A 144,179-nucleotide genomic window follows, 5' to 3' on the forward strand; every position below is an offset into this window, starting at 1 on the left:
GTTAAATGACTAGTAGAGGGTGAATGGGTCGTAGATTCGATTCCTGGAAGGAGTTTTTAAATGCCCAATGATACCCGTAGAGTAGACAATACCGGCCATGTAGTGAATGCTATAGATATTAAAAAAAGGAAAATATAGTAGCCTCATCAATATAGTAGTTGAATCAACTGATTGTCTGAAAAAATAAGTTGATTCCGTGCTTCGGAGGGCACGTTAAGCCGTGGGTCCCGGCTATTAGCCGTAAAAATACCTCCACCAATGCGCATTGGAGCAGCGTGGTGGAGTATGCTCCATACCCCCTCCGGTTGATTGAGGGGAGGCCTGTGCCCAGCAGTGGGACGTATATAGGCTGTTGATGATGATATATCTACATACCCCTTCGGGGGTACAAGCCTGGTGCTATGTTTATGTCATTATCATCATCAATTTAAGAGCCACGCTCTTGTCGGTGCAGCATTTTCCATGCTACTTTTTTTAGGAAAAAATAGGGCAGTGGTTTCCCTCTTGCCTTCCGCCCCGCGGTACTCTGTCTGACGCAAGTGGGATGGCGCCCAGAATTTATGTATGTTTATGTAATAAAAAAAAAGAAACGAATTTAATTCAAATACGCAACTTTGTAATAAGAAGCCTTGCAACCTTGGAAACTCGCTTCGGAATTCTCTCAAAATTACACTTATTAGTTCAAACCGTAACAGTTCGCGAACATGCGTCGAACAAACAAGTACCTTGTTTGTATTCGTAACGTGCTCTGTAATCATCTGAAATGTGTTGCCATCTTCATTATAAACAAATTACTGTAAAATTATCCACACCTTCCGTGAATTGAAGTTCATTTTGTATATAAATATCTTTAAAAATATCTTTATTCAGTAGGTAATCGTCAATTTTACATAACGAACTTCTCATCCGCCTAAAACTACCTACCTCATCACAACCTGTATAGCCGGGGAAAAGAAGCTGCAAGAAAAACCTCGGCACAGGGCCCTAGACGTTCTTAAAAACAAAAAAAAATATAAATTATTTTGATACAATTGAGTAATTTAGCTGCCTAATATCAGTTCTCAGACAGTTAATCCCATGTATTCATATCTTCTAAGTAGTCACTTCATCAGTATTGTGGTCCGGTACATGATTTGCTTTTCAAACGGGGAGCGCCGGTTCGAACTCTCGAACCCCAGTACCGGACTTGTACCAATGAGTTATTAATTTATCTTAAGTGCAGTTTTTTCACTAACACAGTCGGCTCGACCGTTATAGACGGCGACACGGCTCACCACCTTTCACGTTGGTCTAACAGAAAGCTCCGTGACTTTCCGTGAGGTATGGGTACTTAGTTCATCTTGCGATGGATGTGCCTCTGACTACCCATACAGGATTCCGCCGAATTATTGTATCTGCGGACTGAAAACTACGGAGCCTAGAAATTGAGTGACTAATTAAATAAAATAAATTAAAGGTAAATCAAGACCAAAGACTGTTGTTTGGACAATCGGGTGATCAGCATGCAATGTCTTTGGTCCTAATCAAACTGAGCGCAAAAAGTGACTTCTATAACATATTCCCACCGTGATTTGAACCCGCTACCCGGGATCTTCGAATCGTGAGCCTAAAGCTCAACCACGGAACCGCAGATGCCAATTGAAGGCCAATCCGGCCATCAGTTTCTGGTGAAAACTATCACGCTATACCTGAAAGAGTCTGAGTAGGCTTACATGGCGGGTGATGACTATTATTTATAAATTCAAGTTACCATAACGATAAAAATATACATCCGCTGCTGCGCCTTAAATATTAAGTTAAAACGTTTAAAATAATTACAGGATCATTTTGTTAAGGCGCCGTGGCTTGGTTGCGACTTTGCGTCAGGTATGTGAGAATGCGTTTATTGAGACAACTATGATCTCGGACTAAATATCGATATAGGTACATAATGTTGAACGACTATATTTCCAATTGGGTTAGTCAGAGACACAATATGTGTTTCTGTTGCAGTTTCTTGTCATTTCTTCTCCTCAGCCATAACACCTTGCGAAATGACGTAAGTTTCTTCATGATAATAATGTTGAATAAATGATTCTGATTTCTAAAAATCCATCGCCAAATGAACCAGAGAACCACCAGACTAAACCAGACCACCCCAGAGATGACCAGAGACCAGAGATTCATGCTTCACTTGAACTTTCTGTAAGAAGTTACGTGAGCCAACAGTGTGACAGAAAACTGTACTTAAGATAAATTAATAAATAAGACATTCGTGGAAATCTCACACAGAACTACTACCAGCCTTTATAAAAAAAAATAACTAAATGTATTAAGACACATAGATACAAATTCGTGATTTCTCTCATGATGAACAATGAGTCATTAGAGAACAACTTTCAGTCTCTCTTGGTAATAAAAGCCTCCTTAGTCAGGTGGTTTCTGGCCGTGATTTAGGCAGAACAATTATAGACATTCAGACAAAACATTATAGGCTGAAACCACCTGAAAAATAATTTCCGAAGGCAAAGTCGAGACCTAATCAAAATCTACAGTAGAAATCGCTAATCTCATATTTAAAGTCGCGCTCGCGCGACGCTCCCTTAAAACTTATAAGGTGGTGATCGTACGGCTGGCAAAAATTGCGTTTCTTACTACAGGAGCGATCGGTGGAATGTCATTAAATTTTACGACGTATTTGAGAGGTGACACGACTGCGTTTAGGTCTCGCGCTAAACGTTCCGATAGAACTTACATCGAAAGCTTACGCATAGAAGTGTAATAAAGACGTTTCAAAATGGCCGCCGTTTGAAATCTGCTGTTATGCGTTGCCTTTGTAGGTGACATGTTCGTTTTGTTGACTTGTATATTTGAATTTAGTGATAGCCGACTTTGTTTTCGAATTCATGTTTGGATCATAAATGATTATCACATGCTCAGCGCTGAAGGAAAACATCGTGAGAAAACCTACATTCGCGAGAAATGCATTTTTGGAGGTATGACCTAACCTGTATTGGGCTGGTTTTCCCTTCGCGGGTTGGAAGGTCAGACTGCCTCGCTTCTGTAAAAAATCGGACCTGTCATATCTTCAGGTTAGGTAAGCGGATCCTGTGAGAAACGGGATAATGCTAGGGGGAAGATGAATGTTTGATAAACTAATAGCTTAGATGTTGGTTGGCAGAAACGACTATTTCTGTACAATAGTTATACTGATCCACAAAATGTACAAATGAAAAATCTATCTCAATCAAAATCCCCTCGACTTTGATTCTTTACAAATTAGGTACATCCTGATTTTTATCTGTCAGCAGACCTAAAAAAGCATTGACTAATATGTGTGCAAAATTATGTCAAATTCTAATATTGTTTTAGATGGAAAAGCTGCAATGTGTCATTTTTAATTAAAGTACGTATACCTGGTATTTAGTTTGAGTGTTGCTTTTAAATTTTGCACACCAACAAGTTGCTAACTGCTAAATGAAAATAATTAAAATGTCGGTTCCAGATCTTTATTTCAATGAAAAACTAACGATGTTCTAGCTAATACCAGGTGTTGAACAGTTACTAGGAGCGTAGTGTTTGTTTTTAATGTCTCTATGGTCTAATACAGGATACAGATGTACTTAACGAGGTGAAGAATTGAGGGTTTGAGGTGTTTTATGTGAAGCGCAAATGATAGGTAAGGTTAGGTAATGTTTAGCGGGGTTAGATATTTGATTAGTGTTATTTTAGTATAGATCGACAGTTCTTGTGGTGCTAGGATAACAGTAACAAGAGAGCGCTGATGTGTAACCGCCACTACATTTTAACGCCATAGGGGCAGCCAATCAGCTTGCGACAACAAATACTTCAGTACCCCAACACCGACTCCGCAAGCATAGTCGACCATTTCCCCAATTCAGCGCTTATCACTATTGGCCCATTAGGATCGATTAATTATGTCAATTAAATCCTCTCAGACGATAGAGCCGAGGTCTGCGCCTACCTCGGCACCCTCAAACCTGTTGTCTTCAATTTTGTAACGGGAGAGGGCCCTCAGCGCTTCACATTTGTCCGTAAACCAGTTAATGCCATATGAATTCCCAAAAAAAGTAGACAAGGGTACATTAGACAAAGATGTTACAGGTTGTTAGGTTGTTCCAGCTAGTTATGAAGGGCATATTGTTTTAAAATTAAAACTTTTCATGTATTTTTTTAATGGAATTCTACAGTAGGCGTGTTTTTATGTATGTGTGCGTGTACTTTTTATGTATCCACACCAATAGGTTGTGAATTTTCAACAAATACTTATAATATCATTCTTCTTCACGTCTGAACAGAGCTTAATATTATTCAACATATCTCATGTTTACGCACTGTACTTAAAATGCAATCATTTGTGTACACATTATGACTAATGGTAGATGCTTAAGATAACAAATTGCCCTTATTAACTTATGATAAACTTGACAAATCGTGGAAAAAATATGGTCAGGAATTTGAATATTGCATGTTATTATCACAAGGTATTAAATATGTGTCGTTAAAAAAGGAATTTGCACGGTTCGTGTATTAAAGTGATAATGTTGTGAACATCAGGACGTCACGTCGGTAAACGAAAATATACATTGAAGCATTACGAACGAAATACGCACCGAGGGTGGCAGGGCTTCATACCATCATACCTTGCGTTTATTGTTGTGACTATCATCATCATCATCATCATCAGCCCATTAACGTCCCCACTGCTGAGGCACGGGCCTTCCCTATGGATGGATAGGGAGATCGGGCCTTAAACCACCACGCGGGCCCAGTGCGGATTGGTGGTTATTAACGACTGCTAATGCAGCCGGGACCAACTGCTTAACGTGCCTTCCGAAGCACGGAGGAGCTCGAGATGAAACCTTTTTTTTTCTGGTCACCCATCCTATGACCGGCCTCTGCGAAAGTTGCTTTACTTCAACAATCGCAGACCGAGCGCGTTTACCGCTGCGCCACCGAGCTCCTCACCATCATCATCACTAATTTAAGGGCCGCGCTTTTTTTAGGGATAAATAGGGCAGTGGATCCCTCTTGCCTTTCGCCCCGCAATACTCTATCTGACGCGAGTGAGATGCCGCTCAGAGAAGTCTATTTCGAAGCCGTACTAGGACTACTATCCTCCGCCACTAAATAGTACTGACAGTCACTGTTGCCCTCTGTCAGGTTCCAGATTACAGTCCCTGTGACTTGCCCCATCCGCCTGCATTGCCGTAACGAAGACTCCCATCTCCGCCTCTGCAACCGTTAAGGTCTTCATCCGTAACCCTGGGCAAGGGTTATAATCCGTAGGTCTGGGTCCCTATCCAAACTCAGCCATTATCTCACTCTGGCCTACTGAAGCAAGAGACGCCCAACCCCACGACAAGGACGCGCCGAACAAGAATTGCTCTAGTGGAGGGCAGAGAAGATGACTCTGTCCCCCCTGGGATTGGGTTAATCGGATCAAGCTCAAAACTTTATCCCATTTGGGGTAGTCCAAGGTACATCCATCGCAAGATGAACTGAGTACCCACGCCTCACCGAGCTTTCTGGTTTCTTCTTCTTTTTATATTTATCATATCAATAAAAGTAAGCGTGTAACCTAACCATAGACCATTATTTCTCTTCCATGACTCAATTCGACCATTGGCTGTTTGTCAAACTGGTTTATGGTGTATTGTTTTAACCTTAAACTTTTAACTTCCACAAACTGGCCCGACTTGGGTTACCTCATTACCCAGTTTTTATGAACTCGCTAACAATAACAAAGGGTTCTTAATGTTAAAGAATGTACCTTACACCAGTATTATAAGATTACTCAACTCGGTTTTAGGTAAGCATTTTGGTATTTTAGGTTGACTTTTACATCCTCGACTTGAAGACTTAGGAGGAGTCGAGCATATCATACTGCCAACAAAATAATACGAAATTAATGACGTCATGACTGGAGTAAACTCAAATTAAAGTTGAGGCGCTTTCTAAGAATACCGATATTGAACTGAGTTCAAGGAAAACCTCAAATAGGGTACGGAGTCAAGGAAGGTTCGAGTAAACATCTAAGAATACGGTTGTTAGTGTCGATGTGAATGGACCACCATGTAGTCACCGGGGCCAGCAACTTTTGCTCGTCTTGGCGGGGGCGCTCCCGTGCCCCCAGATACATTTTATTGATGGAACGACAAAGAAGAAATCAAAATTCAAAAAATATAATCAAAAATAAAAACAAACGCTCGTGTTGTTGTTTTTGTAATTTAATGTGAATAAATAAATAAATGAAGGTTTTATCAAAACTACACATGTAAGTAAATAAATAAATAAAACAAAAGAAATCTGTCAGTCAGAGATTGCTACTTAGCAATAAGGCCGCCTATTGTACTAATTCTATTTCTCTTTTGTTTTGTATTTTGTTTTTTCCTGTTTGTGCAATAAAGTATTTGTTATGTTATGTTGTTATGTCATCGTCTTCTGGTGGGATCATCATACACACGTATGTGTCTCGTCTTCCTAGCGGTACGGGGTCCTGAAGTGATTACCGTCTCTACGGATAGAGGCTTTGCAACACACTCTGTATAGATTCATCAAACCGCGCGATTAATTTGAAGGCGCCTCAGAATAGTACGTACAGTCATGAGCAATATAATGTACCCACTTTAGGACTATGTCGCACTAACATATTTGACATTTAGTGAGACTTACAGTTCAATTTGTCAAAAAAGTTAATGTGACATGGTACCAAAGTGTATACATATTAATGCTCGTGACCGTACATAACAAGTACTTAGTACAATAGGCGCCCTTATTGCTAAGTAACAATCTCTTCCTCTCTTTAAGGAGACATATAATATTATATAATATAGCGAGATAGTGCAGCATACCTACCTACTGAAGACAGACTAACGTAGATGAGTAGGCAAACCGGGAAACCAAAATACTTCCACAGACCAAAATACTTGTTATTTATTTATTACTATGACATCAATCGCATTGATAAGTATGTAAATTAGGATACATAATACAATTTTTCTTTTAAGATGTCCAATGCAAGAGGTGTAAACGCATAACGAAGTCAAGATAACGGGTTTAAAACAATTCAAGCCTATATTTTCGAAAAATTTAACAGATAAATATATTTTTTAGTACTTACTACTTGCAAAAGAACACGCCAACGATTGTCGAATTTGTTTTCGAATTCATGTTTGGATCATAAATGATTATCACGTGCTCAGCGGTGAACGAAAACATCATGAGGAAACCCACGAGAAATGGATTTTCGGAGGTAAGTAACCTAACCTGCATTGGGCTGGTTGTCCCAACGTTGGAGGTCAGACAGGCAGTCACTTCTGTAAAAAACCGGACCTGTCAAATCATCATGTTAGGTAGGTGGGCCCTGTGAAAAACGGGATAATGCTAAGGAGATGATGATGAGTACTTACTACTAATAATTATTAATGATTACTTACCTTTATTACTTAAATAACTTAGTAATGTATAAGTACTTGTAAGATGTGTTGCTGTTGCAGGTTCGTGTCATTTCTTCTCCTCAGTCGTAACATCTACATGAAATTCAAAAATGTTAAATTGACTTTCGACTAGTTTATCCATGATAATTACGTTCTTCTTCTTCTTTGCGAGTCGATGGCGATCGATACTAAATTTTTGCTGACCAATAATTGGCCACGCTTACGGCATTGTCAGTGGCTTCGTAAAGGTCTTTAATAGTGCACGTGTTAGGGCACTTAGGACAGCACAAAAGGTGAGCCATAGTTTGTGGTGATACTCCACACTCGCAATCATCGCAACCATCAACCAGGTATCCCCACCTGCAGAGATTACGTTGAATAAGTGATTCTGATTTCTGAGTGAAGAAGTTTTTACTAAACCTACTACAGATGGCTTTGTCATGCCGCCACTTAAAACGATTGTTCTTTAAGACTTCGAAAGCAAAAAGACATCAGTTTTTCATCGTCTCATTATACAGAATCCAAAATTTGGGCTTGAAGACAGGTTCATTGGGCGATGTGCATGTAATACGCATGTACCTTTTATTAGTGTTCTTTCCAAATTGATGGAAACCTTCCAAGGGCGATGATGGACTGACCTTGCCACCATGAGCAACAATGCATCAATCGTGTCGATGCTGAGACGAATGTCGAATTTCTGAGAGGACTTGCTTCATCTTCTATCGTATGGGTTGTGAGGTAGATTACCTCATCAACCAAATTCAAATTCAAATTCAAAAATATCTTTATTCAGTAGGTAACATAGTTACACTTTGAATCGTCAATTTTACATAACGAACGTCTCATCCGCCTAAAACTACTGCAGCTTCTCACAACCTGTATAGCCGGGGAAAAGAAGCTGCAAGAAAAACCTCGGCACAGGGCCCTAGACGTTCTTTAAAAAAATAAAAATAAACATAAAACATAAAATATTGGTATACAATTGAGTAATTTAGCTGCCTAATATCAGTTCTCAGACAGTTAATCCCATGCATTCATATCTTCTAAATAATCACTAACTTTATAATAACCTTTTTTGTAAAGTTTTTGTTTAACTACTGTCTTAAAACAGTTGAAAGGCAAATTCTGAATGTCAATGGGAATCTTATTGTAAAAACGTATACATTGCCCCTTAAAAGATTTAGTAATCTTATGTAATCGACTGACTTGTAAAGCAAGTTTATTTTTGTTCCTGGTATTAACAATGTGCCGATCGCTATTTTTTGCAAATAATCCTATATGTTTTTTTACATATATTAAGTTTTCAAAGATATATTGTGATGCCAAAGTTAAAATATTAATTTCTTTAAATTTATTTCTAAGTGACATCTTGGGTCCCAATTTGTAAATCGCCCGAATGGCTCGCTTTTGCAGAACAAAAATGCTGTTCATATCTGCAGCATGACCCCACAGCAAGATGCCGTACGACATTAGACTGTGGAAGTAGGCAAAATAAACTAATCGCGCGGTTTCTACATCGGTTATTAAACGAATTTTTTTGACCGCGAATGCTGCTGAGCTGAGCCTTTTGGACAACTTATCAATATGAGGACTCCATTGCAACTTAGCGTCCAAAGTAATTCCCAAAAATACAGCAGTATCCGTGAGGTCCAATTCCTTATTTTTTACAATAATAGAATCGAGGGGCCTACTAACATTCGATAACGTAAAATAAACATATTTTGTTTTATTTTCATTAAGTAGCAGGTTGTTTACAGTAAACCAATCCACTACCTCTGAAATGGCGTTGTTTACATCGTCAAAGGAATCTTGTCGTCTCTTTACTTTAAAAAGTAAGGAGGTATCATCTGCAAACAGCACCACCTCATGTTTTACAAGACTAGGTAGGTCGTTTATGTAAACTAGGAATAGAAATGGACCTAGAATTGAGCCCTGCGGGACGCCTATAGTGACGTTAGATCCACTCGATCTGGAGCCATGCACATCAACCCTCTGAACGCGGCCACTAAGGTATGACTCCAAAAGAGCGATGGCATTATCAGTTATTCCATAGTGACGAAGTTTCGCGATCAAGATATCATGACAAACGCAATCGAAGGCTTTGGAAAGGTCGCAAAAGACACCAATAGCATCTTTGGACTCCTCCCAAGCCTGAAAAACATGATTTATTAACTCAACACCAGCATCGGTTGTTGAGCGACCCTTTGTGAAACCAAATTGTTTATTAGACATTAAATTGTTTAAATTGAAATGTTGAAGTAATTGCAGTAATAAAATTTTTTCAAATATTTTACTAAGTGTGGGTAGTATAGATATTGGTCTAAAATTAGTAGGGTCAGAAGTACTACCAGCTTTAAACAATGGAATGACTTTACTGTGCTTCATTAAATCTGGAAACACACCATTGTCTACACATTTATTAAATATACATGATAGATAGGGAGCTATGCAATCAATCACGGAGTTAATGACTTTAACAGAGAGACCATGAAGATCTGCAGTCTTTTTGATTTCTAAAGATTTAAAAGCTCTTAAGACGTCCCTAGGACTCACGTGTGTAAATGTTAGTTTATCTACTTTGGACGTATCTATGTGCTCCCTTACAAGTGATTGAGCGAGTGCAGGAGATGACTTCAAGTCCTTGGTAGTCGAAAATGGAATGTCAGTAAAGAATTTTTCAAAAGCTTCAGCAACTTGCTTATCATTTGTGAGTAGTTTACCGTCAATTTGTAATTGATACTCGAGATCGCGTGCTTTGACTTTCCCAGTTTCGCTATTAATAACTTTCCAAGTCATTTTAATAATATCTGAGCTACCTTTAATTTTACTGCTAACAAACATTGCCTTCGCGGTAACGCAAACACGTTTGAAAACTTTTGAATACTGTTTTACATAGTCGTGAAAAGCTACGCTATGATTGTATGTTCTTTCTTCGTAAAGTTCATACAACCTGTTTCTACTCTTATAAATTCCTACCGTCGCCCAGTCACTAAAAATTGGTGTGTCTGCTTTCTTAATTGTTTTTGCCTTAAATACTTTATTAAATTCCGATTTTGTTAGATTAAATAGGGAGTTATATAACAAATTTGGGTCATCACAGTAAGGAAGTTCTGGTAATTTGTTTGACATATTATCTTTGAATTGTTCTAAACGACTACTTGATATGGGATTGCATGTAACATCCTTTTTCAGTGAGCGGTCAACAAATAAGTTGAAAGATATTTGTTGACCACAGTGATCTGACTTTAATTTATTAATTATTAATTTATCACAAGGTTCTAAGTTACTAAAAATATTATCGATACATTTCGCGGACTGTGACGTGATTCGGGTTGGTTCTGAAAAAAGATTTACAAGATTATAACACAGAAATAAAGATTTGAATGTAGTACTTAATGAGCAATTTTCCAGAATATCAATATTAAAATCACCGCAGACGATAACATGTTTGCTTTTATTACATAATTTGCATAAAGCTTCATCAATAACTTTCTCAAATAGATCATAAGATGAAGCGGGGGGTCTGTATACGCTCAATACAATAAGCCGGCTGAGTTCAATACAGGCTAGCTCAACAGTTCGCTCAACTGAGAGACTTACAATATCCGTTCGTTCCTTATATTTTAAACAATTACGTACTAATATTAATGAACCGCCACGGATAGCCGTCTCCCTGCTGTACAAGCTGGCAACCTGGTGATTATTGAAGCAAACGAACTCATGTTTTTTTAGCCAATGTTCAGTTACGCACATAATATCAACACAATTACTGTTTAAAAAAAGTTCAATTTCAAGTTCCTTACCCAATATTCCTTGTATGTTTTGGTGTACCAGGTTGATTACATTTGTATTTTTCTTATTGCATTTTATATTTAATATGTCCTCATTTAACTTACTACAGCCAAAGTTTTTCTCTGTTGTCATTAAATTTAATTTAAATTACAAATGTCAGAAATAAAAATAGGCTGCTCAATAGGAGCAGACGCGTTAAAAGCCAACGAATTGGCTGATTCTATTGTAAAAAAAAAAGGATAGCGACTTCGCTATTTGTCTTTTGTAAAAGTTAGATAGATAGTAATATCTACCTTTGGTCAAATAAAAATTCCTAACATAGGAATTCGTATCAATGAACTGAAATTTATTATAATAATCGCATACTAAAGTATGCAATGTCAGGTTTAGAACCATGGTGTCAAAGTTACTATTGAGCCGCCAAAGGCCCCTGACATGGCTCATATAACGACTACGTACTTACATCCGCAAGTAGTAACCGCGACCAACGGCTTAACGTGCCTACCGAAGGACTTGTTTATGTCTTGTGTATACGTACCCGCACCGATGTCGCGAGATCTCGTCAAATTTTTCGGGATCAACTCCGAACCATAATATTACCGAACTAACACCCATACGTACTTGTTTGGTGTAGTGTAAGTGACATCGTAACGAATACTGAGGGGGATGATTCAGATTATGATTCTGCCGAAGAGGAAATTTTCGGGATCTCGTTCATAAAAAAATGTAAATTAAGGATGGCTGAAAACGATGAAAACTGCTTGTTTGTGAACAAAATATTTTTTGAAAGGAAACAAATACCTTTATTCCTCATTATTACTAACTAAAAAATATAACTCAAGGAGATTCCCAATCCCGTCAATCTCGAATGGGAATTCGAGATTGGTAATATCAATCCCGCGAGATCTCGAATTTGCGATCTTGAGTCGGGATTGCATTCCATACTCCTCACACAATGAACGTTATCTTTCTTGCATAATACACGTTGGTCCCTCTGAAGGAAAGTTTTTGTGTCCTCCTTGACAACAAAGCGTCGTGTGGGCTATTTGAAATTATAATTTAACTTCATGTATATGTCAGCTTCCACTAAACCGGATGGGATCCGTCAATGTTATTTTTACAAAGTTAACAAATACCCCCAATTCCGGACACTGTTAAACAAAATCAAGACATTTTTTTCCTCAAAAACCGCAAATTTATGTTTGTTTCGCACAATTCGATGAACCGATGTATTTTTTTTTATTATTTTACTCGGGATTTTAGTGAACAAAGAAATGGCTTTGGCAGGTGAATCCTGTATATTATGTTAACTAACTATTCTGGATGAGTTTTAAAATTTATGACCGAATTTAAAGCATAGATAACGGGGCAAGTTATGAATTTAATTTGGTTAAATTACTTTTTTGAAGCGTGTAACCGACTTCTTGTTTTCCATTAAAATTATCATAATGTATTTGTTATATTTACATAGGTATAGCTAGGTAGCTTTAGCTCCCCAAAATCATGTAAGTCATGACATGAACCAAAGACACACGTCGTCGCGTATGTCACAGAGTTCTTATTGAAGAGAGATGTCGCGAGAGCATAGCCGATGGGACTGAAATATGCACAAAACCATCACATTCTGCTTCTTATCGTACGGGTTATGAGTAACGTGCCTTCCGAAGCACGGATCATCCTACTTCTGGACAATCAGGTGATCAGCCTGCAAAGTCCTAACCAAACAAGGGATCACAAAATGATTTGTCCCCATGGGGATTCGAACCCGGGGCCTACAGATCGGGAGCCTAACGTTCAACCACTGGACCACAGAGGCCGTTTCAAGTCAAGTGTCAAGTCTTGATTAAATTTGGTAATATGATGATTCCTTAGGTACACCTACTGGGTTCCATTCCCGGTGGAGACACGTCACGGTAGAAAAATCGTGAGAAATCGGATCGTGAGCAGAACGCTCAACCACTGGACCACGGAAGCCGTTATTGAAAATTAAATCTGGCTGAAAAACGGACTCTTTATCAATTGTATGTAAGTAAATGTCATATTTGCTTGACAACGAATGAGTGGTTAAAAAGACTCCACGTGCTCCAACGTTATATAACATTGATAACCCCGATACACAAAGGTGCGCACGAGTTGAATACAAATATGGCGAATGTGTTACATTGTCAGGGCTAAGGATAAGGACCGTGCAAGTGGGACAATGTCAGTGCATCCGCGCGTGAGGATGCACCTTAATATTTAAAGTGAGGAGCGGACTTTAAATTGCTCATTCTTTGTGAACATTTGGGGCTACGTAGAAAGTATCAAGAAGGTCGAGTCTATTTCAACCTTTGATTCAAAAGTATATACTGAAAAAATTAAAATGGGTGCGGAAAAACAGACAATTTTTTTCCGAGTCGGGCGCGCTGTCACAATTTTCAGTTTCATATGGAATTATAATCATTATTAGGCACAAAACGAAGGGCTTTTTTTGTTTTGATAATGTGAATGTGTGTTTCTTATGACGTAACACATAAGCTCACGACTATATCCCAATTGGGGCAGTCAGAGGTACGTCCATCAAGATGAATTAAGTACCCACACCTCACCGAGCGTTCTGTTAGACCAACGGGATAGGTGAGCCGTATCACCGTCTATAATGATCTAGTCAGCCAAGTATGTTAGTGAAAACTACACTTCAGATAAATTAATAAACCATTGGTGCAAGTCCGGTACCGGATTCGAACCTGCGCTCCCCGTTTGAGAAGCAAGCCAGAGAACCACAAGACCATATTATCGCTGAGAAATAGGACTCATATGCGATTATAAATTAGTCATTTGAATCCGGCCATTCAGATGTACGCTGTATGCATACATCTGAATCAATGTATGCAAATTAGTCGATTGTAAAAAAGATCTTTTCAAAAATATCAAAAAATAAATATTGGATTTTTTACACAGTTCATACTTTTTCAACTTTTTCATTTTCAAAAGTGTAAGTAAATAACGGACACAACCAGTACGCTTGTACCTGTGTTTATTTCATAAAACAAATAAAAACAATTGTAAGTATGTAACATTGCACTCGTACAATAAATAAATAAATAAATAAAAATAATTTGAATTTTCGGCCAGAAAACATTTGAATAGCGAATTATTATTTGAATAATATTTTTTCATTCGAAATACGAATTAAATGATGAGTAAGTCGATTGTAAATTCGAACTATTGCTCATCCACTGCTCATTACAAGCATGGGTTTATGTATGAAAACTTACACAAAGGTACCTAACTATCTATCTACCTGCTAGAAATGGCACTAACCTGATAACCTCCATACACAATACATTATTTATCTAACTTAACATTCACTCCAGAAACTAAGTAATTTTCCAACGCTACTTACTTAGTGCATCTTATCACGTATAAAAGTCAATAGGTACTGTCTGGGTAAAACAGAGCAAGGAATCAAAACTCGCTCAATTTCTACTAGATATGTCTTACCCTGCAGTCGTTTTGTATACTATCTACTACAAGATGGTAATTGGTACGTAGCTTAATCGGATGCTCATGGGGTTACTGCGATTTTGCAGTACATCAGGCATGTTCTTACAAGTCTGAGTAAACACTTTTGATGTCATCATGAGAAATCGAGTAGCTTCATTTAGGTATGTCTATCTAGAGTTAAAACGTGTAAGAATTCCATTATACAGGGATTGAATGACAGACTGGTAAAATCGGATATGTATCGACCCTGGCTGGAGATAGCAACTTAAATTAGATGTTTATTTGGTTCTATCTAGTCAAGTTTTATACACGAATATTTTTTATTATGAATATTTGTATTGACGAGAGTACTAATGTACCAATTACATGACATAAACATAAACAGCCTACTTATTTACATCCCACTGCTGGGCACAGTCTTTCCCTCAATCAGCCGGAGGGTGTAAGGGGCATACTCCACCACGCTGCTCCACTGCGGGTTGGTGGAGGTGTTTGTACGGCTAATAGCCAGGCACAAACCCCTTCACGTATCCTCCGACGCACGGAATCATCTTACTTTTTCAGACAATCACGTGATTCAAGCTTGAAAATAATGTACCAATTGTTTTATTTTAATTTTACAATTATTATTTTTTGCACTATGGATCCTGTGTCTGAAATAAATAATTAAATTATTATCATTAATTTAACTTAAACTGAATGTAATAGGTACTTGCTATGTGATATTGCCTATACTGTGACAACCATTCTTTATCGCATAAAATTAAGTGTATAAACTTAACAACTGTCAAAAGACATTTTTCTTCTTTGCTGGCGAGGTTTAGGTTTTTCGAGATCAGACAAAATCAGTAACCGAGACTAATCATAAAGGTCGTATCTTTATTTGAAACGCCGCTTCTAGTAGCGTCCGGGCCTTTCATTCCATGCTCTGTGCTAAGTATGCATGCGTTTAGTTACTATATTACCTACACAGATCATCCATCTCATTAAAACCCAGTCCATGCGGGCTACGGACTACAAACATACAGCCTTCCTTCGACCTTTGTTATCACCTCCATAAAAAAACTTTTCCGCCTAACAGTTCCTTGTTTGGTAATGCTATTTTTAGTTGGAGGCCGATATTGATAAGCTTTGACTCATCGGAAAAATCGTAATAATCACAGTCAAAAGATAATTGATAAGTTTTTTTATTTAACGGATGTTTGTTTTACTCTTTAAAAAAAACTAAAAATTCATTTATTTATAAAAGAGATTTGCACAAAACGAAACAATTACAAACTTCAATTCTATAGTAATTTATACTCTAGATTAGTATTTGCACAAACTAATTTTTAGACTCCAATCTCCAAACTAGGCAAAGCCTGTATTTTGGAAATTGGCGTTCGACCGCAATTGGTGATTTGCTAATAAGAGTAAAATTGTCACGTTAGTAAATCTTTCAATTCTTCTTCTAATCCTTTTATCCTCTATTGGGATGTCACGTCACTAATTTAAGAGCCACGCTCTTGTTGGAGTTGCATCCTTCATGCAAATTTTTAAGGAAAACTAGAGCAGTGGTTTCCCTCTTGCTCTTCTTCTTCTTCTTGATTTTTGCTTCTCTTGCCTTGTTGGGATGTAGGGCTCGCATAACTGATTTAATAATAATAATAAAGTTTATCTAGGTAAAATCTACGACACACATATACATTTACAACATTAAAATATACACACATTATCATTAATTTAGTTGGAAAACCTAAAGGTATATGGGTGGGTAAAAAAGGCCAGGGTTCAGTGAAAAACTACCCAGAGGGCAACACTGATTTTCAACCCACGCCTATCGGTGCAACGCGAGTACCCGCACAATAAATTTTAAAAAATAAATAAAGAGTACAAAAAAAACGACTTAGTGTTACACATGGAAAGCAGAAACAAACAATAAAAGAAAGAAATATTACACTAAAAGAAGGATCTATAAGTGAGTAGTGAAAGCAGTGTGTAGCTATGGTGCATGTGATGTGAGTGCGATAATTAAATAAACGTCATAATATACATATAATATTTCATAATCATAATCATTTCCACTCCTCGAGATCTAATGCAGCTTGCTCCCATGACATGCCGAGAGTTTTCAACTCTCAGTCAATCGAGCGTCGCCAGGTCTCTTTGGGCCAACAGCAATAGTTATCAATAGTACAACGCCGCCACGTGGCTTGGTTATCAAGGTGCAGTCAATTACGTTCAAATTGGCCTAGTGGGACAAGATGCGTCGACCCACTTTGCATGCACTTGACCGAAATGCAGTTGATGTATTAAAATCATCTTTGTAGGGTGACCATGGTGTGAGTGCTTTTGAGACATTTTTCCGCCTTTTGACATCCTTTTAGTTATTAGAAGACAATTTGCAGATAGGTTAACTCTTTATATTGATGTTCTAAGATCCTGTTGTTTAATTGTAACATTAAATAAATAACAATAGTAACTGTTCATTGTGTTCTAAGAGTTAATTCTTATCTTCTTACAAGATTTTCCTCATTATGTTAGACTATAAGATGGATAAAAATATCCTAATTGGCAACTCTATTAAAACAAAGTCCGTACATTTATGTGAAGCACTGTGCGGTAAAATATAAAAAATATAATATCATGTCTTGTCGAATATATTTTATTAGATTCACTGCTAGTGGCTGATTGGCCGAGTGCAAGTTGTCTTCTAAGGACTTGTATCTCTGCCCATCCCAATGGGGTTAACTAAGGCAGTGTGATGATTGGTGAGAACAAAAAAAAATGATAACCCTGCAGATTGTTTCATGAAAAACAAAACGCTTTTAAAAATTCCATAAAACTTTGAAATCATGGGTACACCGCCATATATATACTTAAGTTTGACATTGCATAGAAATATTTCGATAACGTCGATGTTAACAGCTAATGACAGACAGTTCCGCGACTCTTATCGGCTTATCGACCGAGGTTGTGGCGAACCTGACAATGAATTGTTACTAGTGAGGTACCTGAGGAAAATATCGATATCGATAATTATCGATTATTATCGGCAATATCGATTATTCGTAGTTCCTGCGTATCAATACCGGATAATGTTGGGATGTCTATTTCTCATTCCGGATGGTAAGATATGTTAGTGATCGAATAGGACACGAGTCTCTTTTTTATCAGATAGGCACAAAAATAATAATTATTTGGATCTGTACTAGTGTAACGAAGCATTTCGGACCAACGAGCCTTGTAGCGACATCTTGTGGTTTCTGACGATATAACGTTGTATTTATATTTTACCCGCAGGAAATCACAGATGGCGCTGCAGGGTTATCGATGGGCCCGAATATTTTTAATTATTTTATTTTCTTCAAAATTTGGTATATTAAAATTATCTGCAACATTTATTTTTGATATATTATAATTATATTGTTTAAATTTTGGGATCAAACAAGTCGATCGATTGTTGTCGTTGATTCGGCGAATTTATGGTTTGGTAGATTTTTTCTAGTTTGGCAACTTTGTTCGTGGTTCTTGTGTCAGACTGACAGCTGGCTGAGCTGAGAGACAGGTTATGGAAAGTGGGGACGTCGCGAGAGCGCCGGAGACTCCACTGCCGTAACTATAATGTGGGCAAATTAAAAGCCACGATTTATCGGCGACATCAAGAGCCGATGTCTCGATTTAAATAAACAACTTAACCGAGATGGTGAGTCCTCGCAATTCTTCGTGCATATTTTTGCACCAACTTTGTGATAACCTCGAGGTCCTTGTTTTCAGCAACATCACTGAAATCCCATCGCCGAAGGTCCAGTGGGTGGGTTTAGGTTTCATCCGAGCGATGCCCAGCTATCCCGGATGAACCTGTAAGTTATTTTCTTTGTTTTACACTCGTGAGTTGCCTTGCCACGCTGTCAGCTGAACCACATGCTAATCATTGCCATTCCTTGTTGCAGATGGGGGTTTTGAGTTTTTAAAGTTTTAAAGTTTTGAGTTTTTAATTGTTTCAACGTCTTTAAAGTTTTGTTTAATTTTCTGACGTTTTTAAGTTCTATGAAGAAGTTTATGATTGGATCAGACTATTTCAACAAATTTTGTGAATGAAGATTGCTACTGTTTTCTTCTGCGTTTGCAAGTTATTTCAAGCTTCATTTCGGCGGAGCTTGCCTTGGTTGTTTGCACGTCGAAGCTTTCCTTTGTGCGGCGCGCATGTGGATGTGCCGCGCCTCTCCTTTTGTCAACACTCCGGATAAGGCCCGGTGAAGGACTGTGAGGTTGACCGGTGGACGTGCAGCCCGCCAGCTGCGTAACAGTTGGCCCGCTGCGCCGCCATCGTCCAGCACGCCCTGGCCTGAGCCGGCCTCAACGCATCCCCTGTACGGTATACCGGGACGCCTCAGGTAGGCCTGATAGTCGGAGGTCCTCGAGTAAGTGAGGTGCCTACAGGTGTACGGACAGTGTTTTTAAACATAGTGATATCCCATGGTTGTTACGGAGTGACAATTAACCTGACGGACCAAAGCGCGACTTGTCTCCCTCCATAGGGTTTTTACCTGCCCATGGTTGTACTTTAATATTATATTATAAAATATACATTGTACAAATTCAAAGGGAGTTTTCTTTGTCTCATGCTCACCGGTCTATAACATCTAGCTGTGCCCTTCAGGTAAACACCACTTTATAAATTTTCTGAAACATATCAGTATTTTAACACCATTTCCTATTTACCTACTTTCCTATAAGGTAGTCAAAAATCTTTTGTTTCACTAGAAAATATATTAGCCACTTTTTAAAAGTTCAAGTAATAGTTTACAAATGTCTGAAAGAAAATTGTCTTTACCTATAAGTACGTCAAAATTCAGAAACATCTATACACACATACATAAACAGCCTATATACGTCCTACTGCTGGGCACAGGCCTCTCCTCAATCAATCAAATGGAGGGGGGGAGAAACATCCATTTTTTTTTTTTTATATAACGTACGTGTGTACCCCCAAATCTACTGCAGCTTCTAACAGCCTGTATAGCCGGGGAAAAGCAGCTGCAAGAAAAACCTTAGCACAAGGACTTAGACATTCTTTATAAAAAAAAATTGTAATTTGGCTACCGAATACCAGTTCTTAGACAGTTAATCCTTGCATTAATATCTTCTAAATAAACACTAAAATTATAATAAACTTTTTTGCAAAGTTATGTCTATCGAAACATCGATACTTACAGTACATCACTATGAGATATAGGGGTCAGGCCTTCAAACAAACGTAGGAGGGTCATTTCAGTACAAATCATTGTATACTTTAAATATCTTATGAAAAATCAAACGTATCGTAGTCTTTGCACACACTTTGTCCAGAGTGTTGTGTCTGTTATAATTATTTTATATATATTAAGTTTATATATATTTATAAAATAAGTATATTATGCAGACCTAGACCTAGTAAAGAGGAAATATATAAAACATATAAATTGTTGTGACTTCGTTATATTGCATTTCGGTTCAGTGAAAATGTGTCGTTCATTTGTGTTTATTTTGAACTTGGTGATTATGGATTTTGGATTTTGTTACGTAAACCGTGAGTAACATTTAAGTTATCATTTTGAGTGCGTTCAGTAAAATACGACGTAGCTACATAACATAGCATCAATGGAACAAATTATAGTATTTTATATTTTATGTTTATTTTTATTTTTTTAAAGAACGTCTAGGGCCCTGTGCCGAGGTTTTTCTTGCAGCTTCTTTTCCTCGGCTATACAGGTTGTGAGAAGCTGCAGTAGTTTTAGGCGGATGAGACGTTCGTTATGTAAAAATTGACGATTCAAAGTGTAACTATGTTACCTACTGAATAAAGACATTTTTGAATTTTAATTTGAATTTGAATTCAAATTTGAATTTGAATATACCCAACAGGGTAGGCAGAGGTGAATAATACGCCCACTCCTCGCCAGCTATGTTTAAGTCCCATGTAATAGGCAGCAAGCCCAGGCCTCAAATCCTGGAAACCACGCGATATCAAAAATTCAAAATTCAAAAATATTTATTTTTCAAAATTGGCTTACAAAGTTAGCGCTTTTTGAACGTCAAACATAATTAAATTACATATTATGTAACTAGCTGTAAAACTACTACCACATTGGAATCTGTAACGCTGAGGGAAAGACGTGGCCAGAAAACCTCCCAGCACAGGGCCCTATCAAATACCTATGAACCAACATACATACATACATAAACTCCTATTTTCCACCGGGGTAAGCAGAGACTATGGAATTCCCTTTGCTTCCATCCTGGCATACTTCTCGTTGTTCGGCCCTTGTGTGTGTGGACTGTAGGTAGAAGATGGTGAAAGGGCGAGGGTTCTAATCCAAGTGCAAAACACCAGTTTGTTCCTTGTCACTATTTAAAAATAATTATTCGAGAGAGGCGTCGGCCATTCAAATCGATACAATATTGCCATGTAAAAATATTATTGATTATAAATGTTTATACTTGTGTTGCCAGCAACACTCTTACTTCATCCACATTCATCAATCGTTTCCTACACGCACGCCGGTTCCGAGTAGATCTTACTGAATCATTTCTAAGGACATCTCCAATTTGTCAATGTTCGTTCTTCTAGTTCTTCCTTTACCAGCCCTACCACCAACCTTCGTTTTATATACTTCTACTTCTTCTATCGTGTGGGTTGTGAGGTGGAGTACCAACCTCATCAACCCAGGTGTCAGGGTTACTATTGAGCCGCCAAAAGGCTCCTGACATGGCTCATGTAACGACTACTTACTTACATCAGTAAGTAGTAACCGGGACCAACGGCTTAACGTGCCTTCCGAAGCACGGTTCATCTTAAATTTTGGACAATCAGGTGATCAGCCTGTAATGTCCTAACCAAACCAGGGATCACAAAGTGATTTTTGTGATATGTCCCCACCGGGATTCGAACCCGGGACCTCCGGATCGTGAGCCCAACGCTCAACCACTGGACCACGGAGGCCGCTTATATTTTATATACTGCTTATCTATGAACCAAACATGAATTCAAACTCATAACGGAGAAATGAGTGGTTTGGGGCGCGAGCCGGGATTCGAACCATGGAGACTATTATGTAACTCACGCCTTCTCCGAACTGGGATATCGCGGATTAGGTACTAGTGTTTTAAATTTCTATCAGTTTGGCGTAAACTCAGGGATTTCGCCCAATGAGGGCCTTTCCAGGATACGATCCCCAAAATCAATATAGAGTAAAGAGTTTCCTTCGTTTAACCTTCTGATTTCATGGATAACACATAATTATGCATCTTTTATCTTTGTTTTTGGGTATAAATGATGACCCTTTTTATTACACCCAGGCACAATTACATTTTCCACCCATTATTATTCTGGTCGAAATAAAGAGAAGCAATATAGGTAGCAACATAATTCTATACTTACATTAAATGATCCAAATATCAAGCATCAATTATTGTTATATTATGCTTCTGCCATCACATTGTATTTTAGAGTAATGAAAAAATAGGTTATTAACACTTTCAATCTCGACAGGGCCATCTATATTATTTTTACGAAACGTCGTAGGCTGGAAATTCCATTATTAATTATAATTATAAGACGACTTAGTATTTCTTATCTAAGAAGCGTCATCATCACCAGCCCATTAACATCCCCACTGCAGACGGGCCTTCCCTATGGATGGATAGGGAGATCGGGCCTTAAACCACCACGCGGGTCTAGTGCGGATTGGTAGTTATTAACGACTGCTAATGCAACCGGGACCAACGGCTTAACGTGCCTTCCGAAGCACGGAGGAGCTCGAGATGAAAACTTTTTTTTTGTGGTCACCCATCCTATGACCGGCCTTTGCGAAAGTTGCTTAACTTCAACAATCGCAGACCGAGCGCGTTTACCGCTGCGCCACCGAGCTCCTCAAGCGTAAAGTACCTTTATTATTTAAACCCTTAAATAGACTCAATTTCACTTTAATCTAGAATAAATAAGTACCAACAAGGCTTTCAGATTTTCAACTGATTAATATTTCAGACAATTTGACTTTACACAGAAATTTTAAACATGACTTCTTTCGTGAATTGTAATCTTACTTAAGAAGAGTACTCATTATAGGCTAGATGACAACCTAGTCCCAACCTAATAAAAAAAAACGTTTTAACACTTCCAAGGAGTCTGACCACGGGTCATTGGCCTTAGATACATTTGGTATCGGAGCATCCCTGCACGTTCTGTCCTTGAAAGTGTTAACTGTTCGTAACTTAAATAACTTAACAAAAAAAGTACCTACTTATATTTTCTCCCATAAGTGGCGGACGTAGAATGCGGCGTGGACACATCCCGGCGCGGGCGCATCGTCGGCGGTACCGACAGTCTTCCAGCAGAGTTCCCCTGGGCAGCCAGTGTATGGAGGCAAGGGACACACCAGTGTGGAGCCACTGTGCTGAATGATCGGTGGCTGGTTACAGCTGGACATTGCGTTTGTAGGTAAGGGATATGACGTAGGATGACAGACGCGACCTTTCGACCAATCGCTTAGCGGCCATCTTAATGCACCGCTTACGAAAATGAAGTTAAATAAGTTTAAATGTATGGAAATGACATAAGCATATCACTTGACATATCGTTCTCTCTCTTTATTTAAGAGCTGCGCTCTTGTCGGTGGAGTAACCGCCATTACTCCATAGATAGGGCGTGTAGAACGGTGGTTGCCCCAATCGCCTTCCGTTCCGCAGCACACCGACCAATTTCTCAATCGGTGATGTTCTAGCTAGAGCCCTACCAGAATCCATTTCCTCGGCCTCCAACCAGTACTGATACCGCTGCTGCCCGGCATCAGGGGTGCCATATCGTTAGCTTGTACCAATTCCGTAAGATGTTTGGTGTTTGGATGCGCCACCGAGCTCCTACGATTAATAAGTAATATTAATTTATTATTTGGGGGAGGCCTATGCCCAGCAGTGGGCGTCGTACGGCTGATGATGATGATGATGAATAAGTAATATATCTATCTATTTTTATGCAGACCTTACATAGCGCTACATCGCTATACCGTGATAATAATTAAACAAAACCAACTTCTGCTTTCGAGTAGAGGACAACTCATTGAAATAAGCTATCGACCCGCTAGGGTCCATTAATTCTTTCAAATATTCTTCCGCTCAGACGAAGCCCTAAGCCGAAGTTTGCGCCCAACTGGGCACCCTCAGGCCTGTTGTTTTAAATACTGTACCGGGTGAGACCCCTCAGCGGTCCCCATTTGTCCGGCCAAGTAGTTAATGTTAAAATAAAATAACAAAGTTACAATAAAATAATACCTATATTCTGATGACCAAAACCACAAAAGAGAAGAACGAAGAACAGCAGATTCTCTTTTTATGTAAACCTTACTTTCCAGCGTATTCGACGAGTTCTACAAGTCCAAACAGCTGACTGTCGTGGTCGGCTTCACTGACATCTCATCCACCGGGGTCAATGAACCTTTGGCCAAGATCCTCCCACATCCTCAATACAGGTAAGTATTGTACGCAAGAGTTGTCAGTTTGAAGAAAAAAAAGTGAAAAAAAAAAACAATATCAAAATCAAAATTTCAAAGTTGATAGTCCAGCATTTACATTTAAGAGAACATCATCATCACATCACTAATTTAAGAGCCACGCTCTTGTCGGTGTAGCTTTCTCCATGCTACTTTTAGGGAAAAATAGGGCAGTGGTTTGTTTAAGAGAACAGTCATTAAAAATAAATTATAATTATACCAAATAGTATTTTTCTCATCAATGTTAAACTGTGATGGATCTTACTTTTACTGTCATGTGACGTTAATATAGATTTAAAAACAACCAATCTGAAGATACAAAAATAAACAAAATTCGGAAAAAATATCTGTCATACGATTAATCATTGAATGAAGATTGAAGACCTAGATGTTAAGTAATAAGAAAATTTATTAATTTATTCTTTAAATATTCAAAATTTAATTTCGCATAAAAAAGAACTGAGTAAAATATTATAATAATTTCTACTTCGCACCGAAAAAATTAATGCAAATTACAAAAAGGTTTCAATGCGAGAAAAAGGGAAGAATTAAGAAACTTTTCAACTTAATAACGCAATTTTTTTTCTTTGGGCTTTCAAGAACAACTGTTGCCATATCTACAGCCTTATAAATCATCGACCCTTGCCCCATAGCTTATGGAACCTTTATTATCTGTTATATAAATATTAATTTGTCCGTTTATTTAAGTTTATGAAAACTTACGGATCAGGGTCGATAGTATCTACGACGTCGTCACCCCATTGGTCCATCAATGCCCTAAGATAGATCTACGTTGATGTATGACTTAAAATTACCGGCACGCATCGATGGCCGCTTTGACACACTAAATACTAAGGAATGTAATCCCGGGTTGAGATCGCAAATACGGAATCCCGCGGGATTTAAATATCGCATTATACCGCAAATTTCGGGATCTCGTCTAGGTCATAAAAAAGTGTAAAATTACGATGGCTGAAAACGATGAAAACTGCTTGTCTGTGATAGTGAGGTTAATTAAAACAAAATATTTTTTTAAAAGAAACAAAATTTTTATTCCTCAATATTACTAATCAACCCCACACCCGCATAAACCCGCATCGGAGCAGCGTGGTGGAGTATGCTCCATACTCCTTCCGGTTGATCGAGGGGAGGCCTGTGCCCAGCAGTGGGACGTATATAGGCTGTTTATGTTATGTTTTATGTATTACTAATCAGATAATTAAGTTTTCTTTAGAAATGAAAACAAAAAGTATAAGTCAAGGAGATTCGCCCAATCTTGTAAATCTTTAATGGAATCTCGTCATATTATGCTTCGGGATTGATCCCGAAAAATTAGAATAGATTTCGCGAGATTCCCTACTTTATACTCGCTCCGTCAATATAAGTAGTTATTAATTAATACAAATGTTGATGACCGGGATAAATGACAAAGCGACCATCGTAGCATGCAGCTAGTTTTTACCAAACAAACTATCTTCTTCTTCAACAAACAAACAAACAATTATATTTATAAACACATACGTAAACTCACGCCTATTTCCCACCGAGGTAAGCAGAGACCATAGAATTCTTTCACTTTTACTTCGATCTTGATACACTTCTCTTTGCTTCCTCCACATTCATCAATCATGGTTCAGAGTATATCGTACTGAACCTTTCCTAAAGACATCTTCAATTTATAAAATTCTGTGTAATGATACCTAAATAGAAAACCAAAATGTTGAGTTACCCCTTGTAAGTTACATGATGCTCTATCCCGCTATGTTACATAATATTAAATATCTCTTATACTTAAAGGTTGCCTGAAAGTGATTGCTAGTTCTTTCTCTTTTGTTTTGTGTTTTGTTTTTTCCTGTTTGTGCAATAAAGTATTTGTTATGTTATAATAATAATAATCTTTATTGAACATAGTATTACAATTTTAGATTAATAAAAATACAGACAACTATAATATGACCAATTACTCTAGTTATGCGGCGGTCCCTGCACTAAGCTCAGCTTGTATCGCAGGGGCCAGAGAAATCAATTAATCAATATCAATCAATTAATTAATTATCAATTATGTTATGATATTCTTTACGAATGGTAAAGGCGAAATTAAAAACAAAAAGTAACCTAAAATAACAGAATACCTACTCAAAAATGAAAATTAAGTAAAGTGAACTCCAATCTCAATATAATAGGTTTAATCTTTCAATAAACAGTCGAGTGGGTCCTCAAGAGCTCATCGAATTCGGCAAATAATCATCTTGAAATTGATTTTATGGAGGCAACCTCGAAAACCGACGACGCAGTAATCTTCCACAGGAAATACCATAGAATAAGGAATATTACTACGTATAGAAGGCTGGCAGAGGAAGACCGAGAAGGACTTACGATGATCAAATTGGAGATGTCCTTAGAAAAGGTTCAATACGATCTACTCTGAACCGGCGTGCGTGTATGAAGCGATTGATAAATGTGGAGGAAGCAAGAGAAGTGTGTCAGGATCGAAGCAAATGGAATTCTATAGTCTCTGCTTACCCCGGTGGGAAATAGGCGTGAGTTTATGTATGTATGTATGTATAGAACGGCAACTCTCCGCTAAACCGACCCCGACTAATAGAGCAGGTAGATCATGAGTCAAAACAACATATAAATCAAAAAAATATATATTTTTTACGTCTTTTGCGACAGTACCAAATCGACTCGTTTGTTCTACAGACCCACTCGACCCACTTTTCTAACAGTTTTACGTGGAATCGCTGCTTTGTGGCCTGTAAATCGTGTTGAAATCGAAACCTCTCTTGGCTCACGGGTGACCCCCGTGCCTGAACGGGTCAATACAGTTTGGCTCACCCGTAAAACAACCAACATTTTTACGTGGCGTTGAACGTGCTAAAATATCCCTATCAACTGTCCCAAAAAGCAATGGGGTATAGAGCATTACACCTTCAGTAAAATACTGAATCCGATCTATCTTTTCAGATGTAATAAGAAATCCAACGACGTAGCTCTTCTAAAGACCGTGAATCAATTGAAATGGAGTAGTGACTTACGACCAGCTTGCCTACCTCAACCTTTAGCATCAGATTTCAGTGGAACCATTGCTACAGTAGCTGGATGGGGATTTACTCATGAAGATAGAGCTATCGGTGAGTTGAAAATTTGTAAAATTTTTAATCACTTTTGTCCATTTCAGCCTCCGTGGTCTAGTGGTAAGAGCGTTAGGCTCACGATCTGGAGGTCCGGGTTCGATTCCCGATGGGGACATTGTCGAAATCACTTTGTGAGACTGTCCTTTGTTTGGTAAGGACTTTTCAGGCTTGAATCACCTGATTGTCCTAAAAAGTAAGTTGATTCCGTGCTTCGGAGGGCACGTTAAGCCGTTGGTCCCGGCTATTAGCCGTAAAAACACCTCCACCAACCCGCAGTGGAGCAGCGTGGTGGAGTATGCTCCATACCCTCTACGGTTGATTGAGCGGAGGCCTGTGCCCAGCAGTGGGACGTATATAGGCTATTTATGTTATGTTATAATGTTTGTCCATTTAATATTGTTTCTATGGAAAGACCATCGCGGTGAAGTGCTTCGACATTCTGTCTTCTGTTGTTAGCTTACTTTCTAGGACGATAAGCGACTTTCTAGACTACGTTCCCAAAAAAAAAATAGATGGCACTGTACAGATTTAACATGATAATTACCTATTTTCTCAATATTAGGGAAAGTACATAATTATTCAAAAGTATAATGTAATGGCAGAAGCATATATAAAAATAATTGTTGCTTGGTATTTGGATCAGATATGGTATAGAATTATTTTGCTACCTATATTGCTTCTCTTTATTTTGATGAGAATAACAATGGGTGGTAGGGTCTATGGAGTATTGAAGGCGATTACTCCACCGACAAGAGCGCAGCTCTTAAATGGAGAGAGAGAACAATGGGTGAAAGATGTGTTGAGCCTGGGTGGAATAGCAAGGGTCATCATTTATACCCAAAAACAAAGATAAAAGATGCATAATTATGTCTGTAATCCATGAAATTAGAAGGAAACGAAGGCAACTCTGTATAACGCCGTCTGTATTTTTTTTTTTGGGAACGTAGCCTAAATTGCATCATTGCAGTCATGATAATATAATTATATTTCTTGTAAGTATAGTTGTAAGTCACGCAGATTTGTTCGCTGTACTCGTAAGTACAGTCATGAGCAATATCATGTACCCACTTTAGAACCTTGTCGCACTATCATATTTGACATTTAATGAGACTTACGGTGTAATTTCTCAAAAAAGTTAATGTGACATGGTTTCAAAGTGTATACATATTAGTACTCGTGACCGCACCAATTTTTCAGAAACAGGATGTAGACGCTTTTCACTGATGGCAAGTCAAACATAAATAGCATAATTATCCTTCATCGTTTCAAAGTAGCAGAAAAAGTAGTTCAACAAGACCTTACTCAGTATTCTATCGAAATTGGAAATACCCAAGAGACTTTCCAAAATTAATGCAACTTTTGTTGTTGAATTTCCAGGTGTAAGGCCAAACATACTCCAGAAGACTGAAGTGATGGTGGTGACGAATCAGGAATGCAATCAGTGGTACGAGTCCCAAGGAAGTAAGGTGAAGGTCGCATCCACACAGATGTGTGCTGGTCACGAGCAAGGAGGCCGGGATTCTTGCTGGGTAAGTCACCAACACCATCAGCATCATTGTCTTATCCAAGCCTTCCCATTGTAGTATCCGAAGACCCACAGGATTCCGCTAACATGGCATAAAGTTAGCCCAAAGGGTTATTTATCGTAATTTCTAAAGTGGTAGAGATTCACCCGTGAGTAAAATTTTGGATTTCTTCAATTGTACATTATACTTCATCATTTTAAAACGGACATTTGCTACCACGCTTGGATAGCAGTCCAAGTAGGTAACATAATATAATATAATTATTTAAGTATTCGCTTGGTAAGATAGCTCAGAGCTGCGGTACTCATTTTCTTCCAACCAAGTACTGATAGAAATTACATACATAAATGTATTATCAGTAAAACAGTTTTTCCCATAACTGTACTATAACATCAAAACTCGCTCAACGTAGAGGGAAAATAAAGCCACTCGCCGTAAAAAGACTCGCCGTAGCGTCAATGCCATAATTCATAATATTATGTACCTCATTGTTTAATTTTTACTCCGTGCTGTTGAGGACTTAAGTCGCTTGTTCTGCTCAGACTTAACGCTAATATTGACAGAACTAACATTACATCACATTCATTATATTCTATGATGATCCTTTAATTCAAAGAAACACTTTTTTAATTTTCAGGCTGACAGCGGTGGCCCACTCATAGTACGCGGGGACAAAGGCCGTGCGACTCTGATCGGAGTGGTCTCGACTGGAAGTGGTTGCGCAAGAGCACGCATGCCCGGGATCTACACTAGGGTGTCCAGGTATATTGACTGGATCACTGACTCTGTCAACGAGGATAAAGCTAGAAATGGTTTGAGTTGGTATCCTAGGGCTGGATAACTTACCGATATTATATGTCTGGGAATACCAAATATATCAGAGAAAAACACTTACGTAAGCGGAAAGCATTACCGATTGGATATGTGTACAAACTAAATAGAATTGAGAAACATAAACATCTAGAATTGTTATTGTTAAATATTATACTTGAATGAAAAACTGTCATTTAAAAGTATGTTGTGAAAACATAATCTATAATGATTGTATTTCTTGAATCAAGAGGATAGAGATAGTTGCCTCTGTCAACGGGACGAGTGTCTGATGTCAGTGTTACTATCTACCAGATAGGTTATGGAGAAAGTAATAGCACGGCAAATGAAATAGGCCCTAAAATAGATAATACAAGAAAAGATTTGTAAAACCAACTTATAGGTACACATACATACATACATAAACAGCCTATATACGTCCCACTGCTGGGCACAGGCCTCCCCTCAATCAACCGGAGGGTGTATGGAGCATACTCCACCACGCTGCTCCACTGCGGGTTGGTGGAGGTGTTTTTACGGCTAATAGCCGGGACCAACGGCTTAACGTGCCCTCCGAAGCACGGAATCATCTTACTTTTTCGGACAATCAGGTGATTCAAGCCTGAAAAGTCCTTACCAAACAAAGGACAGTCTCACAAAGTGATTTCGACAATGTCCCCGTCGGGAATCGAACCCGGACCTCCAGATCATGAGCCTAACGCTCTAACCACTAGACCACGGAGGCTGTTAGGTACACATAAACCAAAGTAAAATACAGTTGCAAAGATTCAAGTATCTTGCCATTGTAGTGCTTTGTTTATTACAAAGTGTAATAAACAAAGCACTACACTAAGTAACAATTGCCAAGTTTGTACTCCAATGAATGTGGGTCATTGCGAAAAACCTCTTGACATCGTTCTGTAGGAAGATACTGGATTTAATTTAATAGCAAATGAATTATGAAGCACCTTTTTGCTTGCGTAGTGTAGTCAATGTAGAATATTTATGCATTTGCCGAATGTGCTGGTGTAAAATGCAAAAAAGTGTTTGTTACAGTAGAAACATTACCATAACCAAAAGTACCTTGAATAAAATAGTAGCTAAATATTTTTTTTATGAAACTATGGATAATTTAAGATTCGTATTTATTTATACAAAGAAAATTACTGTGATATTACTAATAAAATAGGTAAAAAGAAAAGAAACTAGATGTAAGAAAGTGTGATACCAATAAACTATTCAAATATTCAACTGCTTTTCCTTGCAATATTTTTCAAATTCCTTCTTAGTTTTTTCTATGACGGCATACAACTTCTTGCCTGCAGTTTCTTCCATATCATCTTTGAGACAATTCAAAGCATCTTCAATGGCCGTCTTTGCTTCAACTAGGAGGGCTTTTACATCTTCATCAGACTTGAATGAACCATCAGAATTTGCCTTTTTAGATGTCAAAACCAATGCTGAATGCAATTCGTGTTGCAAAACGGACCTGTACAGGCTAAGCCTAGCATTCCCCGGGTCTAAAGTTTTGGTGATATTGATTAAATCGTTGCACATCTTTATTTTTTTATCTAAATACTCTTGGGACATGTAATTAGGCTGTCGCCCATAAAGCTGCACAAGTGAATGCTTTATGGAATAAATATGGTAGTGGTTCGGATGCAGGAAAGTAGAAAGACGACATAGCAAGTTTTCTAATGTAGGCACCGATCCACCCATCATTTGTACATTGTCAACTTGTTCACCCATTTGGGATATTAACATGTTAACCTGAGAACTACTAACTTTTACTTTACATTTGTTGCAAGCCCAATCGCTTTCGTCATCTAAAGGATCCTCAGGAAAATGTATTCCATCACAAGGATTATTACCATCTCCTAGACACTTCATAGCACTTAGGTAAGTTCCCAATTCAGTCGGATCGGAGCACCTCTGGCATTTGCAAGCGAAGTATTTAGAATCTTTTAAATGCTGTCTTCTTGCTTGCGTACCCCATAATGCATGACTGTACATAGTGGTTATATGACTGCCTTTAACAACTGGGACGACTATTTTGACGGTAATTTTGAAGACATCATTCTTATCTTTTGGCGAATGAACGAATGAATGTTTAGTGTTAGGTATGCAACTATGTTCCATGACACATGTGTTGGAATATAGGCCTAATAACTCTGTACCTTGTTGTAAACGAATCTCTAAGGCATTAGTATCGACGATACCACATATTCTATGTAGGATTGCTTTTGATGATTCTGGTACATCTTTCTTGAGTTTTCCATCAAATTTATTGATAAAGTTGTTCATTAGATATTGGACAACGAATTCATCGGCTTCACTGAAAACAATAAAGTAAAGTTTTGTGTTAGAACTGGAAGGCTTTTTGTCTTGAGTTCATTCGAAAGGGAATATACAAAGACAATGGATCGCCTTAATTAGCGTGGTGAAAATTTACGCGGTGAAGGAAAGCATCGTGAAGAAACCAGAAATCCCGAAAAATGCATTTCGGAGGTGTGTTTTCACGGTCAGACAGGCAGTTGCTTCTGTAAAAAACCAGACCTGTCAAATCTTCAGATTAGGTAAGCTTAGGTAGTACTTATTTAGATTTTCACTAATAAGTAGCATTATTCCTTAATCTATGCAAATAGATGTAGGGACTCAAAAAATGTTTTGCTATTCGGAATTATTAACAACGTACTCATAAGATTCGGTTCCCGGAGTACGACATTCCATATGGGACTGCATTTCCAACAACTTCTTCCAATTTTCAGGATCTGTCTTCTGCAGGAGTAGACATCTCAGAGAGAGAAGGGCATCGTGTCTGGAAATTAAAAATAATAAATTATAGTAAAGTAAAGAATGTTTACAGTCTCCGTGGTCTAGTGGTTAGAGTGTTGGGCTCACGATCTGGAGATCCGGGTTCGATTCCCGATAAGGACTTTTTCGAAATCATTTTGTGAGACTGTCCTTTGTTTAGTAAGGACATTGCGGACTTGAATCACCTGGTTGTCGGAAATAGTAAGATGATTCGAAGGGCACGTTAAGCCGTTGGCTTCGCTTACTACTTATTGATGTAAGTGAGTAATCATGACACTTTTTTTATCAAAAATTAATTATTAAAACTGGCAAAAAAAGTTTCTCCTTTTTCAATTTCTTTTTGAATTGTAATCGAGAAAAATGCAATTTATTTATTTATTTATTTACATTTCTTTACTATTCGCAATAATCCGTGCGAAATTTTATCACGTTTTGGATGACGTCAAAGTCTGCTTTTCATACAAATTCCATAGTAAGTACCTAATGCTGTGTTTTGAGATTTAGTAAAATGTAACTATACATTGCTGTAGTAATTGCTAGTAATTGTTACTAGTCAAATGAACTGATTTGACTAGTTAGAATTTCTACAGCAATTACACGATCCGATTTATACGGTTAAAATATGTAGGTATTTGACCTAAATCATGATAAATATGACTCTGTTATAAAGAGAATATCCTAGAAACCTTAAACAAATATATATTAACATTAAAATAACTTTGGATTTTGTGAAAACGTAAACCCTGGAAGGAAGGGTTGAATCAGAATGAAGATTGATTCAACCCGTCTATGAATAAAATATACTTGTTTTCACTTTCACGTTTCCCCTCCTTAATAATTGTTATTTATTCTTTATCTAGATACCTATAACGGGCTTGTAATGATTTATGTAATTTTAAACCAAATTCTTTTAGTTCTGGTCTCATACAGGACCATTAACCCGCCCCAGGGGGGACAGAGTCATCTTCTCCGCTCTCCACTGAGACAATTCCTGTTCGGCGCGTCCTTGCCGCGGGGGTGGGCGCCTCTCACTTCAGTGACGATAGTGGCTGAGTTCGAATAGAGACCCAGACCTACGGGGTACAACGTAGAACCATTGCCCAGCGATACGGGTGAAGACTTCAACGGTTGCAGAGGCGGAGATAGGAGCTATCGGTACAGTAATGCAAGGCGGAAGGGGCAAATAACATGGACTGTACTGGACCTGGAACCTGACAGAGGGCAGCAGTAACTGTCAGTACTATTCAGAGACGGAGGTCAGGAGTCCTAGTACGGCTTTGAAATAGACTACTCTTGGCGCCATCCCACTCGCGTCAGACAAAGTGCTGCGGAGCGGAAGGCAAGAGGCGAACCATTGCCCTATTTTTCCCTAAAAAGTAGTATGGAAAATGCTTCGCCGATAAGAGCGTGGCTCTTAAATTAATGATGAAGTAAAGGGGAATCGTGTTACTCCGAATTTAACGCGAACGAAGCCGCGGGCAAAACGAGTATAATATAACAGGGTGTTAGTGATATCGCAACGAATACTGACGGGGATAATTTAGACCATGATTCTGAGTTAATATCAAGTGGGTTTGTCTGTCTGTCTTAAAAAAAAAATCATGAAAATTTTTGTACTTTTTTAAATTATTTGCCGTTTCGTACTTTTTCGATGGAAAATTCCACTAGATATCAACTCAGAGTCAAGAGGGGTTAAAATGGCCACATCGAAGCAATTCACCTAAGAAAGCAATATTGCTATTTGACATTTGCTTGCATTGCGCACAATACAATACAAATACACTTTATTGTACCAAAATAAAAAGAAATAATTACAAAAAGTCTCTTAACTAAGTACATGGCAAATGGCGGCCTTATCGCTTAAAACACACTTAGTTGCGCACTTAGTTTTACATGCGCAAATGCCAAATGGCCTGGCCCTGGCTTGAATCATCCCTCATTGTGATATTACTAACATCCTGTACTTATAAGTCAAAAATTACCTGTAATACTCAGCCATATTATCGAGCACACAATCGGGCCGCAAGCTAAGGACTTCGCACTCAGCAGCATGATGGCGAACGTCTCTCAACCCTGGACAGTTGCCGCTGCAAACAGGCCAGCCGCATCTGAAATGTAACAATAATTCGTTACTGGAAAATATCTTGCATGCTAGACATAGACATACATAAAACATAACATAAACAGTCAATATACGTCCCACTGCTGGGCACAGGCCTCCCCTCAATCAACTGGAGGGGTTATGGAGCATACTCCACCACGCTGCTCCAATGCGGTTTGGGAGGTGTTTTTACGGCTAATAGCCGGGAACAAAGGCTTAACGTGCCCTCCGAAGCACGGAATCACATAGTAAATGAAAAAAAAAACAACGTTTTCTTACGTTGACGTCATTTAAATTGGATGAATGGGTAAATAGTTATGATAAAAAATATAAAAAAAAAAAATTTAAACGGTTTTTACTCGAACTTATAATCGAATTCCAATAGGTAAGTGGAGAGCGAGTCTACTAACATTCTGAACTCAGATCCTGGAAACCACGTGACATCAATTATCTACGATCTAAACATGAAGAGAGACATATTCAACTTACAATACAATAGAATACAATACAATACTCTTTATTGTACCTAAATCATTATTAAAAATACATTAGGTATTATAATTAGATAGGTAGTACAACAGGCGTCCTTGTAGTTAAGGTAGCAATCTTTTCCAGGCAAACTTTAGGTATAGGAAATGAAATTAATAAAAAGCGAGCGAAAATTGTACATGATAATAACTCAGAATCATGGTCCAAATCATCTCCCTGAGTATTCGTTACGATGTCACTAACACCCTGTATAATAATCATCACTAATTTAAGAGCCACACTCTTGTCGGTATAGCATTCTCCATGCTACTGTTTTTGGGCGGAAGGGGAGAGGGAAACATCCTGTATATAAGTACGTAAAAACTTACTTAGTAAATAAATAACTTACTTAGCACATCTCTCCCCAACATCAGTAAGGACAGGCTTATAACACCCGACGCAAGGCATGCATGCTTCAGGATCAGGCAGAGCCTTCGGAGCGAAGACTAGAGGTCGCTCAGTCAACACCAAATCACCTGGCATCAGGTCTCGAGCGGCTATGAGGTATCGACCCAGGTCTTCCGAAGAGTGGACCTGGAATTTGGAAAAAAATATGTTTAAATAAGCCTATAGCTTATTACGAAAATTACAGAATAACTATACTGTCTATAGAATCTGGCTTGACGGCCGTTTTGAAGTTTGCCCCGCTCATAAATTAATGTAGGTAATTATCATAGAGGACAAAAACTAGAACCAAAACCTAAGAAAAAAAAAACTAGAAGCCCAAAATCAAATATAGGTGGCAGCACTGTTGAGTGTTCCTAAATTTTGACAGTTCTCCTTGCTGTTTTTTTTTTTAATCTTAATTTTAGAACCTAGTCACAAATAGCAACTATGTCGCTCTATATAGAAACAAAAAATGGTTCTATGAACTAAATACAATAAGTACCTTCAATTCAAGCTTATGCACTAACTTATAAAGTGCTTTGGTTTCGTTTGACAAGGGGTTCGCCAAAGCAATGTTACATTTGCGAAGATAATATAATCTTAAACGCTTTTAGTGTAAATTTGAATCAAAGCAGTATGTTTGTTAACTCATATAATATTATTATAGACCACTCAGAAGTACCTAGGCAGTTTTTACTTTATTATGTCAAATCGACCATCATAGCCTGCTGCTAGGTACTGGCAGGAAGAGAATCTAGGTTACGTCATCGTAAATTATGTTTCAACATTTTTCATCTTAAAACTTAACCACCAAGATCGGCTGCAAATTATCCCTTGAAACATATGTGTGACTCTATCAATTTTTAATAATATAAAATGCCCTACTCAATACATTTAGAAAATACCAGTAATAATACCCACACAAAGCGGTAGGCAGAACGCGGCGCGATCGGTAATAAGCAGTTACTTCCAGGCAACCTTAGAAAGTAGAATCAGTTTAAATAGAAAATCATGCAAGAAAATTAAATATTATAAAATATTACATACATGGTTAAAGCAAGCGTTTTTTCCTTCAATTATCATCGTCACCACACTTTGAAACTGCTATTAAAATCAATCGCCAATAATAGTCGATAGGTTAGCACTTTTATTTTTAGCGCTATAATTAGTTTTTTGAGACCACTAGCGACATCTTTGAATAAATAATTGTAACTATGTGTAGCGCCATCTATTGAAAATAATCAAAACTAATTGTGAACCCAAGCGAAGTGCCGCAAGTTTCTTGGAAACGTAAATAGTTCCTAGAAATTTCGATAGATGGCGTAACCAATTTATAATTATAATTATTTTTTTGATCGTGGCAAGTAATAATAATTAGTTTATAAAATGTTTACCTCATAAGGTATATCAGTTATACCGTTCTCCAACCCCATCATTTATTCTGGAAAAATAATATAGCACTTGTAAATAGGTAGGTAATTCTCTATACTTCAAATACATCACATTCATAAATCATAAAGGGCATGTATGCGTCCCACTGCTGGGAACAGGCATCCCCTCAACCGGAGCCCCCTATGGAGCATAAGTTCTCCACGCAGCTCCAGAGCGGAGGTGTTTTACGGATACTTATTAGCCGACCAACGGCTTAACCGGCTTCGAAGCACCACGGTAGAACGTTTTTTCGTACTTAAAAAAAATACAAAAAAGTAAAGTAAGTAAATAAAAATAAAGTTTATAAAGTTTTACTTTATTTATTTGAAACGTTAAAGAAACGTGCTTTAATGAGTCTACAAAAATAAATGATCATCAAAATAGACAATTGTCATCTTGGCAATAAAGTTGAATCTACTATATCATCATCATCACCAGCCCTTTAACGTCCCCACTGCTGGGGCACGGGCCTTCCTTGTGGATGGATAGGGAGATCGGGCCTTAAACCATCACGCGGGCCCAGTGCGGATTGATGGATGGATTTATTTTGGTGCAATAAAGTGTATTTGTATTGTATTGTATTGTATGGATATTAACGACTGCTAATGCAGCCGGGACCAACGGCTTAACGTGCCTTCCGAAGCATGGAGGAGCTCGAGATGAAAACTTTTTTTTTGTGGTCACCCATCCTATGACCGGCCTTTGCGAAAGTTGCTTAACTTCAAAAATCGCAGACCGAGCGCATTAACCGCTGCGCCACCGAGCTCCTCAAATCTACTTTTAAATCACAAATCACAAATCTTTTTTTATTTAATTACGATCGGTCAATACTCGCTCGTATCTACGCCGGACACTTTCCAAACATCGGGATAATGGGTGCTGAATGGTGATTTTTAGCAACCATCATCAATTTTATCGACATGTTTAAATAATTAGGCCAACCGCGTCATTAGTTTGCGCTACTTATAATATATCCATGTCGCGGGACATCATTGGCTGACTACCAGAATTACTGCCTTGATCCTAATTAATATCTACCTATAGCTCGATGTATCTACACAGAACAACAGCGAGTAAGTATAACCATTTATATTTAAATACTGTCTAGTAGTTAGTCTAGATTTTGAAGCCTAAATTTCTAGTTTCTAAAGCAAGGAATTCTATAATTGAAAGAATTAAAAAAGTAATTTCAAAAAATAAACCGACTTCCAAATGTCTCAAATAACAAAATAAAATTAAGCAAAATTAAAAATTTAAAAAAAAAAACGCACGACGGTAAAAATCTCATCGAAAAAGAATAAAATAACTCAAAACCCCCGATTTAACCCAATTATTATGTAACGAAATATTATAATACACTTAAAAATTTTAAGTGTTAATTGTACATAATTTATTTTATTTTGAGTTCTGTTTATTTGTTTTAGTTTTATTTTAATTTTATTTGTTTTGTTTCATATTTTTCTAATATTTTTGTTATGTAACTGTTTTGTATATGGTGTAAATAAATTCCTTAAAAATACTTTCTAAAAAGACTTGATATCTCGAGAAACAATGAATATGGATGTTTAAAGTTTTTTCCTAACGTGTCTGTTTCTCGAAGAGATATACTTAAATGTAGCGATAATAATTTTACCATAATACATAACCGAGGAATATCCGTCGGGGGCTGCTTTTCTATATGAAATTTCAACAAAAATTTAATCATGCTCAAAATAAGTCGTCGTTAAACATCTACAATTCTTCAATAATTGTATTCACGTCACTAGAAAAATTTTAGCTGGGTTTATGGCAGCAATGTTGAATACAATGTTAAGCGTCTCAATTCTGAAGTCAGTGCAACCAGCAACCTTCATTACCTGCAAACCTAGGTGTGAAGAGCGTCTTTCTATTTGAAAATAGAAAACTTTCGAACTGCATGTTCCCGTTATCATAAACATGGTAGATCGCACTTGCGGGGTTTGGTTGCGCCGACTTCAGTACCTACCTATTTAGATTCCAACATTGTATTCAACAAAATAATTATTAGTTCTTAAGTATTTTTTTATTTGACAGTTTTTGAAATCAGTTTATATTTTTTAAAATTGCTTTTTTTTCTTTTAATGTTCCAATTCCTGGCTTTAGAAACTACGTAAAACTGTTCATCACTGCTACTACTTACTGAAATGTACGTAGCTACAACTTAAATGAGCCAGGTAAGCTTTTGGCAGCTCCATAATAAAGGAATGGTAAATACGGTGGAAAGAGAGGAAAGGGAAGACCAAGAAGAGCTTACAGATTACAGAGTTGAACAGATTAAAGAGAACGTGAACGTCGTGTCTTATAGGGAAGCGAAAGAATTGGCCTTTGATAGACTAGAATGGAGAATGCTACACCGACAAGAGCGTAGGTCTTAAACAGAGTATTTGTCTGGGTCAAAGATAAATTGCAAAATGCTAATCTAGAAAAAGAAGCTAGTCTAAGATGATCAAAAATCTATCTCATTTTACTTTTCGACTTTCGAATTTTATTTATGAATTAAGTAACAATGAGTACGACGTTTGACCGCTTTTATTAATGACGTCACAGGACAGTATTTCCATACAAACTCCAATGAAAACTTTCGTTTTGACGTTTCGTAAAAAGTATCTCATTTGACTAGGTTAGGTTGTCATGTAGCCTATTAGTGATGATGGAGGGCGGTCATTGACCTTATCATTCCTAGTGAAGACGAAAATTCTGTATATTTCTGAAGTCACTCACAATCTCACATCAGTCTTAAACGTCGATCCAGCGCGCGGCTATAAATCTCCAACATTTCGTAACGATGAACACTCGCTTTCCATGAAACTGTGGTAATAGCTCCAGATATTTAGTAACTGGGCTAAACCCGTCTATTTTTGTACACATTCTCGGTAAGAAATCTTTTCTTATACTTTTTTTGCAGTTGACATTACTCAAACAGTGTGTTGTATGAGTTTGTGTGTTAATATTAAGTATTTTGATTACCTGAAAGAAAGGTAACGTAAGTTTTGTATAGGTATTTGAAGAAGAATCAGAATCAGAACCACTTCATCATCATCAGCCGTACGACACCCACTGCTGGGCATAGGCCTCCCCCAAGGATAAATGTTGAGGAGAATCACTTATTGAACGTTATTATTTATCATGAATAAACTTGTCCAAAGTCAATTTAACATTTTTGAATGTACGTCATTTCGCAAGATGTTATGGCTGAGGAGAAGAAATGACAAGAAACTGCAACAGCATCACATCTTTTAAATCAATGAAGGTATACATTACAAGTTATTTAATTACTAGAGGATAATTTTTATCATTTATGTAATCGTTAATCTTATAATAAGGTTTTTTACAAAAAATAAGATTCATAATTATTATATTATTATGAGCTTTACGTAATTATACAGAATGTTAGTGACATCGTAACGAATACTCAGGGGAATGATTCAGACCATGATTCTGAGTTGATATCAAGTGGAATTTTCAGTCGCAAAATTCATGATTTTTTTGTTTTTTTTTTTAAATTATTTTCAGTTCCATACTTTTGCGACGGAAAATTCTACTTGATATCAACTCAGGATCATGGTCTCAATAATCCCCCAAAGTTTTCGTTACGATGTCACTAACATCCCGTATATTATATTTTCTGGCAAATTCAAAATATTATCTGGTATTTTATTGAAAAAATTGTACATAACCCCAGAAAAGATAAAACCTGCGTAAATTATAATTCTCTGTGACATTCTACTATCGCGTAAGGCAGGTATATATCTGTCGATTGAGGTGAAGAATACCCAGTAGTAAGAAGTTTATATACGAGTAGGTGAAGTAAACCCGTAGTAGCATGAAAATTTTAGTGTTTTTTTTTTAATTATTTTCTGTTCCATACTTTTGCGACGGAAAATTCTACTGCTCAGAGTCATGGCCTGTATCATCCCCCAAAGTTTTCGTTACGATGTCATTAACACCCTCTATAGGCTGTTTATAAGTTTCTATCTTTAAACTTAACATGGTAAGTATTGACATTATTAATAACATTATGTTACATAAAATTAGTGTTTGTATAAGTAAACAATCTCACAGTAGCTTTATGACCTCATCAACCGTCCCAAGAACGAACATAGAGTGTGGACTAGCGATTTTTTTGACGTGACTTATTGTTGATTTGCCGCAGATGGCATTAACTACTTGGCCGGACAAATGGGGAGCACTGAAAGCTCTCACCCGGTACAACGTTAATGAATTAATGAACCCTAGTGGGTCGATAGCCATAAGCGCTGATTGAGGGAAGTCGTCGACCACGCCGGCGGAGTCGGTATCGGGGTCCTGAAGTGTTTGGTGTCGCGAGCTGATTGGCTGCATCTATGGCATGGACTAGCGAAGGTAGCGTAGGTCTGGGAGTCTTCAAGGCTAGATTGAATAGGCTAGGTAGCATGATACACCCCAGACCACATTGTCAATTACGATTAGGTGAGATTGTGGTCAAATATGAGCCTATATTGTGTATAAAAAGGTATTCTGATAACTGAACTCCTCATAGATAGCTTTTAACTCACAATAGTAGGCCATACGGTAGTAGGTACATTTTGACAATAGTTCACTGTATATCTTATCTCTCTGTCTGATATGCTAATTGTTTCTGCTAATGAATTATCCAGACGTAGCCATTGTGATAACAATTATATATTATGTACAGTTTGTGGTCAGGAAATGGGCAGCAATGTTTGGTTCACAAATATTCCTTGACCACTCTTGCCTGGCTTCGTTTAATGTCTCCCGCGCAATAAAGTATCCGCTTCTTAGAGACCATGTCGCTTTTACATATTTGACCAACTGAATCTAGTCTTACCAAAAGACGGGGTTTATAAGTGTGTGTTTCTAGTGATCACACTTGACCGAAGCTAATCCCTGATGACGTTAGTACTGGCATTAATGGGAAAACCTTGAGCTATTTTCGTTCAGTGTGATGAAGTGCCTAGAAATTGTATTTTTATTGCCTATTACTTTTCTACCTTTGAGCAAGTATAGGTACTACTGTCTCAAAAGTAATTCGATATTTTTGAGTATGAAACTTAAATAATTCGTAATTCAATACATTTACAACATTTTACCGTGTCTTTGGGCAATCACCTAAAGAGGATTTGATAATGATTTGGCACATTTTTGACATTTGGATTTATATTTAATTTTTTCGTGATTTTCCTATCCTTTCATGCTTCTACAAATTATTACTACGTGATTTCTGTTAATTTTCTACATTTTATTTGTGTCTCGAAATAATTAAATCTAATGTTTAATTGTGCATAATCAAAAATATTCAATTAGGTCATATTTTTCAATACCCAATAAAAATATTTTGCACAATTTGTGCGTTCCCACTTATTGATCTCTCACACTAAGCGGGGTGGGCTGGAAGAGATCTCTTTTAGAGATAAGTCCACCTTTTGTATTTTTTTTTGTCATTTATTTAAGTATTGTGGTCAATAAAGAGTTTAATAAAATAATTATTTTTTGATCTAACAGAAAGCACGTGTGGTGAACTAAGTAAGTACTTACTTAGTTCATTTTGCGATGGATGTAAATTAGGATATTGTCGTGACTTGTGAGCATATGTTATGTTCTTTTTTATTTATTTTTTCTGTTGGATAAATGTACCTAATATTCCTACTTTTGAATGTTGCGTAAAAATTGCTTAACAATAGCACGCTGATCTGTTTATTTTAGTTATAAATATATAGGTCACTTCAGCACGCTATATTTTTTGCGGATCGTATTTCGTTCTTATTTTTATTCAGTTTATTTGTTGTATTGTTTTATTAGACAATCAATTATATAAAATAATATAAATCTCAAAATTAAAAAGAAAAAATCCTATTTTTTTTAAACGAATAGACTAGGTATCCGCCACAGAATATAATAAAAAAATATAAAATAGTTACCTATATAAATACCTATATACTCCTTAGGAAATCACAGCTTACTTAAACTTCGTTGAACCACAAGCACGATAATGATCACAATTTCACTTTTAATTTTTCCCAGATTTTCCCGTTTTTTATGGAACCTTTCCATAGACGCGTTGTGCGCCCGCGCAGCTTCTCGACTGCGGGATCGCGAGGAAAGTTTGAATTTTTGTTGCGCAACCGCGTAACAACTCATTTTTCTTCGAGCGAGGACGGTAATTAATTATTTCTCGAGCGTTTAGTGCCTCGTTTATCCTGGGATCAATATTATCAAATCTAAAGTTATTGATAGAAACTATTTTTTGCAGAACCAACTACCAACCTAAACGGAAAATCAGTAAATTTGAATCTGAAAAAAATCACTGTCGATAAATAATTTATAATTTAGCTTGGTGAGGTGCGAGTATTTTGTTCATCTTGTAATGGATGTAAGTACATCTCTCATTTTATTAATTTAAAAGAAATACCATTCAAGTATTTCTATGGAAGAAATTGGTGTATCCATTATGTACTGTTAATGTGCAATAAAGTGTTTTGAACTTGCTCTAATCAATATTTTTCCCGCCTCTACTTCTTGATTGGTTTGGAATATAGAACGTAGCCCCGCAATCTAAGTAGGTTAGTAGTAGTAGGTAGGTACTTATTATGGAGAAACGCACTCGCCCGAATCAATGTAGCAAAAATTTATCGTTTTCTAAATGAACTTGGCCCAAAGTCAAATTCCATGAGGCATTAAAATAATAATTAAAACTGTTTTTGCAAAAAGGTATGAATATACCCCCTCTGGTTGATTGAGGGGAGGCCTGTGACCAGCAGTGGGACTTATATAGGCTGTTTATATATGTATGTATTTAATGTGTCGTGGCGTTTGGTGGTTTTTTCTGCGTCAAATATTATTCGTACAACAACGCTTAGATTTTCATTTGTTTGACAAACTTTTTAAAACTAGCGACATCTGTGATATGGGCAGTGAATTACTTACACTGAAAGCTTTCAAGAAGCTTTCTAAAAGCTCCGGTCATCATAAGATCTTAATTTGAGTTGAGAAAACATTAAGTACATTTCTGGAAGTCTAAAAAGGCTACAAAAATGTAAATTCACCTAAAACCAATATTACAACTTCAAATTTGTGCTTATGTCAAATAGCAATATTGCATTGAATGTTGTGTTGGTCCCGGTTACTATTTACCGATATAAGTAAGTAGTCGTTACATGAGTCATGTCAACCTTTGGCGGCTCAAGAATAATCCTGACACCAGGGTTGATGAGGTTGATATTCCACCTCACTGCCCACACGATAGAAGTAGATAGCAACATTGCTTCTGAAGATGAATTGCTCCAATGTGGCTTTTTTTAGACCACCTGGCTAAACTACTATTTGTCCGAATAATCTGAGATAACTCAAAGGTTACAAACGAACGCTTGGGACAATAAACATACATACATACATACATACATAAACTCACGCCCGTAATCCCTAATGGGGTGGGCAGAGCCACAAGTAATCAAAGACAACTTGCAGCCACTGTTGATACGATGAATAAACATATTGTAAAGTTATCATTTTATACATTTTTGCATAAATATCCGATAGAAAAAGCTTCAGAAATAACAAAGCCATAAACAACTCGAATGTCATGTCAACTGCATCCATCTATAAAATACAACGGACAAACAGAAGGGCAGTTTGCAAACAATACGTTAGCACTTCATTGGCACACGTCCAAGTGTTAGCCCGTGTTAATTATAAGACTATAATCTATTTACAACGAGTATCTTGCGAGATCGCACCCGCGCCGGGCGTCTGCGCAACCCAAACCTCAACCGCAAAAATGGACAAGAAACGTGAAATACCCCTTTGCGAAGTGTGTCATCAACCAGCGAACCAAACTTGCGGGGGCTGCAAACTAGTATACTACTGCTCAAAGGCCCATCAGAAACTTGGATGGCGAGAAGGCCACAAGTTCAAATGCTGCGCCTTCAAGATCCAATACTCCGACACCCTTGGCCGCCACATGGTCGCGACCCGAGACATCAAGCAAGGTGAAATGATATTGAAAGAGAAACCGGCTGCAATTGGGCCGAAAATGACGTGCCCGGCGAGTTGCCTATCTTGTGGGAAGAAGCTAGAACCTATCAAGTTTGGCGATGTCTACGACTTCTATAAATGTACTTCGTGTAACTGGCCCATGTGCGGACCTCATTGCGAAAAGGCTGACGTACATAAAGGTGAATGCAAAATCATGACAGATAGAAAATATAGATGCAACATCAAGTATGAAAGCCCAGATAAACCTGAAGCGGCATACTGTGTTATAGCTCCTTTAAGAGTCTTACTCATGAAAGAAAGTAATCCTCTTCAATATGAAAACATTATGAATTTGGAGTCTCATTTGGATGACAGAATAAATACACCTCTATACGTTGTACTGAAAGCGAATCTCGTAACTTTTGTTATTCAAGTCCTTGGCCTGGCATGTGATGAGGAGACTATTTTGAAAGTGGCATCGATATTTGACACCAACTCCTTTGACGTCAGGTCTCCAGATACAACGAAAAGGTTGCGTGCTATTTATGTGACTGCATCTATGATGGACCATAGTTGCAAGCCAAACACTAGGCATATTATACTGGGCGATGATTATAATGTCGCTTTCATTGCAACCGTGCCAATTGCTAAAGGTGAACTTATTACTACAACGTATACTCAATCACTTTGGGGCACTTTAGATCGTAGGAAACATTTGAGGACAACCAAATGTTTTGACTGTGAATGTGACAGATGTAAGGACCCCACTGAACTTGGAACTCACTTAGGAAACATATACTGTTCACTATGTAACGGCGCGTCTGGTATGACAGGGGCTATGCTCATGTCATCAGATCCTTTAGACGAAACAGCAATATGGAAATGTGAAAAATGTGAACACTACATACAAAGTAGGCAGATGTTTTGGGGTAACAATGCTTTGAAACAAGATCTGAATAAAATTGACAAGACTAGTCCAAGAGGATTTGAAGAGTTCATTCAGAAGTACAGTCAGACGCTACACCCTAATAACCATTTAGTGGTACAAGCTAAATTAGCGTTGATACAGATTTATGGAAATTACAAAGGATATACTTTATCAGGTAGGTATCACTTTAGATCATTTCACTAATCATGATAAGGATACTGTAAATATCTGTTTCATATCAATTGAGCTAAAGTATGTTGATTGAATTAAGTATGTACGCTCAAAGAGAAAAGTTCAGTCACTTAGCCCAGCGAATTATTTGTAAACAGTAGTGTAACCATTAGTTGTCATAATTATAAAATTTATTTTTTTGTAGAAGTTTTTGATCTATTACAGAAACGACATGTAACCAGGAGGTCTTAAGTGCAACCAGTTAATTATAATTACTTTACAAGAAACTGATTGGAATTTTACAGCTTATCGTACCCTTTAATATTCGTTACAGAGAAACAATTATGCTCTTCATAAAAGTAGTCGACTGAATAGACTCTCAATTGAATACGAGTTCATATAAATTTTGTTTTTTTTTTGTATTAAATGACAAATAGATACAAATACACTCACAAATCACGTCAAAAATCCCTAATTTACCATTGTTAGCAAGGCTTAATATGATGAACTTATTCTTTTAGACTTGTCAGAGGGGCTCCTTAAACGCAAAATAGACTTGTGCCATGAGATGTTGGAGCTAGCAGATAAACTGGAACCAGGGTTCACAAGGTTCAGAGGAACCCTACTGCTGGACCTTCAAGCTGCAATGACGATTCAAACTAAGAGGGAATTTGAGGCTGAAAAGATTACGAAAGCTGGTGCTCAGGTAAGTAAGACATTAGTAGTTAGACATTGGTTATAGTTTAAAAAAGTAATCCTTCGTATCTCGATGTAATTTGATTAAAGGTCCGAAAGGTCCGTCTGTACGTACTCTTACTGAGTTCTATTAAATTTATAATACCACAAATATAGCCAGTGCAATTAGATAAGTACTACATATTCTTATGAAAACTTATTAGGGCATTGTCAGGGCAAATGGTAGATTTCATATATTTACTTCCTATAGGTTTTTCGCTGTTACTATATTTTAAAATGGCAGCATTATATGAACAATCAAGTCATTCTTACATGATTTTTAATCGAAAAGCATTTTGACAATGACATGAATATATATAAACTCTTACTTCGGCCATATTGCTCATAGTAACGCAGAATCATTTATAAGAACCAGACTATATGTGGAGAATGCTTTCATGATCAAAGCTGGCACAAAGCCAAACTAATTCGCGATTTGGAAACACGATGACGGAAACGTGTACTAGTTCTTTGACAGATTGCTACACCATACTCATATTTACAAAGCATTATTCAAATCATCTTTAGTCTATGTCAGTGTTGTCAGTTTAATGTCAAACAGCAATTAAGAGGTTGCATCGTATGTCAAGTTCAAATTCAAATTCAAAAATATCTTTATTCAGTAGGTAACACAGTTACACTTTGAATCGTCGTTTTTTACATAACAAACGTTTCATCCGCCTAAAACTACTGCAGCTTCTCACAACCTGTATAGCCAGTTAAAGAAGCTACAAGAAAATCCTTGGTACAGGGCCCTAGATGTTCTTTAAGAAAAAAATATATGATATTGTTGTACAATTTAGTAATTTGGCTGCCTAATATCAGTTCTCAGACAGATAATCCAACGTATTCATGTATTCTAAAAAAAATCAATAATCTTATGCCAAACTTTTTTACAATGTTTCTGTTTAATAACGGTCTTAAAACTGTTCAAAAGTAAATTATGAATATGAAAGGGAATCTTATTGTAAAAACGTATACATTGTCCCTCAGCCAAGATAACAAACAATTATCAACATCATCATTATCGCCCCGTACGACGCCCACTGCTGGGCATAGGCCTCCCCCAAGGACCTCCACGACAACAAAGAACAATCAAGAAACTACAATTAAGACGGAATAATGTTGTCTGTTAAGTCTTAAGAACTTTTTTCTTTGTCTGCCCCAACCAAAACAAAACCAAATTACAGATATAAAAATGGCTATTTTTTTTTTAAATGCATACAGAACCTTATGTATTATCAATCTATAAGTATCTACATATTATGAGCCCAGAAACTTAACCTGTAGTAGTAGTAACTATTATTGTTTTGTCTAGTCTAGATTAAGGTGTCGCACTGCTGGCCGAAGGCCTCCTTCCATTTCTTCCAGAATGCTCTCGAGTGACTGTTCAATTTTGTTAAAAAGTATATCTACTTTCCAGGACCAACTGATGCAAAGCATGGCTTTGTTGCAAGAGGCGACAAATATACTCCGAGTAGAACCGCACATGAGAGATTCACTGGAAGCTAAGATTATGGAGCTATCCAGGGAGCTGGATCTTACAAGTGATGACTCTGAAACTTTATCAATTGATTGATATTGAAATAAAAAACTGGAAGACAAGGTGGTGAATTTCATAAACTGTGAACAATAACGTAAAAATCTCATTATAAAGGGCGTCGCTGATAATGGAAATAAAATACATTTTGTTATGTATACTATGATCATAGTTGATAAAAGACAACATAATATAATTACTGTTAAGAAAATGATTGATGAATGAAATAAAAGTGTGTATGCAAATAGTTTTACAACATTTATTTAAAAAAAAATATAGATTAATAAAATACTCGTACATGCTAAGAACACTAGGAGTACGAAGATTATTAAAATGATGATCGTATGCCTACTGTTATATCACGCTAAATAGACATACAGAATCCCTTAGTTGTTCTCATATTCGTAAACAACACAGACAGTGTTATTATAAAACGAAGACTAAAAGGTTTAAAATATAGTCCGTGTCACCAAATAATTCCGCGTTGAAAAGCAGTCTACTTCTTTGTGGATTATCATATACCTAGTTCATCTTTAATCATCGGTTTGTAATAACACTGGCTTAGCATATCTTTTAGCAACTAAGAATCCAAAGAACACATAAATATACTTCCTTCCTCTCCAACACTAAAAGCTATCCAACCTTTCATATATCAGATGTGTTCTCCTTGACCATTCTCATCGTATTGAACATGCTTTTCCACATGTTCAGATTTCAAAGGCGTAACTTTAGTCGGTTTAGTCGTTGCTTCATCAAGTCTAGGTACACTTAGATCAATAGCATCTGCGTTGATATGAAGTATGTTCTTGATCATTCTAGTCAATTTTACGTTTGGCCGTGGAGTACTTTCTATCACGAAGATCTTCTCTGTATTCTTATCTTGGATGTGAAGCTCCTTTTTTGTGCTCTGTAATGAGATTACTTGTGTATTGAACCAATCTATTTTTCTACTAGACACTGATCTACGTTCAATTAACTGGAGGGGGTATGGAGCATACTCCACCACGCGGCTCCACTGTGGGCTGGTGGAGGTACTTTACGGCTAATAGCCGGGACCAACGGCTTAAAATGCCTTCCGAAGCACGATTTTTCGATAAAGATATAAGATTATAATTAATTTAGTTTTCGTGGTTTGCTTTGTAGATTTTTCACCGGGATAAGCAGGCAATATGGAATCCTATTTGCTTCGATTATGACATTTGAATTTGCCACACTAACAAATTGCGTCAGACGAGAAAGTTTCTAAATATCAAATCAGTACGGCTAACATGTGCAACGTGTAAAATTTTTGTCGTGGTCATGTTATCGATTTGTCTATAGTACTAATAAGTGAACCCAAACAGGTCGTTCTATCAAAATATTACAAAATCACGTGGCATGCATGTTAGGGAAAAAACAAACTTTATCGAATTCGACAAAAAAAGGTGTTATTGGCAACAAGCATAATACAATCAGCTAGAGGCTGATGCATTCTATAAAAAAAATACCTTCTAGAAAAAAATGACAAATTTATTTAATCAATCGATAATTTTATCACGTTACGCATGTTAGCATTGCAGAATTATACAATATTCTCTTAGAATTAGAGTTCATTCTCACCGAAGCACAGACACAGCACCAAGACCCAAAGCGACAGCAAGCCACTCCTGGGGTTTTGTCCATGGCCTTCAGAAGACGGACATTAGTGAACCCATAGATGAGAGGATTGATAGTACAGTTGAGATACATGAGACTCCCAGCTGCAAACCAGAGGATTGAATAGGGTCCGTCAACCTGGAAGGGAGAATAGTCCAAACATTTATTTTGGTTGTAAATGTAATATTTGTTGATACATGAGCTATAGCAGAGGCCTTGGTGGGATCGGTCATCGACCTTGCAAGCCGTGCGCCAAACATTGATTAAGATACTAAATTAATGAGATTATTATTCACAAAGATTTTTTAATAACAGAACATGATGCTGATAATAAGTAAAAGTATCAAAGGGTAGAAAACACTTACCCAATTGATCTGCGTACCGCCTCCATCCTTCAAATACACAAGGACAAAGTAGGGGAGCCTGCAGATGACGTCAGCTATCAGCACACAGGCTGTGACCTTCAATGTCCTTCCTTTAGCTCTTGCCACCAACTTGCCACCTCCTCGAGAAGAAAGCTCTCTTGCGCTGTATTGAAGACGCCATAAGATCGCCCCGTACTGCGAATAAGGTAATTAATTAATTGTTAGTACACAACATGAACATATATATTGGAAAACAACATATATTTATGTTTAATCTCTTTTTAATCATCATCATCTCCGTAGCGTTATTTCGTTTTCACAGGATCCGCTTCCCTAACCTGAAGATTTGACATTTGCCTGTCTGACCTTCCAACCCGCGAAGGGAAAACCAGCCTTATACAGGTTAGATCACATACCTCACGTTTCACACACGGTTTCCTCACGATTTTTTCCTCCAGCGCTGAGCACGTGATAATAATTTATGATCCAAACATGAATTCGAAAACAAATTTGACAATCAGTGGTTTAGGCATGTGCTAGATTCGAACCTGCGATATCAAAGTGAGAGGCAAGCGATCTACCAACTGGGCTACCGCGGCGTTTTTAAGAAGAAGTGAGGAAGAGTGAGAAAAGTAAATAATAAACATGCTTACAGTAAGAACCATAATCCCCAAAGGTAACCAGACCACCAACGCGAGGATAAAATACCAGTAGATATATAAGACTTCAGGATCCTCCACACAGTACATCTCCAAATAATCCAGCCATTGACGCTCCTGTAAATCAAAATTACTTGTAAAAAATTAACACTTTGACACTAACTACGCGTCATTGACCTTTTTGGAGGCATCCAAAATAAAAAAAGATCTCCCTCAGCATGTATTACAAGGTGAACTAACTTATAACATTTTGATAATTATTTTCCTATCATGACAATGTCCGAGATAATGCCACCGGGACCACCATATATTATACTATATAACAAGTAATATAAATAAGCCAGTGAATGAAAAGATAGTATGATTGCTATTCAGGTCATGATCGTATTCGTGACGTCATTTTGGCAAACACATCATGTAATAAGTTCATACATTCATAAATAACTTCGTCTAGTACCAAAAGTTATTTCTGTGAAGTGCTTTCGCCAATTTAGTTAGTTGTTGCCATAATTATGAAAAGTCATTCAAAGTCCAAACACCATTATATTTCTAGAACTTAATGATTGATTTATTTTATACCATCAGTTTTATACCTGCACTAATCGAGACCTTCTGCCAAAGAAGCTCGAGAAAGGCAAACTCATCATTAATTGACTACTAGACAGTTTTCGGATTAAGTATTTTAAAAATTATTATTATTGTTAGGTTGGTTTGGACACGTAGAGCAGATGAAGGATAATAGAATTGCAAAAGCGGTATATAAAGCGAAAGTTCGATCGCCATCGACTCGCAAAGAAGAAGAAGCGAAAGTTTATGGTAGGGCTGGCAGAGGAAGACCGAGAAGGACTTACGATGACCAAATTGGAGATGTCCTTAGAGAAGGTTCAATACGATCTACTCTCAACCGGCGTGCGTTTATGAAGCGATTGATGAATGTGGAGGAAGCAAGAGAAGTGTGTCAGGTACGAAGCAAATGGAATTCTATAGTCTCTGCTTACCCCGGTGGGAAATAGGCGTGAGTTTATGTATGTATGTATTTTAAAAATTACAATTGATTATTTTATACCCCTTCAAATATTTTATTTTTTCGAAAAAGCTGTAATTATAATAGAAAAAAAACTCATTTTTCTTCAATTATTTTAAATTTCGCGCGTAAACGATTGGTCACGTGACATTTTGCCCAGAGACGTCACATTTTAACAAACAAAAAAACTGTCAAACAGTGTAACGTGAAACCTGATAGATGGTTTTTGTTTATTTTATGAAATGTGACGTCACAAGAAGCTCAATCATGGACGCCCGTGTTTCGGGTTTTGAAAAAAAAAACACAGAACCATAGTGAACGAGTGCCTTCTACACCGGTTCCCAGGTGGCATAGCCGAGCTGCATTCTGTGACGGATGCGGCAGACACTTGGCTAGGGGATCTTAAGTTGGATATATGATCCACGCAGGATATTTTATTTTTGTCTAACATACGCAATAAAAATAAAAAATAATCGCGTTCTTATTTTGTATTTTTTTTAAATTATTATAGTAAAAAATATATCATCATCGGCCGTACGACGCCCACTGCTGGGCATAGGCCTCCCCCAAGGATCTCCACAACGATCGGTCCCGCGCTGCCCGCATCCAAAAATATATAATAAAAAACTATTGGATAATTATCGTTAAATGATAAAGTAGGTAGCCAATTGTTTAGACAGACCATTTTGACCTTACCACATACTCTCTGCTAGTAATCCAGGGTAAGGAGAAAAGTATTGATACAGCCCAGGTTATGACGATTAGTTTCTTGGCACCCGGCTTGGTGACCCTGGCCTCAGCAGGGAGCACTGCTGCCGCCAGTCTGTCGTACGACACCAGTATCAGTGATGCTACGTTTGTTAGGAGGAGAGAGGCTGGAGGAGAAAATACACAAGTGTACATATACAAATGAAAACATTAATATATTTTTAATATTCCTAAAACAGCAACAGCCTCCGTGGTCTAGTGGTTAGAGCGTTAGACTCACGATCTGGAGGTCCGGGAATCATCTTACTTTTTCGGACAATCAGGTGATTCAAGCCTGTAATGTCCTAACCAAACTAGGGATCACAAAGTAATTTTTGTGATATTTCCCCACCGGGATTCGAACCCGGGACCTCCGGATCGTGAGCCTAACGCTCAATCACTGGACCACTGAGGCCGTTTGGGCCACGAATAGTGAAACGAGAGTGACTAAATGAAATCTACGTTGGCAAAGATCATAATCTATATCCCAACGTTACTATCTCTATCACTCTTGTTTTACTTAGGTATAAGTAAGTCAACAAGTTATTTTTTCCATTGCACCATTGAAAGGATTGTAACGGATATAGAAATGTATAAATTAACTCTGATAACATTAAAATCTCATTAAACATCGAAAGCTGTTCAAAATAGATCAATCAATAATGGATTACAATAAATTACAATTAATTATTTTAAACAGCCTCTGTGGTCTAGTGGTTAGAGCGTCAGGCTCACGATCTGGAGGTCCGGGTTCGATTCCCGATGGGGACATGGTCGAAATCACTTTGTGAGACTGTCCTTTGTTTGGTAAGGACTTTTCAGGCTTGAATCACCTGATTGTCTGAAAAAGTAAGATGATTCCGTGCTTCGGAGGGCACGTTAAGCTGTTGGTCCCGGCTATTAGCCGTAAAAACACCTTCACCAACCCGCAGTGGAGCAGCGTGGTGGAGTATGCTCCATACCCCCTCCGGTTGATTGAGGGGAGGCCTGTGCCCAGCAGTGGGACGTATATAGGCTGTTTATGTTTATGTATGTAATTATTTTACGCTATTCTTACTTACTATACGAATCAATAAATACTGATTCTTTCAGGGTTGGTGAGGTCGATGATCGACCTTTATGGCTAGCATACGCAACGTGATAAAATTTTGTCACGGTCATTTTATCGATTCTGACGATATAATTTTGTCGTTTTGTCGATCGGTGTTAATATGGAACCCAAATAGATCATGTCGTTCTGTCAAAATACGAACAAAATCACGTGACACGCATGTTGGGGAAAAAACAAACTTGTCGATTTCGACAAAATTGAATCGATCAATAGTTTTATCAGTTTTGACTTTTGACAATAGACTAAACAAGCATAGCAATACAAAACACTTACCTTGCAAAAACCCCTCGAAACGACATCCGAAATTCTTCAGCACAAAATTCTGGTGAAAATCCCGGACCAACATAAACCAGGGACAGAAAAGCAGAGTCAAGAAGTCCACAGAGGCAAGATTTGCAAGTAGGAAGTTACTGGGAGTCCACAGCCATTTATTTTTGATTAAAGTGACAAGGATGACACCATTCAGGTAGATTCCTGGTATGGCTATAGTGAGCATCACTATGGTTTTTGCGAGGATTTCTTCGGTAGGTTTCAAATGCCATAATGTGTTCGGGAATGGATACTCTGAAGTGTCGAGCTGTCGAAATAAATTATGATGTTATAATTAATAATGTTAATAAATAAATTATGAAATTATGATGGTATTTTGGTGTTTGTATGACCAATTTTAGAGGCTGTAAAATTACTACACAGAAGTTAATAGGTAAAGATTATAATGTACACCAAATGATCATTCATTCATTCATATTCATTTATCGCATGTCAAACATAATTAAGGTGAAACATAGTAAGAAGGTGACATAGTAACGCCCTACAAGGACACGACAATATGAAAGTGGCGACACGAGATGCCTTATTATAATAATATTCATCATCACCAGCCCATTAACGTCCCCACTGCTGGGGCACGGGCCTTCCCTATGGATGGATAGGGTAATGCAGCCGGGACCAACGGCTTAACGTGCCTTCCGAAGCACGGAGGAGCTCGAGATGAAAACTTTTTTTTTTGTGGTCACCCATCCTATGACCGGCCTTTGCAAAAGTTGCTTTACTTCAACAATCGCAGACCGAGCGCGTTTACCGCTGCGCCACCGAGCTCCAATAATAATATTAATATTATGATATTATCTAACAAAATGACGTAACATTAAGTAATTAGGTATCAAAAATAGAAAAACTAAAACCTTAATAAGAAAATAGAGACAGAGAATTTGACGAAGCATTTAGTATTTAGCTTATCTGCAAAAAAATCTTGAATACTATAATAAAATTTGCCTACAGGGAACTTTTTTAACTCACTGCGAAAGAGTGTTTGTCTATATTTTTAATGTGGTTAGGGATGTGGTTATATTATAATATTTTGATGACCATGTCATAGCTGAGGTATTGATCTACCTACGGGTATGAAGATGGTTTAAACACGGACGTCGTGGCAAGTACTAACCAGATACGAGTAGGTACAATTATCTCTGCTTATTATTCTGCAATAAATATGCGATTATCAAACTTACATCATTCAAATAATCCTGACTCCAATTCCTATAACTTTTAACACTCAACGAATCAAAATCTAAATATTCATCCATAATGTTAAAATCGCATAGAAATACACCATTTTTAAAAAGACACGTTTGTTCGGGATTTCTCTATACACGAAAATGGAAATCCATGGAACAGTGAATATTTTAGCACTTGAGATAAATAGCAGTAGGGGAGTCCATTAGTATGAAAGGTTTTTTATCAAGCATTTGATTGATAGCGTGAAATATCAAAATAAATATTAGGGCTGAGGTCGGATATGCGTAGGTTTGAAGGTTATTCACTCTGAATTTTATTATGTACCTGACGTTATTATATCGTTACTGAAAAGGCAAAATTACGTAAGCGCCAAAATGACATTTTAAGAAAAAGCCTTTTAAAGTATTTTATTGGATTTTTATCATATCTTTTTACCCATTTATCCAATTTAGATAACGTCAACGTATGTTTACATTGTTTTTTCAATTTCTATGTCTAGCAATAGATGTCATAAGATGGACTACTATTTTAGGATATTTTGGCGCTTATGTAATTTTGCCTTTCCAGTGACGATATTATTATTACATTACCTTCAACCATTATTGTGAAATGTGTATTATTTTCGTAGATCATTATTCCGTTTTTCATAAGGTCCAACTGAAGATTTGTCAGATTCGATTTTTAACAGTCTTAAGACCAAAAGATCGTTTAAAATTCACACCCTACTGTTTAACTGTTGCGTCTAGAATTCGCGGCCGCAGGAAAGAAGGTAGATAAGCGACTGACTGAGACCTTCCTTAACAAATATCCTAGAAGACTGTCTGGTAAAAAATGTCTTCAGAGAAAACAAATAATTTTACATTAAGATTTAAAAGAATACATTAACTTGTTTCAAAGGCGCAAAGTTGGTATTAACAACTAACGAGGTATATGAGTATTATGCATAAAATGCACCTTAGGTTTTTTGTATTTATAAAGCGCCATCTGACGGTTGCATAGCGAAGTTTATAAATACTACATAACTCAGGGAAGTGGCGAACATGCTCGGAATGGTTGAAAGTAATTATTGTTTTAGTTCTCTGTGTTTTCGTTAGATGTCGCTATTTTGGGTAATTGGGTAGTGACAAAAACGTTTGAATTATTTATTATTGACGAATTTTAAAGAAAAATGTAATAAATAAGTGCGAAATTCGGTCACGTTTTTCTATGAAGTCCACAGTAATTTCGTGTTTTGACGTTTAGTAAAAAGTTATTATTAAACTACCCTAACGTCTATAGCAAAATAGTAAAATATGTCAGGGGTCAATATTCCTGAGATCGGTCATCGACCTCTCAACCAACACAATTTAATACAATTTGGTCATTACTAATTTAAGAGCCACGCTCTGGTCTGTGTAGCATTCTCCATGGAAAAATAGGGCAGTGGTTTCCCCTTGCCTTCCGCCCCGCAGTACTCTATATGACGCGTGGGACGGCGCCCAGAGTAGTCTATTTCAAAGCCGTAGTAGGATTCTTGTCCTCCGCCTCTGAATAGTACTGACAGTTACTGCTGCCCTCCGTCAGGTTCCAGGTTACAGTTCCCTGTGACTTGTCCCTAGGCTTCCTTCTTTCTTTGTGACTTCTTTACAATAGGCTACTTGACAACCTAGTCAAATGAGATACTTTTTCCGTTTTCTTCGGAGTTTATATGGCAATACTGTCCTGTGACGTCATCAATAAAAGCGGTCAAACGTCGTACTCATTGTAACTTAATTCATAAATAAAATTCGAAAATAAGTCGAAAAGTAAAATAGGATTGATTTTTGATCATCTTATACTGGCTTCTATTTCTAGATTAACATTTTATAATTTATCTGTGACCCGGTCAAATACTCTATTTGTTAAAATTACTTACGAATAAAAAACTACAAATCTTTACTGACTGTACCTACATACTTACCTTGATATTAACTCAAGAAAAAATCCACTTGATGTTAACTCAGAATCATGGTCTGACAGACGGGTCCTACAGTATTCGGTACGATGTCACTCACACCCTGTATGTATCGCAATTTAACGAGTGTCTTTAACAAAATTGCATTTGTTATCTACCTACACGTTACACAAATGAGCCATCCACTTAAAATAATTTTGCTGCCATTCAAAATATATCCGACCATCTCGAACACACATCAAAACGACATTTTCCAAATATCATGTGAAACAGAAACAATAACTATGAAACTTCATTATAAATGTATTTGCATCAACTTGTAGGGTGCATGAACCAATGTCGGCCAGCCAAAATGAGGTAATAATTTTGTTTACCTAATAATTGTTTTAAATTGTGATTTAAAAGCCAGCTAATTATTTGTAAACAGTGGTGAAATTATGAACCATTAGTTGTCATAATTTTAAATTTTATGTTTTTGCTATTACAGAGACGACATGTAACCAGGAGGTCTTAACTGCAACCAGTTAATTTATTACTTTGCAAGAAACTGATTGGAATTTTGCAGCTTTAAGTACATTTACATCAAACTCACGGCCCCAATTCCTAATGGAGTTGACAGAGACAAAAGTATTGAGTAGACAAACTTGCATGCTTTATTTATAATAAAACATAAATAACATAAACTGACTATATACGTCCCACTGCTGGACACAGGCCTCCCCTCAATCAACCGGAGGAGGTATGGAGCATACTCCACCACGTTGCTCCACTGCGGGTTGGTGGAGGTTTTTTACGGCTAATAGCCGGGCCTAACGGCTTAACGTGCCCTCCGAAGCACGGAATCATTTTACTTTTTCGGACAATCAGGTGATTCAAGCCTGAAAAGTCCTTAGGTACCAAATAAAGGACAGTCTCACAAAGTGATTTCGACAATGTCCCCATCGGGCCATCGGGCATCGGGTATTTATATTAAAAATAAATAAATAACCGCAACGAATTATCGTACCATTACCGTCATATTTCGTGTTTACGATGGTAGTCGAAAACATGTCACTCCACCTTATCTAATGTCAAAGTAATTTAGTATAACGTGTGTAATGCGTTAGTATCGTCGCATTCAGATCTAAAACGAGGTTTATCTTCAAAATTATGTGCATTTGAATAATTTCGGATGATTCGTTGAGAATTCCCCATTGTTTGAATTTGACCTCTATTTTATGTGCAATTTGAAGATACCGATATTAGGAACGGGCAATGTTTGACGAAAACCAAAAACAAAAACAAAATGTTTGAAGTAAAGAGAACTATAATGAAGACTATAGAGAACCGGAGAGGAAATATGACTGGCCACCTGATACGACACGATTCATTTCTAACAAACATCATAGAAGGAAAAACCTAGAACATTTATGAAACAAATAAAAGAGAAGGTGCAGGTCGTGTCGTATCAGGAGGTGAAGGATTTGGCGGGAAGAAGAGAGGAATGGCGATTACTCCACCGACAAGAGCGCAGCTATTAAATGAAGAGACAGAATGTTTGACGTTTGTACAGTTATCCAATTAGGGACCTTACCCGAGAAGTGCATTTTGGAGGTACCTATGTAACCTATTCGATTCTGCTCCGCATCTCCCAAATGCTCTAGTAGTCTGCGGCTTCCAAACACATTCCGCTTAGGAACAGTACTCAAAAATATCAGCGCCTGTAATATTGATTCCATCGACCCGATTACTCTAGCTATAGAGTCGATTGATTCTTTCAAATATAATGATCTGAGACGTTGCCACCAGATGAGGTTGGCCACCTGAACATCCTAAAACTTGTTATCTTAAATCTTGTACCTACCGGGTTAGATTAGAACCATCAGCGCTATCTGAGGCAAACCTGCAGACGAGATTCGTACACTGACCAGATAACCCGACTGACGAATTTGGAATAGTGACGAATTAAAGATTTTAATGAAATTGACCAATTCCAAAAACTGACTAGTTAACGAAAATGACTAATTAACGAAACTGTCGAGTAGATAAGTGATTCAAACAAGTTACGTCAAAAAATAAATACAAAAATACACTGTTCTGGCAACAGTCATTCTGTAAATAGGTATAAACCCAAACTTTACATTAAAGTCGACATTGTAGAACTATTATCCTTCCATAGCCATAAAAACATACTGCAAATTGTGTTCATAATTTATACTATGCAAGATTACACGAAAACATAATATGGCAGTAATTGTCACAGAACTGCTGGCTGTCTGTGTAACACGCAAATGGGAGACTAAAGTCCAAATTGCTGGAAATATGAAGAAAGAAAAGCGCAACGTCAACTGTCTTCGCAATTACTGATGGCTGGTACTTAGAGGCAGGTTCTTGTTTTTAGGAGTGAGCATACAATACAATACAATACAATACAAATACACTTTATTGCACCAAACTAAAAATAAATAATAAAGCATAAAGGCATAAAAATGAGTATAAAGATAGGTATAGAGTAAAAAGGACATTAAAGAATGTTGTGGAGAGCCATGGTAGCCCAGTTTGTAGAACGCTTGCCTCTCACTCCAGATTCACATCCGGCACAGGCCTACACCAATGATTACCGAATTTGTTTTCAAATTCATGTTTGGATCATAATAATATATGATTATCACGTGCTCAGCGGTGAAGAAAAACATCGTGAGGAAACCCGCCACATTCGCGGGAAATGCATTTTCGGGGAATTGTGACCTAACCTCTATTAGGTTGGTTGTCAAATCTTCTGGTTGGGTAATATATAATGTCATAAAATCCGACAGAACGATTGTGCTCTTTCGAACGCCTTCTTCCATCTTCTGGGTTGTTAGGTCGATGACCGACCTGACAAACTCTTATGTCAGGGTTATTATTTAACTGATAACAATTATAATTAGTATATTACTTCATTATCAATTACGACTTGTTTTGTCATAAGCTCTTTTATGTCATAAAATTGTTGTTCCAGTAGACAAGACTTCAGTCTAGTTCTAAAGTTTGCAGGAGACGGTGCAAGTCGCATATGGAGTGAGATTTGTCTTGAGAGTGACCCGGTAAAGGTAAAGGTGTTCAAGAATTGGCGTTATCAATGCTTCCTCCCATAACAGTGATACCATACTCCCTCCCAGGGTTAATTTGCGACAGACAGACAGACGTGCAATCTCACACGACCGCCGTCTCATTTGTTTAACGGTGTTAATATTCACTGTGCTTATTATTTTTTTCCTTGTGTTGTCTCCCGGTGGTGGATTCTGATTTTATAGTGGATGATAAGGTACTTATTTTATAAAACATTTAAAGCAGCTTACGATAAGGAAAACAAAACAAAAGCGATCAAAAAATGATGAATCAAAACTTTCATTATGAAGCATGGATGTGAATCGTGGAAGCTAACTCAGAAAGACAGCGAGAGCCTCGAGGCCTTTGAAATGTGGTGTTGGAGGAGGAGGGAAAGAATGAGTTGGATTGAAAGAGTTACTTACTAATAAGGAAGTGCTAGTAAGAGTAAGGGAAAAGAGGCAAATATTGAGAGTTATTGAGGACAGAAGAGGCAAGATGATTGGACACTTAATAAGACACGACGAATTTATTAATTATAGGAATATATTAATTTATTAAAAACATCTTAGAAGGGAAGCTGTAAGGAAAGAGAGGAAGGGGAAGACCAAGAAGAGCTAACATGGAACAGATTAAAGAGAAGGCCAACGTCGTGTCTTATAAGGAGGTGAAGGAATTGGTCTTTGATGGACAAGAATGGAAAACGCTACACCGTCAAGAGCGTGGCTCTTCAATTAGTGATGTGATGATAAGGAAGTACTTTACGTTTAAACACATTCACAATTAAATAGTTCAGTGATTTTTATAGTCAAGTGTAAAGCCTATTTTTTTAGTATTGTGAACCTTCATTGTTAAAAATTTCTTATTTGTGATTGTGTGGTAAATTTATAAATAAATATTAACTGATTATTATAGAAGCATCTTTCGTAAGTAGTACTACCTACCTAAGTAAATAATAACGGTTAAATTAGATATAATTGGCAGCCGTCAGACGTCACACACACAGTTGCGCGTGTTGATAATGTTAGTGTCTGTGTACGGTCACGAGCACTTATATGTATACACTTTGAAACCATGTCATATTAACTTTTTTGACAAATGAAACCGTAAGTCTCATTAAATGTCAAATGTGATAGTGCGATAGGGTCCTAAAGTGGGTACATGATATTGTTCATGACTGTACCTAAAACGTGGTTGTTTGTATGAAGTGTCCAAGATATGCCGGCGGGGTCGTGTTTGTTATACTCAGCTCGCGACAACAAACACTTCTGAAGTCTGATATTGGTATTGCCTGATTGATCGCATCTAAAACCAGAATAATCGAGTCAGATTTATAATTATTTCCATTCTAGTGTATATGAAAGACAAAGAAGTTCCAATGAAACGCAAAATCTTTAAAGTTTTCCCTACTAAGGACTACAGAATACTCCCGTCAACCAAACCACAACTGTCGACTGCAATTTTGTACGAATGAGGTTAGACTACACGTCTTAATTCTCATGTTACACTCGCATTTCACATTTTGAACTTTATTCTTTTATAATAAGACCATGGCTACTTGAAAGTTAACTTGGTAGGAGTGTAATAGAAATCGTGACATATAAGATATTGTTGCTTTGCCTTAATGTGTTTTGCGACACGTTAGGAAATGTGGATTGTTATTTGACTGTCTTGGATTAGTCCAGCTGTGTGTGCGTGCGTGCGTGTGTGTGCGTGCGTGCGTGCGTGCGTGCGTGCGCGCGTGCGTGCGTGCTTGTGTGTGTGTGTGTGTATGTGTGGGCGTGTGCGTGTGTGTGTGTGTGTGTGTGTGCGTGAAGCTGTACATTGTCTGACTGCAATCACTAAACTTGAAGTCGTAAAAAAACGCAATCCTAAAATACATTTTGTAGGTAGGTAGGGGAAAAAAAACTTGGGTTACTTCCTATTCTATTCCATTCACATTAGAATAATAACACTTCCTACATGTATAAGAAACCTCCGTATATTCTCTACAATAAGTCACGTCAAAAAAAAAACAAAATACTAAAAGTGCCAAATACAGTCTTGAACAAATACGAGCAGACGATTCAGATCGCAGTATTTATACGTCCTCCGAACCGCATCAGACATTGTGATAACCACCGTAGACTGAATCAAATCTAATAAAGTACGTCTGAGAAAAATCTCAAGACATACGCCGCGGAATTAGATGTAATGCGGTGAAAGGAAGAACTCCCTTCAATCGCAGGGTGTTTACCCCCCCCGTGCGCTTAAATTGTATGATTATGGATCGTAGAGACGTTTTTAGTTAAATGAAAACGAGGATTTTTGAGGACCTTATAGTTCAGCTGAGGAAACTAGTCAGATTGACCGGGTGAGAGCCTTCAGCGCTCCCCATTTGTCCGGCCAAGTAGTTAATGCCATCTGGGGCAAATCTACAATAAGTCACGTCAAAAAAAAAAAGAAATAGTCAGATAGAAAAACCTAATGCATTTAGGTCTTATGTGTTTTGTACAACTGGATGCCACAACAAACACTCCGTATAAGCTTCGTCCCATTTGGCGCTGAGCACACATGTCTTGGGTTGGGTTCTAGTTCAAAACAATTTATTTTGTACCTATTTTAAGTGTTGTAATCCCAACCTGTTTTGTGAGCCTAATAAATAAAATAAAAATAAATAAAGAATCAATCGTGATGACCTTCTCTCGTGTGAGTCTCTTTTGAGCCACCAAACGCCCCTACGTGGCTCAAGTAACGACTACCAGTTAAGTATACTTAAGTAAATATTAGCCAGAATTGACTTCTTAACGTATCCTCTGAACAATGTCCTGTCCTGACCAGAGAGAATCTCAGCCTGACCTCATAAAAGTGCTTTTTTCGTAGACCCCGCCGGCATGGTCGACGATTTCCCGCATTCAGCGCTTATCGCTATCGACCCACTAGAGTCGACTAATTGTTTCAAATATTTTCCTCTTAAATTTTGTGCCGGGTGAGAGCCCTCAGCGCTCCCCATTTGCCCGGCCAAGTAGCTAATGCCATTTGCAGCAAACCTACAATACGTTAAACAGAACGACCAGTTCAATACAATAGGCTAGTTTATAACTAGTCAAATCACTTACTTTTTTATTTATTCCTTGTAACAACTTTACATTGTGTTGGAAATTGGAAATAAAAAATAATAAAAACAAGCTTAAACTACATTACAATCTAAAACAACAGTGGGACTATAACTTACTTACAATATACCTAACAAACTATTACAACAAACACATGTATTATCAAAATAAAAAAAATATATATCTTACACTTTAAACTTACACTAAAAACAATGTCGATGTTGTTTATATTCCTCAACGCTGTAAAAACAATTCTCCAGCAAAAAGAGTCAGATTTTTACTAAATAAATTAGCGTCATCAGTAGTCGCACTTATTATTACCTTAAAATTCATAGATAAGTTAAATAGAAAAAACGTTTTTTGTCACCTTCAGATAATTTATCTTTTACCAAGGAAACTACCAAATTAGTGATTATATTTCAATAAGATAACATTTTACAATAGTTTCAATGTGCGGTAAAAAAAAAGATCTGTCAAAGTCAAAGCTAGTGTTGTGACGTCCATTAGCATAGTGTTGTATCAGTCGATATAAAGTCGATCGATTCTTTTCTATCAAACAATACTTACCTACATTACTTCTCATACATGCAGATTTAATTGCTTATAAAATCTGTCTCTCACTCACTCTCTAAAGTTCAACAAAAAAACACGATCAACTGACCTTTGTTCTTGAAGACAATGCATAAGCCAGAGGTCACAGCTTACGACCTTTCAAAATGCACCATTTGCAGTCCTGAAGATGGTATAATGTGTGCACTTCTTATCGGTCGGAGACATGCTGTCTGGAATGGGTAGCGATGGCAAAAAAAGTAGAAGAATATTTATTTTTTATTCTTTAAAAATACTCTTTAGTTCAAAAAAGTTCAATATAACATAACATCTCGCCTGTAGGTACCCCACGAATGATGACGAATGACGAAGTTTATGAGTTTGAATTCATGTTTGAATCATAAATAATTGATGAACATTTTATAGGCTCACGACTATAATCCTCTCTCTCTATTTAAAAGCTGCGCTCTTGTCGACTATAACCCTATGGAGTAGAAATACATCAAACCAAATATTTGTTAGACCAACGTGGTTTCCAGAATGTGTGCCCGGTTAATAACAATAGACTAACCCCCTATTACTTGAAACTAATACATAACTGGCCAATATATATATATATACCTATTATATATCTCCGCCATCAAGGCGTTATATTAATTACATCACTAATTTAAAAGCCACGCACTTATAGGTGTAGCATTCTTCATGCTCCTTTTTAGGGAAAAATAGGGCAGTGGTTTCCCTCTTGCCTTCTGCCCCGCAGTACTCTGTCTGACGCGAGTTGGATGACGCCCAGTGTAGAACAAATATAGTAATAAATAATATGCTTTTGATTTTTCTATTTTCTTCCACGACAGGATGCGGAGTTAGTGATCACAAATATTTTGCAGTTTCATATTAGCTACGTAATGAACACCAAATTGTCGTTGTAATTTACAATTTTAAGTTTTATGAAACAGGCCCTAGGTGTACCACAGGACCACACTGTGATTTTATTTAACTTTTTTTTCCAACCCTACGTTAAACAAATATTCGTCCACATTATCGTCGCATCGGGCACGTTTGAAATATTCATACGTAACTCGAAAGCATTAATGTTCAATGAACCGTTTATCATACATTGCCCGTCTGTCCTCGCCTCGGTGGAATATTTGAAGAAAATGTGCTGCACTTCTTACGGTTGGAATAAAATCGAGTATTTCAGTCGATTATTAAGTCACAATGTATATTATATGAAAGCGTACTCACTCACTGACTCACTGAGACACTCATTATGAAATCTCATAAACTAGAGTCTCAAATTTTGCATTGGGGTATTTACGAATTTCTACCCCTAAGAGGCAAAAAGGGGGCAAAGATTGTGTGAAACTTCTATAGTTTTAATAGTGGAGTTTACCAGAAAATTCTCATTAATTATTTAAAGAAATTAAAACGTATAAATTTAATTAATTTTCTAAACAACCTGTACAAAGGGGTGAAATAGGCATGGGAATTATTTATGTATGTTCAGTGATTATTTACGGTTTAGGAGACAAATTAGGTACAAATTGGATCATAATCCAATTTGTACCTATTTCAAGATTTTCTACCTTACTATAGAAATCATTATTTTGTCGGTAGCCTTTTTTATTAATTCTTCTATTTCACATCACACATATTCCTAAGAAAGTGGACCACTAGCAAAAAAAAAATAAAAACAGCCATTTCAAAGATAAAAAAAAGTTATTGGAAATAAAAGTGAGAATTTTCCAATGTGTTGTGCTTCAGTTATAAATAACTGGCAATTCTCGCAAACACACTTCAGAAATAACATTCTGTTTCGTAACAAATACCAAGATTTCATTTCAGAGGATCTCAAAATACCCTCATGAATACGTTTTGAAAGCTCACGCGAAATTTGGTTTGAATGTCGAAAGCTTCCTCATGCATTGAAAGCTTCAGTTGTAAATAAATTAATGAAATAAGCTACGTCATTCATTTGCTTTCATTAATTAAGATCACATGCGTAGACTTAAACCAATCTTGGGAACAATTGGCTTCCTATTCAGGGTGTAGGGTGGATATCTTTATTTTTAACATGTGGCCATTCTTACAAATACAAAAAAAGGAAAAAAAAGAAAAAGAAAGAGAAATATTTAGAAAAGATTCTTAACAAGGTACATGGCAAATGACGGCCTTATCGCTTAAAGCGATTCATTTTGCATTATTTTTCCTAAAACTAATTTATGTTGATGTATTTTTGTCAGACATTCATCCGTTAAAAGTCTTATTTGTAAATGGGCCACGGGGCAGCATTTTAAGTTTTTATTTTTGACAATGGTATCATTAATGACAACAGTGTTCATTGGGGTTTTGATCTTATTTTTTGGCTTTTTCTCCGTTGTGGGTTTCGAGGTCAATGACCAGCCTTATCAACCCTGTCAAGCCGTAGGCCCCTGGCATTGTTCACGTAAACACCCGGGGCACACAAACAAAACAAAAAATAAAATTACCTAAAAAAAAAACTGTCCAGAAAACATACAACTCATGGTCTCTTGCTTCCAAAGACAAGACGTGTATTACTCTTACTCAAAACTTTTGTATAGAATTTGCAAAAGAAAGGAAATGGAGGGAAATGGGGGGTGCTAATGATAACACACTCACATACAATTTCTTTTGTCTACCCCAATCTGGAGTGTAGCGAGTCTATCTTGCTGAATCAGATGTGTACTCGAGAGGAATAAATTTTGTTGTCATGTCTAAGCTTTAAACTTTTGTAAAGGTTTTGGCTTGTTTAAGATTCGTCAGGAGAATGGGAAAAAGATTGATTGTATGGAAGTGTTTCGAGAAGTTAGACGCTACAGACAGACTTCATTGTAAAAAAAAAACAGTTTAGACACACTTTTGTCATAATTCTTCACTATCGTGTGTACATTGAGTTTTTTTCACAGGGTCCGCTTACCTAACCTGAAGATTTGACAGGTCCGGTATTTTACAGAAGCGACTGCCTGTCTGACCTTCGAACCCGCGAAGGGAAAACCAGCCCAATACAGGACCATACCAGATTAATAACGCGAAAAAAGTGAGTAATACACATGCAAAAAACCCTTTCCGTGAACTCCATGGAGACGAAAACTTAACAATGCTTCATAATGGTTCGGATTGTACGATACATTCATTAAGAGGCCTTTGTTCAAATATATTTGGGGAAGCAAAAATTATAACATACAGTGGCATTGTGTGGGGGCGCTGCGAGGTATAAGTGGGGAAATGGAGGTAGGGCTGGTAACGAAATGTAACTTAATAAATCCTTTTTATTTTGCGATACACTTTTCATGCTACTGAAGGCTGTTGGACCCGGCTTTTAGCCGTAAAACACCTCCATCGACCCGCAGTGGAGTAGCGTGGTGGAGTATGCTCCATACCCCCCTCCGATTGATTGAGGGAAGCCCTGTGCTCAGCAGTGGGACATGGTATGGTGTGATAACATGACCAGATGTCCTGAAAAAGATGATGGAAGAGACCGATAGGATATTGCTTAGTAAATGATAATATGAACCATACATGAGTCCTGAAAACAAGACTCATATTGTGGACAGGCCCGCTTCTGTCAGGGAGCTCACAAAACACTGTTTCTGTGATAAAGTCACATAAACTCTTTATTTTTCACTTTCCTTCCACCGACTGTAATTGGAAAACCATTGTATTTAATTTTATAAATTATGTAATACAAACTGGATTTAAAAAAAGAAAGGAAAATATGAAACAGTAGGACAAGGGCTCTGTGCTGGGAGGTTTTCTGGCCACGTCTTTCCCTCAGCGTTACAGATTCCGCCTAGTTTTACAGCTAGTTACATAATATGTAATTTAGTTTCTGACGTTCAAAAAGCGCTAATTTTGTAAGCCAATTTTGAAAAATAAATATTTTTGAATTTTGAATTTGAATTATATGTTAGATTTCACCTTAATTTACACATAAGTATAGAAGTCGTAACGTAACATATCTCACATATCACGACTATATCCCTATTAGGGTAGTCAGAGGTACATCCGTCACAATATGAACTAAGTACTCAAACCTCACCGAGCTTTCTGTTAGACCAACGTGATAGGTGATAGGTATCGCCGTCTATGGTGGTCGTGAAAACTGTACTAAAGATAAATGAATAACTCATTAGTGCAAGCCATATTGTATCATTGTTGGTTGATCCAAAAAAAAAAAAAAGTCCGGTACCGGGATTTGAACCGGCGCTCCCCGTTTGAGAAGCAAGCCGGTGAGCCACAGGACCGCAGTGACGAGGTCGTTGAATATAAATATTCATAATATATATTCAACAACCGAATCGGGAATCGGGAATCAGGCCACTATTTTCCTTTTTTAATATTAAAAAAGGAAAAATAGTGGCCCCGATTCCTGCAGACTCCTCCTAATTTTACTTTAAGTTATACCTGTCATTTTTTTTATCCACCGAAATGGAAAGTGAAGAATGAGTAAATTAATGAATAACCCGGGCGAATCAAAAAGGCGAATTAAAATAAAATTAGATGGTATTTACAGGAATTAGCACCATCGTCTTCCAAATTACTATTAGGTAGACACAAGTTCATATTATTAGTAGAGACTCTTTGCTGCGGACAAACTGTTTAAACAGTTTTGCAGGGCATTGACAAATTGTATATTTAGTATTAAGATTTAATAAATAAATAAAAAATGCGAAGTGGCAACCCTAGTTTATACATGGCTGCTAGATTTAAACCAGCGTCTTTCGTTAACGCTAAGAAAATAGCAGGCGAACAGGGAATCCTAAATTCATTCCCAGTGAGAATAAACAAAATTGTTACCCCATACGTTTCTGTTACGCTTCCCACCAGAGATACCACAGAAAAATTGTGAAGAGGGTAAATCTTATGAGATGTAGAATTAAATTATGACTGTGGGATTGTGGGTTATATTTTTTCTAATGTGATGCCTTCGGGAGTTCGCTTGGACTAAATAAAGATGGAAGAGATGTATAGGTACAAAGAAGTATATACATACAGAGACTCACGCCTGTTTCCCGCCGGGGTAAGCAGAGACCATGGAAATCTATTTGGTACAACAGGTGAATGTATACTGTTTATATAGAAAAATATAATATAAACATCTTATATATGTCCCACTGCTGAGCACAGGCCTTCCCGCAACCAACCGGCAGAGGTAAAGAGCACACTCCACCACGCTGCTCCAGTGCGGGTTGGTGGAGGTGTTTAACACTTTCATGGACCTTTCATTCATCATAGTATGACACTTGGGATCACCACCACCTATAGACGCAATAGACGTACTGTCCTTTAAATGATTTGTTTGTCAGTAACGTAACTTAAAGATTTACTGTTTGACAACAAGTACGTTTTCTTTTAGACATGTGTATGAAAAAATAAAATAAAAGGGGGCTTTTTAATTTAATTTGTGCATTTTATTGGCCCTAAGAAATTGCATAAGAAATTCTGATTTTCATTATTTTAAGCTAATTTAGAATTTTAGTTCAGCTACTCGATAATAGATGGCGCTAGCATGCACGATTAGAAGTAAAATACACTGATGTGAATTGATTTTGATTGTTTCTAGACAATGATGTAACGTAATATACAAAATATATTATTTGAAGTGCCTAATGAATGGATTCAGAATTGAGTGGAAATATTAAAATCAGAATGCTTCCAGCTTGCGATGGATACACCTCTGACTACGCCAATTGGGAACATAGTCGTGAGTTTTTCATTACATATAATGTTGTGTTTTCCTTGTAATGTAAATTTATGCTGCCTCGATCATTACATCACGTCCTCGCACGGCCTGCCACGTCCTGTCCTTAATAAAGTACTTTAGGACGTAATTAATGATTGTTTCATTTTTTGTATTGTAGATTTGCCTCAGATGGTATTCAACCAAAACTGGACAAATGGGGAGCGCCAAGAACCCTCACCCAGCACCAAATGTCTCTATCTGCAGACTATTCCAAGGTCGTCATCATCGGCAGGGCTAAAATATGTGTGATAAAATTATCGGTCGACTCAATAGTTTGTGTCCAAATTGAAAAGTTTGTTTTTCCCCTAATATGTGTGCCACGTCATTTTGTATATATTTTGACAGAACGCCATGACTTATTTGGGTTCAAATATTAGCACCAATCGACAAAACGACGTTCAGAATCGATAAAATGACTGTGACAAAATTTTATCACGTTGTGCGTGTTAGCCCTACAGGAGTCGTGTCTCAGATGACGCGCTGAGCCAAGGTTCGCGCCCAACTGGGCACCCTCAGGCCTATTGTCTTAAATTTTGTACCGGGTCCTTTACCGGGTGAGTGCCTTCAGCACTCCCCATTTGTCCGGTCAAGTAGTTAATGCCATCTGCGGCAAATCTACAATATATCACATAAAAAAACGCAAAACTTTATCCAAGCATCGAACTCAAAACCAGGCTACCACTACATTACCACTGTACCACTATACCTTAACCACTTAATAACAACACTAATCACTATTGTACTCAGTAATGTGACGTTCCCGAGAATGTTCCCGTTGTAAGAACTCTAATAACAGGAACATTCTTTATTTATTTATTTATTTATATTATAGACAACTTACAAGCTACACTCTGCACATGCAAAGTTACAGACAACAAAAAAAAAATATTAAGAGCTAGCTCAAATACAAGTAGTCACAGCATGCATTGCACAATCAAGTGAACAAGAAGAACAAGATATAAACTATATTAAGAAAAAAAAAACAAAAATAAAATATTTTTTAATATAGTTTATATTATCTTGTTATTCTCTTTAATAATAAGGATACTGGCTGCTTTTTTTTCCAATTGTTCTTTCTTGTACTCACAGCGGTTAAAAAGGCCACATCGAAGTAAATCATCTAAAAAAAGTACTGCGCACATAAAAGTAAGTGCGCAATGCAAACACATTTTAATGTCGAATAGCAATATTGCTTTTTAGACGAACTGCTTCTAAGTGGCCTCTTTACGCCGCTGGTCTTATCTGCCTAAAGGTTAGGTAATAAAACTCTTTTTACATATTTATGTTATGCGCGTTTTTACTCATCATCATCATCACCAGCCCATTAACGTCCCCACTGCTGGGGCGCGGGCCTTCCCGATGGATGGATAGGGAGATCGGGCCTTAAACCACCACGCGGGCCCAGTGCGGATTGGTGGTTATTAACGACTACTAATGCAGCCGGGATCAACGTAATCTTAACGTGCCTTCCGAAGCACGGAGGAGCTCGAGATGACAACTTTTTTTTTGTGGTCACCCATCCTATGACCGGCCTTTGCGAAAGTTGTTTAACTTCAACAATCGCAGACCGAGCGCGTTTTTACTACCGGGAATTTTCTCTAAAATGGGAAAATTTACGGGGACGGCACATCAATATTTGTACTAATACAACAACCTATTATAACAAAACATTAATTTAAAAGCTCACTGTAACCGCATCGTCATTGCGTACAAAAACTGAGCTATATCATACTGATCAATAGTTAATAAGACGTCAACTTGTCAAAATATCATTATCGATACATTGTTCTACGTCCCTAGTTTATCGATAAATCGCTAGAGATGTACGGTGTGTGATACGCTTGTTTCGATAATTGGGATGTAGCTATATACAGAGATGGGCAAGTTAGGCTGATTGGCTTTCGGTTTTGTGGAGTCATTGCTAACATGTGAAATGGAAAAATAAATGTTGTTTATGTTACGAACGGTTCAAATAGTTTGGTTTGTTTTTCAAAGAAATGGAATACATGCAAATTCTAACAGGGCTCAGGCCTAAACCAATGATTGTCGAATTTGTTTTCGAATTTATGTTTGGATCATAATTGATTATCACGTGCTCAGCGGTGAAGGAAAACATTGTAACCCACATTCCCGAGAAATGTATTTCGGAGGTATGTGACCTAACCTGTCTTGGGCTGCCCACATTCCCGAGACGCATTTTCAGAGGTATGTGACCTAACCTGTATTGGGCTGGTTTTCCCTTCGCGGGTTGGAAGGTCAGACACGCAGTCGCTTTTGTAAAAAAACCGGACCTGTCAAATCTTCAGGTTAGGTCAGCGGACCCTGTGAAAAACGGGATAATGCTAGGGAGATGATGATTATTATTTAAACAAATACAGAATCAGGGTCGAAGCAAATGGAATACCACAGTCACTGCTTACCCTGGTGTGAAATTAGAAAGGAGAGGCGTATGTATGTATCTAACAAATACAAAATACAAAGTCAAATAAATAAACATTCTTATCATAATTAAAACACATAATAACGGGTTCTTACCGCGTTTAAATGGGGATATGTAATCCCGTCAATCTCATCAGTCATCCCGTGATCATGGCACTTGCAACAGTGTCGAAATATCGGGAGTCTCATATCGCACCCCCCGTGGAAAAACGCAGTAAGTGGACTAGCGACATTTTTTTTTTATTGCACCATTCAATTCAGCGTACACGAATACACCTTCTCACAAATTTTCATTACGATATCAGTAAAAATGAAGAAAATATTACAAAAATAATGAAATTGTGCAACATTGATAAAAATATTTTTCCCCCATAATAAGAAAGTAAGTATAAATACATGATTTTTTTTTCTAATTTTCCCATATAGTAAAGTCATAATAACACTTACGTCGATTTTACACGAAAGTTTTTTAGGATGGTCGAGTCGTAAGTAAACGTACTGACATGTTTCACGACATTATACGACACGACAATGGTTGTACGTCTAGTTACTTCGTTCTTTCACGAATCTTGTAGCGTTACTTTTTGGTGTAACTCCAGCTACTTGCCTATTCTGCGAATCTTTTAGCGTAACGGTTTGGTGTAAATATAAATACGTAGTTTTTTCCAAGCAAGGTTTGATATTACTATTACGTTATTTCATTTAACTTCATTTTTCGATGACATATTTTACACTATACTCTTCGTAAATATGAATACAATTCTTTTAAAGGCAATAATTTGAATCATTTGTCGTGTTATTCTAATTACCTACAAATATATACTACTTATTAATGTCCTAAATAAATTTAATATACTTAGTTATCACTAGCGTAAATCCCTACGTTTCATTTGGTTACTGTACTTACGCCGCGCCGGCGATATTAGAGAGGTATTACATCTATCCACCAATTTTTTGTCAATCTCGACTTTTTATTCAACCAAAAATCGACCCTATTATTACTGTACTGTGATCTTTATTTGTAGGGTCGTATGCTGATCGTGGTTTTACCACGGTAAAACAAAGATCACCCATAGACAAAATTATTGCCGACGAAGTTTATAAAAAAACGACCTTATTAATATTTCACTGTGATCGTTATTTGTAGAGTGAAAGCTGATTGTCTATTTGTGATCGTGGTTTTACCACGGTATTCCGTCAGTCAGCATACGACCCTACAAATAACGATCGCATTGTAGTAATAATAAGGTCGATTTTTGTTAGAATAAAAAGTCATGATTGACGAATGTTGGATAGATGTAATAATTATCTCTCTATTTAATTTGTTCATGGTGGCTACTCGAAGCGTGTATATCTTTGTGTGGAAGTAAAAAACCCAAGGATTATACGTATGCTCAACTTGGACAAAATCAAAGATGGTGAGTAATTATTTACTTATAAATAGACTAGCTAGATTTTAGGTAAGTACCTATTACCTTACCTACTTAGTATATTACTATTTATTAGACTATTAATATTATAAATATTTTGTTTTGTAAGGTTTACACAGAAGCATCAACTGTAGTATTTCGGCGTGGTTGTGAATAATCTACCTAGTTATATAAGTTAACTTTTGCAAAAACACCCTTGATTTTGTTGTTATTTGTTCGCTTGAGTTTGATATGCATTTTATTATTAACGCATTGGTACTAGTGTTGGGTTCTTACCCGGAAAATTCCCGCGTTTTGGGAATTTTCCCAATTCTGAGGGAAAAAACCCGAAAAATTCCCATTTCAAGGGAAAATATTTTTTATCGCATATATTTGTATTAAAAGTAAGGATTTCCAACAAAGACCATTTAAATATAATGTATGCCTACAAATGCCCAATTTATCTTCTGTCGTAGTGTCGTATGAACTCTTAAAAAACTTAAAGGAGATCATCGGATTTCGGCCCAGAAGTCAAAGTGCCGGGCAAAAAATAATTTTGCTATATTCCGTTAGATCTTATCCATATGAGCATTTATTACTATGGCACCAAAGCTGTAGGGTCAATATCTTCGGTTTTATTCGATTTAAAAAACTGAATTTTCATACATTTTTGGTGAAAATGTGAAGTGCCGGCCATGAAACAATATTTGTATATCCCGTTAGAACTTATCCATTTGACCATTTATTATTAGGGCACCAAACGTCTATGACCATTATTTTGACTTTTGTTGGACTTTACGTTATAGTTTCTGTGTGAAAAGTGCCGGTCAGCAAAAAACACATGTCAAAGCTATCGAGAAGATACCTGTAAACATTATTCACTATGACAAAAACGTGTATGACCATTTATTAGTTTGGCTTTTGTTGGATTTAAAAAAAAACTTGATTTTTGATTCATTTTGTATAAAAATAAAATATAACAGGCGCGTTATTTAAGGGATCGTCAAAATGTTTATTACTATGGCATTAAACGACTATGACCAATATTTTGAACTTAATTCCATTTTCCAAAAATCAAAAAAATGTTTTATCTAGTGATAATGGAACTATCTTGCTAAAGGCGTAATATGGTGGTCGTCTTTTGAAAAATAGGTTTGCGTTTGACCACTACCTTACCTGATAGTGATACATGCTTAAGAAACTACTTTTTTTAAAGAAAAGTGTATACAAGGAATAAACAGTGGGGTGATAGAGGGACCTACTATGTTATCGGCCGAGTAGCACCAGGACATTGTGATAGGCATACTTGCAAAGTACAACTACCCGACTCCTGTTTTCCCTAACAGATACTTCAGACGTCATGCCAATATACGAGTTTCGTCACTAGATGGCAAGCTTATCTTTGGAGGGTGGTAACCATTTACGGTCAAGGTGAATCAATACCATAATTCAACCTAAACTTAGGCCGTAACGTTGAGTCGAATGCAAAAACTACAGCCAACGTCATATCTAAAATCAGATAGTATTAATATAGAAGTTCACCTAACAACACACAAAACAAAAACACAAAGTATTTATCTGACTAATAACTAGTCATTGGGAAAGCTCTGCTTGTTGTCATTGTTAAAATTTATAAAAAAAAGTTTTTTTTAAAAGTCCAATAAAAGCCAAAGTCGACATTTGGTAGTATAGTAAAAATACATCGTTCAAGTCGTTTACCAAAAGATTTGACTTATTTTGTTTCGCTGGCTGACATTTTCCCATTTGAACCAAAACGGAAAGAGAGACGAATAAAAAGTCAAGATAACGGTCAAAAATGTTTTGCGCCAGATTATTAAATGTTTTAAAGGTCCTTTGTAATCCGCCGTACCGCATTTTTTACCCAAAGCACTTTATTTTCATACAAAACAAATAAGAAATCAAGATTTTTAAAATACTTACACTAAAAGCCAAACTAATGGTCATACAAGTTTGGCGCTATAGAAAAAAATGTTAACAGACATCTACTCGATACTCTCAACATGATATTTTTGCTGGTCGGCATTTTTCATATTTAAAATAAAACGTAAATTCCAATAAAAGTCAAAATAATGGTCATAGATGTTTGGTGTTATTAAAAAATATTGAGAAGCAACTATTAGACAGATTCGACGTATTTTTTTCGATGGCCGGCATTTTAACATATTAACCAAAACTGAAAGTCCAAATAATGATCATAGAAGTTTGGCGCCATACTAATAAATGTTCTAACGGTCCTTTGTAATACGCCTGTATACCTTTTTTTCCAACGGACATAATATTATTTTTTACAAAATGTATGAAAAGTCGAGATTTTTAAAATCCAATTACAGCCAAACTAATGGTCATACACGTCTGGTGTCATAGTAAAAAATGTTCAGAACAATCTACTCGAAAGGTTTGACACATTTTTTTTCTCTGACCGGCACTTTCAAATTTGGGCCGGCCAAAGTATGGAAAGCCGATGATCTCCTTTGTAATATATTTTGAATGGAATGTTCGATTTTAATAATTCCATGCAAAGATATCTACATATTATAGGATATATAGGATGCTTTTGGCACGAGAGAATGTCATCATCGAGGAGCAACATGGTTTTGTGCAAGAAATTGGGAGGCACGAATACCTACAGATATTATTTACTTGGACTATGAAAAAGCTTTTGATCGAGTTCCTGTCACACCATTGATTGCTAAATTAGAGCCCTTTGGAATCAGAGGCAATGTCGTGAAGTGGATTGAAGACTTCCTGTCAAATCGCACATTCTCTGTGCGCATCGGAGAATCATACTCTGTTCCCAGAAAAGTCCTCAGCGGTGTGCCGCAGGGATCGGTGTTAAGACCTATTTTATTCAGTATCTACCTTACAGATCTTAAACATGGTATCATGTCTGATATATCACTCTTTGCAGATGACACGAAAATAACGGGGAATCCACTTATTAGCCATAATATAATCCAAGATGATCTTGATAGAGTAATTGCTTGGACCCGAGATTGGCTAATCACATTAAACGTAGACAAATGCACTGTGTTGCATGTTGGCAGTAACCACCCCACGTTGAGTTACACCATTGACTCAAAACCTCTCGAGTGTGTTAAAAAATAAAAGGACCTTGGCATAACGATAACACATAATCTAAAGTGGGACGAACACATTATTGGAATCACTAAGAAGGATAACTCCCTTTTATACATAATTAGAAAAGCTTTTTATCATATAGATACGGAATTGTTTCTTAGGCTTTACAAAACTTACTTACGTCAGACTGCTGTTAGAACATGGGTTTCAAATATGGAGACTTTACTATCGGAAGGACATTGCACTACTAGAGAGAGTCCAAAGAAGAGCAACAAAGATGGTGACAGTACTGGCTGGCCGGAGTGGACCTTAGCGGGGGCCGCAGGACTCTCACCTCTGGCTTGCCTTCATTGGCCAGCCAGAGTGGGGCGTTAGAGCTATACGCTCGCAGGGTGGAAGTGAAAGATGCACAAGTCGCGAGTTGGTAAGGCGGGTAAACCGCCTCGCAGAAAGCGGTGTACACCTCTTGACACCCTGAGATGCTCACAACCATGTTGCTGCCTTGCCGTCCAGTCGCGTCGGCTAGATAGGTGGCCCAACCAGTGAGTGACGAGTCACCGCCTGCCCAATGTATCTCTGTTATTAACATTGGTCGAGCAGGCGCCATAGTCCCCCATAGCCCCAGTATATAGGTTCACTAACCCCCAACCTAATAGCCCAGTTACTTTTGTTCCCATAATCTGCAATAGTCCTACACGAACCAGGGATAGTCTTTGGGTGCACTCCCATAGTGCATACAGGGATAATCGCCGGTTGGTGTCACAACACATTTAGAGTAAATTGTCTTAAGGGGCCTCTACGTGTTGGCTTCGGCCCCACGCACGCCTTCCAAAAGTCAGGGACTCCATGACAGACCCGACCCGAGACATGGAAACGACATACAAATAATAATAAGATTAAAAATAATTAAATAAAAAATATTTTCCCATGATTCGGGAATTTTTCGGGTGTTTATTTTATTTTCCCATATTTTCCCGATATTTTTTCTTTCCCACCCAATTTTTTCTTTCCCTGCCCATCACTAATTGGTACTAACCTTCTATTTAATACCTAAATAACGATAAAATATCTAGGTTTGTGTCTAATTATTAGGGTGATTTGGTAATGGGTCCTTTTTATTTCTTAACGTCCATTATGTACCTACCTACAAACAATGTATTTAAACCATTGTTACAATTAACAGATTCCACTAATACTGCAACCCAATCCAGTACAACCCAGTGGAAAAATGACCAGAAATGCAAAAATATTTCAAGAAACTATGGGATATTTTCTCGTCGTAGTCAACATGAGACACATTCTCTTCAAGGTTCGTATGTACCTATCCGTATCCTACTAAAGTCGAGTAAATTTCTCCTTCTCTCGTGTGGGTTGAGACAATTGACTGACCTCATCTACCCTGGTATCAGGGTTACTACGGAGCCGTCATAGGTCCTTGACATGCCTCATGTAACGACGACACACCTGCATACTTATTTAAGCCGCAACCGACTGCCTAACATGCCCTCCGACGCACAGATCATCTTACTTTTGGGCAATCCGGTAAGCAGACTGCAATGTCCTAGTGATCTCGCCGCTCGGCTGCGATATGGGTGTCACTTTGAGTACTTATGTATGTCGGTAATTAAGAAATAGTACTAATATTAAAATTAATTTTAGTACCATTTCTGATTTACGACTTGGCCGGGAAGATAAGCAGCTGAAAACGTTCCATGTTTTGTATGCCGGAATATCCTTTCAGTATTTGTATTCTAGATTGATATAGGTATTTACCTACTAACCTGGAAGCGGCGCGTGGTAAAGTTTCTCTGAAATAGTCAGTGCCTGTGTATTTGTGGTATAATTATTCTGTTATTTTCCTCTTATCATAACAACCACAAATATTTTTGATTTGCTTAATGTAGTTTTTTCTAGAGTTATCTCTTATGCAAACCAACTGGCTTTTATGGGGTTTTAGCCAAGTTGCAAACTATTAAGTACGTAAAACGACAGTGACAGTGATTTGAGAGATTGACATGTAATCACATACATTTTTATCACTGACACTGTCGCTTTATTGGATACGTTGGAAAATTGGCTCATCTCTAAGCTTACTATAATAGGTATTGATGGTTATTTTTCTTTTTAGTAATTTATTATCATACTTAATAGTTTTTTATATTTTGTCATTTGCAGGTTCTACCGAAAAGCAAAGAGGGGGTGATCGGAAAGGAGCAAAATGTTCAAGAAAACTCTTAATGACTAACTAAAAATGAAGGTTTTTCTAATAAAGGCAAGTGCCAAAATGTACCGTATAAATATATTTTGTGATTATGCATGTAATAATTAATAAACGTTTTAAAATTCAAAGTTAGATTTTAATTACAAATATAAATAACTCCCTGAAAACTGAAAACCCATGCGGGTCAAACGGCTTTCGGCACAGCTAGTAAATAAATATTCATTTTTTTAAAACAAATTAGAATAAACACTTAATTTAACACTGATTTTATTTATTTCAATATACATGCCCAAAATTTCACGTTCAAAATGAAAAATTTGATAGAGGGGCTCATTAGCCATCAGAAACACCCCCATGTATGTTCAGCGTTTATTTACGGTTTAGGAGATCTGACCCATTTTACACCTTTTTCTTGATTTTCTATCTTACTTCAGAAATAATCATTTTGTCGCTATCCCTTTCTTAATAATTCAATTTTTTTCTTTCTAATTTCTAATTATTTTGCTTCATAACTATACCTAAGGATGTGTATCGCTAGGTGAAAAAATAAAAACAGTCGAATGAAAGATAAAAAGTCATTGGAAGTTGGAATTCAAAGTGAGAATTCGTCTAAATTGTTACAGTTGTTAAAACTTCGCCGAAGAATAATAAACACATTGGATTGTCATGAACCCTGAAAGTGTTTTTAAAAACTGTTCCATTTAATAGGCTTTTAGACACATCCAAAAAAGTACCCTTAATAGGGTCATCATCATCAGCCGTATGACGCCCACTGCTGGGCATAGGCCTCTCCCAAGGATCTCCACGACGATCGGTCCTGCGCTGCCCGCATCCAGCGGCTTCCCGCGACCTCCTGGGCATAAAACTAAGTAATTAGCCCTCAAAGATTTTAAGACAGAAAGATTTTATTTTAGTATCTCATAATATGTATGTAGTAACGGTTTGGGGATACCCAAACTTTTTCCTTCATTACAATATGAATACCAAAAGTGACTGCAAGTTTTGTCTTCAGACTGTTGCTGTGTCTACCCTGTTAGCGATTATGAGCGTGATTTTTTTATTGAAAATGTGTCTTTGAGCACCTTTAACAACGTTAGAAAGAAGCAGCTACCTACATTGTATGAGAATGTAATTTTTCCTTCAAATCTGTCTTCTTGCAATCTTTGAGGTCTAATTACTTAGTTTTTTGCTCCTATTAAGGGTACTTTTTTTGGATGTGTCTAAAAGCCTATTAAATGGAGCAGTTTTTCAGAGATACTTACTTTCAGCGTCCATGCCAATCTCATGTGTTAATTATTCTTCGGCGAAGTTTTAACAACTGTGACAATTTTGGTCCAATTCTCACTTTGACTTCCAATAACTTTTTTTTTATCTTTGATTTGACACTTTTTATTTTTTTACCTAGCGGTATATGTCTTTAGACATAGTTATGAAGTATAATAAGATAATTATGAAGTAAGGGATAGCGACAAAATGATGATTACTGCAGTAAGCTAGAAAATCTAGAAAAAAGGTACAAAATAGGTCATATCTCCTAAACTATAAATAATAATAAATAATGGCTGAACATACATGGGGGTGTTTCTAGTAGCCAATGAGCCACTCTATCTAATTTTTCATTTTGAACTTGAAGTTCTGGGCCACCCCGTATAATGTATGAGCATACATACTTCTACATTCTAGACTAACCCCTGCAACAAACAAGTATTTAAAGATACATACAATTATTTTGAGATATTTCCTTATTAAAAAAGCAATTTCTATAGTTACACTATCAAAGATCATTTACTTTCACGTGGAACAAATAGGTTTCTCAACTTACGCAAAACATTTTGTTAAAATTTTTCGTGTAAGAACGAAGTAACTAATACTTACAACATCCGAGTACGATAAAATCGGAAGGTGAACAACGTTGTAGGTAAAGTTACAACTGTCAATGTTGTTTGCACTACGTAATAATAAAGCAGTGTCTGTACTTAAAACGGAACGTTTGATTATAGTTTCGTGGAATATCTACGCAATCGTGTTTTTTTATTTTTTTTTCAAATATACACAATTAATTAAAAAATAATAAATGTGGGTCAATCCGGGCTACATTTTGCTATTATTTTCTCTTTGAAGGTTATTTCCAGGACTTATAACTAATTAGTAGGACAGTTTTTTTTAGCTCCTGAAAAGTTGATAAAATCAACTTACTGCGTTTTTCCACGAAGGGTGCGATATCCCCATTTAAACGCGGTAAGAACCCGTTATTATGTATTTTAATTATGATAATAACCGCGTAAACTTAAAACAATGTATAACATTCTTATCCTTACAAACACGTAATCCACTCGATTAAAAAAAAAAGTCTACACACGTACTCAACGACACGTCCTAAAAAAAACTATCGATTCTCAATCTTACACGATCTACGGGACAATAGACAGGATGTGGTCGTCTCGAACGAGTGCGCATGAGTCTATCATGCACAAAAATACGTTCAAATATCATCCATTTCTATCTTAAAGGGGTAAGGTTTTATATGGGAGGGAAAGAAGTTTGGCGGCCGAAGAATTATTGTTGTGAGGTCGCGTGCGTGCAAATCGATTATCGAAAGGATTAAAGATTTGGGGGATTTTAGATCGGAAGGTCTATCTCGAGATTTTTGTTACGACGAATATTTTTTTTTTAGTTTTTTTTGATGGCGTGATGTTAGATGCATACTTGACATCTTCTTGAGCCCAAGATCTGGAGGAGTGGAAAAAGATATAAATAACAATAATATTTTTTACTATCATACAAATAATTAGTATCACCGGGGTTAGCAGTGATAAAATTAAAAAAAAGTTTAGGATCAAATTACGCACGAAACTTGCGTGAAGTATATTATTTTGATAAGGATGTTTATTTTCTTTCGTTAATGAGCACAAAAACTGCTTAATGTTCTATCTTTACGAAATAATAAAAATGTCTCAATTTTTTAAGCGAATGTTTTTTCATTAAGTACTGATTTCTTTTTTGACGTGACTTATTGTAGATTTGCGGTAAATGGCACTGACTCCTTCGCCGGACAAATTTGTGGAGCTTGCTAATGTAGCTATACTCAGATAAATATGAAAGTCAAACTGACTTTTCCAATAGATAACTGTGAATTAGCTTAACAAGAGAGCATAACCAAGAGAGTATGAAACCAGATCCGTTATTCGCTAGGCGTACATGCAAAAATCCACGATATTCCTTCGCCACAATTATTTACGGCCCATAACAAAATAGAACAAACCCGACGCGTCATATCTTGCGACCGATCTTAGTTCTCGCTCGCGTCGAAGCCACAATTTCCCAAACCAATCGTTCCCACGGCACATCACTAACCCATCACTCAACTACAATAAGGTTGACCAACCAGGGGTTAACCCGCAACCCATTACCAACCCTACGGTATAAACAACAAAATCGACGTTGCAAAGACGTAAATCCATTTTTAAAGCAGCAAATCGATGTTGCGTTTGAAATTTTAAATTTGTTGTCATCGACTGTCAGTCAATGTTGTGTTTTGGGTAGCTGGTTTAAGGTGGGTTTTGGTTTGGTTGGCGTAGGTTGTTGGGAAGGTTTCAGCGTGGCGAATGTATGTACAGTATTCAAATATTTCGTGAAGCATGCGCATTCGTGTGTATAATTACGTTTTTACCGTGCCCCGGTTAATCGGTCAGGGGTTGTCAATGTTGTCTGTTTTTTATGAGTTCTATCCAGGTGGGTTGAGGAGCGCTTTGATTTTACGAATGAAACGGCAAATAAGAGTGTTAGACAATGTATAACTTACGCTGCATTAATGAAAAGTTTGGTAATTAAGTAGTATTGGTTGAGGAGCTCGGTGGCGCAGCGGTAAATGCGCTCGGTCTGCGATTGTTGAAGTTAAGCAACTTTCGCAAAGGCCGGTCATAGGATGGGTGACCACAAAAAAAAGTTTTCATCTCGAGCTCCTCCGTGCTTCGGAAGGCACCTTAAGCCGTTGGTCTCGGCTGCATTAGCAGTCGTTAATAACCACCAATCCGCACTGGACCCGCGTGGTGGTTTAAGGCCCGATCTCCCTATCCATCCATAGGGAAGGCCCGTGCCCCAGCAGTGGGGACGTTAATGGGCTGATGATGATGATGATGGTTAACAAAAGTGATTAGTTTAGCAACAAGATGATCCGTGTTTCGGAAGGCACGTTTAGCCGTTGGTCCCGGTTACTACTTACTGATGTAAGTAGTAGTCGTTACATGCGCCATGTCAGGGGCCTTGGCTCAGTAACAACCCTGACACCAGGGTTGATGAAGTTGGATTCCACCTCACAACCCTCACGATAACAAGAGAAGAAGTTTAGAAGCAAGTGAAGTTTATAAAACACTAAGTTTATAAACATTGTTGACAATGCGCATCTACTTTTTATGAACAAATGTCAAATTATTAAGTATTGCTTTTTAGATAAATTGCTTCAACACAGATATTATTTCTATGCATATCAAGCTTTAACGAATGCAATAAATTTTAACTGTGTATTTTTTCAAGTATTATTAAAATGATTCCTTTTCAAATCAATGCCAATACAATCTGTTCTTTTTCTTTTTTGTGAAAAACAGTTGACTATCCCTGCAATAACGGCTTTGCGTAGCTCGGTGGCAGATTTACATTCGGCCAGTATCACGGCGAGACTGATCTGTGACCTCTTTAATGAGCTTCCATCTGCCGGATTTTAAATTTGAACAGCGTTTCCAATGAGTCGTTCGGAATTTAAATTTTTGAGCTTACTTTTGTAATTGGGTTGCTGAGAGATTGATGCTTTCTTTTTAATTTGAAATTGTATGTTGAGGGACTAGGCTATGTACATGGCGTTGTACAGTCAAGAGCAATATAATGTATCCACTTTAGGACTCTGTCGCACTAACATATTTGACATTTAGTGAGACTTACAGTTCAATTTGTCAAAAAAGTTTATGTGACATGGTACCAAAGTGTATACATATTAATGCTCGTGACCGTACAGTTTTAACGTGATAATTACCTATCTATTAAAAATAACATCATCACAAATTTAAGAGCCACGCTCTTCTAGCATTCTCCATGCTACTTTTTAGGGAAAAATAGGGGAGTGGCTTCCGTCTTGCCTTCTGCCCCGCTGTACTCTGTCTGATAAAAAAAAGAAGAATAACAAAAAAAAAAACATAAAAAGGTATATTATTCGCTTGAATATTTTGCATACTCAGCTTCCAACTAGATATAAGTATAGTTTTAGTAAAAAAATAACATTATACCACAACTCCGTTGCCATCCATTTGAAAGGACTTTTCCTGGAGCAATAAAAAAAATGTCGTAATTGCATTCACACTTTACTTTTGTGGGCAGTTTGCGTGCAGTGATGCAGTTGCACTTTTACCCAACTGCATCATCACTGAATGGTCGTATTTTTACAAAACGACATGACTTACTTCAGTTCACATATTTATTAGCACCAATCGACAAAACGATACTTATAATTATATCGAATCGATAAAATGACCGTGATAAAATTTTATCACGTTGCGCACGTTAGCCCTATAGGTAACTCATCATCATCATCATCATCAGCCCATTAACGTCCCCACTGCTCCCCAGCAGTGGGGACGGGCCTTCCTTATGGATGGATAGGGAGATCGGGCCTTAAACCATCACGCGGGCCCAGTGCGAATTGATGGTTATTAACGACTGCTAATGCAGTCGGGACCAACGGCTTAACGTGCCTTCCGAAGCACGGAGGAGATCGAGATGAAAACTTTTTTTTGTAGTTACCCATCCTATGACCGGCCTTTGCGAAAGTTGCTTAACTTCAACAATCGCAGACCGAGCGCGTTTACCGCTGCGCCACCGAGCTCCTCCAGGTAACTAAATCTAACTAAATAAACACATAATAACGGGTTCTTACCGCGTTTAAAATAGGAATATGAGACTCCCGATATTTCGACACTGTTGCAAGTGCCGTGATCACGGGATGACGGGATGATGTTTTAAACGCGGTAAGAACCCGTTATTATGTGTTTTAATTATGATAATAACCGCGTAAACTTAAAACAATGTATAAATCTAAGTAGGTAAATAAACCTTTTTGATCGTTTACAATTGGCCACAGTACGTTCAAAGTATCATTTTATTCAAGCCATTAGGTATCGATATGTTCAATGTGTGTGTGTGTGGAATAATTGTTGTCATTTGGTGGGCGTGGTCAGCTGGATTCAGAAAATTGGTCTTTCAATACACGTGTTGCGGTTAAACTTGTTCTGTGTTTATTGTTGTCGAGTCGAGTTGGATTGTTAAAATTGACTTTGTAAATTCTTGCTTACAGATCAATGGTGTAAAAGTGAGTAAAGATGAGTTGTCGAGGAACCTAATATACAAAAAAATTAAAAACTAGCAGTTTACAAAAACACTGTATCAAGCAGCGTATCCAAGTCATCGATATAGGCCCCGATTCCTGCAGATATCTCCTAATTTTATTTTAAGTTATACCTGTCATCTTCTTATTCGCCGAACAGGAAAGAGATTTTTAGACATTCCCAAAAATACCAAACCTTCCACATCTCAACAACAAAAAAATATATTTAGATTTACAACCGCCACGGCCCCACACGACGATTGACCGATTTAGATAAAACACACCTACATAACTACAATTTTACATATTCATACATACGTCATAATATTGCCTCATTGTACACCATATCCCTAAAGTCATAAGCGTTAAGTATCGATTTGGTACAGCATTGTAAAGTTGTTTGGTTTTATGCAAAAGCTCTGCAATAGATATGGACCAGTGACGCTTAATACTGGATACGCATTTCGAGATGATGAAAGGAGATCACAGGATTGTGACCCATTGACCTATTTAGATGTTTGTGATAGTCTTCTTCTTATCATGTGGGTTGTGAGGTCGAATACCAGCCTCATCAATCCTGGTGCCATGGTTATGATTGAGCCACCGCATGCATTTTCTTATCCGCCGAACAGGAAAGGGACGGGTAATCGACAAACATAAAATTTATGGAACACACGTCAATTTTTAGCACAAATCTAAAACAAACCTTCCAAAAATTTTACATCTTGGCCAATAACCCGACAGAATTATGTTGACAGCACACGTCAAACGGTTTGCATACCAGCGAGATACCTTTTTGATTCGCCCGGGTTATTCATTCATTTACTCATTTTTCCTAAAATTAAGAGCTGTCAATCATCCGTCCCATTCCTTTTCGGCGGGTAAGAAAATGACATGTATAACTTAAAGTAAAATTAGGAGGTATCTGCAGGAATCGGGTCCATTATGTTTATTTTGAAAAGATTGGACCATAGAGTTTTGGAATTTTCGATTATGTTTTTACCAGAAATTTTATCTACAGTCCAACTCCACCATAAAACTATTATCACCTATTAGAACATAAGGTGTCATTACTCATATCTGACGTCACTACACCCAATATGATACATATCAATACATTCTGCGCATCGCGTCACGACACTGACATATAAATATCACTGATATGACCGAGGAAATGTCGATACTACAAATGGTTTGTGTGCAATGATTTATTTACCTAGCTAGTATGTAGGACGTAGAATGTGGGGCCTAATGTCTTAGGTAATTCGTTAGGGTTAAGAAGTTAGAGGCAAGACACGGTAAGAGAGATGTCGGAAGACCGGTGCTTCGATTTAAAGATTGCGTCAAAAGAGACATGAGCTCATTTGGGATTTACCACGAAGCATGGGAGGAGCTCGCCGATGATCGTGACCTGTGGAAGAAGCGTGTGCTCGATGGACGCGACACTCATGACCACACCTGGTTTGACACACTGGCGAGCAGGAGAATGAAACGCCATCAAACCAACAACAATCCACCAGTTGGAGACTTCTCCTGCAGAGTGTGCGGTAGAGTTTGCCGCTCTAGGATTGGCTTGCACAGCCATGAAAGAAAGTGCATTTCTTTGAGGCAATGACGTCATAAATCGTCTGAAACAGACGTATAAGGCCAATGATGATGTAGGACGTAGAATGTGGGGCCTAATGTCTTAGGTAATTCGTTAGGGTTAAGAAGTTTGAGGCAAGACATGTCTTTGCAATAGTTTACCTAAGTCGTATTTCTCCTATGGGTTGTGAGGTGCATTACCAACCCCATCAACCCTGGTGTCAGGGTTACTATTGAGCCGCCAAACGCCCCTGACATGGCTCATGTAGCGACTACTCACTTACATTGGTAAATAGTAACAGGGACCAACGGCTTAACGTGCCTTTCGGACAATCAGGTCATCACCTTGTAATGTTCTAACCAAACTAGGGATCACAAAGTGATTTCTGTGATATGTCTCGCTTGCTCTTATGCATAAGAATGAGATTTTTGTATGGAGTTTCAGGGCTATATTACGTAAAATTTACGGAAAAGTCGTAGAATCCTTCCAAACTGTATTAACAAATATCATCTATCTCATTTTTGCTTCAAAATAAACTTTAGGTACTGTATTTTGCTATTAATTTACCCAGCATTATCCCGGTTTTCATAGGGTCCGCTTACCTAACCTGAAGATTGGACAGGTCCGGTTTTTTCCAGAAGCCACTGCCTGTCTGACCCTCCAACCCGCGAAGGGAAAACCAGCCAATACACATTAGATCAAATAATGTGGGTTCCTCACGATGTTTTCTTGAAGTGTTTGGTGTCGCGAGCTGATTGGCCGCGTCTATGGCAGGGACTAACGGCCTAACGTGGCTTTCGAATCATTCAAGTCACCTTTATTGACATAAATGTCATACTTTGTATGGGATTGACATCCCATACATTTTTGACATACTTTTGTCACTTCCGGCCAACAAATAGTTAATATTCTAAGACTCACGACACACGATGAACATAAGATAAATGTGTCCAATTTCATTAACTTTTGCCTCCTCCTCTCATTAAGGTAAAGTAAGCGCTGCAATGAGGTTTAATGAGCTAATTACGATCTAACCTGACTGAGGCTCATGTGGGTTGGTTTTTATCGTTAAAGGAAACGATTTGAAAAGGTTAAACACCTGTTTCGCCCCTTGCTGATACAACTTATCTGGTAAATGATAAAGCATAATGGTTAAAGTTTTTTTTTTATTCTATTTTTGCCCACCAGTAGCTAAATTCAGAGCCGTGGTAGCGTAGTTGGTAGAACGCTTGCTTCTCACTTTGAGGTCGCAGGTTCAAATCCGGTACAGGCCTAAACCAATGATTGCCGAATTTGTTTCCGAATTCATGTTTGGATCATAAATTATTATCACGTGCTCAGCGGTGAAGGAAAACATTGTGAGAAAACCCACATTCCCGAAAAATGCATTTTTGGAGGTATGTGACCTAACCTGTATTGGGCTAGTTTTCCCTTCGCGGGTTGGAAGGAAAGACTGGCAGTCGCTTCTGTAAAAACCGGACCTGTCAAATCTTCAGGTTAGGTAAACGGGACCCTGTAAGAAACGGGATAATGCTAGGGAGATGATGATATCTTGATTCTAAAGACATGTAATATTCTTTTTTGTTTCCGAATTGATTAGTGCAACGAGGAAGCAATTTTCATTCGCTTCTCCGCCTTATTCAGGCTTTATATAAGAGTCTTATTCTTTACAAATAAATATGTAAAATATGTTTTGAACAAATAAATATCAATTTTAAGTACGTAGTCGTTACATGAGTCAGGTCAGGGGACTTTGTCGACTCAGTAATAACCCAGACACCAGGGCTGATGAGGTTGGTTATCCACCTCACTAGCCACATGATTGAAGAAGGTAACATAGGATGACATAAATAAAAGGACATAAGGTGTCATGTAATTCCTGTGTATTTTTATCACTGTCACTGTTGTTTCTCGTAATCGTTTGTAACTTAGCTAAGGCAGCGTTTATACAACTAAATATATTTTGGTACACTAGTGAGTGAGGCGTCAATGGTGTCAAATGAAAAAGTGCTGGAAAGAGTTGAAGAAATGAGAACCATATTGAAGACTATAGAGAACCGGAGAGGAAATATGATTGGCCACCTGATACGACACGATTCATTTATAACAAACATTATAGAAGGAAAAATTGAAGGGAAGAGAGGAAGGGGTAGACCTAGGATAACATTTATGAAACAAATAAAAGAGAAGGTGCAGGTCGTGTCGTATCGGGAGGTGAAGGTTTTGGCGGGAAGAAGAGAGGAATGGCGGTTACTCCACCGAAAAGAGCGCAGCTCTTAAATAGAGAGAGACAGTGAGTGAAGCGGAGATGGGCGCCACCACAGGGACTATGACCTGGAATCTGACAGAGGGCAGCAGTACCTGTCAGTACTATTCAGAGGCAGAGGGCAGGAGTCCTAGAACGGTTTTAAAATAGACTACTCTGGGCGCTATTCCATTCGCGTCAGACAGAATACTGCGGGGCAGAAGGCAAAAGGGAAACCACTGCCCTATTTGTCCCTAAAAAGTAGCATGGAGAATGCTTCACCGACAAGAGCGTGGCTCTTAAATTAGTGATGTGTGCGTTACGGCGATGGAATTATCACTTGTCGCCATCGGTAAAGTGGGCAATGCCTACAGAACCAGGATTTTTCGAATGCCAAGCATTTGCCTTCACAACCCTGACCCACAAGATTTATCCCCAAACCCCGTCCATACTTCGAAAACAAGGAAACATTAATTTAAAAATTACCACGGCCCTAAGACATCCGAATTCATAATACATTGTTCTTTACAACCCAATTCGAGACAATTAAAGGGTGTTCAAATCCGACCATATTTCAAATGTAACTCCTAAAGGTGAACAGAAGGGTTGTATATAATTGTGTGGGGTGGTAAAGGGTGGTAAGGGTGGGGGAGGTGGTCAGTGTTTGTGATTTGTAAATGGGCTCAGACCTTAGCCCTTCCCGAAGACGGGGATATATCACGCACCCAAGGATAACTTTGTTTTGGGAATTGTATAGAGCTGATGATAGGGATAAAATTTTTTGTTTGCTAAAGGGCAACTTCGCAGAACGGCAAACTCGCTAAATGATAAAGGTTTATATTGTGTGTTTTGATAAAAAAAGTATGATGAAAATCTTTGAAAATTAAAAAGGTTATCAAGTAATGATTGGCATATTGTTGTAACAGATATTCTTCATCACTAAGTTAAAAGCCACGCTCTTGTCTTGTCTAGTCTTGTCAGTTTGATGTAATAGATATTACCGGAAAAAAAATGATTCCGAATTATTTGAACGCACAGTTTCTCTAAGAATCTTTTATTTATTTTTAGAATAGGCCTACTCAACTCAGGACTAGATGAATCGTGTAGCTAACAGGCTTGAGTTACTTTTCCTGTTGTTATTACAAAACAGGAGACGTTAATACTTATGTAACTATCGTTTATGTTGTACTTCTTTATTTATGTTGTATTGTTTATTTAGATTTTGTATTGTATTGTACGGTTTACAAATTATATAGCACTATGCACCATAAATGCCTTCAATTTTTTTTTACCGAACCTGTGTTCAACTCTGTGTTCAACTTACAGACACACCTCTCCCTCTATTTAAGAGCTGCGCTCTTGTCGGTGGAGTAATCGCCATTCCTCTCTTCTTCCCGCCAAAACCTTCACCTCCCGATACGACACGACCTGCACCTTCTCTTTTATTTGTTTCATAAATGTTATCCTAGGTATACCCCTTCCTCTCTTCCCTTCAATTTTTCCTTCCATAATGTTTGTTATAAATGAATCGTGTCGTATCAGGTGGCTCTCCGGTTCTCTATAGTCTTCAATATGGTTCTCTTTTCTCAACTCAACTCTTTCCAGCATTTTTTCATTTGACACCATTTCAGTCCAGCTTCTGCCCTCCATCCTTCGCCAACACCACATCTCAAACGCTTCCAATCTCTCTCTGTCTCTCTGTGACAGACACACCTAAACCACCAAAAATCACACTTAATCAGCTCTATACAAATCAAAGACAAAAGGAATAGCCAGCAGTTGTCCGTCCAGATATCTTGAAGGGCACAAAGGTTGCCGCAAATTACCAAAGTAAGTGTAACGTCCGAACTAAAATACATTATCTGTGGATTTTAGAGGCGATGGGAGATTTATTACTTCGGACCATTTCCGAGTAGGTTCCATTTCCGTTGCCAAAGGATTGTTTGCCTGGCCTATAGAATAGGCTTGTTGATCGGTATTCGGTAAGGCCGCTGATTAATAGCCTAGAAACTATGTTAATAGTGCTCGATTTGTAACTACTAGATGAAGTAGGCATTGCCTATAGGTACTTTTTTACTTGAAATACGTTCAGCTGAGAACTTTCATATAAAAGGCGAAAGATTTGTATATTATGAAGCCGCGGTTCATCTCCCACCGGCGTGGTCGACGATTTCTCTCATATAGCGCTTATCGCTATCGACACACTGGGGTCGATTAATTCAAATATACTTCCTCTCAGACGACGCCCTGAGCCGAGGTTCGCGCGCAACTGGGCACCCTCAGGCCTGTTGACTTAAATTTTGTAGCGGTTGAGAGCCCTCAGCGCTCTCCATTTGTCTGGCCAAGTAGTTAATGCCATTTCAGGGGCGTCTCTTGTATGGATTTATCAAGTTAGTATCACAGTAGTACTATTCTGTGGTATCACTAAATGTTAAATATATTACTGCAACAGGGTTCTAAAATAAGTAGGTACATAATAATACACACGACTGTATGTCTCCAAGCTTAATAAAATATAATTGATATTCGAATACCCAAATACTGGCAAACTCTTCGCAACACTCTCAAACTATCTCGAACTGAACTAAACCGCAAAACTCGAGTAGGAACCGTTCGTAATCCCTAATCGATACATCGGTCTGGGATGATCGAATGGAATCGAATAGAATATAATATTAATACGTGAGAACGGATCGAGTTAGTTTGGAGATGTCTGCCGCTCTAAATCAGTGCAACAATGCTGCTCCGACTGCTCTGATTTGCTGCTAGGTGGACGAAAGAATTGTGTGGATGTGAATTCAGTCATTATTTTTTTTAATTTTTCCTGATTCTATATGTACAGGATGTTTGTGACATCGTAAAGAAAACTTTAAGAAATGATTAAGACCATGATTCTGAGTTCATATCAAGTGGAATTTTCCGTCGCAAAAGTATGGAACTGAAAATAATTAATAAAACAAAAAAAAATTCATGAATTTTCCGACAGCAAATTTCACTTGATATCAACTCAGAATAATGGTCTAAATCATCCCCCTCAGTATTCGTTACGGTGTCACTAACACCCATATGTACTTGTATGGCTATTTGTATGTACTTGTATGGGGTGTAAGTGACATCGTAACGAATACTGAGGGGAATGATTCAGACCATGATTCTGAGTTAATATCAAGTGAAAATTCCACTTGATATTAACTCAGAATAATGAGCTGAATCATCCCTCTCAATATTCGTTACGATGTCACTTACACCCTGTATACTTATAATCTCTTAAGTACATTGTCGAAATCTAATTTACAATTAGAAATACAACAAAACTTACAAATTGCAAAATGTAACACTTTATAAAAGTTGTTTTTTTTTTAATTTATTATGGATATGCAAAATGAAAAGTAAGATACCTACTTACATAGGGATGTTAAAATAAAATTATGTATTTTATTTACCTGTTACTTACCTAAAAAAATAATTCCATTCTGACATTTTAAAGAAAGCTCAGGAATATTCTTAAAACGGCGTAACGTACCTATAAAGATTTTGATTAAAATGGATGAAGTTTGCTTCTTCCATTAGTGGTGTGTCCGGATCATAGCAAGTGCCAGCCTACCTATTTATTTATTTATTTATAAAGTACAACCACATCACATACATTAAAACATTTTTACATTTTTATAAGGTTACGGTATTGTAACTAATGTATATGACAATTACGGCGTACATAACTTAAAATACCTCATGGGATTATAGAAGTGATCTTATGATTTTTTATAAAAGGGAATATCCTCCCTAGTCCTTTCTAAAGCGGAGATGCGCGGACAGTAGACATCACAAAGTCCGCTCGGATCGGCTTATCGCTCAGTGCGCATTTCCGAGCGCCAAGTATGCGTCATTCTGTACGATGCAGACGCTTCCACAATGATATATTATATCGTATCTTTGTTGTTTGTGTGCTACAGGCATACTTCACGCCTAGGTTCTGTAAAGGTACCTACTTGTAGACGAATAGACACTGAGTGAAAAAAAAATCATCATCATCATCTCCCGTTATCCCGTTTTTCAAAGGTCTGCTTACCTAACCTGAAGATTTGACAGGATCGGTTTTTTTTATAGAAGCGTTAAGTGAAGCGAAGATGTATTTACTGTATCTCCTTAACATTTCCTCTACAGGGGCCTTTGGCGGCTCAAAAATAACCCTGACACCAAAGTTGATGAGGTTGGTAATCTACCTCACAAACCACCGATAGAAGAAGATTTTGACTTTTAACTACTTATACTAACATAATGCCAGACAAGCTAGGTATTATGCAAGAAAAACGAAGTATGTGTGATTATGAACATATCATAATATGACATGCGGAGGCTTCTCTCAGTAATATTGTATAATGTTTCTGCTTACTTTTGGAAATAGGCGTAAATATATAACAGATAACAAAAATACATAATACATATTAAGCTAGAACAATGCCCTTTAGTTTCATACAAGGTGCGTTGGAACGAGAAGCTTAAAAACGGAATTTAGCATCGTCACTTTAAAAGAATACTCATCAAAAAAATACAAAATAATTTTCTCTCTAAGTTGTGCTAAAAGTGTGTGGGTGTGTGTGTATATGCGCGTGTATGTGCGTATGCGCTGGCGGCGTCATGTGTGCCGCGCGCGCCGTGACTCGCGCCGGAATGTTTATTGGACGAGCAGGGATGGGAACATACCAGAGACAATGCAACTTAAGTTTCTGTCACTATCAATAAAATTGAAAGCCACAATGACACAAGTCATGTAATTGACATGACAATCATGGGAACTATATAAGGGTCATATGACACCCTTACGCAGAAGGCAAGATGGAAACCAATATGCCCTATTTTTCCTTAAAAAGTAGCATGGAGAGGAATGCTACACCGAGAAGAGCGTGGCTCTTAAAGTGTGTATGTGTGACATGTCACCCTTATATAATCTTCCGTCCCTTTCTTTCTCAGCGTATAAGAAAATGACAGGTATAACATGATATGAAATTAGATGGTGTGTACAGGAGTCAGCACCAATGTCGCATGATGGTAAGTGACTTAGAGGCTTGAGATGAAACACGCGTACCTAATAGAAGCCTGCCGGGTCTCCATGACAACATTACTCGTATATTGAGCGCTTCAACCAATAGACGATACGAATGCTATCTACGTAGATGGACGTCAAACGACTATTGGTTGAAGGCCTCGATATAATTCGCGCCGTGCGCGGCGCGGTTACCGTGCATAGCCTACTGGTGTCCGCCGTGTGTCCGCCTTATAACAACATAAAGGCTCGACAATTCCTGGTTTAAAATTTAATATTGTACGCACCACGAAAGAAGTCCTACATCCGTGGCGCTAGTGTCGCTAATCCTGCATAGAATTAATTATGACTTGACAATTAGTTCCATTAAAATCCGTGGTATTTTATCCTTCATTCTTCGTTTTGTAATAACGCGGTTAGAGATAGGTAATGTTTAGGAACTTAGGTACCCCAGTAGGCTAGTTTGCAACTAGTCAAATCAGTTACTTTTTACTAAACGTCAAAACACGGAACTACTTTGGAATTTGTATGAAAAAGCACACTGTGACGTCATAGAAAAACGTGATAAAATGCCGGACTTATTATTACGTTTTCTTTTTATTAAAATGCATAAATTATTTAAATAGAAAAAAAAAATGTTTTTCGTTAGATTTGTCTTTCTTTATTTATTAATCAGAATTTCATAAATGATCTCGAAACTAGAACATCAACTCAACAATTAGGATATAATTGTGAGCTAACGTTATGATTTGTCATTTTATTATCTAACAATAAAAATATCATCCCTTTTCTACAAAAATACTGTTGGCGTCAATCTGGTAACCCCCCGTTGCCAAGGTATTGTTGATTATATGGCGCATAGCAACGCGGGTGTAAAGTATGGTTTTTTACAGTATTATAATTTTGTGATTTTTACTCTTTATTATTTTTTAATACTGAGTTGGTCAAATTTTATTTCGCTCGCTAACAAACACTTAACCGCGATAGATACATCCCTACGCTGGGTTTAACACTTTAATGCGCGGTACACAATCAGATATTTGTTTTAAATTATGGTAATAAAATGTCTGTGAGAGTCACGATCCCGTGAGGGAGTACGCTTGCGCTGCGCGAATTGGATCGGGAAGCTAACTATGCTGGGTTAACTATGGTTTTATAGGTTTACAAGCCAACTAGGAATGTGGAAAAGAATCGTGTCTTTATTGTGGAGGAACGTCGTTTTTAACATTATTACTTGTTATTTTCATTCCATATTACAGGACTAAGGAGTCCCGGACTTTTGGAATGACGCCTACGCCAGCTTTTATGTCAGGGGGGGCAGGTCGCAGACAACCTATCTCTGTAGATAATTAGACAAAATTGCAGTAGCCCAGGCGCCCAGGGGGGGGGATCATGACCCCCATATCTCCCCACCCTGGATCAGCCCATGCGAAGTTCTTGCGAATTTAACACGTAGATGACCCTTAAGACAATGTAATCTAAATGTAGTGTGACACCAACCGGCAACCGGCGACTATCCCTGTATGCACTATGGGACTGCACCCAAAGACAATCCCCAGTTCGTGTTCCTACTCAGAGATCAGTACTCCTGTACTGATCGCATAATTTATGGTAATAATTTATTTAAAAAAATATACGACACTAACATAATTCTTCTGTAAATCATAATACTACGTACAAAACCCGACCAGCGTCTGAACTAGGTTTACCTCAGACCCCTCAACCCAACCCTAGGTCTTACTTTAGTCTTCAATCGTATAGGTGCCAGATGTCACACACACAGATGCGCGTGTACGATAACGTCAATGTGTGGTGTCTGTGTAAAACGAGGCATTTTGTATGAAGTGTCCAGGGTGTGTCTTTAGCCAACACCTTCGAGTTATTCCAAAAGGGTTCCTCTTAAATTGGGTCACATAATCTACGTTACGGTTAACTAAATCTGGATAAACGGCCAGTTAATTCTTCAGATAAAGACGTCATGGCGGCTCGACCACTTCCGGCCCCAACTTGGATATTCAAACTCAACCGGAAGTGGACGGAGTGCCGACATATATTTCGAATTTGGAATGGCCATTGTTGAAATTTGAGGGTAGTTGAAGGTATATGAAGCTTGGTATGTTTAAGGTTCAAGCGTGATACATTAGAAAATTACACTGGAAAATTGGATAGAGTTATTAAAGTATATTTAAGTATTTTATTTATCTATTAGTATTGCACTTTAATGGTTCTATAAATGATTGCGTGTGAGAGGAAACAAGTAAGGGCTGTGACAAGATGGTCTGGGTATATCTTCACCCGAAAACTAAGATATTTATTTTGACGACCCCCATAGTCCAGTGGTTGAGCGTTGGGCTCACAATCCGGGTTCGAATCCCGGTGGTGACATATCACAAAAAAATCTCTTTGTGATCCCTAGTTTTGGTTAGAACATTACAGGCTGATCACCTAATTGTCCAAAAAGTAAGATGATCCGTGCTTCGGAAGGCACGTTAAGCCGTTGGTCCCATTATTACTCACTTAAGTAAGTAGTCGTTACATGAGCCATGTCAGGGGCCTTTGGCGGCTCAATAATAACCCTGACACCAGGGTTGACGAAGTTGGTAATTCACCTCACAACCCACACGATAGAAGAAGAAGGTATTTATTGTTCTGAGTGTGATGATAACCTTCGGGTGACGACCCTCAGACGCTATTGCCGCTCTTGTATTGGGCTTTTCAGCCATACATGACATTGCCACAGGAACGCTTTATAAATCATCTGATCAAGATATAAAGGCCTATGATTGAACAGCTAACGCGATAATTACCTATTTTGTCATTCGAGCACAAAATTATCCCAAAATGCAATGAAATGGCAGAAGCATATTGTATAAAAAATAGTAGTTGCATTATATTTGGACCACTTTATGTATAGAATTTTACGGCTAATAGCCGGGACCGACAGCTTAACGTGCCCTCCGAAGCATGGAATCATCTTACTTTTTCTGTGATTCAAGCCTGAAAAGTCGTTACCAAACAAAGGACAGTCTCACAAAGTAATTTCGACAGTGGAGCAGCGTGGTGGGGTATGCTCCATATCCCCTCCGGTTGATTGAGGTTAGGCCTGTGCCCAGCAGTGGGACGTATATAGGCAGTTTAAATGTATGTATAGAATTATGTTGCTGCCTACAATGCATCTCTTTATTTTGATCAGAATAATAATGGGTAGAAGATGTAATTGTGCCTGGGTTTAATAAAAATGGTGATCATTTATACCCAAAAACAAAGATAAAAGATTCATATGTCTGTTATCCATGAAATTAGATGGTTGAACGAAGAAAAATCTGTACAGCGCCACCTATATTGTTTTTGCGGAAGTCCCCACATGGTGGCTTACAGTTCTTATAAGTAAATAATATACAAACATGTGACATCCTGTAAGGGCACCGCAAAAGTATTCCAACAATAACTTAAAACTAAAAAAAAATTATAAACTATTTTTTATATAACTAAACTTAGTTTAGAATTTAGAAATTATATATACTACCTACTTATACTATTATTATTATTATTTTTAAGTACTTATCAGTAACTAAGCTTTATTTTATATACATATTTAGATAATAATAAAATTATATTATTTATTTAACTTATAATCGTTAAAATTAAATAGCTCTTCTATCTTATAAAAGGCTTTATTTATCAAATACTTTTTTAGTAGTTTTTCGAAACAGGAGAACTTCTCTTCATTTTTATTATTAAGTAATATTCAAAATTAAAAATAAAACTAATCAACGACAACGGTAGATACTAAGTCACGCCCATAATTCTTGTAGATAAGGTAAAATAAATCGTAGCTCCTTGATATTTATTATAATTTTCGAATAGATAATAATTACAATTATGTCATGGTGTATAAACGGACCTCCAAAATAATAGCCACCATGTGACATGCAACAAATAAATAAATAAATAAATACTAAATTAAGATAATGAAGATAGATTAAGATAATATATTTAATTAATTATTATTAATATACTTACTATATATTTTTTTTAATTACCTATTCTCAAAATTGTACACGTGCCTACTTGAGCCTATAAACAGCTAAGAAGAAAATCGAAGGGCTCCAGAATAAATCAACCATGGATATTAGGTACCAGCGGGTCGAACTCTCGAAAGTAATTCAGGCCAATTAAGATATTTCGCTAATCAGTGGTGTTCATTTGACCGAAAGGATCGTGGGAGAGCTTAAGGATTATGACGTGTATGTGAGGATCAAAATTACTACTTTTTAAATTAAAAAATATACAGGGTGTTAGTGACATCGTAAAGAATACTGAGGGGGATATTTCAGACCTTGACTCCGAGTTGATATCAAGTTAAACTTCTTGTCAGAAAATTAATGAAATTTTTTGTGTTTTGTAAACTATTTTCCGTTTTATACTTTTGTAATGGAAAATTCTACTTGATATCAACTCAGAATAATAATTATGGTCTGAATCATCCTTCAAAGTTTTCGATGTACAAACACCTGTATAATACTTATTCTTTTGATAGATGTGTTGCTTGTCCTTTCTTCTTCTCAGCGTCGAGCGTTCTGCAAACTGGACAGCTATTTGTCTCCAGGAATGATACAGCAAAAAATGATTCCTGTAGATTATGATTGGGGAGAATTTTCAAGGTTTTTTTTTGGGGGGTTTTAGGATAAGGGGTGCGATAGTTACATCTTAAGTGTATGTGTCGTATCATATACGATATAATAATGACATCCAGTAGTTGAGCGCAGGGCTCACGATTGAATCTCGGTGGAGACATATCAGAAAAATCACTTTGTGATCCCTAGTTTGGTTAGGTCATTACAGGCTGATCACCTGTTTGTCCAAAAGTAAGGTGATCCGTGTCTCGGAAGGCAAGTTAAGCCGCTGGTCTCGGTTACTACTTCCTGACGGAATAAAAAAGCAACGTCGGGGGCCAAAGGCGCCTCAAAAAGTCAATAATAACCCTGATACCAGGGTTGATGAGGTTGGTAATTTACCTCACAACCCACACGATTGAAGAAGAGGAGACATTATAATGCCAACATAACTTAATATCAAAATCATAATATATGGCTACCCCAAGATGTAGGTACAGTGCATCCCCCGCTTAACAAAGGTAGGGCTATTCAATTAAGACAATATTTGTGTGCACTGACCGATAGCCAGGGTACACTTCTCCATAATTTAAACATAAAATAGGAACTATACTAATATCTCAACACACTTTGAAAAGCTTGGTTTAATTTGTAGATTTAAATTTTAATAAAAATTATATTTGTATAATTTAGTTATCTACTAAACGATTACGTTGTCTTACACTGCAAATGTTGTGTGCACTTATAATTGACTTATGTAACAGTCTAATTCCTGATGTAAGTTTTATTTTATTTAATGTTTTATTATATAAGCTGTTGGTGTACCTTTTTATAAATAAATAAAAATAAATAAATAAATAAAAATAAATAAATAGGTTATTTACGAGTACTTTTAATGAAAGACTTTCCAGGCTACGTTCCCCAAAAATAACATAGATGGCACTGTCCAAATTGAAGGTGATACTTACCTATTTTCTCATTACTCGGATATATAATTGTTTGAGCGCCATCTATCGGCTCACTAACGAACCAACTCATACAGCATGAAGCTAAACGAAGATCGCGCCGCAACACGTTCCGTTCGAGCCACCGACTGCTCTTGCGCCTCGCTTCACACCGGTCTCCGTAAATCAGCTGTCAATTTTTGAAAAAAATCGTTTCATTATTCGCCCTTGACTTTCGACCTCTGTATCGACATACGATCATACGTTTTGTAATTATTCCAATATTTTTTTATTTTATTTTGGACAACAGACAGTCATAATACAGCATTTGTATCTTAAAAAAAGTAATAAGTGAAGACAATGAGTGCCCACAATTTCTAAAAATATAATTATGAGATTAAACGAACTTACCTGTAAGTGAAGTTCTATCTCAATTATACGAAGCTCCTTGTTCGAGAGGTTTTTTAACAGTGTAGTCTACGTCTTATGCTCCAGCATCGTCACAATTTTCAAAGCTCATATCCAAAGCTAAAAAAAAAAGTTAGTTTCCCGCTTCCGAGCGCACCTGTCAACTAATGTCATTATGTTTAAAGCATGTTTCATGGACAACTCCATCACCTGTGGAAGCTTTAGGGCGGGATATTAAAATTGAAGGGAGGGAGTCCTCTCGAACAAGGAGCTTCGTATAATTGAGATAGAACTTCACTTACAGGTAAGTTCGTTTAATCTCATAATTATACTCGCTCCTTGTTCGAGAGGTTTTTTAACAGTGTAGATGTTTAAAGCTTAGTTGGGAATGAAACATTTAAATTGAAACGAGTACCAATAATATGATTATTCATTAATGAATAAAGTACATTGTTATCACAAAGGCTAATTCAGCTGCCCATGACTTTAATCCCAATAAAGGCAGTCAGAGGCACAGCCGTTGCCTGATAAACTCAGCGCGGCGTTCCACCAAACGTTTTGATATTATCATGTAAAAAACAATAAGAATAATTACTGTTCGCTAAACAAGTTTCACCAGTTCTCAAGAATGGAATCGATATTATGTATGTTATATATGGTTATACTATACTGTACTAGAATAGATACATAGTTCTAAATAATAAAGTTGAAGTTAAGCAAGTACATTAAATACCTATTTCACATGACTATCAATTTCACAACAAAAGAACTACACAAGAACAAATTTCTGATGGAAGCTCAACATCACAATTGGCTATACGAGCCTCACAGGGACCTCACCATAGAGCAGATTTCCGAAGCTCTTGAACAACCACGATAGTTGTAGTCGAAAGGACTGTGAGAGTTTATCATATAGTGTAACACTCATTTTTCATTGGCACACCAAGGTCTACAATAATTATCAAAGTTACACATTATTTGTTTACATACATAAAAGAAGAAATACATAAAGAACGGGTAATGACGCGGGCACCCAGACACAAGATTGATTGTAACATCCTGTGCTAAGTTGGCAATTGTTGTCGACATTGAGTAGTTAAATGAATCCTAAGACAACATGTCAAATTGATTAGAGAAAATACAAATATAAGTGTAAGTAAGAATTTCGATACATTTATTCAAGTGACCTTTTTCATTAAGATATTCAGAACCACTGATCTAAACTTTCCTCTTTTATTATAAGATATTGTTAAATGAGGCTGAAAGTATAAAGAGGGGAAGTACATTTACATTATGTACTTGTGTGATAATTATCTTCGTGATAATTAAGATTTTGTTTTTATTAAAATAGATTACCTGAGCCCACGTTATTTTGTATTACCTAATATCGACCATATGGGCTTGGTAATAATATTTAGTATATTTTTTTTATGTGGTAATAATAAATATAACTTGTTGTGGAATCTTTTACTATTCCTCTATGCAACCTTTCACCCACCAATCAGATGTTAGAACAACGTACACACGACACATCAACACACGTAACATTGTTTACGCAGCTATCCCTTTAGTGTAATAATTATTAAATTTGTTTTTAGGACAGTAATAGTAACGTCCTATTATTTACTGGAAAAAATAAATAAATGGATAAAACATATTTTACCCTTAGGTATGCAGTTACATATAAGGATAACATTAATTTATTAATTATCGGTCGTGTAGGTATATTATCATTGTTTGTAAAATCATCCTTTTTCTTTAATCTAACCTAACATGATCCCGTTGTTTGCACTGGGATTCACTTCTCATACCCAACCTGAAGATTTAATATGTCAGGTTACTTAGTGAAGGGACCTGCCTGATTGACCTTACAACACTAACCGAAAAATAGGATAAACATATATTTATCATAAAAATATTATTGTTACTTCTCCACTGCAGTTTGGTTCCGATTGATTGAGTGGAGGGACACATCCCGTATATTGCTGTTTATGTTATGTAACATTAATGTTGTAATTTTTATATAAATTGTAAACTGTGTTTGGGCTGATCAGTAACAACATAATAAATCTACAACAACGTAATTTAGAGAAACCGCTAACGGTTATGATGTAAGTTATTGTTACTAATGAACTATTTTTCCTTCCTTTTCACCTATGAGTTAATATAAAAAGGGCAACTATTCTATCTAACCGAACTAGGTATCAATATTTTACAATTTCGAATGTAATACTTGAAGGAAATTTTCATTGAAGTTATAATATTATCAGGTAGGTACCTCAATTTATACTGAGATTAGTATTGTTATTCCTGATTAACAAAGACAGGATTTGAATCCCATGTCTTAATGATAATGCTAAAACTTTTAGTGATAGACATTTGGGATTAATTTTACCAGAATTTTGAAAAGTAAATATCATGAAAAATATATTTGCTTGTGCAAATTTTCCCATTGTAACTTTGTAGGGAATTCTTCCTCCTCATGAGGTACTACTCTTAAACGGCCTTGCTGCCTGGGGCACTGTTGATACTAATGGCTGTGAGACTGCTAATACATCTGGTTGTAGCTCTGCTACTACTGCTGGCTGTAGGGCTGCTGGTTATGGCACTTCTGATCATGTCTGGTTGCATTACTGCTTTTATTGCTGGCTGTGGGCGGCCTGCTGATACTGTTCCTTGTGGGCTTTCTGTTCATACTGTTGGCTGTGGGGCTGCCTGCTGATACTGTTGTCTCTGTTCCACAGATCCTGCTGCTATCTCGTTTACTCACTCTTCGGGCAATGTTATTCATTATTATTTATGTGCTATTTGAATTTTATGATGTTGGTTGAAAGAATTGAATAGCAGTTAATGGTTCTCTAACCATGTCCTGTGTACAGTTATCTCTTTTGGAAGTAATCTCGGCTATTAATACTTTGATTTCTAGCACAGTTGAGGTTGATTAATAGAACAGAGGCTTTTAGGTTTTGAACTGTCGGTTATTTCTTCAGAATTTGTACTCTCATTATTTTATAATGAACAATTTGACATAATAGTCTATTGTTTCTCAGCATTAGTCTAATCTTGAGTTTCAACATGGGTAGATAAGCCCCGACAATTAAATCGTTTATCTTCAATTCCACAAGTGACAAATCAAACATGAAAATAAAAGTATAAAAAATAGTTGGTCTATGTTCTAGCTATCTACTAGCGTTTAGCAAAAGGCGATACTTGTAGTGGTAGCTTTATGTTATTTGAGTTGATACCATAAAGTCCATTGTCTATCCTCTAAGTGATAGCTCTAGGTATGGAAATGAGAAATAGGTATATACTGTTTATACCTAATTTTTCATAATGTTTAATTATATTATTGTTTATATTTAAAGTTTCACGGCGCATTGGCGCCTCTGCACTGTAAAGTCGTGAAATGTAAATAAATAAATAAATAAATAAATAAATAAATAAATAGCGCTTGCCAATGCCGACCCTAATCGCGGTAGCTCTTATGTTAATAGGGTTCATACCATCAAGTCCATTGTCTATCCTCTAAGTGATAGCTCTAAGTATGGAAATGAGAAATAGGTATGTTAGCGCTTGTCAATGGCGACTTTCTTAGTGGTATCTTTTACATTCATTGTGTCTTCAAGTCCATTGTCTATCCTCTAAGTGATAGCTCTAGGTATGGAAATGATAAATAGGTATATAAGCGCTTGGCAATGGCGACCTTCCTGGTGGTAAATCTTTTGTTAATTAGGTTGATACCATCAAGTCCATTGTCTATCCTCTAAGTAATAGCTCTAAGTATGGAAATGAGAAATAGGTATGTTAGCGCTTGTCAATGGCGACCTTCCTAGTGGTAGCTCTTATGTTCATTGCATTGATACCTTCAAGTCCATTGTCTATCCTCTAAGTGATAGCTCTAGGTATGGAAATGACAAATAGGTATATTAGCGCTTATCAATGGCGACCTTCCTAATGGTAGCTCTTATGTGCATTGTGCCTTCAAGTCCATTGTCTATCCTCTAAGTGATAGCTCTAGGTATGGAAATGACAAATAGGTATATTAGCGCTTATCAATGGCGACCTTCCTAATGGTAGCTCTTATGTGCATTGTGCCTTCAAGTCCATTGTCTATCCTCTAAGTGATAGCTCTAGGTATGGAAATGTAAAAAAGGTATATTAGCGCTTAGCAATGGCGAACTTTTTAGTGATAGCTCTTATGTACATTGAGTTGGTACCATCAAGTCCACTGTCCATCCGCTAAACGATGGCTCTAGGTATTAAAATAAGACATAGGTATATTTGCGCTTTGCAACAGTCTTAGTGGTTGATTTTTAAGTTAATAGGGTTGATACATCAAGTCCATTGTCTATCCTCTATTGTGATAGCTCTAAAAGGAAACAAATAGTCTGTCTATCCTCTAGTCAGACAGTTCACTACTAGTGCTTAACTAGGTGACTCTCCAAGTGGTGTTCTCTTGTTGGTTAGGTTGGTACCAATAATCATCACCCATACGTTGGAAGCTTGAAATATAATAAGATTAGAGTAATTTGGAAGAAATTGCTTACTATAATAAGGCTATCTCTTGCCTGTACCCTCTTAACACTCTTTCTGTTTTTATTGTTAGGGTATGTTATCATCATCTTATATTGTAAGTATCATTCGGAGAAGATAACAGTATTATCACCACTTAACAGAGACTGTGGGATGGGATTATGTACTGTTATAATATAGTATAATATCATTTTTAAGTATGGTTATCTTGTATTGAACCAATTATAATCCTCTAAATGTTTTAAGTGTTATCTTGAATAAGTTATGTATCTTGTCTACCAATGGTGTAGATGACCTCTGTAATATCGAGTACTACTGTCTCATAGGTACTTCTTGATGAACAGGGTAAACATGAAGTGCTTCTGTCATCTAATTATCTGAACTTGTCAAATTATTTCTATGTTTATTATTTACTTTTCTATGCCATTCTGTGGTTATATTTCACTGGGTCTCTTCGTTTTATTACAAAACTGCTCTTTTCATTCGCTGATAGTAAGTTATCAACCACCACATAAGTCAAGAACACGAATTACGAAAAGAAACAAAAATAAAAATCTTTTTTTTTTGTGACAGATGAAAATAAAAACGCGGCAATCAGGGACTGAAGACAAGGCTTAGGCCTATTTTGATCGTGATTTTCGAATATTAAATTACTAAAGTCAAGACTGTATAGTCCTCAGATCTTTGCCTGCCTTATATAAGGCGAATTTAAACAACAACAACATCGGAACAAAGTATAACATTTAAATCACTGTTATAACACGAACACGATACAATTTTAATATTATTATTATTTCTGTTAATAAAACTAGTTACTTTTATTAGTAATAAGTGCCGACTTAAGTTACTTCTTCGAATGTTAGGATTATAAAATTATAACCTCAAAAAAAGTAATTTGTTTTCGACAATAAAAGGAATCAAATTGAATTGATCATAATTATAATCTTCTCTTGTTTTAGTAGATGGATAATGTTAAGACTTACCAGTTTAATCCACATTTTGTTTTATCAAAAAGAACTTACGCTCGTCGTCTTCCACATTTTTTCTTTGGTACTGTTTCTAGCTTATTTAAAGAAAAAAGCACTTGATTATGTAAGTAACAGATTTGTCGCACTACATCAATCATGTTTTTGCGTTAAATATTAGTTTTCAATTAGTTTAAAATACTGTTTATTTACGGAGGCGAAGTGACGCGCCGGTGCACAAAAACCGTAATGACATTAGTTGACAGGTGCGCTCGGAAGCGGGAAACTAACTTTTTTTTTTAGCTTTGGATATGAGCTTTGAAAATTGTGACGATGCTGGAGCATAAGACGTAGACTACACTGTTAAAAAACCTCTCGAACAAGGAGCCAGTATAATAGAGGTATAATATAATGGCCGAAGCATATATAAAAATATTTGGATCTGGTTATGTATAGAATTATCTGTGTCTGGGTTCTCATTTTCTGTACTGTTCTACTGATATCTACTGATAATGATTTTGGAAATAATGCCTCCTGTTTCTAGTTTCTCGGGAGAAATTATTTTAGACCATAAATAAGGTATTTTGTATGTTGGTGTTCGTAGGTTTGATTACATGTGATCAGAATTAGAAATCAGAATAATTTTTTCAACGTAATCGTATCATAGATAAAGTTTTTGAAGGTCAGTTTAATATTTATGAATCTACGTCATTTCGCAAGGTGTTATGACCGAGGAGAAGATATTACAAGAAACTGTAATAGCAACACATCTTTTAAATCAATATAGAAATATTGTCTAGCTAGACACGTTGTAAGCCTTCACTCATGTAGAGGCTACAGCCAAGTTTTAAATTAACGGAGCCCAAATCCAAAACTATATCACCTCATTCAACCACAGTAAGCCAAGGGATACCCGTTTAATTATTCGCCAAGAAATTCATACGTCAAGACGGTTTCTTACCCTCAACCGGACAGGGGTCAAGATATGGTCGAATTAATATTCATACAGGCAGAGCCAGGTGGATGTCACAATCTGAGAAGGGTGGACTTAAGGACTGGACACTGCTTTGAGATTAGGAGGCAGAGGGGAAAAGTTGGAGTGAGACGATTTTGCCTACAAGGAATTGTCTCTGTGAGGAAAGTGCGCTCATGTGACGCTTGCTTAGGGTGACGTTGCACAACATAGCATCACGTTTGTATCCCCGAAGGGGTAGGCAGAGGTTTATACTATATACAACCACTCTTCGTCAGCTATGTTTAAGTCTCAATAGTTAAATTTTACAACTAGTAGTTTAGTTTAACTTTAAGCTCAGTGAGGTGATCGTGCAAGGGATGTACCTCTGACTAACCCAATTGGGATAACATAATCATGACCTTATGTTACATATACTTAGCTAATGACGAAAAATATGATTACGAAAATAGACAGAAATAAATATCAAAGATTATTCACATAATATACTTTGTTGACACAAGGTTTAACAAACCAAAAAAACTATCAACTAAGGGAAGTTGATTCTTGCAAATTAACTCATTTATTCCGTCGATCAATAAAAAAACAAATTACGTTATAGTAGATACTACATTTTGAAGACATCTGAAAATTTACAACTATTTTTTTAGGAAAGCAATCGCTAATAGTTATAAACTAGTTCACAGCTGGCAGAGGTAGAGCCCAAGAAAATAGGTACAATATCACTATACTTCTAAAACGTTGTTTCCAGTCTATCAAGGTACTTAATCCACCTCAGGGTGGCTTCCCAAGAAGCGGGTGGGCCCAGTACTTCCCTTGTCTTATCTCGGCCCACGCCCGCGGTACTGGCTGATGGATTAACTTCATTGTTCCGTTGCCGAGTGACGAGGAATTTATAATTATGCTGGTCTTATTTGAGGTTCAAGTTATTATGTGTGACGTCGTTTTATTGTTTACGTTAAGGTTGTGAGTTTGATGTTATATAGGTAGTGTCAAAGTGATGGTGTGATTCAAACACTTCAGGACCCCGATACCGACCCCGCCGGCGTGGTCGACGATTTCCCTCATTCAGCGCTTATCGCTATCGACCCACTAGGGTCGATTAATTCTTTCAAATATTTTTCCTCTCAGACGACACCCTGAGCCGAGGTTCGCGCCCAACTGGGCACCCTCAGGCCTGTTGTCTTAAACGTTGTACCGGTGAGAGCCTTCAGCGCTCCCCATATGTCCGGCCAAGTAGTTAATGCCATCTGCGGCAAATCTACAATAAGTCACGACAAAAAAAAGGTGTGATTCAGCCGATTTCGGCTATGGCGACTGTTTCAACTCCGACGTTCTCACATGTGGCTTATATAGCCAATGTTGTTGGAAAAACCCCTTGCACATAGCGGGCATATGAGCGCACCATTTAAATATGTATAATTGATCGCATGATAACGGTCTTCATCGTCCAGTGATTTGAGCGTTGGGATCACGATCGGAGGTCCCAGATTCAAATCCCGGTGGGGATATATCACAAAAATCACTTTGTGATCCCTAGTTTGGTTAGGACATTTACAAGCTGATCACCTGATTGCCCGAAAGTGAGATGATCCGTGCTTCGGAAGGAATGTTAAGCTGTTAGTCCCGGTTACTACTTACTGATGTAAGTAAGTGTTCGTTATAATGAGCCATGTCTTTGAGCTTAATAGTAACCCTGACACTAGGGTTGATGGGGTTGGTAATTCACCTCACAGCCCAAACTATAGAAGCAGAAGATTGTCCAGTGGTTATAAACGTCGTGATAAATTCAATCTGGCGCCTTCTAGAGGACATAAACTTAACATAAACTTTTTTTTATTCACTATTAGGCAATGATATCAATAATTGGTGAAATAAACTCTAAGTATCATACTATAATCCTTCAGCGTTATATTAACAAAGTTTTAATACCCAAGCGGCCATAGTAATGTAAGATATTAAATATTCTCTTATCTCCCAGTGAACAATTCGAATAGTTCCAATATTAGTCCCAGTTTGACCACCTGAAAGATTTCTTGAGAACCCCCTCGGACCCTTATCAAGGCAAACTAAATTAACTGCTTGAAACATCTTCTGGGTTATTGTAGATCATTCGAGCGTAGTAGATTTGAAAAACAAACGTCTGACGTATATCAATATTGTTTTCGTGCTGGTAAACCAATTATAGAAGGGTGTGTGTCGAGATTTAGATGTGTTTGGTAAGGGGTGAAATTTTATTTATTATTATTTATTTATCTATTTCACATATACATAGTCATTACAGATAAACCAAATCGACAATGCATGCAAACTATTTACTAAAATACTTTAGACTGATATTAGTGAATTCCACCAACGAACATGTATATAAATCTGTGTCCAGGTTATTTGTAATCTGCTATTGTATTTTAAGACAACCACGTTAAAAATAAGTTTTTTGCAGGACAATTATTTTAATTTATTTTATGTTTCTTACAAGACCACCAACCCGCATTGGAGCAGCGTGGTGGAGTACGCTCCATACCCCCTCCGGTTGATTGAGGGGTAGGCCTGTGCCCAGCAGTGGGACGTATATAGGCTATTTTTATGTATGTATGTATGTTTTTTTCAAAGGTCAATACTTACCTTCTTCTACTTTTTCTATCGTGTGGGTTGTGAGGTGGATTACCGACCTTATCAACCCTGGTGTCAGGGTTACTATTGAGCCGCCAAAGGCCCCTGACTCATGTAACGACTACTAACTTACATCAGTAAGTAGTAACCGGGACCAACGGCTTAACGTGCCTTCCGAAGTACGGGTGATCTTTCTTTCGGACAATCAGGTGTTCAGCCTGTAATGTCCTATAACCAAACTAGAGATCACAAAGTGATTTTCGTAATGTGTCTCCATCAGGATTTGGACCCTACCTACCTACTTACCTGAAAAATAAACATACAATCCCTTTAAAAATAGGTAATTTTAATCAACAAACAACAAATTCCAATAATAAAAGATGCTTTTTGTAAATAATTGTTGTTTGTTTTGATCGTGTTGTTTTTTGTCTGTTGATTTTTGTGTCGTGTTCTTTGTACGTTTGATTGTAGGGTTATAAGATATTTAAAAATGGGGTTGTATAACTTATTAGGATTAAAACATTTAAAAAAAATACAGACGCTGAGATGTTAATTTACTCATACTCGCGAGAGTTGTGTCTGACCATAGACAATAGACTTTTGGTATGTGTCGTACATTGATATTGTATTTTATATTGTTTGTGGCGTGTTTTTTTGGCGGGAAACGGGAACGGGACAGTTGCTTTCTTCATTGAGTAATCTAAATAATTAATACGAAGTGGTGTTTTGTGGTTAATGATCGCTTTAAGTTAGTCGGAAGACATTCGCAAGTGTTATTATATTGGAGTATTCTATTTCCGCTTCGTGCCAGGAAGCCGCTTCATAACTCGAAAGTTTATGCGGACTTTTGAGTTAATTCGTTTGGGGTTCGGAGTAGGAGTCTACTCCGAGGGTGGGGGCTTAGGTTTTATCATCATCATTCATCACCTTTCATCATTTCATTAATCATCAAGAAAAAAAAATACGTAAGACATGGCTGTATGGGCATAGTTCCCTTTGCCTTACCCTTCGGGGAAAACCAACACAAAAAAAAAATGTTTGTGGCGTATTACAATAACAAGTTTCTTTCCTTCATTCTTTACGTAAATGCTTTCGACCTCAAAGTGAGAGTCAAGCGTTGTTTCAACTAGCCTACTACGGTTTCTACTTCATTTAAGTATTCCAAATATATCGTTTGAGGTTGTACCACATCCCGGACACATACAAAACACCTCGTTTTACACAGACACTACACATTGACGTTATCGTACACTCGCATCTATGTGTATCACGTCTGACGCCCATACGTTTGAAGATTAAAGTAAGACCGAGGGGGTGAGGTAAACCTAGCTCAGTCGCTGGTGGGGAGCGGAGAGTTACCGTTCTATACGTAGTATTATTCCTTATTTGTTGGTTGTACCCTCGTCTTCACCTATCTCAAACAGACACACAAAACAAAACACGAGAGGAAAGCAAGTCATCGCCGACTGTCCGCAATTTCCTAAAGAACTTGAAATCATTTTGTTACTTCACCACATATGTCGTCCGAAAATGACCCTTAAGTGTTTCAGAATACGGATGAAGGGTAAGGGAGGTTTGTTTATGCTATACGGGTGAGTATTTTGTTGAGCTTAAAGAACAATCGGTGACCAGGTGTTGACATTGATAAAAAATAATTCACTTTTTCTTTGTAGTGATTTATTAAGAAAATGGCAGTTAAATTCGTTTTAGTCGTACCTGACAAAAATATTCTTAAATTATAATTGTTTTTATTTTAATTAAAATTATTTTATTTTCTGTTAGGTACTACACTTAGTTAAGCTAACAAACGTGTCCGACACACTTTTATTTATTTTTGAAATACTTAATGGCGTAGGAGTAGAATTCTCTGCCGTCTTCTGTATTTCCGAATGCATATACCCGGGTGCTTTCAAGGCCAGAGTGAACAGGCACCTTCTGGGCGAGCTCGCTCCATCGTAGGCCTCGTCAATGCCTTCGGGCGAGTCTGGGGCCAAGAGCAAGCCCATTAAATAAAAAAATATATACACGGAAAATTAATCATTTTGCTGCCAAAAACAATTTACTAAGTGTAATAAGAAACTAAATTGTCCGAATTCAAAAATACCTTTAACAAGTAGGTAACATAGTTACACTTTGACGATTAACGTCATAAAATCATAAATCCACTTTACTAATTATACATAATAGACGTTGGACTATTATGTACCTCTATTAAACTACTGATTGATGGGGGTTAGTCATAAGCTTATGTTATGTATCACACACTCAAGGTGTCACCTTTCATACTTTCACCCAACAAGCTGCCCAAAACTCAGTCCCGTGCGTTTCCACCGAAAGGGTAGGGTGTGCCGTAGCATAAATGATCACCGGGCACCACTGACGAAGACAAATGACACTCAATGTCGAACTTACACAGAGATAAGGTAGGCTCCTTAAATTGGCTGCGTTTTACTTGACGGGACTTGTGTATTTTTCACTGTCGGTAAAGCTCCTTGAAGGGTTGTTTATTTTATAGTTGAAGATGGTAATTAGGACTGGCTTGCGAGTTTCGGAGTGTGCTATGTTATTCATAAGGTTCAGGAGTTGAGGACGAATGAAGCAATTCGTTATGAAATCGAACATTCGACATAAGAAAGAGAATATTCTAGAAGACAGCGTCAAGTCATACTTGATATTGGAGTCACTGTGGTCCTGTGGTTAACCGGCTTGCTTATCCAACGGGGCGCGGCTATTCGAACCCCGGTACCGAACTTACACCAATGAATCATTAATTTATCTTAAGTGCAGTTTTTCTTAACACACTTGGTTCGCATAATAGACGGCGATGCGGCTTGCCACTTATCACGTTGGTCTAACAGAAAGCTCGGTGAGGTGTGGGAACTTAGTTCCATCTTGTGATGGATGTACCTCTGGCTACCCTCATTGGGATATAGTCGTAAGCTTATGATATTGGCGATTACCACACCGTCCACATAATAGTTCTTAACATTAGGAGAGTTTAGAGGTGCCTATTTTACTGAATCAAAAATAAGTTATAAAATAAAATATGTTAGTGTAAAATCAAAAACTTTTCCGTTTGATCTTATTTATTTATTAATTACGTACGAATGAAATCGCAAGGAATACGATGGTTGACCGCTTTTATTGATAGTATTTGCATACAAGTTCAGTGAGGATAAAAGATGCCTATTCCTCCCATCAGGTGTGGCTACTATTGAGTGTTCTTACATTTTGACAGTTCCACATACTATTTGAGTAAAGAAACATAATATTGTTTTGGTTTTATTTTTACACTAATAACCCTTTGCACAGTGTTTAGCTGCAAGATTATAGTGTTATATGTATTCCTTAAAGGTCGGAAAGAGGACAACTTACAAAAACTTATTTTAAATCAAAACCGCCTTTTCCGAATGATAGCTTTCTTTTTTCGTAACTCATCCTTTAGACGGGATACACTCCACGTTGCTCCACATTTAATTTCTTTTTATTTAATAAAAAGAAACAAAAACTGTGTCAATTTAGGAACACTCAACAGAGCTGCCGCCTTTTCTACATTGGAGATTCTAGTTTATATCCTCATTCAAAAATAAATGTTTACGTTTCGTTTAAAGCATTTCAGCATCTGCCCATACGTCTGAAGACTAAAGTAAGACCGAGGGGGTTAGGTAAACCTAGCTCAGCCGCTGGTGGGGAGCGGAGAGTTGCCGTTCTATACGCAGTAATATTCCTTATTCTATCATGCTTATGTATAAGAAAAGCAACCTGCCTACCTACAATAGTCGTCTTTATTTCTCTATGAAAATATTTACTTACAATTAATCTCACTTCTGGGCCCTTTTCCACGTGGTTTGGCTTCATATCTAACAGTAAGACGTATATACAGACCCTAAGTAAAGGGTCCACCACAGCGATTGTCCGAAAATTAGCTTTGACCGCATATAAATACATTAAGATAATCCAGTTAGCTGTGTGGTGTAAGTTATGAAAGGTAAGGTAGATTCCTAGTAAGATATGCCTATATATTTAAAGTGCGCTATTGAGTCATCTTAGAGGGAAAAGCAAGCCACTTTGGTTCACACTAAAGCTCAGGATTACCTATAAACTTCAAGGACGCTTGGAGTTTGATGCCAAGCGCAATTAATTGATAGCCTTACCACCTGCGCCATTCAATTATATACTTATGTAAATGGTGTGTTCACATACCCTCAATGTGCGAGGATCTTTCCCAACAAGATTAGTTATATAAGCCACATGAGAGCACATGAACGTCGAAGTTGAAGCAGTCTCGATCACATCATTGTCATCATCTTAACCCAATGACCGGACCTGTCAAATCTTCAGATTAGACAAGCAAACAGCCTGAAAACAAGATAACTTTAACAAGGCTATGGTGCGGGCAAACAGTTGCTTATGTTAGAGCAAGAGTCCGTAAAAAGAGTCTTTTAATCGGGGTGAGACAGTTGATATTTGTTTACTGTGGTTATCGTCTTAAGGTCTTCAATGAAATACTTACCCATGTGTCAGGCTGGTACTATTACAGTTCAACATACTTATTCATTTTAAACTTCACTACCAAATATGACAGCAAGATGTCTTCGGGAGATTGATGGCTCTGTCCGCCTCAAGAGCGAATGACATGAGTTTCATATTTTTTTAATGCTGATATGTTATAAAATACGTTATTCGACTTGTCATCGACACGATAGAAGACGAATATTTTTGATTCTACATTTTGATCTTTAATACCTTGCTTGTTAAGGACCCTGTGAAACGGAAAAATGCTAGGGAGATGGTAAAAATCTTGCTACAGGGATTCATCATCACCAGCTCATTAACGTCCCCACTGCTGGGGCACGGGCCTTCCCTATGGATGGATAGGGAGATCGGGCCTTAAACCACCACGCGGCCCAGTGCGGATTGGTGGTTATTAACGACTGCTAATGCAGCCGGGACCAACGGCTTAACGTGCCTTCCGAAGCACGGAGGAGCTCGAGATGAAATCTTTTTTTGTGGCCACCCATCCTATGACCGGCTACAGGGATTACGATCGTGAATTGTCAGCATAATATTTTCCAGAATCGCTGCCTCCTGTACCTTACGCAGTGACTTTGTACGTGGGGCGGGCGGCAACTCAAATACTGAGTAGGACTATCTAGGTGGAGGTACGACGTTTGTACAAGGATGAGTCGTCGACCAGTGTTTTCCAATTTGAAATGGGTAAGTTGAGTGTCCAGAGTAGAGTTAGCGGAAGTTAGAAGAGGCTAGGATATTTTATGGTGAATATTTTTTTCGTTCAATTTTATTACTTATTTATATACTTGATTTACTCTTCTCAAAAGAAATAACAGATATAAATTTCACATAAGTTGTTTTCTTCTTTACCTAAGTCAATATTCTACCTACATAATATTAAACTAAGACGAAAGATAATACAGTTATTAAAATTAATATAATATATTTTAAATACACGTTCAGCTGCTTCTCTTCCCGGGCATGTCGTAAAAACCGACAGAGGGATTGTGTCCTCTAACATGATGGACTAATGTTATGGGCGATAGGCTGATCCCTTATCACCATAAGGTTCATCATATCCATCTTTGGACTTCGTATCAACAGTGGCTGCAAGTTGTCTTTGATTACTTGTGGCTCTGCCCACCCCATTAGGGATTACGGGCGTGAGTTTATGTATGTATGTATGTGTATATTTTAAATCTTGTATTATTTTCTTTTTTTCTAATCTTTTGACAACCGGAAAGAGCACATCTAAGTGTTGTTAACCCTATGCAAGCAAGGTCGTGTTGAACCTTAGCAGCCGCACCTCAGGCGCTGGCCTGAAGGCGCTGCCTACACATTGGAAGTGATGTTACTGAATGCTAGACTAAATAATTATGATTAGAACAAAAAAAAAACAGAGCATGAGAACTTAAAACTCACTTATAGTTTGAGCTCCTTTGAGGCAACACTGAATAGACATCTTCTGGGTAAACTTGTTACACCGTCGATAAGAGGCAGTAACAAGTTTACCTAGAATCTTTAAGAAGCAGAATGGTGGTAAGAGCAAACCCATTTGATATATACATTATAAAAAATAAACTCATTCTAAGGTGAACTGATAGCGATCTCTTCTAGACAACTTTCAGCACATGATACAATACAATATTAGTACAAACTTACAATACAATACAATACAAATACACTTTATTGCACCAAAATAAAAAGAAATAATTACAAAAAGTAAGGTTCATCATATCCATCTTTGGACTTCGTATCAACAGTGGCTGCAAGTTGTCTTTGATTACTTGTGGCTCTGCCCACCCCATTAGGGATTGCGGGCGTGAGTTTATGTATGTGTATGTATGTAATTACAAAAAGTCTCTTAACTAAGTACATGGAAAATGGCGGCCTTATCGCTTAAAGCGATTTCTTCCAGACAACCATAAGGTGAGGAAAAAGGCAACCAAAAAAAAAAACATTACGACATTGGGACTTAAAAGCATTACGAGTGTAAAATAAATAAATAAAGTTTATTTCGGACAAAGTCTTATAAACTAGTGTAAGTAAGTAGGTACTAATAAAAATAAACAATTAATAATTAATACAATATAGTTGTACATTTAAGAAATTAAGTTATTCTCATATTGTTATTAAAAAATGTACAAATTTAATCCATTCAGGTACGTATTTTTACCGACTTCAAAAAAGGAGGAGGTTCTCAATTCGACCGTATATTTTTTTTTTTTTTTTTTTTTTTTTTGGAAAGGAGATATACCCAAGGGGTCCCATGTCAAGGAAGTCAGGATCTGATGATGGAAGACCAGAGAAATAGGGGAATTTTCAAAAATCGTAGGAGCGACTAGTGCGTTTGTAAAGTCATATTGATCGGATCGATCTTTAGGCTTCGGGAAAACTTCCCGACCTTCGAAAACTGGTCAGCATCAGAGAGATACCCTATGGCCTGGCAAAACTATACAACCTGGAGCAATTTTTCTTTCACGAAACGTATTTAAATCTTGATCAAATTCAATCGCCGGTGCAAAAAAACAAAATGGCGGAAAAAAAAAGATGGCCGCCATACAAAATTTTGTCGATTTTAGAAGAAGCCCGTTTGGGTAAAATAATGTATGGGGCGCTTACTCAAAACGTCATGTAGAGTACGGAAATACTTTCTGGTCAAAAAACTGCTCCGCATCAGAGAGATACTCTACGGCCTGGCAAAACTATCGCACGTGAACCAATATTTCTTTCAGAGCACTTATTTAAATCTTGGTCAAATTCCATAGCGCGTAAAAAAAAACAAAATGGCGGAAAAACAAGATGGCCGCCATACACAATTTTGTTTTTTCAGAAAATGTCTCGGGATATAAAATATATATCGGGGTTGTGATCGGATCGTCATGTTAAGTATGGAAATACTTCCCGATTTTCGAAAACTGCTCCGCATCAGGGTGACACCCTACGGCCTGGCGAAACTATCACACCTGAACCAATTTTTCTTTCACGAAACCTATTTAAATCTTGGTCGAATTTAATGGCCGGTGAAAAAAATACAAATGGCGAAAAAACAAGATGGCCGCCATACAAAATTTTGTTTTTTCAGAAAATGTCTTGGGGGTAAAAATGATGTATAGGGGTGTGATCGGAACGTCATCTTTGAAAACTGCTCCCAATCAGGGAGACATCCTACGGTCTGGCAAACCTATTGCACCTGGATTTTGTTTGTTTCCACGACACCCATTTAAATCTTGGTCAAATTCTGTCGCCGGTGAAATAAAACAAAATGGCGGAAAAACAAGATGGCCGCCATACGAAGAGGGACAGTTTCGAATAAACAGGACACGCGAGCTGCTTTAGCAGCGAGCGAACCACGCGAAATCTACTGTATCTATATGTATGCGTGAGTGTGTATGATAGCAGCTTCCACTGACAACCACATGTGTGTATGTACACATACACATGTGTGTGTGTGTGTGTGCGTGTGTCTGTGTGTGTGCGTGTATCTGTGTGTGTGCGTGTGTACGTGCGCGTGTGCTCGTGTGCGTTAGCGCGTGTGTGAGTGTGTGTGTGTAAACATGTTCATCAATAATAATTGTGATCACTACTAATAATATATTATATTATTATATGAATATAAATCAGAAAATCTGTCTGTCTGCATCCTTGCTCGGTCTAACCATCACTTAAAATCGTAAAATAAAATAAAATTTTTAACAAAAAAAAAACCGACTTCAAACGCAAAACTAAAAAGCAATAAATAAATTTACTTCGCACAAAGTAATTAGTACGTATTTTCAATTAGTTAATTAATTTATAATTCTGAAGTCGGTGCCAAGTAAATGCTACAACAACCCTACTACAATATCAAATTACTATGTACACACAATATTGTTTAATACCTATATCAAAGCAATTACAAAACAATGTCAAACAAAAAATTACAAAACAATCAGTATTGAAAAATATATGAATCGGTACTTCGTTGTAGCATTTCCTTGGCACCGGCTTCAGAATTATAAATTAATTAACTAATTGAAAATACGTACTAATTACTTTGTGCGAAGTAAATTTATTTATTGCTTTTTAGTTTTGCGTTTGAAGTCGGTTTTTTTTTTGTTAAAAATTTTGTCACACCTCCACTCAAAAATACCCCTCCCTATTATCAAATAATTAGCTAAGCAAATCCTTATCCAAACACAAACAGGTCAAAATAACACTTCCACCGTTCTCCTTAACAAGCCCCTGTACCCTTCAACTGACCGCCCCCTTGAGGTCAGGGGGCGGAGGGGTGCTGGGGGGGCGGTCAAGGAGTTCAGCTCATCCCAACTTCCAATACATTTCATATTCCGTTGACAGAGGCACAATAATGACGCAGTCCTGCCGGTGTAAAAGCAAGACATAGTTGATGGACGTAGATGGCGAATCTTGCTGGAAGCGACAAACAGTAGAAATAACGACGTTATTACCTTACCTTACTTCGTGTCAAATTGACTAAGATTTCTCTTATTTATTATACGGTCTATCTGTTATTCCCCTTGATTTGTATAAATAAATATTTTTCTAGATTAGATCCTATAAATAACTTATTGAAATTCATTTCAATTTAATTTAACCATTTCATTCCTGATTCCTAAAAATGGTTGACATATCGCTTTCGTGCGTGTATCTTCACACAAATAACATATTAAAGAAGTATGTTAAACCTATCTCGTCTAAAACTCATCGTAATTGGCTTCGGCAGTGTTTTTATTACATTAACACGTTCACCGTTTATGAACCAGATATGAGGCAAAAAAATTGAAACTCATACGTGCATGTCCCATATGTGGGCCACATTTTTTCTTGCTTTAGTGTGTCTACGAACATAAACTCCAATGTGTTTATCGAAAAGTAACATTGCACGTGAGGTGTTGATATCTAATTTTCAGTTACACAGTGAACGTGTTAATTTTAGCGTTACAAACTCAATTAAAGTCGTGCTTTTTTGAACAAAAATTCGGAAGCGTCTCGATTTTATTGATGAGAAGTGTTAATTTTAAATCTATGGCAGCCACATCTAGTTTACCAACATCTTCGCTTGACCAATAGTTGGAAATAGTTGAATTTGAAGACGCTCCGAATTTACGAGTGGTTTTGACCCTATGGGTGTTTGGGCTATAGACTATGTTGAATTTCTAAGTAGAATGCTTGGCAACCATTTTGACGTCACTACCTGTCTACCTGTACGTAATAAGTCAAGGAAACTATTTGGTTAGAAATAGTTCGGGAAAAGTTGTTTAAATGCTGTGTTTGGTCTCTAAGAAAGCAATATACTACAAGTAGTTGTGTGTTATATTAGGTATATTAGTGACATCGTAAAAAATACTGAGGGGATGATTCAAAACATGATTCTGAATTCATATGAAGTGTAATTTTCCGTCGCAAAATTTTCATGAATTTCCGACGCGTAAATCCACTTGATATCAATCCCTCGAAGTTTTCGTTACGATGTCAATGAACAGTGTGATAAGACAGAGATGTAGTGTAAAAGACGATATAGTGACTAGGATTGAGAAGGGAATGTTAGGTTGGTTTGGACACGTTGAGCGGATGAAGGATAATATAATTGCAAAAGCGGTATATAAAGCGAAAGTTGATGGTAGGGCTGGCAGAGGAAGACCGAGAAGGACTTACGATGATCAAATTTGAGATGTCCTTAGAAAAGGTTCAATACGATCTACTCTGAACCGGCGTGCGTGTATGAAGCGATTGATGAATGTGGAGGAAGCAAGAGAAGTGTGTCAGGATCGAAGCAAATGGAATTCTATAGTCTCTGCTTACCCCGGTGGGAAATAGGCGTGAGTTTATGTATGTATGTATGTCAATGAATATTGTGATGAAAAGAATATTGTTAATGGAAAAATGTTCTTAATTTCCAGAGTCATTTCTTCAGATTGACTAAAATGCCTGATTTTCAAAATCACGCATTTTAGTTTTTTGAACTTATATTTTTATTTAACTATGTTTCCGTTCCATACTATATACCTTCTGTACTACTCATGTCACTCGTCTACTTCACACACGAGTACCTGAACTCACCCTACACTCACCCAAACACATGCGTGTTTATAAAACCTTCGAATACCTATATCTAAGGAGAATGTTCAAATCAGCACAAGTTATTATAACTTCAGAACTAAATCCTCCAAAATCTAATTCATACGAGCTCTATTGTCCAACCGGCAGTCCCTAGAGCGGTCACTTCGCCTTGGCCCTTCCATAATTGGGTTACATAAGTGTGTGATGAATTCAAATTTCAATTTACATTTCAATAAGTCAGAACTTTGAAGATTTTGGTACGAATTGGTTGAAATGACTATTTTGCTGACGAATGTAAGATTAGATTTAAAGAGCATAACTGACCAAAAACCTTACACACACAAACAGGCAGTCGCTTCTTTAGAAAACCGGACCTGTCAAATCTTCAGGTTTCTGTGAAAACGGGATAACATTATAGGGAGTCTGAATGACCAATAAGTGCTATGAAAATATAGGTCGACGACTTCAGATAATTCGGCGTTTATCATTATCAAACCTGCGATCTTACAGTTACATTAGACATCACAAATTGACATGATAAAAATATTAATAAGTACAAGTCGTCAACACATAATACCAATTTTAGGGTGCCGTGACAATACTGAACACAAATAAAGATTTAATGGACGAATTTTCATGGACCAAATTAGACTTAAAAGTGTAAGCAATAAGCAAAAAATGCTGTTATCATCTCGGGAATGTCGTGTAAATGAACTGACGGTTTATGACAACTTGAGATAATGCAACATGACGACAAGACAAAGGTAAAAAGGACACATAGAGGCAATTCAGCTGAAAAAAATATTATTGCAATTTGACATTTGCGCATATGAAAGTAAGTGCACAATGTCAAACAAATTCAAATAGCAATATTGTTTTTAGATGCTTTAATGCGGTATTTTTAATTCCCAATATCCTATTAGGCCATTGTTCTCAACTCATTATCGACGCCGAAAATCCAAGATCTTTTTTAATTAAATCCTCTATTCCTCCTTAACTCTTCCCAGACAGTCCCACATCTGAAATCCCACCGTATCTGTCTTTAACACCGAATATGCACAGATAGATTTATTAATAACCGGGGAGGTGGAACTATGCCTTAGGGGAGGGGGGTGAAAACTTGGCAAACGTAAGCCGTGCTCTGGACAGCACTGGTCATAACTAAGATATTTTGACCGTCGAGCAATTCCTTATAGAGATGGGTGGGTGCTCGAGTCATGTGAGAAGTGAGTCGACTCACTAGAGAGAATAGATCATTCAAATAATTTGAATTAAACTGGAATCATGAGAGAGAAATGAGTTAATTTTTTCTCATTTTATTTTCATAACACTATTTAATTATTGGTTAGTTGGAGTATTAAAACAATGCAAATAAGATTTGATCAGGTAGGTACACTAATCCACGCTTTTATCATTTATGAAAGTAACTAAACACTAACACTTTGTCATAATTATTTTTTTAGGTTTAACTGTTTATTGCATTTTGATTCATGAGTCAAATCGCTATTAAAAGAACTATTTTTATCCAACCAAATTAGGGTTGGCAACTCTAATTTCTTGGCCCTATTTAGCCATGACAGAGGGTGTTCCAAGTTATTGTTTCCAAGGATTAGATATTCGGTGGCGGGTAGGCAAGAAATTTATACTGTAATAATATGATTAACTGTTTTTGGGATTGTTTCGATGCCAGGTATTTGTTTGGATAAAAAAGTTATTTACTATACAACGAATTGGCTTGAAATAATATTGAAGGTTTTAAGATTAAAAGGCATAGGTAGTCGCTAAGCATGCCCTTTTTAGGCCACAAGTTGAAGATGAAGTACCAACAGATATAATTGCTGTCAGAGGCCATATTTTGATAATTAAGGTGCTCATTACCAGCCCATTAACGTCCCCACTGCTGGGGCACGGGCCTTCCCTATGGATGGATAGGATCGGGCCTTAAACCATCACGCGGCCCAGTGCGGATTGGTGGTTATTAACGACTGCTAATGCAGCCGGGACCAACGACTTCACGTGCCTTCCGAAGCACGGAGGAGCTCGAGATGAAAAACTTTTTTTGTGGTCACCCATCCTTAGACCGGCCTTTGCGAAAGTTGCTTAACTTCAACAATCGCAGACCGAGCGCGTTTACCCCTGCGCCACCTCAACTTAAGGTGCCCATAACACTGTACATGATACAGTGTAGATCGTATCCGTCTCGGCACAGGCAAAATCTATTCAACAAATATAACCAAATCCTTCTTTCTAAAACCTTCTTTAACCAAAACCTTCTGTTCTATTTCCTTGTTCTTTTTATTCTTTGTTTAAATTTTTTTGTCACCGACCAACAAGCGGACCACGGACCGGCCAGAATACCCGACAAGAACGGGGTTGCTCTGTTGCAGTGGGTATAGTAGCGTCCGGTACGTGCCAGTCCGTGCCTGACACAGTCCTAGCACGGTCCTAGCATGATACGGTGTAGTGGGCACAGGCCTTGATTTTCGGCTTTTGACGCCGATATGAGAGTCTTGAAATCGAGCGCTTAGCAACCAATTTACCTCGAACTATGTAACATTTAATACCGTTATTGATAGGTGCCTACAACCTTAATCATAAAAACTCGTTTATCAGTATCCTAAGCACTAATTAATTCATCAACTATATAATTGGATCGTGTACTACTTACTAGGTTTAAGATAAATTATGAAATTCTGATTACTAAATAAAGACAGATCTAAAACTAACGAGAAACATTTTCTTTTTACTATTTAACTTATTTATGATTTTTAATCAAGAAAAGAGTTATAATAAGTCCGTCATGTTATCACGTTTTTCTATGACGTCACAGTGTGCTTTTTCATACAAATTCCATAATAATTTCGTGTTCTGACGTTTAGGATTTGACTAGATGGAAATTAGCTTCATGATTTATTAAAAGTAACATTATATAAAAAAGTATCATGATTGTATCTCTGAAGGGTTAGGCAGAACGGATAAAGGGAGTCGGCCATGTTGTCACTTACCAACAGGTGAGATTGTGGTCGAACGCTTGCCTATCTACCATGAAATAAAAGAAGAATACTTACCCAATTCTCGCATGTTTGAGTCCTGTATAATACGGGACGATATTGCCATTAACTAGGCACAAATACAGGAAACGACCTGATATTTTATTAAAGTAATAATTTCCAAACACCCTGTAGAGTAGGGGCCACCAAAGAGCGTAGAATGCGATTGTAGCAACGTCGACTGTGTATGGAGATATTAAATTCCGACTGGCCGAATCCTTTGGATTAATTTGATATGTTAATTTTGATCTCCACTGCTTTGCTAGGAGTAGCCAGTTATGAATATTACCTACGTAATGTTTGTAGGAGTCAATTTGAAATAAGAGCGACCAAGACTTAAAAAATACTTGATTTGTTATAAAGAATATTGCCAGTGTAGAGAGCATGCACTATAGGTGCTCTCTGGCAAAGAATAATTACTACATAATTATTATAGAACGGCAACTCTCCGCCCAGCACCAATCGTATCATGCGCCGAGCTATATCTATCTCACTTCCTCTGAGTCTTGCTTTAGTCTAAATGTCTGTAAATAATAAAGGGGAGGGCGTGCGGATTATATATCTCGCTCGCACTTATACAGTACGTCCGGGTACATCGATAGTCAATTCAAGTTTTTTGTATCTTTGACGCATGAGATAGAAAATCATAGTAAAAGGCGAAAAAATTGCCAAAGATTTTACGATTACTTTATCTTTCTGGACCATCTCAGAGATATATTATGTACCAGATGAGAGCCTTCAATGCTCCTCATTTGTCCAGCGATGTAGTGAATGCCAGAGCCAAAATAAGCCAACTAGATGAAAACAACATCATCTAAGTTGCATTTGTCGAAACATCCAACTTGGGCAAGTTATGTAAGTGAAGCGGTTAACTTGGATAGCTACTATCTTCGAAACACACGTCTAATTGTGGATCCAAGTTAAACTGGCATTAGGCATTTGAGTGATCGGAGCCAACTTAACCTTAAATTAAGTAATTTGTACACTTAACTACAGTTTGGAGATTCTTACTTACGCCGCTTAAGTCGTTTATAGACGTAGCAAGGTTTAGAATGGGCATAATGTGTTTATTAAATATACATTTTATAGAGGTCTGAAAAAGTTATTTCACTTGATAATTCAAATTCACGTGGTAAATGATGAAAAAAATAATAATGAGGAACCAACATTCCCAAAAAATACATTTCAGTGGTATGCAACTTAACCTTTATTGGGCTGGTTTTCCCTTCGCGAGTTAAAAGGTTAGACAGGTAGTGGCTTCTGTAGCAAACCAGACCTGTCGAATCTTCAGGTTAAGTAAGCGGATCACTGGCAACCTGGTGGCAAGGAGATGAAGCTTGGGGGAAAATTCTGAAAAAGCCAGTCCTTGCTCGAAAAATAGACAAAGATTAACGCCCTGTATAGCCCATGAAGAGAGAAAAGTGTGCTTGGAAAAATGTGACAGGATCGAAGCAAATGGAATTCCATAGTCTCTGCTTACCACAGTGGGAAATAGGCGTGAGTTTATGTGTGTGTCTAGGGCTCTGTGCCGAGGCTTTTTTGCAGCTACTGTTAGCTGTTAGCTGGTTTGGCTGTTGGCTGTGTGTGTCACACACATAAACTCACGCCTATTTCCCACTGTCGTAAGCAGAGACTATGGAATTCCATTTGCTTCGATCCTGTCACATTTTTCTAAGCACACTTTTCTCTCTTCTAGAGCCATGACGTTCAATGAAAAAAAAATGAGTATAATTTCAGTAATATACTCTCACACGTTAGAAGAAGAAGAATAGGACCGACCGACCGTCTGTATTCATTTGGAAGAAATTGTTTGGACATTTGCACCTTGTAGTAGAACTCTTGTGGAGATCTGAAGTTTCTCAATTCTACCTACAGAGTAAATTTGGGCAAGATGAATGGCACCTGAGCTTACTATGTTGGCATTAACTATTTCTAGCCTCTTCAGGTGCCAATGGCTCGTTAGCACCATCTATATCTGTTGTTCTAACTGCCTATCCATTAATTTGTGATAGATATTAAAATCCGTGACGGCCCTGTTAGACGAATTCGTGACTGATGTCGTAGTGTTAAGGGTTCGAATGCCGATAATCAAGTGTGTTTTAAGTATCTTCTTTATTTCCATGAGATATAGTATTACTAGTTACTACATGTGATTGTTGTTACATGTGTTAGTGACATCGAAACAAATACTGAGGGTGATGACTCAGACCATGATTCTGAGTTGATATCAAATAAAATTTTCCGTCGCAATATGCATGTTTATTTTTTAGTTTTTATAAATTATTTTCAATTCTATAGTTTTTCCATGTTCCATTTGATATTATCTCAGAATAATCGGCTGAATCATCCCCCTCAGTATTCGTTGCGATGTCACATACTCCCCGTACAAGTACATACGGTAGCCATACAAGTATGGTATGTAAGGTGTCACCACCTTAACGAATACTGAGGGGGATGATTGAGACCATGATTCTGAGTTGATATTAAGTGAAATTTTCTGTCAGAAAATTTATGACAATTTTAGTGTCTTTTTTAAATATTTTCCCTTCCATATTTTTGCGACGGAAAATTCCACTTGATATCAACTCAGAATCATGGTCTGAATCATCCCTCAAAGTTTTCGTTACGATGTCCCTAACACCCGGCATAAATATTAGTCATAACGCATTTGTCATTGTGTGTCTCTATAAACCAACAATATAAGCCGCCTGTTGTGCTTTTCTGTATATGTTGTCCTCTGTATTTTGTGTCCATTTTTGTTCTTGACTTCGTTCGTCCACGAGGAGAAGAAGAGATGGACTTTGGAACGAGCTTACCCAAAAAAAAAGTATTTAAGTTTTTAAGTATTTTAGTGTAAATGCTCAATAAAGTATTTTGTCTATCTATCTATAATTGTTTTCATGAATAACCTATTTGTGTTATAAAAACTCTTTTAATAATATTATAGCAGCCAGTAAACAGCCAGTGTCCTTATAGACACTGATTGTTTTTTTAATAAGTATAACGTTTATCTGCTGGGTGTTTTTTTAAAGTAAATTTTTCACTCTTATGCTGTCTGCCTGAAGGCTAGGTAATAAAACTCTCTTTTACATAACATCTGCGCCTTTTTCCTGCAATATAAAAGTATCATTAGTGATACTTGTAACTATGTACTACAAATGTAGGTGTAATAATATATCAATATTTTATTATTATTATTATCGTAATTATATACGGATCTCTAAGCAATGTTCATTTGGATCATTGGCTCAATGATCCTTGGAAGTAGTCAGATTTACATCTCAATATATAAAATAGGTATTATATTAAAAAAAAGATTAAGTATTTTTAAGTTTATGCCTTCAATTTACGCTTAGAACATTCCAACGTCATTTCCGGAACGATTACTCGCGTCCTGTGACAGTTTCCTCTATTAGCAATTTTAATGTCTAGAAATTACTCTACAAATAGTCTAAGTAGGCAAACAGACCGCACACACTGGCACTAGACGTTCCACGGTATAATTTATTTATTGTAGTTCTAATTCACGCAAAATCGTGTTGTTCCAAGCCGCTGCGCTAGCGCACGTCTGCCGACCGATCGGGGATCACTCGTTTATGTCTACTCGTTTATAATACATTACTAATAGAGCCATCCGTGTTGTAAATTTTGTACGTAGAGGCTGTAAATTTTGCGTTGATTACAGGTTGATACAATGCACCTGGTACATTTGGGTTTTATGTATTTTGTACAACTTGATGTCGCAACAAACATTCCGTATAACCTTCGTCACATTTGGCTATGCTGAGTACACATGTCTTGGGCTGTGATCTAGTTCAAAGCAGTTATTTAGTTCCTACTTACTTTTCATGTTGTAATCCCAATCTGTTTTATGAGCCTAACAAATAAATAGATACCGGCCTAAAAATATGCAGGGAGTTAATGTCTAGTTTTCATATCTTAATTCAAAATGACGTACCTGATTCGTATCGAAGCTCGACCTTACAATTTCCTTAAACATTTTAAAGTAGTTGCTCTAGAATTCAAAAAAGAGAAGGAACATAAAAGGAATAAAACAGGTCGTGTAAACAAAGTGAGAGAGTTTACAATATTACGTGTATTTTAATGTAATCGTGCGATGGCTCAGCCATTGTGGTCGGTATCGCGAGCACCGACACATCCCACTCTCATCATTTATATCTATAGTCGACGTATCACTTTAATAATATACTGGGGGGTTAAATATATAATAAACTTTCCACCGCATTTACAAATATGACCAAAGCTGCTCTTAAAGTTACTTTGACAAAATGATTGCTACAACATTGTTAATTATAGTTTAATTTTTATTTTACTTTATGATTGATTTGTATTATAATAATTCTTATGTAATTTTAGATGCATGTGTAGCACAACAGCATAAATTTGCATGCTTACTTGTAAGCTGAAAACACGGACTACTGTATACAATAACATCTTTAAATACTGTTTTCTGGCAAAAAAATATTCTATTATACTAAAAAGTGCACATCGAAGCAATTCATCTAAGAAAGCAATATTGCAATTTGACATTAGCGCATATAAAAGTAAGTGCGCAATGCAAACAAATGTCAAATAGCAATACTGCATTCTTAGATGAATTGCTTTGATGTGGCCATTTTAACCCCCCTGATCTTGTATTAAACCCACTTGTATTAAAAATGTGGAATGTGACGTATCATTCGGTCACCGTCTAAAAAAACTTTAGTTGAATATGGAGCACACATTCCCGAGAAATGCATTTTCGGAGGTATGTGACCTATTGTATTGGGCTGGTATTCCCTTCGCGGGTCGAAAGTTCAGACAGGCAGTCGCTTCTGCAAAAAATCCGGTCCTGTCAAATTTTCAGGTTAGGTAAGCGGACCCTGTGAAAAACGGGATAATGCTAGGGAGATGATGTTGGATATGGAGCTATAATTAATTAATTTATTCTGTTGACGATTTTATGAAAGATTGATATTGAACTATTGTGCTTACATTATTTTTATTAAAATGATATTATGATTATTTTATTAATTATGAGTATTATGACATTGTATTGATTTGTGATACATTAACAACATTGTACCTAATATTATTATTTTAATCTGATTTCTTTTGTCGACATTATGTTCTACTATTGACATTCTATTATAATAGTAATTATCTTTGTTATTTTAAAACTGACGATCATATTTATGTTACCTTTTTGTATAATTTTGTACCTAAAATATGTCAGATAACTTAAATATGAATTAATTAAATCTGGATTCAAATTATTGTGGTGTCACTTGCTTCTTAAGTTATCTTATTTATTTTTGTTTGGACCTTGTGATGATATTTTTAATGTACTAATAAGATTAAATCGCTTTAAGCGACAAGGCCGCCATTTTCCATGTACGTAGTTGTGTCTCTTTTGTAACTATTTTCTTTTATTTTGGTGCAATAAAGTATATTTTTGTATTGTATTGTATTGTAAAAATGTGCAGGTAACAAAACTGTTGTATTGTATTGTATTTCTTACATCCTCGACTATAGATACGGGCCCTTCTTTATGAACCCAGCCTTTTTAAGTGGTTCAATGTCAGATCTCAGACAAGAGCAGAACACGAATTTTGCAATGTTTATGCGGAGGCACTTAATAGGTGTTAGGGAGAATAGCTGAGGCATTAAGGTTATTATGATTATCTTTATATAGCTTCCAGAGTTTATCTCTTTGTTTGATAGTCCTATAGTGGTCGTATTGCAGTAGATTTGTTGGATGTGAGCTATTTGTTATGTTGGAGTTTCAGTGGACGAATGTGGTGAGGTGAGATTGCGGAAGTACTTAGTTTCTACGGGCGTTTCTGTTTAAGGATTTTGTAGTTCGAAAATTAAACCGGCGTTGGAAAGATTATTTCTTTGTTCCAAGATTTTAACGACTACTAATAATTTAGTAGCTATTCAATGTTCTTTTTTGAAATGACAATATTAATTTACTTTATTTAAAACATAAAAATGACGATCTTAATTTAGTGCATTTTTTTAAATTCAGTCATATCATCGTATGTGGCTTTTATTTTAATTGATTTTCTAGGGTTTCTTTTTTGATGTACTGTTAAAGCTGTTAGAAAACCGAAAAAGATTTCGTGAAAAGGTGTCATCAAAGTTACCAATCGAATTTCATTTTTTTCATCGATTTCCCGAATGTTCTATTTTTAATAAGTTTGTAACAGTATTACGTACGGAAGTGAGTTCGTATAATATAACAAGGCTGGTTATTACAGATAATTTTGTAGAGATCGCATTTGATGCATTTCTCCAAACGCCTGCGTCACGAGCGGTCGTCGTGTAAATGGACGTCCATTTCTTGAGCATTGCTCTAAATCACGAGTGCCCAGTATCAAGATGGGCCGGTCGACGGTCCTGGGATGAGGGTGTATTCTAGAATATTTGTGTTATTTAGCTAGAAATAGGACTGACGTTTCGTGAATGGCGTGGAGTGAAAGAACATCGTCATCTTTAATAACCATTAAAATTTTTGGAATTTTAATGTTTTGAGTATCAAAATAATATCGAGCTAACAAACTTATTTTATAATCTATTATTAAGAATATTTAATAAAGACAACACCGTTAAGTTATATGTATAATGATCTTAACACCATACGACAAAATTGATGATTAGGCTGTTGAATGAATTTTATTACTAGATGACGCTAGTTGTATATTAGAACGCGGTATAGAAAATATCACAATCAAACATGACTATATGATAACCTTGCGATTTCGATTTACCCTTACTCCTTAGTCGTTAATAATAACGATCATTTTTGATGGCAGGTCCTATGTTATTACGTAATATAGGTTGTCACCCTAGTGTTGCCAAATTATCGATTATTTACTCTAAATATCGATACTATCCTTTCAAATAAACTTTAAATACAGAGCTAACTACTAGTAGTAGTCAGGTTTTGTGTGAAAACATACAAAGAACCATGGTATCTCCAACATTCCAAGGACGTAAATTTTATTATTGAAAATTAAGGGAATTACTGATTTTAAGTGAAATACTGTATTTAATTACTATTACTTGTCACATATATAAAACTCATTAAAACTGTAAGTAAATCTTTAATTAAAGTTCATAATTGCCTAGCAAAGTAAATTTATTTATTTTATTTTTACAGTTTTACATTCGGTCATTACAGTAAAAACCAATTCGACTGAAACAAACACATATAAGACATAACAATTATTATTAATTTAACTAGACCAATAGCAAAATGCCACATCTGTGAATTTGGCCATCGAACAGCTGCACAGGTCAACGTCCGAGTTGTCCTGGAAATTGATCATAGATAATTTATATTTTACGAAATGGCAGCTCAGGGTGGGATGACGTCAGCTGAGTTAACCTTGAAATGTTAGCTGTCACTTTTGAGCATACCTGGTTTTGTTATACCATGCAAAGAACTACCAGATACCAAAGTAACATAACATAATAAGTCACATAATACTAAAGCTAATATTAAAAGTCAAGAAGCAACTACATCGCAAAAACCAGAATAGTCACCGCCGTAAAACACAGTGGATTACCACAATACATTAGCTGTTAAAGGATGGTGCGGCAGTTAATTCTACTTACATATAAGGCATAAATACGTGTTTCTCCCAGTAACATCCTAAAGCTCATACATTTCATACCACAAGGCTGGATGACGGGCTGTTAAGTTAAAAGACTTTTAGTAGTATCCCACACGCACGTTATGAAAAACACGATAGTCATAACAAAATACACAGAAAAAAAACACTAGATTAATAAGTATGTTACACATGATAATTATCAAACAAACACTTGTATAACATTTAACAACAGTACAAATGGGCGGCATTATTGCTCTGAAGCAATTTCTTCCAGGCAACCACTACTAGGAAATGGACGGTGCAACATCAACGGTTAATATAATGACTACAGTTAATATTATTACATGAAACAAATTTAAAATTGAATTTCTATAAGTTCGATTTGACCTTACTATTAAGGTCAATAGTGTTAACGAAAATGACGACGATAGGTCAGATACAGAATTAAGTAATCGTGAAAACCGTAATGTTTAGACCGTACGATGAAACGGCAAATACCCGAGAGATGAGAAAAGAAAAAATTAAGATGGAAATCAATTTAAGTATAACAAACAAGACGAACATGTAATCACACTGTAACCTATAACCTCCTAAATAGCCTTAGATCCTACATCGGTCTGGAATGTAAACAGCAAGCCATCTCCTGAGGCGCCATCTATAATTTTCTAACAATGCTCTCAACGTGTCCATATTTTGAAGACCCCAGAAATATCAGAACCACTCGTATTGAATGTAGAAAGTTATATAGACGAAGAGATGTGGGAGAGGTCTGAGGAAATTGGTGACAAAATCCACGCTCGATCGATCTAGGTTCGATCTTGGGATATTGCATATTTATCAACCTTTGACACGGGTAACAACGTGGAAGTAACATCTTCATGGACAGACAAGAACAAAACAAACATGTTTAAGGGTGTTTGAACTTGCATCGTGCAGGTTCTATGGGAATGTAGGATATGCCCATCTTTCCTGATGGGCCATGATTAAGAGTGTGTTGTTTTGTATGGTTCAAAGCCAGTGTGTGATATGTGGCTTGTGGCTTTGTGAGTGCTTACCTACAGATAGAAGCTTTTTTCTTCATTTAGATAAATATTGTATAATTATTTGTCGTCTTTCCTAAACATTTTCTCACTGGTCACCATAATATTTAGTTTTGGTGTGTGTACAACTTCTGTTGGGCTGAAGGGCTGGTGTATGGTAGAAACATGTTCGATGAATCAATATTGCGAATTATTATTTATTAAAAAATATATCGTCACTGGAAAGGCAAAATTACGTAAGCGCCAAAAGGCCATTTCGAGAAAAAGCCGTTTAAAGTTTCATTTTTTCGTTTTTTTATCATAACTTTTTACCCAATTATCCAATTTAGATGATGTCAAGGTAAGGTTACATTGTTTTTTAATTTTCTATGTCCAGCAATACATATTATAACTGTTGGATTGCTATTTTAGGATATAGTGGCGCTTACGTAAAAATGACTTCAGTTTACAGTAAAGCAAATTTACTTAACCGCCATCTGGTTAAAATATTATTTGGAAGCAAAATTACTTACAGCTCTTAAGACAATGCATACGAGAACGACAATATTTCTTTAAATATAATAATACTGTAATGTTAGCGGAGTAAAAGTTACTGTAACGACTTTTACACATCTGCTCTCATTATGTAAAAATTGCCTAAAAAGTGATCGATTGATTATGTCAGTTCACCAAAAATTCTTTAAAGTAAGTTTTTGTAATATCTTACATGGGTAAAAAGACGTAAGAGACAAATAATTATTCTTAATACCTCCTTAAACTACTTATTACTTCAATTGATTTATAAAAATGGCTATTAAAATACTGAAGTGCCAGAAATAAAGTTTCATAAAATATAAATAATAGCGTACAACCCGTTATCTGTTTGTAAAAGTTTATTTTTAACACTTTCAAAGACAGAACGTATACGGACGTTCCGATTCCAAGGTGCCATACTACCTATTATGAACCACCAATGACCCATGGTCTCTGTCCGTGAAAGGGTTAAACGGTTTTATTTAGCTAAACCCGTACGGTATATTTGTATCAAAATTAGATATTGCAATTTAAGTACCTTCCTGTTGTCAGATTGATCTGAAATTTGGTACGCACCTTTAATTCCGATGTCAATACAATATAATAAAATCAATAACATTATAAATCTAAGATGGCCGCCGGTACAAAATGGGGATTACATATTTTTCCACAACCCCCTCAATATGGGTATCAAATGAAAGAGCTACACAAGTAGAATACTGTGATTATGTCAAAATTTAAAATCCAAAATGGCCGCCGTTCCAAAATAGCGGACTAGGTACATATTTTTCCACAACCCCCTCAATATGGGTATCAAAGATAGGACTACACTAGTAGAATACTGTCATTATGTCAAAACTTCAAATCCAAGATGGACGATATTACAAAATGACTGAAAGAAGGATGTTGCCCTTAATTTTGTCATTGTCATCCACCGTCCATAATATGCAGGGCAGCACAGTGGATCGCTGGGTGGGGTCGCTCCGCGAAGCCTGTGAAATCCCCAGGAGGCTTCTGAGCTTCTGGAAGGAGATAGGTTGGCTTACGTAGTCAACAATTACACGCATAATGGGCCACCTTAGAGTCTAAATGCGGAAAACAGAGCCCACTAACATAACATAACATATGCAGGGCAGCACAGTCGACCATGCAGTAGTATATTTGGGCTCAAAATTGTTTGAATTAGGACAAGCATACGTGGCTCTAAGTCGAGTCAAGTCTCTGGAAGGGTCAAGTCTTTTTAATTCCTCAATAATTCCCCTTATTGTTTTTAAGAGTATTTACCACGAAGTTTAATACACTTTTCCATTCGCTCGAACTAGGTGTTATTTAACATTTATTCCACTCCAAAGTAGAAGTGTTCAAAATGGCTGACTTGAAAGCGTTGGCCGCTTCTTCACCGCACTGGAACCTTTGACCGCGAAGAGTTTCTTTTTTAATTTTAGGAAATGTAAAGAAATCATTGGAGCTTAGGTCAGGACTGTATGGAGGATGGTCAAGAATTTCTACGTTTTCCTGCTTCAAATAATCGTTTGACGAGCGGTGTGTGAGCTTGCGTTGTCATGGTGCAGCATCCTGCACTCCTGCGCATCATCATGCGTCGCCTTGGGTTAGATTTTCGAAGTTCGGCGATGACTTGTGGTATACCAATCTGCATTAACCGTCCTACGATCTTCAAGTGCAATTGTCGCAACATGACCGATTTTCTCCACGAAGGTAGCCACCATCTTCTTTGAAGTGCTTCGAGAGCGAACAACTTTGACTCGTTTTGAAAGACCCAAACTGTGGATTGTTGTTTGGAATCAGGATAATAGCATAAATCCAAGATTCATCACCACTGATGATGTCGTACACGTGATTTGACTCTCCTCGGTTGAACCTCTGAAGAGTTTTCTTACACCATCTGACGCGGGCTACCTTATGATCGTCAGAAAATGCGGGATGCAACGGCAAACTAGTTTTCTCACACCAAGTGCCTCATTCAATATCGTTTAAATGGTTGTCCCTGAAATGCCTAATAACGCCTCTATTCTCGGTATGTCACATGACGATTTTTGAGGATTAGTTGTCTCACAGCAACGATATTATCTTCAGTGAAGGCGGATGTCCACGCTCGAATTCTAAATACCAGCGTTCGATGGCTCGCAGACATGGCACTTCATCGTGGAATAGAGATTTTAACTGTTTGAAACACTGAAGTCGCAGTAGTAGGCCTCTTCGAAAGTTATAGAAGATTTTTCTTTGTAAGATTCATTTTCGGACGCGACCTGACAGATTCAAACCAACGCTGTGACTAAACAATTGCATTAATCCTAATGCTTTCAATTGTTTTGATATTCGAAATTCCAACAAATTTGAATTTTGAGTTCTCAATTCAAAATTGGCGCTAAATATGCAAACGACAGAACTTAAAAAGTATAACAAAGTCGCTTTTTCTGTCCCTATATCCCTATGTACGCTTAAATCTTTAAAATTGCACAACGGATTTTGATGCAATTTTCTTTAGTAGATAGAGTGATTCAAGAGGAAAGTTTATAGGTATGTATAATAACATCCAATAAATAGTGTAGAAATACTGTTTTTTTTGAGGATTTTAATGTGATGTCGTAAATAATTTCATTTTTCCTCAGCATTGCATCCGAGCGAAGCCGGGTCGCTAATAAATTATAAAATCAATTCTAAAATAGTTTTACTTTTAGATCTATTGTTAAAAAATAACTTCCTGGGAAACTTACTGCTAGCCCACAAACTTGCTTAATAACAGCATAAAAATGCGAAGGCAAATTTACGTACACGCCTTACTTATTCTAAATACTGTAAGTCAAAATTACTTATACGCCATTCACTGCATAAACATGCTAAGACATTTTTTTCTTATACGCCTTACTTATTTTAAAAGCTGTAAATAAAAATGACTTATACATAGTCTATTTTTTATTTTCAGTAGTCCAAAATTACTAATAAAATTATACTTTTCAAACTATAGAATGCCAAATTTACTTAAAGTTAATATGTAGTTATTATATAGGACCACAATATTACTTATACACCAGTCACGAAAAAAACACCAAAATCTTGTCGTTTAAGAAACTGGAATTGAAAAAAGTCAACTATTTTCAAATTTACGTAAGCGCCAAAAAAGTGCTCGTATCGCAATGCTACCCAGACAGATCGACGCAGAATGAAACGCTGATTCCGAATATATAAAAAACCCAAAATACCTATTTTGGCGCTTACGTAATTTTGCCTTTCCAGTGACGATATATGACAGCTACAAAAAAAAGATTTTGGTTGTCAAATTGACAGCCAAAATTACGTTGGTAATGTTGGTGTTTTCAACAGTGTCCATGCGTTTTAAGTACTTATAAACATTTTTATTAGTCACACTTCATTTGTCATTGGTCATTTTATCATTAATATTTTTTACTCTCCAGTTAACTTTAATTCTGCAAAATCCCATTTGCATTTCAATTTTTTTTTCGCAATATTTTCAACATTTTAATGGTAGCAAGCTAGTCATTCAGCAATCAGTGAAGACCAAGAATTAAGCCAGTACCGGCTAACGTTGCTTGCTTGAATCATGGATGAATTATGCAAATGGATGCAGAATGCAAACTAGAGAAGTAATACGATAGATTGGCCAAAACTGGGGCTTATGAGGCGAAACAATGTAAGCATGAATTAAGTACTTTTTGAGAATAGGTTGGAGACAATATAAAGCCAGATACAAAAATTTCGAGGCGTGGGCCGCGCATGCTTCGCAGTGTACCTTCACATTCGTTAAGAGGCATATGCTACGCAAGCAAGCAAGGCGTGTGACGTACGCCGTGCGGGGCACATGTCTTGCAATGTATGTATCTACTTTATGTGTATAATAATGATTGATTTTCCCTCAATAAGGCATCTTATTTTTGTACATACGGTCACGAGCATTAATATGTATACACTTTGGTACCATGTCACATTAACTTTTTTGACAAATTGAACTGTAAGTCTCACTAAATGTCAAATATGTTAGTTCAACAGAGTTCTGAAGGTACATGATATTGCTCATGACTGTACATAGGCTCTATTTTTTTTTTCAGGGTAAATAGGAACACATTGTGACAAATAGCAACGCCTTAATTTCTCTGATGTGGTGGTAGGATAGAAAATAGTTATATAGTCTGCGTTTAAGTACAGCATGTCGTTAAAACCTACATACGATATATCAACAGGTGACAGGGACAGATTAGTAATCTGTCAAAATACAAAATTTCTTCTCAAAACGCTTGACTACAACCACGTGTTATCAATTGTCTATGATTCAAACATAAATTCAAATTCTTGTCGAATTCAGTGATTTAGATAAAGAGCTGGGAATCGAACCCATCACACTACGATGTAAGTCAAACGCTCTCCTTCAAACTCATGTCGAATTCACTGATTCAGATAAAGAGTTGACAATCGAAGCCGTTACACTACCATGTAGCGTTTTCCGAACAGCGTTATCACGAATTAAAAAAAAAACTTAACTTTGACTTACATTCTTTGTTTCCCGAGCTATAGTAAGCACATCACGCATTGGCTAGTGCTGTTGCACAAGCTTGTTTGTGATTCCCGCGTGACACGGCCATGCCCCGGGACCAATTTACTATAATCGCACTACACCGATTACCGATTATCCATTTTACATTACAATTCTGGGAACCTGATTCAGATTAGGTTGTGTACTGGTTTAGGTTTGATATGGGTAGTGTTAGTAAGGTTGTAGTTTTTTTTTTTTATGTACTTCTTCTTATCGTGTGGGTTGTGAGGTGGAATACCAACCTCATCAAGCCTGGTGTCAGTTATGATTGAGCCGCCAAAGGCCCCTGACATGGCTTATACAACGATTACTCACTTACATCAGTAAATAGTAACCGGGACCAACGGCTTCACGTGGCTTTCGAAGCACGAATCATCTTACTTTTGGACAATCAGGTGACCAGCCTGTAATGTCCTAATCAAACTAGGGATCACATAGTGATTTTTGTGATCTGACCCCACCGGAATTCGAACACTCAACCACTGGACCACAGAGGCCGTTATTTATGTATTTATGTACTTAGGTCATCATTACGATGGCTGTATCTGTCACTACAAGAATAGAGTCATGACTTTATTTATTGTATTATTCTCGTAAAATCCGACAGAGGAATTGCGTCATTTCTACAATGATGGACTAATGATATGGACGATCCCTTGCCTCCATAAAGTTCATCATATCCATCTTAGGACTTCGTATCAGCACCGGGATTCGACTCTGGTTGTGAGCACAACTGCATACTTGACTTCATAACTTGTTTAAGAAGCGTAACATTAACAATAGTCATATCTCTAACAAGCATGGCTAATAACGCATAACTGAATCCGTATGTGAATACGATATTACGGCCGTTTCATTATAGTTACCAAATTTACATACACATGGTCTCATTTATAGAGAACAATGGGTGAAATTATATTTGGATGGTCGTTGTGTGTGATGAAATTACTTTGGAATGGATTTTTAATCGTGATTTATTAAATTTGATCTTTGTGATTTTATGTGATTGACATCATAAACTTACGTTAATCATGAAGAAAACCAGAAAACCAGGGGGATTAAAAAGGCCACATCGAAGCAATTCATCTATTGACATTTGTTTGCATTGCGCATTTACTTTTATATGCGCAAATGTCAAATTACAATATTGTTACCCCCCACGTATGCTCAATCCTATGACAAGCCGCCATTGCTAGCCCTATGATGACGTAAGTGTTACAACTGTGTTAAGTACCTTTTTTTGACGTGACTTATTGTAGATTTGCCGCAGATGGCATTAACTACTTGGCCGGACAAATGGGGAGCGCTGAAGGCTCTCACCCGGATGTGCCCAGTTGGGCGCGAACCTCGGCTCAGGGCGTCGTCTGAGAGGAAAAATATTTGAAAGAATTAATCGACCCTAGTGGGTCGATAGCAATAAGCGCTAAATGAGGGAAATCGTCGACCACGCCGGCGGGGTCGGTATCGAAGTCCTGAAGTGTTTGGTGTCGCGAGCTGATTGGCTGCCTCAATGGCTAGAGTAATCGGGTCATTGGGACCGTATATTACGTCCTTCGGACGTCGATCCTGTGTTACCATTAAATTGGTATCTCGAACATTCCACGAACGTAAATTTTATTATTGAAAATTAAGTGAATTACAGACAAATTTATTTATTCACTTATTACTTGTCATATATATAAAAATAAATTAAAACATTGGGCAATTTATTTTTTACGAAATGGCAACGCAGGATTGGATGACGTCAGCTGTGCTAACCTTGAAGTGTTAGCTATCACTTTTGAGCATACCAGGTTTTCTTACACCATGACGTTAACATAATACTCTCACTACTGACATAGGCTTTCTATCACACTTACAATACTATCATCCTATTATCCCGTTTCTCACTGAGTCCGCTTACCTAACCTGAAGATTTGACAGGTCCCGTTTTTTATACGTAGAGGCGACTGCCTGCCTAACCTTCCAACCCGCGAAGGGAAAATACAGATTAGGTCACATACCTCCGAAAATACATTTCTCGGGAAAGTGGGTTTCCTCACGATGTTTTCCTTCACCGATGAGCACGTGATAATCATTTATGATTCAAACATGATTTCGAAACAAATTCGACAATCATTGGTTTAGGCCTGTGCTGGATTCGAACCTGCGACTACAAAGTGAGAGGCAAGCGTTCTACCAACTGGGCTACCACGGCTTTTTCCTACTAAAATACATGGAAAAAAAAATTGCTGTCCAAAATTGTAGAGTAAGTTAATTCAATTCATCTTAATTGGAGTTATGTATACGTTTTTACAATAAAATACCAGATAATCAATTTAAAGCTCATTTTAAAGCATGCTTTATGTAGAAAAGCTTTTTAGGATTTCTATGAGTGTTTTGTGAATTTAGCGGTTATAAAATGATTATAATTTATAAATTCAATTCTATTAAAACATGTCTTAATACAATGCATAGTATATTTAAGTTATGTAACGAAACACGTACCTATGCCTTGATATCCCTCGTAATATAATATCATACTCAATTTACAATAATACTTAATGATAAATACATTATAATAGTTATAAGATGGACGCGATGAAGACAATACATTGTTTGTACCAATTTATTATGACCTGTATAAAAGGGTAGTAAAATGTATAAAATTGTTTCAAAGATGGTTCTTATTAAATGCCTGTAGGTTGTAAAAAAAATAAATTTAGCTCACTGCGCTGTAGCAAATAATAAGGTTCAATTTATATAGGTTATATTGTAACCGAAACAATTGAATTTCGATTTCCTTTTTGTTTAGGCATTCCAAAATTTTCTAGGTTCCAGTTTTGAAATTTGAATTTAAATCTTCTTCGATTATTCCTTGAAAGATTTTTCTGTGAAGTTTATTTATGACAGAATACATGTGACATTGATGTCGATACGGGCAACCATCAACGTAATTTTAACTTTATTTTTTAGGGTATAGTTAGCTCTATCTCTTTCTAGCGCATATAGTAAGTAAAGGATGGCACTAGTTAAAGAACTGTCAAACTAAAATTAGGTTAAGTTAGTGTCCGCCCGAATAGGCAACATTGTTAATCCGTCAGTAGCTAAGTTTTTGCCTATTCTACAACGATTTTGCTATAATGATCTCCCTAGTATTGTCCCGTTTTTCACAGGGTCCGCTTAACCTGAAGATTTGACAGGTCCGGTTTTTTACGGAAGCGACTGCCTGTCTGTCCTTCCAACCCGCGAAGAGAAGACCAGCCCAATACAAGTTAGGTCACATACCTCCGAAAATGCTTTTTGGGAAATGTGGATGTTGAACCCTATTGCTATTATCACCTACAAATTACCCAACCCTAGCGCCACTCCTTTACCGTCGAACGTGCGAAAAAAGACATTTAACAAAAGACTGTCGTTAGTAATTATTGCGTTGTTAGATAGCGCTGCCCCCCTACCCACCCTGTAGGTGGTGCATTTTTACAAATTGATACAAATTATTTGAGCGAGTCCGCTTTGTTCCAACGACGCTTGTTACGACTGCGGAGCGGCATTTTATTATTTTCACATGGGTAACGCGCAGTGGCGGGGAAAACGCCGCTTTTTAAAGAGAAAAAATATGTAATCGACAACATAACACAAGTTCACCAACGTAACTTACAATACTACCAACATAACTATCCCAATTGGGGTAATTAGATGTACATCTATCCAAGATAAAATACGTACTCACACATCACCGAGCTTTCTTTTAGACCAAAGAGATAGACGACCAACATGAAAAAGTAATGTACATTGTTTTAAGTTTACGCGGTTATTATCATAATTAAAACACATAATGGTGCTAATTCCTGTAAATACCATCTAATTTTATTTTAAGTTATATCTGTCATTTTCTTATCCGCCGAAAAGGAAAGGGACGGGTAATCGACAAGCATAAAATGTATGGAACACACGTCAATTTTAAGCACAAATCTAAACCAACCGTCTAAAAATTTTACATCAGTCTTATAACCCGACACATTCATTTACTCATTCTTCCTAAAATTAAGAGCTGTGAATCATCCGTCCCTTTCCTTTTCGACGGATATGAAAATGACGGATATAACTTAAAATAAAATTAGGCGGTGTCTCCAGGAATCGGGGCCATTAACGGGTTCTTACCGCGTTTAAATGGGGATATGAGACTCCCGAAAAAAAAAAGTAAAAAAGTAAGTTAAAAGTAATGTAATTTAAATGGAAGCCACACATAGATAAAATACAAAAGTATAGCATCACGCTTAAATCCCCGACGGGGTAGGCAGGTGTACCTATAGTATACACACCCACTCCTTGCCATGAGCTATTAGTTTGAATTAATGTTAGGATCAATAGATAATTGATATCACGTGGTTTCCAGGATTTGTAACATAGCTGACAAGGAGTAAGTGCATTTAACCCTTCGGGGTTGCATGGGTGACCCTATGTTAAGTGTTGTGTTATGGCTGAGTAGGAAAGAAACCCCTTTTTGACGTGACTTATTGTAGATTTGGCATATACGACTTGACCGGAGGGAAACACGATAAAGTGACGCGCTCGTTCGACACTCGGTAAAGGTAATCGGAGCCTTATGTAACGTCTTAAATTAAAAAAAAAATCTTCTTCATCATTCCGTCCTTACTAAGGATCACGATTTTTCTTTATTGAAAGATTTGAGTGCGTTTGACCACAATCCAGCCTGGTGTAAAGCAGGGATCTGATCTAAGGAGCACGCAAACTCATATAGTGCTTATTCACTCTTGCCTTGAAAATCCCCAAATTATATGTATCGGGGAACAATGATGTAGGAAGAGATTTCCATTCTTTAGCAGTTCGCAATAATGAAGAGCGAATCTCGCTAGATTCGCGAACCGCTGTTCGAAGGAATAAGAAAAATTTCCTTCCACTCCCAGAGTTTCTCAGTTGTACGGTAACGGGTACGGCTTGGGGGGTTGTTGTAGCTGATGATGCATGTATCCCCCAACTGTCCTCACCGCATCGAAAGTATATACTGAGATGTTAAACATAATCGGCCTAACAAATAAAAATTCCATCCTTATTTCACGATTATACTAGGAATAGTTAAACCTGGTATAAGCCGTTAATAAGGAGATAATTTAAAAAATCCGAGAAGAAACTAACAAATGACGAAAGAATCACATCTGTCAATGTCATTCAGTTTTAGGTTATTCAAGAAACAAGAAACATTTATTCATTACATCATTCATTCATTTATTTTTTTCATTTATTCCGAACTTAAACTAGGATGATGGTTTGTTTAGCGATAGTATGAGTTACACCAAGGTATAATTTATTCCGAGTTTATTTGTAGATTGTGCTTATTCTTAGGTTATGATCGGTATAAAAAGGTACATCAGGTTTATTTGTAACGACGAATGATTATCAATAATTGGGCGTTTCTTTCTCCGAATGTGCGTCGCGTCGCAATAGCGCTCTCATTCCTTAGACAGAGTCCAAAACATCTTATTCGCGCCCTCATAAAAGTAACTGCTTTGGCTCGTTTTTATTTCAACCTCCGTACCTACCTGTACGGCCACAGTATTTTAATAAACCGACACAGTTCCAACCGAAAAGTTACCCTGCAACGACCCAGTAAGGTTTAATGTCGAAGGAAAACCAACAAATCATGCCTTGCCCACTTGTATCTAGGACAGATCCTGAAGGACGCAAAGAATTCCAATTACTTTATTACTGACTCGTAGGTGATGTAATCAAATTTATATTATGTGCTACTGTTATTACGGTTTGTATTATTGCTTTGAGGAATATAAAGGTTTTCGTTGAACAGGTGTAACGAAAATGTGTTTGTAACAATTAGCGTTAGACTGTGATAATGGCCCGGATTTGTGCAGTAATTTTATTTAAAGTCATTTTATTTATTTTTTATTTATTTAGATAGGTATACCATTATTTTGTTATCCACTGAAAATGATAGGGACAGGTGATTCATCATCACCAGCCCATTAACGTCCCCACTGTTGGGGCACGGGCCTTCCCTATGGATGGATAGGGAGATCGGACCTTAAACCACCACGCGGCCCAGTGCGGATTGTTGGTTATTAATGACTGCTAATGCAGCCGGGACCAACGGCTTAACGTGCCTTCCGAAGCACGGAGGAGCTCGGGATGAAAACTTTTTTTTGTGGTCACCCATCCTATGACCGGCCTTTGCGAAAGTTGCTTAACTTCAACAATCGCAGACCGAGCGCGTTTACCGCTGTGCCACCGAGCTCCTCATTGTATGCCTGTCGATTAACCGTCCTTTTCCTTTTCGGTGGAAAAAAAATGACAGGTAGGTATAACTTAAAATAAAATTAAATGCCGTGTATTGGAAACAGCACTAATATGTCATCATACGGCACAGCCCAGTTTACGGCACATGCGCTTGTGTAAAAAACCGGACCTGTCAAATCTTCAGGTTAGGTAAGCGGACCCTGGGAAAAACGGGATAAAGCTAGGGAGATGATGATGGCTAGGGAATAGGCTAGTTTCCAACTAGTCAAATCAGTTACTTTTTACTAAACGTCAAAACACGAAATTACTATGGAATTTGTATGAAAACGCACACTGTGACGTCATAGAAAAACGTAATAAAATATCGCACTTAATATTACGTTTTTCTTGATTAAAATTCATAACTAAGTTAAATAAAATAAAGAAAATGCTTTTCGTTAGTTTCACATTTGTGTTTATTTAGTAATCAGAATGATGACGGCACAGCCCAGGTTATTGCATAAGTCGTAAATGCGATCGAGACGGTCAGATCGCGCGAGCTTCCTTACTCCTTAAATTTTGGACTTTAACGCAAGTCTTTATCTGATTGTCTTCTGGAAATTGATGGCTCCACCCATCCCAATAGAAAGTCAAGATCTAGATAAGTTGTTGCTATGTACCTTTAAACTATCTATAAGGGCACTGGGATTAACAGAACAAAATAAAAAATGTCAATCAACAGGTAGGTACTCACTTTACTAAAAATTGATATATAATAACAATAATTAGATTGGCCCCACTCACGCCTTCCAAAAGTCCGGGACTCCATAGGCTCGAGATATGGAAATGACAAACATAATAATAATAATAATAATAAAACACTTTATTGCACACAAATTCACAAAACATTTACAGGATAAACTTATTCTAAGGTGGGCAAAGGCGGCCTTATCGCTAAGAGCGATCTCTTCCAGACAACCTTTGGCAAAGGATATGGTAAATTTTGGTTGGTTGTTGGTATAATAATGTTATATAAGTATACAAAATATCTAACATTAACCCGTTAACGGAATCCCAACACTAAAACCTGATAAAAAAAACCAATATGACCTCCATTACTCTACTAAATTACATGGCAACTCGTTAAGAACCCCGGATTAAAGAGTTGAGGAAAAAAGTAAATGTCGCCGACTCCAGGCCGCAAAATTCTTAAACGCAGTACTGGGAAATGGGATGATTACTTCATCAAAACACACTTTAAACGTGTTACGTAAATCTAGTACCACTCCTCCACTCCCCCTTAAAGGGGGTAGCCCTCCCGAGGG

At 37.1% G+C, this 144,179-nt stretch overlaps 4 protein-coding genes and 1 long non-coding RNA gene across 6 annotated transcripts; 3 read left to right on the plus strand and 2 right to left on the minus strand.

The window, feature by feature from the left end:
• Window positions 1-20,009: 20,009 nt before the first annotated feature.
• Window positions 20,010-29,772, plus strand: LOC126374006 (trypsin-1-like). Its single transcript, XM_050020451.1, has 7 exons — window positions 20,010-20,056; window positions 20,122-20,268; window positions 23,001-23,178; window positions 24,089-24,205; window positions 27,194-27,360; window positions 28,741-28,892; window positions 29,527-29,772. Exons 2-7 carry the CDS (start codon window positions 20,202-20,204, stop codon window positions 29,728-29,730), a joined length of 885 nt encoding a protein of 294 aa, XP_049876408.1. The 5' UTR covers window positions 20,010-20,056; window positions 20,122-20,201; the 3' UTR covers window positions 29,731-29,772.
• A 1,055-nt stretch (window positions 29,773-30,827) lies between these two features.
• LOC126373981 (SET domain-containing protein SmydA-8-like) lies at window positions 30,828-39,921 on the minus strand. 2 transcript variants are annotated; one of them, XM_050020407.1, is made up of 6 exons: window positions 39,700-39,921; window positions 36,924-36,970; window positions 35,492-35,676; window positions 34,496-34,621; window positions 32,395-32,517; window positions 30,828-32,034 (listed from the first exon to the last, which is right to left on the minus strand). In XM_050020407.1, the coding sequence occupies exons 2-6, from the start codon at window positions 36,963-36,965 to the stop codon at window positions 30,939-30,941; spliced, it is 1,572 nt and encodes a 523-aa protein (XP_049876364.1). In that variant the 5' UTR covers window positions 36,966-36,970; window positions 39,700-39,921; the 3' UTR covers window positions 30,828-30,938. The 2 variants fall into 2 exon arrangements, with proteins under 2 accessions (XP_049876364.1, XP_049876365.1); XM_050020408.1 differs by lacking the exons at window positions 36,924-36,970; window positions 39,700-39,921 and adding an exon at window positions 36,577-36,629.
• A 4,759-nt stretch (window positions 39,922-44,680) lies between these two features.
• Window positions 44,681-48,570, plus strand: LOC126373968 (SET domain-containing protein SmydA-8-like). Its single transcript, XM_050020374.1, has 3 exons — window positions 44,681-46,052; window positions 46,570-46,754; window positions 48,207-48,570. The coding sequence occupies exons 1-3, from the start codon at window positions 44,753-44,755 to the stop codon at window positions 48,360-48,362; spliced, it is 1,641 nt and encodes a 546-aa protein (XP_049876331.1). The 5' UTR covers window positions 44,681-44,752; the 3' UTR covers window positions 48,363-48,570.
• A 2-nt stretch (window positions 48,571-48,572) lies between these two features.
• LOC126373987 (red-sensitive opsin) lies at window positions 48,573-55,711 on the minus strand. Its single transcript, XM_050020419.1, has 7 exons — window positions 55,376-55,711; window positions 54,138-54,441; window positions 52,703-52,881; window positions 50,977-51,099; window positions 50,324-50,518; window positions 49,923-50,096; window positions 48,573-49,230 (listed from the first exon to the last, which is right to left on the minus strand). The coding sequence occupies exons 1-7, from the start codon at window positions 55,448-55,450 to the stop codon at window positions 48,976-48,978; spliced, it is 1,305 nt and encodes a 434-aa protein (XP_049876376.1). The 5' UTR covers window positions 55,451-55,711; the 3' UTR covers window positions 48,573-48,975.
• Window positions 55,712-77,969: 22,258 nt separating this feature from the next.
• On the plus strand, window positions 77,970-79,091 carry LOC126374051 (uncharacterized). The gene is made up of 2 exons (XR_007567389.1): window positions 77,970-78,051; window positions 78,918-79,091. It is a non-coding gene; the product is annotated as an uncharacterized LOC126374051 (long non-coding RNA).
• Window positions 79,092-144,179: the final 65,088 nt, after the last annotated feature.

This window comes from Pectinophora gossypiella, chromosome 16 (genome assembly GCF_024362695.1).
Source record: "Pectinophora gossypiella chromosome 16, ilPecGoss1.1, whole genome shotgun sequence".
NCBI lineage: Eukaryota > Metazoa > Arthropoda > Insecta > Lepidoptera > Gelechiidae > Pectinophora > Pectinophora gossypiella.

Coding starts and splice junctions, on each gene's coding strand:
- LOC126374006 (XM_050020451.1), top strand. CDS start 20,202: ATGTGTCGTTCATTTGTGTTTATTTTGAACTTGGTGATTATGGATTTT. Junction 27,361..28,740: donor TCATGAAGATAGAGCTATCG/GTGAGTTGAAAA, acceptor TTGAATTTCCAG/GTGTAAGGCCAAACATACTC. Junction 28,893..29,526: donor GAGGCCGGGATTCTTGCTGG/GTAAGTCACCAA, acceptor TTTAATTTTCAG/GCTGACAGCGGTGGCCCACT.
- LOC126373981 (XM_050020407.1), bottom strand. CDS start 36,965: ATGATGGGGTTGGAGAACGGTATAACTGATATACCTTATGAG. Junction 32,518..34,495: donor AATATGGCTGAGTATTACAG/GTAATTTTTGAC, acceptor TTTAATTTCCAG/ACACGATGCCCTTCTCTCTC. Junction 32,035..32,394: donor CCGGGAACCGAATCTTATGA/GTACGTTGTTAA, acceptor TATTGTTTTCAG/TGAAGCCGATGAATTCGTTG.
- LOC126373968 (XM_050020374.1), top strand. CDS start 44,753: ATGGACAAGAAACGTGAAATACCCCTTTGCGAAGTGTGTCATCAACCA. Junction 46,053..46,569: donor CAAAGGATATACTTTATCAG/GTAGGTATCACT, acceptor TTATTCTTTTAG/ACTTGTCAGAGGGGCTCCTT. Junction 46,755..48,206: donor TTACGAAAGCTGGTGCTCAG/GTAAGTAAGACA, acceptor TCTACTTTCCAG/GACCAACTGATGCAAAGCAT.
- LOC126373987 (XM_050020419.1), bottom strand. CDS start 55,450: ATGGATGAATATTTAGATTTTGATTCGTTGAGTGTTAAAAGTTATAGG. Junction 50,519..50,976: donor TGGGGATTATGGTTCTTACT/GTAAGCATGTTT, acceptor CCTTATTCGCAG/TACGGGGCGATCTTATGGCG. Junction 50,097..50,323: donor GCGGTACGCAGATCAATTGG/GTAAGTGTTTTC, acceptor TCTCCCTTCCAG/GTTGACGGACCCTATTCAAT.